At 41.6% G+C, this 129,884-nt stretch overlaps 2 protein-coding genes, 1 long non-coding RNA gene and 1 pseudogene across 11 annotated transcripts, besides 2 other annotated features; 1 reads left to right on the top strand and 3 right to left on the bottom strand.

The window, feature by feature from the left end:
* Positions 1-18,359: 18,359 nt before the first annotated feature.
* On the bottom strand, positions 18,360-22,333 carry IQCF3 (IQ motif containing F3). 3 transcript variants are annotated; one of them, NM_001085479.3, is made up of 7 exons: positions 21,869-22,333; positions 20,995-21,060; positions 20,409-20,570; positions 19,910-19,942; positions 19,723-19,793; positions 19,504-19,551; positions 18,360-18,813 (listed from the first exon to the last, which is right to left on the bottom strand). In NM_001085479.3, exons 5-7 carry the CDS (start codon positions 19,738-19,740, stop codon positions 18,415-18,417), a joined length of 465 nt encoding a protein of 154 aa, NP_001078948.1. In that variant the 5' UTR covers positions 19,741-19,793; positions 19,910-19,942; positions 20,409-20,570; positions 20,995-21,060; positions 21,869-22,333; the 3' UTR covers positions 18,360-18,414. The 3 variants fall into 3 exon arrangements, with proteins under 3 accessions (NP_001078948.1, NP_001193952.1, NP_001380816.1); NM_001207023.2 differs by having other exon boundaries at positions 21,902-22,333; NM_001393887.1 differs by lacking the exons at positions 19,910-19,942; positions 20,409-20,570; positions 20,995-21,060; positions 21,869-22,333 and having other exon boundaries at positions 19,723-19,790.
* A 7,247-nt stretch (positions 22,334-29,580) lies between these two features.
* On the bottom strand, positions 29,581-31,613 carry IQCF4P (IQ motif containing F4, pseudogene; annotated as a pseudogene). Of its 3 annotated transcripts, NR_038213.1 has the most exons (4): positions 31,454-31,613; positions 31,145-31,246; positions 30,745-31,007; positions 29,581-30,022 (listed from the first exon to the last, which is right to left on the bottom strand). The product of NR_038213.1 is annotated as an IQ motif containing F4, pseudogene, transcript variant 1 (transcript). The 3 variants fall into 3 exon arrangements; NR_038214.1 differs by lacking the exon at positions 30,745-31,007; NR_038215.1 differs by lacking the exon at positions 29,581-30,022 and having other exon boundaries at positions 30,877-31,007.
* An 11,580-nt stretch (positions 31,614-43,193) lies between these two features.
* Positions 43,194-94,578, bottom strand: LOC105377087 (uncharacterized). 2 transcript variants are annotated; one of them, XR_940838.2, is made up of 3 exons: positions 94,545-94,578; positions 86,786-86,934; positions 43,194-43,628 (listed from the first exon to the last, which is right to left on the bottom strand). It is a non-coding gene; the product is annotated as an uncharacterized LOC105377087 (long non-coding RNA). The 2 variants fall into 2 exon arrangements; XR_001740698.1 differs by lacking the exon at positions 43,194-43,628 and adding an exon at positions 86,205-86,267.
* Positions 46,605-47,356: an enhancer, noted in NCBI's record as "NANOG hESC enhancer chr3:51835876-51836627 (GRCh37/hg19 assembly coordinates)". NCBI's record gives its function as "activates a minimal SCP1, AML or CMV promoter by ChIP-STARR-seq in primed H9 embryonic stem cells {active_cell/tissue: H9 hESC(primed)}" and the evidence as "EXISTENCE:reporter gene assay evidence [ECO:0000049][PMID:30033119]".
* IQCF6 (IQ motif containing F6) lies at positions 69,979-70,653 on the top strand. Of its 3 annotated transcripts, none has more exons than NM_001368368.1 (2): positions 69,979-70,006; positions 70,225-70,653. In NM_001368368.1, the coding sequence occupies exons 1-2, from the start codon at positions 69,992-69,994 to the stop codon at positions 70,591-70,593; spliced, it is 384 nt and encodes a 127-aa protein (NP_001355297.1). In that variant the 5' UTR covers positions 69,979-69,991; the 3' UTR covers positions 70,594-70,653. The 3 variants fall into 3 exon arrangements, with proteins under 3 accessions (NP_001355297.1, NP_001137305.2, NP_001355298.1); NM_001143833.4 differs by having other exon boundaries at positions 69,979-70,043; NM_001368369.1 differs by having other exon boundaries at positions 69,979-70,063.
* Positions 105,827-106,327: an enhancer, noted in NCBI's record as "H3K27ac hESC enhancer chr3:51776905-51777405 (GRCh37/hg19 assembly coordinates)". NCBI's record gives its function as "activates a minimal SCP1, AML or CMV promoter by ChIP-STARR-seq in primed H9 embryonic stem cells {active_cell/tissue: H9 hESC(primed)}" and the evidence as "EXISTENCE:reporter gene assay evidence [ECO:0000049][PMID:30033119]".

Below are 129,884 nucleotides of genomic sequence, written 5' to 3'. Positions count from 1 at the left end.
ATAGATTTATTAATATTTTTCTATTGCTCTTGAGTCAGTTTTAGTAGTTTGTGTCTTTCTAGGAATTTGTCCTTTTCATCTATGATATCTATTGTTGGCATAGAATTGTCCATTTCATTCACCATAATATTCTTTTGTAATTCTTTTTATTTCTGTAAGGTTGGTAGTAATGCTCCCCCTTTCTTTCCTGATTTCAGTAATTTGTGTCTTTCCCTCTTTTTCCTTGCTCAGCTTAGCTAAAGTTTTGTCAATTTTGTTTTCTTTTCAAAGAACCAACTTTTCATTTCATTGACCTTCTTTTTTGATCTTAAAATTATCCTTTATTTATTTATGCCTTAACCTTTATTATTTTCTTTCTTTTGTTTGTGTTGGGTTTAGTGTGTCCTTTTTCCAGTTTCCTAAGGTAGAAGGTTAGGTTATTGATTTGTACATTTTCTTTTCTAAAAATGTAGGTGTTTATGGCTACAAATTTCCCTCTGGGCAATTCTTTTGCTGCATTCCATAAATTTTGGTATGTTGAGTTTTTGTCTTCATTCATCTCAAAATGTTTTCTAAATTTCTTTTATCCATTAGTCATTTAGCAATGTTTTGTTTAATTTCCAAATTTTCTTCCATTATTTATTTCTAATTTCATCTTATTATTGTCAGATAACATATCTTATATTACTTCAATTTTTAAAGAATGTATTGAGATTTGTTCTAACATATGTTCTATCTTGGGGAATGTTCCATGTGCACTTGAGAAGAATGCATATTCTGCTCTTGTTGGATGACGTATTCTATAGAGGTCTATTAGGTGTAGTCGGTTTTTATTGTGTTTTTCAAGTCTTCTATTTCCTTGCTGATCTTCTGTCTAGCTGTTCTATCTTTTGCTAAAATGCAATATTAAAGCCTCCAACTATGACTGTTGAATTATTTCTTTCTCTTTTTAATTCTGTCAGTTTTTGCTTCATATATTTTGGTGCTCCACAGTTAGATGCATATGTATTTATCTTCTTGATGAACTTACCCTTTTATCACTATATAATGTCCTTATTTGTCACTAGTAATAATTTTTGTCTCAAAATCTATTTTGTTTGATATTAGTATAGTTACTTCATCTTTGTTTTGGTTGCTGTTTGCAAAGCATATCTTCTTCCATTCCTTTATTTTCAACCTATTTGTGTCTTTGAATCTAAAACCAGTCTCTTATACTTAATTATAGTTGGATCATGTATTTTATCCATTTTGCCAATCTCTGCTTTTACTTTTAATTTAATATAATTACCAATGAGAAAGAACTTCTTCCAGTTTGCTGTCTGTTTCTATAGGTTGTGTGTGTGTGTTTCCTGTTCTTCCATCACTGCCTTCCTTTGTGTTAAGTAGATATCTGCTAGTGTACCATTTTAATTGCCTTATTGTTTCTTTTACTATGTGTTTAAAAATTATTTCCTTTAAGTTGCTCTGTCTGGTATTATTCCACAGATGTCTTAAATTTTGACATGGTCAAATACATCTATTTCCCTTTACAATTCAGTTTTTGTAATTTTCTAAACAAGTGCTTTCCCATCTAGGATGATGTTTTTCTATTAGATTCTGCTCCCAGAAGGAACTACCAGTTAGCAAACCTAGATGGGCTTCACATGGACTAAACCCCACCCCTGTACCTTACTGTTTTCTGTAATTTTTGCTTTCTCTGACTCTACTGAGTCCCTGCTTAGCCCCCTCCCTCATTCTCCCTTTAAAATGCCCAGTTAGCTGTTTACAAATAGAAGTTGAGTTCAACTCTTGTTGGAGTCTGTTCTTTTTTGCAATAGTTATTACTGATTAAGATCTGTCTTTATCACTTTAACTAGTGTCCAGCTTAGTTTTTCTTTGATAATATCACTGCCCAGATCCTAAACTGATCCAAGGGTGGCACACATGCAGGATAGATTAGAAATGCATGCCAAAAGCTTTGAAAAAAAATTAACATTGGAACTACAGCCAACAAAAAAAATGGGCTGTATCTCATTGGATTGACTGCCTGCTAAAACAAACAAACCAACAAATGAAAAGGTTATAAGATGACCCAGTATCTTACAACATAGTATTCAAAATGTTCAGAATACAACACAAAATTACTCAACCTACTAAGAATAAGAAAAACATGAACAGCTATCAATGGAGAGGGCAATCAAAAGATGTCAACCCCAAGATGACCCACATGTTAAAATTATCACACAGACTCAACAGCAGTTATTACAGATATATTTCAAGAAGAAAGACTGAATAATATTGAAACAAATGGAAATATAGGGTTCTTGGCAAAGAAATAGAAGCATTTTTTAAAATACAATTTTAGAACTGAAAAATTCAGTAATTAAATAAAAAAGTCACTAGAGTGGCTCAATAGCATAATGGAGATGACAAAGGAAAGAGTGAACTTGACAATAAAGCAACAGAAATTCTTAAATCTGAACACAGAGAAAGACAAATAGAAGCAAAAGAAACATAGCCTTGGAGACTTATGGTACAATATGCAAAGATGTAATATTTATGTCATTGGAGTACCATAAAACAGTGGAACAACATTTTTGAAGTGCCAAGTAAAAACAACTGTCAACCCAGAATTTTATATCTATTGAAAATACTCATCCAGAAGGAAAAATAAAGACATTCTCAGTGAAGGAAAAATCACAAGAATTCATCTCCAGTAGACCTTCTTTAAAAGAAATGCTAAAATAAGTTACTCAGGCAGAAGGGAAATGATGACAAAGGGGAATCTGGAACGTTAAAATGAAGGAGAGCATCCAAAATGGGAAATATCTTGTCAAATATAATAAATTACTTTCATCTTAAGTTCTTTAAAATATGTATGACTGCTGAAATACAAAATTATAACATTGTTAGACAGGGCTGAGACAGCCAGGTGGGAAGGGCTCCCTGGTAAAACCTCCAACCAACCTGCACACTGGGAGGACTGCACACTGAGGTGGAGCCCACAGCAAGGAGGAGCCTAGCTCTTCCTCTTCCTGTGTGGAAACTGAGATTCAAACTGTGAGGTGGGAAGCACACCAGCAGGGACTCTGGCTTTGTGGAGGGTTCCTGTTTCCCTTTGTCCCTTTTCACCCAATAAAACCCTGCCTTACTCACCCGTCAAATCATCTGCAAGTCTAAATCTTTGTGGCTGTGTGACAAGGACCCCATTTTTAGCTGAACTAAGGAAAAGTCCTGCAACATTTTTGGCATGCAACATGGGGGCTGGAGAAGTGGTGAGTGAAATGGAGACTCAATCCTCTCGCTGTCATTTCTACGCCTCTTCATCCACAGACTTCTGAGCTCATGGGAAACCATGCCTCCACCTCTGTTGCTCCCAGGGGTTGGTAAGATCGGCCTTGGTTTCCATGACCTTTTCCTCCCTTTTTCAGGACAGACCAGCAAGCAGTGGCTCCCTTCCACCCTTCCCTCCCTGCCGGGGCTGGGACACAGGGCCCAAGGTGCCCCAGGCAGCTAGCTGGCATATTCTGCCACGTGCCCATGGAGTCTCTCCATCCCTGGACCAGGGAAGCCCGCTCTGACCCACAACAATTAAACTTGTCTCCCTGGTGGACTTGCATAAGAATAAGAGGTTCTTCTGCAGGCATTTTTAAACATTTTTTCTTTCCTTTTCTCCACCCCACCAGCAGTTAACTTTTAAGCAAGTTTTTTTTCCCCCCTTTTAGAAGACATTTTACTAGGCCAGCCCCTGGAACTATCACTGTTTATATTCTCTGTAAAGCTTTAATTGCGAAAAAGGATTTGCGGGGCTGGTCTTAAGCTATAGCCGATCTGGTGTGTTTTGCATGTCTATATGGCTCATAGCAAACTTCCCTGCAAGCCTCCATCTTGTTTTACATCCTGAGGGCATGGCTTGTAACTCTGGGGGCAAGGCTTTGTTTAGCAATCCTGCCTTAAGGAAAAAGTTCCTTTCTGGCCCTGTTTCTTAAAGGGCTCCACCCAGCGACTGGGTTTTCTCCTGCCTGTCGTTGTGTGTGTGTGTGTATGTGCGTGTGTGTGTGTTTGTGTGTGATGTCTGTAAAAAGAGCTATAATTAATTTGGCCTAAAGAAAAACAAACGCTTGGATCCAATATTTTTTTAAAGAGAAGATAAAATATGTAGTACCTTTCAGTTCATGTGACTAATCTTTGAGAAATAAAAACAGCCTTAAAGATTACTGGTAAAATGCAGATGTCATTAAAATGTAAATAGGTGAACTAGATTATGCAGGTTGGATGCAAGGTTTACTAAATGTTTTAAGGTGATAAACTGCTTTTTGGGTTTTGACAACTATTTGATTTACTGGCTTCACAACTGATAAGGCCTGGGGACATATGGAACTAACCACACCGTTAATTAAGAAGGCAAACCTTGTCTGCACCTAGCACAAAATTAAAACAATGTACCAGGTTTTACATTAAAATTAAAAATTGCTAGGAGTTACCATTGTAACATGTAATTGAGACTACTGGAAATAGATTTACATGCAAGGTGTGTAAGAACAATAAAATGTGTTTTTCAGCAAAAGGTTGTAAGAAGGCATGGAAATGGAAATTTTTGCCTAGGGTTAAAGAATTGTTTTAAATTAGTTAAGATAAAGCTGAAGGTTCAAACAAGTGGTGGAAGGATTGTGGAAATTAATCTTGCAAAGGAGTTCTCTGTGTGAACGTATTGACTAAGTTCAAAAGGTATTATATGGTATTTCTGTAAGTGGAGCATTGAAATAAAAGCACAACGAGGTATTCTTAAGGCACTAATCTGCTCTTCGGCAAAGTTTGTAAAGGATTATAGAAGGTTTTTGCTTCTTTAAAATTTTGGAGTCATCATTTTGGCAAAATAAATAGTTTATGGTAATCTGGAATTCTATTTCATAATATCAAGTTTTTATTTATTTATTTTTTTGATGGCGTCTCACTCTGTTGCCAGGCTGGAGTGCAGTGGCACAATCTTTGCTCACTGTAACCTCCGCCTCCTGGGTTCAAGTGATTCCCCTGCCTCAGCCTCCTGAATAGCTGGGACTACAGGCGTGTGCCACCACGCCCAGCTAATTTTTGTATTTTTAGTAGAGATGGGGTTTCACCATGTTGGCCAGGATGGTTTTGATCTCTTGACCTTGTGATCCGCCTGCCTTGCCTCCCAAAGTGCTGAGATTACAGGTGTGAGCCACCAGGCCTGACCAATATCAAGTGTTTTAAACTTTGAACATATTTAACAGCCTTCCCAAAATCAAACTTCTGTTTCAAAATTGTCTTTCCTGATGCCTGGCTTTTTGGATGGTTCAGAGAGCCCCTGAAACATCCAGAAAAGAGGTAAACAGTATTATTTGACATGTTTAGGTACATGGGATTGCCAAAATGATGTTCAGTCTTCTTCAGGTTGCATTTTGGTGAATGCTAATATATGTTCCAACATTATATGGGATTTCTAAAATTCTTGTGTCTGAGTATATGCTATCAATCATAATTAAGGTTGTTAAGTTATTGTAAACCACAGAGAAAACCAAACTTCTTTGTCAATTGTGTTTCTAACTGTAACTACCCAGGACACTTTGTTATTCACAGACAATTGTCTTGTTTTAATCCTTTTCAAAAGATGGTTTATAATAAGCTATAGGACTCTGACAGGTGCTCTCAAATACAGATTTCTGATAACTTTGGAGATTGTGACATAGGGATAAAGAAAAAGTACAGGACTTAGGAAGAGCTGAAATGTTCACAAATATCAAGCAAAACAAGAATTGACTAAATGGACTGAACTCAGAAAGCTGAAGCAATCTTTTTGACATTTGATTGGAATATTGCTGATCCTTGTTTTGTTTCTCAGAGCCAAGGAAACGTATTTTGAACTATTTACAGCCTTTAATAATTAAGCAAGGTATACTCCTGTAATCAAAATTTGGAGCATCTTTGTTTCTCTCTGCCCGGTTCCCCTAGAATTTGGAAAGTGTCTGTGAGTATTCTTAACTTATGGCAATATAGTTGTTTGCATCAGTCCAATAAGAATCCATTTTTCTTTTGCAATAGGACACAATTGGAAAAAATGGTTATTTTACCAAAGATTTGACTGGAAAGGTATGCTTCCCTTTAAGGAGTTAAGCTTGATTTGTAGAGCCAATAGAAGCCCAGTGGGGAAACCGGCTTCATACCCTCATCTACACAGTCCCTGTACAGGGTTCCTGACCTGTGGTCAGTAAAGAATGTCACTTTCTGGCTGGGCACAGTTGCTCACACCTGTAATCCCAGCACTTTGGGAGGCTGAGGCGGTTGGATCACGAGGTCAAGAGATTGAGACCATCCTGGCCAACAGGGTGAAACCCCAACTCTACTAAAAATACAAAAATTAGCTAGGCATGGTGGCATGCACCTGTAATCCCAGCTACTCTGGAGGCTGAGGCAGCAGAATCGCTTGAACCCGGGAGGTGAAGGTTGCAGTGAGGTGAGATCGCACCACTGCACTCCCAGACTGGTGACAGAACAAGACTCCATCTCAAAAAAAAAAAAAAAAAAAAAAGAGTGTCACTTTCTAACAGGTCCCAGAGCTCCAAGCTTATCTTGGGACTTTAAGAGGAGAGGATCAGCCAACTTGCAGGTATTTGAGGATAGAAACCCATGGCTGGGCTCGGCTTTAAAAGGTTTTATCTGAGATTCCTTGTGGAACAGACTTCTATCAAAGCCAATCCAAAAGGCCTATGTAGAAATAGTTATTCTTGCTGCACTTTATGCAAATAATCAGGCTACATATAGAACTAAAGTCTATTTTGCAAACCACTCAGTCCTATGATCATTTGTTTCTTAACAAACATGAGGACTGGAGAAAGAGAAATTATGTTCCAAAACTTATCATACATTTGTCTTTAAATTCTAAAGTTACTAAATGTTTTTAAGTTTTCGCCTGCATTGTAGACTAATCCTGCTTTTTCCTGTGAACCAACCAGCAATCTCCGGCTGCAGTTCAGAAAGAAGAAGGGGATGGGTAATGTAAAAATCTAGATCAATATTGTAGTTTTGAGCAATTATCCTGCAAATCCTGCCAGGTGATGGGAATAAATAGGATGCCCATCACTCAGAGGTTTCCTTTTTGGGAAAGTAAGACCAAGGGAGCTAACCAAAGCCAAGCTCCATGCACCCAAATCCTAGAAAACATAACTACAGTCTCCAGTTATCTGGGCATGTCACAAGACATCCTTTTCTCTCCCTTGTTGGAGGAGGACTCAGTTCCACAGTCGCACCTTAGCATTTGGCTTATGATAAGGGGTCTATGCAACCCTCCTGAGACACATTTTTGTCCCAAACTCAATCCCAAGCTTCCGTTCAAAGCCGTAGGAAAAAATACTGGATCTGAGGAATCCAGAGGCAGATGATAATGGAAAACAAGTTAAAAGGCACAGCGGAGATGAACATGGCTCATTCCTGCCTATTAAGCCAAGTTTTCAGTTTCGTGGATGGCCTGGTGCCTCGTCCATGATGGATACTCCCTGGCAGGTATTGACATGTCTTACAAAGATCTTTACACTTTGTTCACATTCCCATAGGCTCATTCACAGGCCTCTACTACAGAGCTCATTGTCCTAATCTTCCAGTCTTTTACCTTCGAGGTCCCTGACCGATGGACCAAACCATTTACCACTGTCTATGAATCTGAATATATTTTAACTTCAGTTCCCCACAAACTGATGATAAGGTCCACTGCCCTAAGCTCTCTTCTTTAGGAGGACTTCTCCTCACTCCCATCTTTTAAGACCAGGCTTGAGTGAGACCATACTACACTGTCAGGCCAATTTTGCCTTGTACCCACACATTGAGTCAACCTATCTAGGAACAAACATCAATATGTTCCTCTCCCAATATCTGATCATAAGAGAATCCCCATGCACACTCAGGTGTAAACTAAGGGAGAGGCACTGATGGAATGGTGGTAGATGACATGGAGCTCTGGGCTACCCGCTAACGCAGCTTTCTTGTTTCCCCCAGCTCTGTTCATGCTCAGTCAGGAACATCCCACTTCCATCTTATGATGGATTGATGCTGGGCTCACTCACCCTGTGGATATGACAAAAACTAAATTATGATGGGCATTTCTGGTTGATTGATCACTTGGAGTTCCATGGTTGGGCACATCATCTCTATCATAGCCCAGTGTCACACTGGGAGCTATTTGACAAAAGGTGTACAATTTATTGTAGGTGGCATAGAATTGCTCCAGAATCCTAGGAACCTGTGCTATGATTCAAGCAATAAAATTTGCTATAAACTTTACATGGCATCTTTTCCCACCACCATTAGAAGTATATTCTAAGACCTACCAGATCATGTGGCCCAAGTGGCAGAGCTACTTATACCATGACCCAGACCTGCTGCAGAACATTTCCTGCTGAGTCTTATTCAAAACTGACAGCCATTTATGCCACCTGAAATATGGTCAGGTTACAGCTGTATTCCCAGAAGTGAAACATACTGCTCCTAGAAGCCAGAGTCATACTGGATGTTCTGTTTCGGTCTTCACGATGGGAGGTATGAAATATAATAATCTGTCCTTTATTTTGGAAGGATGCCCCGGTATGTCTCCGACCACTTGCTTTTTTACTAACGTAGTGAAAGTCTCAATGCTCATAGAGTTTATCTGTCTTCTCTGGAGTGCACATGCCTTACCAAGTCCTGCAATGTAGTTGCCACTTCCTGCTCATCTAGTCTGCTTAGCACAATGTCAACAATAGAGTAGACCAGTGTGATGTTCTGTGGAATATTATATTATAATATATTGTAATAGTGGGCAGAAGAATTAACATTGCTCTAGGGCAAGATAGTAAAAGGCATACGGTTGGCCGTTACAAATAAAATTGAACTTTCTGATAGGGCTGGGAAGGAAGGCACTTGCCAGATCAATGGCTAAATAACATAGGTACTGAGGCAATGTTAAAGTGCTCTAGACAATATACATCATCTGGTACAGTAGAAATAACTGGGGCTGCTAGTTTATTGAATCTGGTCCACTGTCATCCTACAGGATCTACCTAGTTTTGGCTGGGGCCAGTTTGGTGAAATAAAATTTAATGGGGACCACCACTTCATCTCAGTAATCTCAATCGTTCCTCCTGGAATGTAATTTTAGTTTTGATTTACTTTCTTAGCCAGGAGAGCAGATAGTTTCAGAGGCTTCCACTTGGCCTTTCTCACTAGGATACCTCTTACCTCATATGCCATGGAACCAAAGCAGGTGTTGTGTCTACTAGCAAGTATGTTCATCCCAAATGGACATTGGGATCTTGGGAACTAGCCACTGGGTGAGTTCATGGACCCAGTGGTTTCTCATGAGCTCTCCATTTATTACCTGGTTTTCATATGACCCTACTCTAACATGGGGGCCATTGATGATGCCTTGGATCCCCAGGTATCAATGTCAACTCAGACTCACTGCCCTTTTTCCTTTCCCTAGGATATGGTCACATAGTATATACAGAAAAACGGGGTCAATTATTACCATGCACACTTGTTACTGTGTTGCAGAGTCCTTCCTTCTGAGGTCCCAGGCTCTCTTTTCATCAATAAGCATAATGTTTAAACTGGTTCAGATACAGAAACCAGATAAATGCTTGTGACTCTTTATTGGGATGGTGAACTTCAGCCTCCTGACAATCTATCTTTGATTTCTTCTGGTTGTATATATTAAGCATACTCTTGTTGGCTGCCTATCTGCTTTGCACCTAGATTTACCACATCTGTCTCCAGATCTCTCTGTGGGTCAAGACCTGTGACTGCTACCCCACCTTTGCCATTCTTCACATTAATTGTACCCATCTGGTTTATGATAGATGCATGCTCCTGCCTGTATCAATTTAGGAACCTATTATCTGCATTGCTTTCACTGACCCCTGTTGTATAGGAGCATCTCTTACCAGTAGCCCTTGCCTACCAAGGAGATACCACATTGAGTTTTCTCTCCTTTTTCTTTCTTCCAGAATTCCTGAGGATAGGGAAACAGATTGTTGTGGTTTTGTTTGGTTTTGTTTTTTGTTTTTTTGTTTAGACAGAGTCTCTCTCTGTTGCCCAGGCTGGAGTGCAGTAGTGTGATCTTGGCTCAGTGCAACCTCTGCCTCCCGGGTTCAATTGATTCTTGTGTCTCAGTGCCCTGAGTAGCTGAGATTACAGGTGAGTGCCACCACTCTTGGCTAATTTTTGTATTTTTAGTAGAGATGGAGTTTCACCATGTTAGCCAGGCTGGCCTCAAAATCCTGGCCTCAAATGATCCGTCTGCCTCAGGCTGCTAAAGTACTGGGATTGCAGGCATGAGCCACCGTGCCTGGCCTACATTAAGCTTATTAAAATTGATGCTGGTGCTATTCTCACTAATACATTTTTTATTGATTCAGAAAACAAAATGTCCTTTGGGTTTTCCACAGGATATAGTCAATTGGTGGGTTTTCTGGCTTTATATATTTACTGTAGCATGCCCACTGCTCCTTTAAGCCTTTTGATATCTTCTTTCACTATCTTTCATGGGAAGTTCTGAAATTTCTACTTCACTTACTGTGTGTCATAGCTTTGTCCAAGATTCTAAGGGTTCTATTGGTTGTGTTTCAGCATTATCGCTCAGGGTTAATTACATGAGACCGTTCCCCATGGAGGGGACAGCAATATGTTCTTTATTAGAATTTGTACATATTGCTGGAATGGGTTGGTCTTGGCTAACTTCAGTATCTTGGCCAAAACTACTACCCAGGAGCACAAAGGGTCTGATTTACTGATATAGGATACATATAACAACCTTGGATCAAGGGACCCACATTCTGGGAAAAGAAATGTGACCAATGGACACATGAGCACATTGGATCGAAGTGGTCCTACCATGTAATTAAAACGTTTCTGACCTAACAGAATGTAGGAAAGCATAGCTAAGGCACTAGCTTGGGAATGACACTCTGGGAGTTGAGATATTGTACTTAATGATGAGGTATATACTTTGTTTCTTTGTTTTTGTTTTTGAGACAGGATCTTGCTCTGTTACCCAGTGACAATGGCTGCAGTGGCATAATCACATTTCACTGCAGCCTCCACCTCCCAGGCTCAAGTGATCCTCCCAGCTCAGCAAGCCAAACAGCTGGGACCAGAGCCATGCATCACCATGTCTTGCTAATTTTTTTTTTTTTTTTTTTTTTTTGGAGATGGAGTTTCACTCTTGTTACCCAGGGTGAGTGCAATGGCGCGATCTTGGCTCACCGCAACCTCTGCCTCCTGGGTTCAAGTGATTCTCCTGCCTCAGCCTCCCTAGTAGCTGGGATTACAGGCATGTGCTACCACGCCCAGCTAATTTTGTATTTTTAGTGGAGGTGAGGTTTCTCCATGTTGGTCAGGCTGGTCTTGAACTCCTGACCTCAGGTGATCCACCCGTCTTGGCCTCCCAAAGTGCTGGGATTACATGCATGAGCCACCGCACCTGGCCTCCCGGCTAATTTTTTAATTTTTTTTGCAGAGACGGGGTCTCCCTATGTTGCCCAAGCTGGTCTTGAACTCCTAAGCTCAAGTGATCCTCCAACCTTGGCCCCCTAAAGCACTGGGATTTCAAATGTAAGCCCCCTTGTCTGGCCTGAGGTATATGCTTTGAATTAATAAACTTTATATGGTCTATGTATTTGTATTATAGCTAGAATATAAGGATCTGGGAAATAAAGGGTAGAAGTAGGAGCAGCCCATCTTACCTTTATTCCGTGACCCACGTGGGAAGTTGTACTTTCCATTTCCAACTTTATGCTCTGTGTTATTAAAAGCCCTAATTCATGCATGGAGGATGCTTCTATTAAGGGACAGAACAAGGGTCCCACTAAATCTGAAGCTGTGGCTACACAAATTTTCACTGTAATAGGAGTTTCTATATTGGCCAGGGTAATTGACTCTGAGTATCCCAAGATAGAAATGTTAGTAGTTAATGGAAGTAGGAAGGAATATATCTGGAATGCAGATTTGCTGAAAAGCTTCTTGATAGTTCATGCTTAGTGATGAGACAAGCATCTACAGCATATATGGCCTGACATGATAAAGAGAAAGGAAGGTTTGGATTACTCCACTAGGTAAGCAACCTAGACCAGGCAAACGGCTGGCTTAGAGTGAGAAGAATCTAGAAAGGAAGTTAGAGGAGGTTGATGATTAATATGAATTACAGCCTGTAGATTAAGAGAAGTGGGGATAATAGCTTGCTCTAGTAATTACCTTGTAGTAAACTTTTTATGTATTGTGATTGGCCACTACCTTGAGGATTCAGTGACAAAACAGAGTGGACTTGCCATGGGGCAGGTATGGATCTGAGCGGCAGAAGCTGTTGGTGTACTGCTCATGTCTACTCAACACTCATCTCTAGACACAGAACTGCTTATTGAGGATGTCTGACACTTTCTGCCTGAGGGCCCTTTCCTGGTCGTAAGCGAATAAGGAATTCATTCATGGAGAAAAATGAAATTGCGGAGAAGTTCATGTTCCCTGAAGCAGCTCTCAAGCAATGATTGATGGAGAGTTGGTGGATAAATATTCTCGTTACCCTTATGTGGAATAACTCAAGTGTGGTGTACACTGTCCCAGAATTACCAGAAAGTTGAGCCCCATGGCTCACATGAGTAACTTGCTATAGAAAGTACTTTTTGTAGGCTTTTTTCCCTTCTCTATTTTCTTCCTCACTGCCTCACTTTTCTGTTTCTTTCTCACTCCTACAGTGTTTGCTGTGATCACCTCTCAACCAAACTACTCACACTTGAATCCTTATTTCAGAATCTGCTTCTAGTGCAACCCAAAGTACAAGTGTAAAGAAAATAATTAATTGTGCTAATGGCATAGAAATGAAGATGTTTCAGCATTGGAGAAAGAGAAATATAAAATAACAAGTAAAAATCTGTAATCTTAAATTTGATTTGGAAATTTTAATATAGACTCATTTTTTTTCTTTTAAAAGAGATTTTCTAACTCTGTTTCTTGAAATGACCAACTTAATAGCAACAAAAACTGACACTAGGCTGGGTGCGGTGGCTCACTCCTGTAATCCCAGCACTTTAGGAGGCCAAAGCAGGCGGATCACAAGGTCAGGAGTTTGAGACCAGTCTGGCCAACATAGTGAAACCCCATCTCTACTAAAAACACAAAAAATTAGCTGGGCGTGGTGGCGGGCATCTGTAATCCCAGTTACTTGGGAGACTGAGGCAGGAGAATCGCTTGAACCTGGGAGGCAGAGGTTGCAGTGAGCCAAGATCACGCCATTGCATTCCAGCCTGGGTGACAGGGCAAGACTCCGTCAAAACAAAACAAAACGAAACAAACAAACAAACAAAACCCCAAAAACTCCTGACACCCAAGTTGTGGTTTGTAAACACCATTTCCCACTAAAAGCAATCAGAGGTCTTTGGAGAAGTGGCTGATTTCAGGTCTAGTGAAGAAAATGTATGCAATGAACCTGAGTATCTTATACTAGAAAGAAAGAACGTTATCAAAGACTACTCTGACTATTTTAAAAGGAGACAGAAGCCAACTTGGAGGGGCTGCCATGGGCCTAAAATGGGAGAGTTTAAGATTCAAAAGTATAATATCAGTGGAATAAAACAAATCAACTATGTTAAAATCCATAATTTCGTAATAATATTAAAAAGCAAAAAAAACTCACTAGTCATTTTAAAATTTTTTATTAATTTTTTTTGTGAAGCACCTGTCTGCTATTTAATCATTAGTCACTTCTGAATGCCAGATAAACAATGGAAAAGAAAGGGAAAGAATAAAGGTTTTGATCTTGTCTTTTCTGCACAAACTATATTTCAGGACAATAAAATTGTTGATGAATTGATAAATTGTTCTATTTAGAGTAATACCAACTAACAAATGAAGAAAAAAGCGGAAGAAACAAAATACCATTTGAATCTGGACAGGGCCAGGTTTTATGTGGCATATTTTAAAGGTGATTGATTGGTGATGAGTTTACAATTGTTGAAGCTAGCTGATGGATACATGTGGGTTCATTATTCTCTTTACATGTATGTCTAAAAGGGGGATATTTTCCATTTTTTTAAAAGCTCTTTATCCTCAGGTTGCAGTATGTGTAAAAGAAAAAAAACCCTTTAAAAAGAATATCATGGCTGCAGCTTCAATTAATGAAATAATAGCTTGATGATATTAACCCTCCCATAGATAGCAATATAAAATCTGGATAAAATATTTTGATAAAAGAGAACTATTTGAAGGTACTGGAGAGTGGCCCAAAGGAGGCAGAAACTGGAGGAAAGTTGAGGTCTGAAACATACAAACTGCACGGGTTGAGTTAAGAATATTTGTATCTTTTTTTTCTTCAGGACACTCCAAATCCTCATAGTGAAGGGTGGCAAAAAGCCAGTCTTTTTGCTTTAGGGTTCAGAAGACAGAAGTCAGCTATGGCAGAGTGGCTGACAAATGAGGGAAAGGGAGTAGAAAGTGAAATCCATGAAAGAAGGGAGCTTCAGAGAGGACAAGCCCAGAATCTGCATGTAGGCTCTTCCCAACCACTTGGCTGACCATTGAACAATAAACATGGGGGAGAGACTCCAGAGGACCCAGAAGAGAGACAAGCTGGTAGCTCAAAGAACTTGGCAGAGATTTCAACTGTTGGCCACTGCATGTGAGGCAAAATTTGGAGTTAGATTCCAAAAAATTTAAAACCTGGTAGAAAATATATCAACATTCCTTAGAGAAATATAGCTGAATCAAGGGTCTTAATAAAATGTTATTTATAATGTTCACCACACAAATAAAACACTATCAGATGTATGAAAACCCAGGAAAGTATGACCCATGGTGAAGAAAAAAAGTAGCCAAAAGGAGCAAATCCCAAGATAACAAATATTTAGAATAAGCAGATAAGGTCTTTAAAGCAGCCATTATAAGTGTGCTCGGGGACTTCAGATGGGGAATCGTACTGGTAGAATTAAAATGATAAAAAACAAATAATTGTAGAATTAAGAAGCACAATAACCAAAATAAAATAAAAATCTCACTGGATAGGTTTATCAACAGATGGAAGACAATAGAAAAATGAGTCAGTGAGCCTAAAGATAGATCAATACAAATTATCCAACTTGAATAACATGTAGAGAATTACCTAAAAAATTAGTGAACAAAGGCTTAGTGCTTTTTGGAACAATATTAAGTGATCTAACATATATGTAATTAAACTCCAAGAAGAAAGGTAGAGAAAAAGCAAAGTAGAAAAAATTTTGAAGAAATAATGGCTAGAAATCCCTCAAATTTAGTAAAAAAAAAACAAAGGGAAACAAACAACCAACCAACAACAAAAAACTCCAGTTAGATTACAGTTGCAAGAAGTTCCATGAAATACAAATTTATCTGTCAATTAAAAAGAATGGGCCAGTTATGGTGGCTCATGCCTGTAATCCTAACACTTTGGGAGGCTGAGATGAGAGGATCACTTGAGCCCAGGAGTTTGAGACCAGCCTGGGTGAGACCCCATCTCTACAAAAAATTTTTTACAAATTAGCTGGGCATGATGGCAAGCACCTGTGGTCCCAGTTCCTTGGGAGGCTGAGGTGGGAGGATTGCTTGAGCCCAGGAGATTGAGGATGCAGTGAGCTGTGATCATGCCATTGCTCTCTAGCCTGGGTGACAGAGCAAGATCCTGCCTCAATTAAAAAAAGAAAGAAAGAAAGAAAAGAAAAGAAAAAAGAAAAAGAATGTCCACAAACCCCAAATAAGAGAAATACAAAGAAATCTACATTCAGGCACATAATATTAAAACTGCCAAAAATCAGAGAAAAAGAGAAAATCTTAAAAACAGCTAGAAAAAGAACATATACATATAGGGACACCACAATACGAAGTTGGCTGACTTTTAATGAGAAACAATGGAACCAGAAGACAATTGAACAGCAACTCTAAAATGCTGGGGGCTGGGAGGAGCCCTTATGACCCAGAATTCCATATCCAGTTTAACTGTCTTTCAAAAATGAAAGCAAAATAAAGACATTTCCAGACAAAGACAGAGATAATTCATCGCTAGTTGATCTGTCTTACAAGAAATCTAAAGCAAGTCCTTCAGCCTGAAAGAAAATGACACCAGAAGATGATTCAAATCTGCAGAAAGAAATGAAGTACATTGTAAATAGTAAATATTTCAGTAACTATAAAATACTGATAAATATGTATTTTTCTTTTCTCCTTTTCATTTCTTGAGATGACATAAGACTGTATAAAGCAATAATTAAAACACTGCATTTTGGGGTTTATAACATATATAAGGGTAATATATATGACAATAATAGCACAAAAATGGGGAGAGAAAATGAAACTATATTGGAGCAAATTCACTATATTTAACCAGGATTAAATTAATGTGGACCTGAACTAACTGACTAATTGGAATAAGTTAAAATAAACATTGCAACAACTTGAGCAATCACTAAGTAAACAACTTAAAAATAATTTAAAAATTAACAGGAATTTAAATGGCAAGCTAATATTATTTAACACAAAAAAGATGGTTAAAGAAGAAAGAAACAAAATGGGTATAAGACTTATATGAAACAAATAATAAAATGACAGGTGTAAATACAATCACATCAATAATTACATTTAATATTAATGGTCTAAAAAGATACTGTCAGACTAAATCAAAAAGTAAGATCCAACTATATTCTCTTTGCCTTTAAAAACCTGATTGAAACAAAGCCCAAATGGAGCTCATATCCAAGGTTACCTGCATCTGAGTCTTCCAGGCAGCTGTCTTAACTTTGTCTCAAGCAAACTCTTTAAATTATATTTTGTGCCTCAGCCTCTTCCTTTTAGGTCAACACTTTTTATAGCTGAAGAGTAGTCTGTGATATGCATGTACCACAGGTTGTCTATCCATTCACCCATTTGGGTTGGTTCACTTTTTTGGCTATTCTAAAGATATAGAAAAAAAAACTTAGTTTATCCTACATCCAACTATACTCAACACAGTACTTCGCCTCTGGTCACCAAGAAGTGTGCAGGGATTTCTCCCCACAAAGCAATTCTCTGGCAGATTCTTCAATGGACACCAGCTTGGTGTCCCCTACCTCAATTCAGTTCTGACAATATCTACGTAGAGATAGCGTCAGATCCCATAGCTTGGGGGCTCAGTCCCACAAGACTGCCTCATGCTTCAGATGCTAATCACAAGCACAAGTTGTTGCCCTAGAGGATAGAAGGCAACAACAACAACAAATCAGAGACCAGGGTGGTTGAAATGAATGTTATTGCTGTAGTCACTGATGAATGATGACAAGGGCTGGGGCAATGCTACCCAGAGTGTGGTCTGTGGACCAGACCCAGCGTATGAACTGTTTGTTACCAATGATATAAGTACAGAGATTGAGGATAAGCATGGAGAAACTATTATAACAAATTGAAATACCAATATTATGTGTTCTAATAAATAAAAATAAGGCTTTTGTTCTCTATGACTTTTCCATATATTTTTCTCATAATTCATTTTTAATGTTTTACATATGAACTGGTCTGTGATGAATTGGACATTTTTAAGAAGTGGTCCTTCCCCATGGACAGCTTGGGAGACAATGGTCTAAGGTGGGTGACTGAGATCAGAGGGAAGTAAAAATCACTGGAGGTGAAAAACAGGGGGTTTGGGAGCATCACAGTCCATGCCGAAATCCCTGGTTATGGTGCCACACACAGGGAGGAGGTGAGGGCAGTAGGAGCCCTGTTTGTGTTCAGGGCCCTGGGGAAGCAGGTGCTGAGGAGGCAGGAGGGAGTCAGAGCTCAGGTGCCTTAAGATCGTGGTATCAGCTGCTTCCAAAAGGGGTATTCCTGTCCATCAACCTCCACGTTAGCATGAGGCTTACAAACCTTGCACACAGTTGCCACTAAGGACAGCCTCCTGTGCTTTCCCTGGACAACACTGCTCCAAGGAGAGTGCTCCAAGGGCCTGACAGCCTGACTTCTGTCAGGGACTTGGCAAATAGAAACCCAACCTGTGCAAGCCCCAGTTGGCTCCTGATGGTTGAATGAAAGAGCATGGCCTCAGACACAACTGTCTTCCAAGAGAGTGCCCAGATTCTTCAGGAAAGTGAAGCCCATACCCTTCTGATTCCAAGCTCAGGAGACAGGAATGATGCCAGGGCTGTGGAGTGAGACATCTGGCTCTGCACACGAGGACAGCCTTGGGCTGCAATTTCTAATTTGCATGTAAAGGCAGCAGCATATGGCCACTGTCAGTCCTCACAGGGGCCATAGTCCCTGCTGGGGCAGGGAGAGGGGAACGAGGAAGTACTTACGCTGAAGTCTTTCCCCACGTAGAGAAGCAGAGAAAGAGTGGGGTATGAATCCAAGGGGTCCCTGTGGTGAGGGGAATCACTGAGACTCACACAACCTGGTCAGACATTTATTAGGGTAGTGCAGCCTGTTCTCCATGCCCCAGGCCTTTCAGATTGATAGGATTTCAATGTGGAACTCTGGCTGCTTTGAAGGGATTGCATATTGGACCTGTAAAAAGCCATCAGTCTGGAAGGCAAGGCTGCTCTCTGGGACCTGGAACAAGCAGAGAGCATTGCACATTTGGCGGTAACATTGCCGGCACTGCCACATGCGGATGCAGGACTGGAGCTTGACCGTCGCCTGCTCCTGGATGACGTAGACCCTCAACAGGGCCTGCCGCCGCTGACGGATCCGTCTCTGCACCAACGTCCTCCACCAGCACTGAATCATCCAGGCCCTGAGGGCAGCAACCAGCAGGGTCCTGCGCACCAGGACCCCACGCCACCAGGCCTGGATCTGCCCAGCTGCCTTCACCCTTTTTCTGTGATGCAGTTGTGCAAGAAGCAACTGGCCAAGCAAAGCAGAGGACTCCCAGTGAATTTATCACCATCAAGCACAGGTGGTTCTCTAAAGAATCAGCCCTCTCCCTGCTGGTTTTGAGGACCCAGGAGACCTGGGTGGGGTTTGTCCTCTACTTCTGTCCTGTTCATGGCTCTGGACACCCTCACAGTCCCAGTGCCCTCATCTATGAAATCGGGATATGTTTGATCTGTGGACTTCTCGGGTTTATGGGACTAGCGGAGACACTTTCTGGTCCAGAAGACCCAACTGGAAGACCAGGGTGTGAGGAACTGAAGGATTCTTATAAGAATCCATGAACCTCTGCATTTATGGCCTGTGTCTTGGTCCAAACTCCAGCCATGATGCTGCCTCCTAATGTCTTGCGTGGTGCTGCAGCCCTTTGGGGTCTCCCCTCATCTCACTTTTGTGGACTTCCACTACCATGTCTCAGTCCCTCCTCATTCTCCTGGGCCTTTCCACTTCCTGTGCTGAGCCCCACCTATCAGGTGGCTGTGCGCACGAAACTTCCTCCCCTTTTACTGTCTATCTCCATACCTTACTCAGTTCACCAAGGAGAGGGAGGGCTTGAGGGGATAAGAGGGCAATGCTGAGCCAGAGATGGATCTCCATTCTAAGAACTCTGGGATCAAAGAGTCAATGATCTGCAATTCTCTCACCCTCCTGGGCCCCACCTACCTTCTGCCGCCTCTGTCTTTCTACTGCATCTTCATCTGGACCACCTTTCTGCAATCGGAATATGGGTGTGGGGGAGCATGGGTGAGGACCAGCCTGACTGCAAAGTCCCCACAGGCCCAGTTCCCCATTCTTTGCCTGGGTCCTAAGAAGTGGCCTGGTGCTTTCCTGGGCCATGGGACAACTCCCACCCCTGGGGGAGTTTGTGTGCCTGAGTCTTACACAGCATTTACTGCCCATGGTTTGGAGCAGTGGTTCAGGTGATCATCTCCCTCTGGTTGCTGTTTCCTGATCTTGGCAGGGGCAGGAAAGGTGGAGAAAGAGATGGCCGTGATGTCACAAAGGCAACTATGACCAGGGGCCACAGTGCCTTTTCCAGGCTCAAAGTTGATGGATAAAGAGAAAATACCTGGCTCTCCTGTTGACTTCCTTGGGCAACTCTCTGTTGAGGAAAAATTGTGCAAATATCATTTCTCAGATTGTCATCTGCCTGTTAACTTTTTTCATGGTTGCCTTTCCTTCCACAGTTATCTTTAATTTTTGATATGCTCAAATCCATTGCCCCTTTACAATTCTGCTTTTGTAGTTTTCTAATAAAGTGCTTTTCCATCCAGGATCATAGATTTTTCTATTAGATTCTGGTCTACCTTTTACATTAAGGTGTTTTAACATTTAATGTAAATGTTTTTATAAGACATTTACAATTAGAAATGACAAAGGGGATGTTACCACGGACCCCACAGAAATAAAAATAACCATCAGAGACTATGCACACAAACTAGAAAACCTAGAAGAGATGGATAAATTCCTGGACACATACACCCTCCCGAGACTGAAGCAGGAAGAAATTGATTCCCTGAACAGACTAATAATGAGCTCTGAAATTGAATTAGTAGTAAATAGCTTACCAACAAAATAAAGCGCAGGACAAGAAGGATCCACAGCTGAATTCTATCAGATGAACAAAGAAGAGCTGGTCCCATTCCTACTGAAACTATTCCAAAAAATTGAGGAGGAAAGGCCCCTCCCCAGCTCATTCTATGAGGCCAGCATCATCCTGATACCAAAACCTGGCAACAACAAAACTTTAGGTCAATATCCTTGACAAACATTTATGCAAAAATCCTTAACAAAGTACTTGCAAACTGAATCCAGCAGTTCATCAAAAAGCTAATCCACCACGATCAAGTAGGCTTCATCCCTGGAATGCAAGGTTGGTTCAACATATGCAAATCAATAAAATGTGATTAATCACATAAACAGAATTACAGACAAAAACCACATGATTATCTTAATAGATTCAGGAAAAGCTTTTGATGAAATTCAACATCTCTTCATGTTAAAAACTCTCAATAAACTAGGTACTGAAGGGACATAACCTCAAAATAATAAGAGCCATATATGACAAACCCACAGCCAACATCATACTGAACAGACAAAAGCTGAAAGCATTCCGCTTGAAAACTGGCACAAGACAAGGATGGCCTCTCTCACCACTCCTATTCAACATGGTATTGGAAGTCATCTTGTAGCTTCAGAACATCAAGGAAAAAGAAGATCCTAAAAGTTTCCAGAAAGAAAAAAAAATAGGTCACATCCCACAAACAAAGGAATCAGAGTGATAAAAGACATTATATTAGTCGGTTCTTGCACTGCTATAAAGAAATACCTTTAAAAAAAGAAAAAAAAATACCTGAGACTGGGTAATTTATAAAGAAAAGAGGTTTAATTGTCTCACAGTTCTGCAGGCTGTCCAGGACTCATAGTGGCTTAGTAAACCAACATAGGAACAGGAAACCAAGTACCACATATTCTCACTTAGAAGCGGGAACTGAATAATGAGAATTATTATGGACACAAAGGGAAACAACAGACACTGGGGACCATTTGAGGGTGGAGGGTGGGAGGAGGGAGAGGAGCAGAAAAGTAACTATTGAGTACTAGGTTTAGTACCTGGGTGATGAAATAATCTGTACAACAAACCCCTATGACACGAGTTTATCTATATAACAAACCTACACATATACCCCTGAACCTAAAATAAAAGTTAAAAACCAAAACCAAAACTAAAAACCACCAACAAAAAAGAACTTCATGTACCTTGTTTAAAAAAACTTACAATGATAAATTAATTATAAAAATTATGAATAATTATAATCTAGCATTTATAAAAATTATAAACATAATTATAAATTAATTATAAAAATTGTAATTAATAAAAAAGGACAGTATGCATTTCCTGTCTTATTCTCTCCCAAAAGAATCTCCCATCACTGAGACAACTATTTTTAACTCTTCTGTATATTTCTCCTATGATTTACCTCTATAACATGCTATATTGAAAATTATTTTCTCTTTTAGATATTACCTCTTGACTTCTTTTCATGAAGTGAAGATTTACCTGTTCCCATCCTTCTGCTCTCCTCTCTATATGATTATAGCATCACAGTTTTTGGTTCAATAAGCATTCAGGGCTTCCATCATTGTGATTATATCCTGTCCATGGCTTAGCAACATGGCATATTGCTGTGACATAGCCTTTCATGCATTTCCTGTCTGTTTTTCCTGGAGCTCTTGATTGCCATGGTTTGTACTAATTTATCCCAAACTTTCCACCAAAACTTGGATAATCCGTCAACTCTGCTTTTTTCATGGACCGCTGCACCACTGTGTAATCTGGGTAGCTGCTCTTCAAGCCTGCTGCCTGGTCATTCTTCTGGGGTACCCTCACCCCAGCATCCTAGGAATTTCTTTCCCTTCTTCCCTGTGAGGACTCTCCTACTTACTGGATCCCACGTGTTGCAGGCACAGTTTTACTGGGGATGCAGAGCCACTCTGGATGCTATGGGATAAGGAATTCATAATAGGAATTAGAACATATGCGATTGTGCAAGCATCTGGGGAAAAGAGGGTACTACATTCTAGATAGAAAATTACTTTTTGTTCCTTTCCTTTTTTTTTTTCCTTTTCTTTTGCTTTTTTGAGAGAGGATCTCTCTCTGTCACCCAGGCTGGAGTGTAGGAACACAAGCACAGCTCACTGGAGCCTCGACCTCCCAGGCTTAGTGAACTCAACCAATTTTCCCACCTTGGCCTCTGGAGTAGCTGGGACTACAGGCACATGGCACTGTACCTGGCTAATTTTTTGCAGAGATGGAGTTTCACCATGTTGCCCAGGCTCGAAAATTATTTTTCTCTCAGAATTTGTTCTACTTTCTGTTAGAGGTTTGGATCTGGGTCCTTGCCCAAATCTCATGTTGAATTGTAATTCCCAGTGTTGGAGGTGGGGCCTTGTGGGAGGTGACTGGATCATGGGGGTGGTTTCTCAAGGTATAACACCATCACCTTTAGTGTTGTCATGGCAGTAGTGAGTGAGTGAGTTATTGTGAGATCTGGTCGTTTAAGTGTGGCACCTCTCCCTCTCTCTTCCTCCTGCTCATGTAAGATGTTCCTGCTTCCCCTTCACCGTCTGCAATGTTTGTAAGTTTCCCAATGCCTCCTCAGAAGCCCCTATGCTTCCTGGACAGCCTGCAGAACTGTGAGACAATTAAACCTCTTTTCTTTATAAATTACCCAGTCTCAGTTATTTCTTTTTTTTTTTAAAGGTACTTCTTTATAGCAGTGCAAGAACCGACAAATACAATGTCTTTTATCACTCTGGAATGTGACCTATTTTTTTTTTTCTTTCTGGAAGCTTTTAGGATCTCCTCTTTCCCTGATGTTCTGAAACTACAAGATGATATACCTAGAGATGTGTTTTGGTTTTTCTAACCATTCATTGTGTTGGGCAGTGGTTTAGCCTTTTAATTTAAAAATTCATGTCATTTACTGGGAAACTTTGTTGTATTTGCTTTTTTTTATTTTGATAATTTCTACCCCTCAATTTTTTTAGCTTTCTATGTTTAGAAATCCTATTAATCAAATCATAGATTGATCCTCGAAGTTTCTAATATTTTCTACACTATATTCCATCTTTTTGTGTCAGTTTCTCCCTGTAAGGTGATGGAATATGTCTTCCTGGCGTTGAGTTTGACTATACGACCTGTTTTGGCCAATAGAATAGTGTAGAATGACAGTATGCAAGTTCTGGGCTGGGCTTTAAGAGGCTTGTCCATTTATGTTTGCCATCTTAAACTTTTTGATCTACTTTCTGGTAGATTTTCTATATCTTTTAAAGAGTCATTCCCATCCTCTGAATATTCTTTTTTTATAGCACACTATGCTTGTTTTATTGATTTGTTATTATCTCTTATGGGTCTAAGAATACTAATGATAGCTGTTAGTGGTGTGTGTGTGTGTGTGTGTGTGTGTGTGTGTGTGTGTGTGTGTTTGAGACAGAGTCTTGCTCTGTCACCCAGGCTGGAGTGCAGTGGTGTGATCTCGGCTCACTGCAACTTCCTCCTCCTGGGCTCAAGTGATCCTCCTGCCTCAGCCTCCCGAGTAGCTGGGATTACAGGCACCTGCCACCACACCCAGCTAATTTGTTGTATTTTTAGTTGAGATGGGTTTTCGCCATGTTGGCCAGGCTGGTCTTGAACTCCTGACCTTTAGTGATTTGCCTACCTCGGCCTCCCAAAGTGCTGGGATTATAGGCAAGAGCCACTGTGCCTGGCTTGTGTGCGGTTTTTAACCTTTTCTCTTGTCTCTAATATTTCTTTTAAGCCCTTCTCTTCTGTTTTTGTTTTTGTCTCAGTTTTCTCAGATAGAAATCCCAGAACCTTGGGTAAGAGAGTAGGATAATGAAACCTGTCTGCAAGCCTTTGGGGAGCTGATTTGGCAGAGAGGGCTGGAGGCTTCTCTATTTAGCCTGTACACTTTCACATACTCCCTTGGTTTTTGGTATGGTGCTTCACCACTGTCGCCAGCTATGCCTGCATTCCCTGCATTCAGATGCTCTCTGGTTCAACTTATCTAGTAAATAAACCTGTCTTCTGCCAAGGTGGGGAGAGAACTCTTGCCTGGCTCTGTGCGTTAAGGAGGAGGATGGGGTGAACACAACAATTTCATAAATAAATGTTTATTTCCTATTTAGATTCTTAGTAGCCAGTACCTCAATTTCACACTAATCATTTTGTAACACATTTTAGTGTCTGTGAACACTTTTCTATTCTGTTTTCAAAATTGATTTAATGAACTGTGGAAATTAATTCTGCAATATGTTTTTTTTGCATTAGTTTGTCAAGTTCCCGTAAGTCATGATGAGATTTCGATTAGAATTGACCTTAATTTTATTTTATTGGAATGTGAGTTTACTAGATTATGTTGGAGACAAGTGACAATTTTACAATGCTAAGAAATTCTATCAATAAATATACTATATCTCTCCTTTGTTCAGGTCTTCTTTTATGTTCTTCTGAGCTGTGGGCAAAGTGGCACGTGCAATGTCAAGGATAAGGAGTACGCCTTGTTTTTGCTCTTTCTTCCTTGTTGCTGGCTGGATTGTGAATGTAATTACTGAGTTTGAAGCAACCATTTTTGAATCAATAATGACCTTGGAAATGGAGGCAATACATAGCAGAGTAACACATTTGAGGGGCCAGGATTCCTCACCCTGTGGAGCGCCATATCAGGTCTGGATCACCTGTACTGGACTTACATGGGAAAGAGAAAAAAATCTTCTCATTTATTGAAACCACTGTTTCTTTGGTTGTGCTGTCACTCACAGCCACCTTCATCCTGATATATCTAGGCTCCGCCCCAGTGGTTTTTAGGGTGGGCGGCCCCAGAGCAGCAGCCACAGCATCACCTGGAATCTTGTTAGAAACACATATCCTGCGATCCTGATACAGTGAATCAGAAGTGCTAGGTAAGGCCCAGTAATCTGGGCTGTGACCTATAGGTCAAAGCTGTGACCAATCCACGTTTGATGTACCCTCTGGCCATTCTGATTCTAGGTGTGAGCTGATTTATCCACAGCAGATTCCCTTTCATTGTAGTTTTCTGCATTACAGGAATGTTCTGGTCTTCTGCGTGTATTAATTGAGAGACAATTCCATGTTTACTGTCAAGAACTCCCTAGGCACACCTTCTGTCAAGTTTCTGATTCAAAAACCAGTGTTTGAAAACCACTTCCTGAAACGTTGCTCACATAATATTAAACCTCTTTGTTTATTAATCCAGTGAAATGTCTTACTCTTTAGATATCTGGCCTGGCAAACTGACTGGAGTGAAAATGGGGATGTCTTGACTCACAAAATTAAAATTTCCCGTAGGACAGCTAGGCAAGCTTCAGGCATGGCTACGCTTAGTTCCTCCCTTTCCATCCCTTGACTGTACTTTCCTCGGTTGGCTTCATTCTCAGCAAGCTTTTTCTGTGTGGTGTCCCCAGCAGCTCTGCTTACATAATCCCTATAGTTAGCAAACCCAGTAGTTCCAAGATAGCACAAAAGCTGAGGATTATTGACCTGGTTTGGGTCTCATGCTCAGCCCTGAACCAATCATATGCATTAAGTGACCATATGCATCAAGTGTTCTGATATTCCTCTCAGCACTTGCACATCCTGGATTGATAAGCCTGAGTGAGTCATGCCTCCATCATGCAGGAGCAACTACGTTGGTACCTTCTCTAAGGCTTCTCCATCCCATGGTTGTGGGGCTATTGGAGACAAAGGGTAATCATGATTTAGAAAAGCAAATTGATTGTCTGAGAACTGGCTGCTGAAATAATAATCTTTACCGGCCATTTACAGATCCAGAAAATGCAGTGAGTCCAAGAGGTGGAAGGAGACATGACATTAGCAGAGAGTAGACAGAGGGAAGCAGAAGCCAATGGGGAAAGATACTGAGGAGTGGAAGAGACAGAGTGAAAGACAACATTATGAGAGGTAGGCAGAGACAGAGACAGAGACAGGCAAAACCCCACAGAGAAAGAGAGCAGCATGCACCCATGAAGTGGAGGGGCAACAATAGACCTTGCCCCACCACGCTGTGCACACAGACACACTCACTCACACACTTGGGAACACTGCCAGAGAGAAACGATAACGCAGAGAGACTGAGGCTGAGAACAACATGCCTATTGGGTATGAGGGATCTAGGGTGGTTGGCTGACAGAATCATTCAGGGATGGTGGGATAGTTGTTTCTAGGCAGTAGGATTTCAACTGTGCTGAAGCCACAGATCTAAGATCTGGATGGAATTGTGAATCGTGTATTCGTTCATCAGATAAATGTTTATTAAAGCAACAAAAAGACAATCACCAACTAATTAAAATTATTGCAAGGGACTTGAATATACATTTGTCCAAAGATGGTATTCAAATGGAGACCATGCACCTAAGTCAGCATCATTAGTTATTAGGGAAATGCAAATCAAGCCCACAATTAAATATCACATCACACCAACTAGAATGGTTATAATTTTTTTAAAAAGAGAAAATAGTGAATGTTGGCAAGGATGTACAAAAATCAGAACCCTTGTACATTGCTGGAGGGAATGTAAAATGATGTAGCTGCTAGATATTCACAACAGGTTTATTCACAAGAGCCAAAGGTGCAAACATCCAAATGTCCATCAATGATGAATGGATAAGCAAAGTGTGGCATATCCATACAATGGAATATTACTCAGGATAAAAAGTAATAATATATGCTACAACATGGATGAAACTTGGAAACATTATGTTCAGTGAAAGAAGCCAGACACAAAATATTGTACAATTCCATTTATGTGGAAAATCTAGAGTAGGTAAATTCATGAAGACAGATGCAGACTGGGGGTTGCCAGGGGCTGGGGATAATGGAAAATGGTAGTTTAATGAATATGGGTGTATTAGTCCTTTTTCACGCTGCTGATAAACACATACTTGAGATTGGGCAATTTATAAAAGAAGGAGGTTTGTTGGACTTACAGTTCCACATGGCTGGGGAGGCCTCACAATCATAGCAGAAGGTAAGGAGGAGCAAGTCACACCTTACATGGATGGCAGCAGGCAAAGAGAGAGCTTGTGCAGAGAAACTCCCGTTTTTAAAACCATCAGATCCATGAGACCCATTTACTGTCACGAGAACAGCATAGAAAAGACCCACCCCCATGATTCAATCATCTCCCACCAGGTTCCTCCCACAACACGTGGGAATTATGGGAGCTACAAGATGAGATTTGGGTGGGGACACAGAGTCAAACCATATCAATGGGATTTTCTTTTACTGTGATCAAAATGTCTGAGAACTTTATAGAGATGGTGGTTGCTTAACATTGTGAATCTGCTAAATACCATCGAATTGTTAATTTTAGTTTAGTGGTTAATCTTACATGGTTAATCTAAAAATGATTAGTCTTATGTTACATGAAGATCACTTCAAACTTACAGACCACACACACACACACACACACACACACACACACACTTCTTTTTTTTTTTTTTTTTTTTTTGAGACAGGGTCTCACTCTGTCCCCCAGACTGGAGTGCAGTGGTGTGCTCTTGGGTCAATGCAACCTCCACCTCCCAGGTTCAGGCGATTCTCCTGCCTCAGGCTCCTGAGTAGCTGGGATTACAGGCACGTGCCACCACGCCTAGCTAATTTTTGCATTTTTAGTAGAGACGGGGTTTCTCCATGTTGGTCAGGCTGGTCTCGAACTCCTGACCTCATGATCCACCCATCTCGGCCTCCCAAAATGCTGGGATTACAGGCGTGAGCCACCGCGCCCGGCCCCACTTCCTGTTTTTTTAATGAGTCAGGTGTGGCCACAAGCAGAGACAAAAAGAAACTCAAGAAAACTAAGTTTATTACACTCACAGGACCTGGTTCTTACAGTGGGCAACATGCCATGCAGGGTGACAAGGGAAGCTCCAGGCTTTGTTCAGGTGGCAGAGGAAGAAGCAAGGGGAGATCTGAAGTCATGGTCTTAATTGAGTTTCTGAGGGAAAGGCAAGGCAGGGCAGGGTAAAGCATTTAGGGTTGGCTGGTTGGCATAATGTGGCGAGTTCTAAGCTGTAGAGGTGGTCCCTAGTGTTCTGGTACCTGCCCAGGAATAATTAAGGGAGAGGAATATTGCCTCCTGGGGTGTAAGAGCCAGGTGCAGGAGGTCTGCTCTGGATTGGGTAGTTTGGATATCTAAATATATACAGATTGAGTACTCCTAATCTAAATATTCAAACCCCAAAATGCTACTAAATAGGAAGTTTTTTTGTGTGCCAAAATGAAGCTCAAAGACAATGCTGTTGGAGAATTTTGGATTTTGATTTTCAGATGAGGGATGCTGAATATGTAAGTAAAAAGTAAATATTCCAACATCCCCCAAAATCTGAACTCTGAAGCTATTCTGCTCCTAAGCATTTCAGATAAGGATACTGAACCTGTACATATGTGTAGATACATAGAGAGAGAACCACTATGTTCCAAGCCCCATTCTAGGTCCTGGGAACCCAGCACTGACCCCAGAATCCTGCTCTCCTGGAGGCCACCCTCTAGAAGGAAAAAGAAAATAGACAATCAGGTAAGACAAGCTCAAGTAGTGATGAGGACTTTGAAAACAGGAAGGCAGACTGAGGAGCTGGAGAGGGCGCCTTTGCACAGAGACAAACCTGCATGGAGCGGGAGCTCCATCCAGAAGCCGACGGCCCTAGGAGAGCAGGCAGCAGGGCAAAGTTCTCAGATGGAACACGCTTGGGATAGTTGCTAAATAGCAGAGCAGCCAGGGAGGACATAAAGAGGATGAGATGGCCAGGACCAGACTATGCAGGGTTATGTAGACCCAGGGAGAGCTTTTGAACTTGCTCTAAGTGTTAAGGGAAGACGCTGGAGGATTAAGAGCAAAGGATGGCACAGGCCTCCATACTGCATGGCCACAGGGGGCGCCATTACACATACCACAGCGGGAACCAGTCTTCCCGGAGCTGGCCTTCTTGGTGGCTCTGCAACCCCAACTCGCTCACCCATGGCCGACATTGCTATCTCTCACAAGCCCTGCTCCTTCAGCATGGGGCTGTCACATCCTTCTCCCCACAGGACCCCAGACAAGCCGGCTGACTCCTCAGAGCTGACCTGTGAGATGCCAGGTACCTGTCCTCATTTCCCTGACCCTTTGCTGAGGCAAAGATCTCTCGGAGTTTGCTTAATAGAGAACTAGGGACACATAGTTGGAGCACCTTGTCACTTCTTTATTGGGAAGGGGATGCAGTCTGTAATTCGGCAAATATGTGATCCCAGGAAGATGTCAAGCTCAAGGCTCAGCTGGCTTGTTGTGAGCTCGTAGCTGCCATGGAAAAAGCCACGGGTATGGCAACTTCTCCAGCGCCAATAGACCTGGATGATGCGGACAGCGTTGAGCAAACGACAGTAACGCCAGCGGACACGCCACATGCGGACCCAGGACTGCAGCCTGACTGCTGCCCATAGCTGCCGTGCACAGAGCTCCAGTGCTGCCCGCTGCCTCTTCGCCTGCAGCCTTGCCAGCACCTGCCTCCACCAGCACTGAATGATCAAAGCTCTGAGGGTCACGTGCAGTAGTGTGCATTGCACCAGCGTGCCCCACCATCAGGACTGGATCTTTTTTGCTGCCAGTACCTTGTCAGTGGGGGGCTTCATTTGGAAAAGGAGGAGAGGTTGCAAGAAAAGAAAGAAAAGTCAGGACATTTTCCTCACAAACATCAGCCCCAGTGGGTGAGAGGAAGTGGCCAGGTACTCTACAATGGCCCTTTCCTGTAAAGTTCAGGAGCACTGGGCAGGGCAACACCTAACTCAGGAGACCAGGTTGTACCCCCTCTGCCACCCACAGGCCAATGGACATGGCCACCTCACCTTCACCTCTGAATCTCAATGTTCCCATCTGCAAAATGGGGGTACACCTGCCCTAGCTACCTTGCCCAGGTTTTTGCAAACCTTGTTGGCCAGTCTAGAGTAAGGACACTGTGATGTAGGGCCAAAGTGTTAACACATTTCACCTAGGCCTGACCATCTCCTGAGACCCATGACCCATCCCTTCAGACCTCTCCCACCTGCCAGAGAAGTGTCTCCTTTGCTGGCCATGCCCTCTTATTTCTAACTCCAAGTGAAATCCACAGCCTGCTCTTTCCTGCTGTCACGTCATAGTAGTCAAAGTTTCCCTGCTCCACACAGTTTGGAGTCTTTTTCACCTACTTCTTACTTTCACTTCTTTTAACACACTTTTTCTTGTTAAAACTTCTTTTAACTTCAGCTTACCTACACATAAGTGGACTCATGTGCACACTCCCCCACATCCCACCCAATTCAAGACTTGGGTTTCCCTTTATGGCCATGCATTCCCCAAACAGAGCCCTCACCATGCCATGCTCCAATGTTGCATGTCTGCTTTCCACTTTTCAGGGTTTCTCTTTCCTACATCCAAGTCTCCATGCCTCAGTCACCCACCTTTCCCAGACTCATAAGGAAATGGGAGAAGAAGATAGCCCAGGATGAGTCAATCTCTATTTATTGCAGCTTTGAATACAACGACTATGTCCTTGTTGGCCTGGGATATTCTTGGTTTATGGTGGTTGTTCCTGAGTAAGGATTAATAGCAACACCTTTCACTCACAAACGTTTCCTAGTTTGGACAAGAAATTCCATAATTAACCAATTCTATGAGCCACAGAGAAGACAACCACCACTACTGGGTGGCACAGGTCAGAGATGTTGCAGGTGTGGGGTCTCTTCCAACCTTGAGGGCCTGTTCTGACTTACCTTTGGCTTTGGAGGAGGAGGCATTTTCTCCCGCTCCATTTGTTTCAACAGTGCGGTTTCATCAACATCTTCCATTATGCTTTGGCGAACATGGCCATCCTTCTGTAATCAGATTTTAAAGAGGTGAGGTATGGATAGGTAGTTATTTGTAGAACTCAAGGCACTCTCCCTCACTGTGACTGAATCCCCTGTGTCTGTATTGCCTGCAGGATACCCAGTTTTCAGCCAAGTTCACCACATCCTTAACCTCTTGGCTTTCCCAGAGACCCAGACACAGGGCTTGCATCCTGATTAACTGTGGGAATTCACCTCCGCCTGCCTGCATCTTTGAATTGACTGGTTGTCTCTTACAAAACATTGAATGCCCATGACTTGCAGTAGTTGGTTCAATCCCTTCAAGTCTGCAATCCCCTTTAGTGCCCATGATTAGAGGCTAGAGGTCTCCATTATACTCAGGTCTGTACTTCTCTAGCCACCACTGTGGCAGGAAGTGTGAAGGAAGAGAGAGTGTGATGATGTCATAAGGGCACCTATGACTCTGGCATCAGAATGGCTTCCAACAGCTGAGTCTTTTCCAGCGAATATGTGGAACTCTTGTCCATTCTTTTTTGCAGACATGGCCACAATTTGACTACAAAAGCAAGCCACTGGAAATACTGGCTAATTAGCACAAAGAGGTATATAGTTAATGCTTTCAATCTAGTTGATAAAAACAAAAATTGAGACAACCTAAACCTCCATCAAATACAAAATTCAGTCACATGGATTTCAGTTCAATGAAACAATTGAGCCATATAAGGATGAGAAAGAATGAATTAGCAGCAAAATTCTCAAACAGATGCTTCAGAAAAGGAGATTTAGGAATAGCTAAGAAGCACATGAAAAGATGCCCAATATCAATAGTCATGAGGGAAATAAAAATGAGAACCAAAATGAGATACCCCTAGACACCCTAAGAGAATGGCTAACATGAGAAATCTGACAGTACTAAATCCTGGCAGGGATTCAGAATGGGTAGATCTCTTATACACTGCTGATAAAAAGGTGTGAAACAGCAGAATCACTTTGGAAAATGGTTTGGCACTTCCTAATGAAGTTCAACATGCACCCGCCCTGTAACTCAATAGTTTCAGTCCTAAAATTTGCAAATGAAAAATGAAAACACATTTTACAAAGACATGTGCATGGATATTCATAGCAGCTTTATTCAAATAGGTCAGAACAGGAAACAACCCAAATGTCCACCAACAGGTGACTAGACAAAAATTCGTGACATATTAGTATAATGGAGTAATAGTAACAAAAATGAATATATTCATACACAGAATAACATAGATGACTCTCAGAAACTTGATGCTAAATGAAAAAAGCTAGACTACCTACAGGTTCTTTTTTTTTTTTTTTTTTTTTTGAGACGGAGTCTCGCTCAGTCACCCAGGCAGGAGCGCAATGGCGCTATCTCAGCTCCCTGCAAGCTCCGCCTCCCGGGTTCACACCATTCTCTTGCCTCAGCTGCCCGAGTAGCTGGGACTACAGGTGCCTGCCACCACGCCCGGCTAATTTTTTGTATTTTTTAGTAGAGACGGGGTTTCACCACGTTAGCCAGGTTGGCCTCGATCTCCTGACCTCGTGATCCGCCCGCCTCGGCCTCCCAAAGTGCTGGGATTACAAGTGTGAGCCACCGCGCCCGGCCTACAGGTTCTTCCATTTATATAAAATTCTAAAACAGGTAAAACTAACAGGTAAAATGAAGAACAATAGAAAATGAATCAGATGAATTCCTAGATATAGGGGTTTTGCCTGCAAACAGCACATGGAAACAAAGAGGAATGTGCTATATCTTGGTTTTGGTGGTGGTTACCAAGGAATACGGAATTGTGAAAATTCATCAAACCAAGCACTTAATGAAACCACAGAAAAGAACTTTGTTCTCTCTGTACTGATATGGAGTACAAGTGAAACAAATTGAGTTGATGGACAAATAATTATGAGCATATCATAAAAGTACTATGAAAACAAGGGAATTAGGACGACATACACAACTAAAATTTATCAATGATTATCTTTGATGAGGCTAGTAGAATTGGAGGGACAGGGCACACACCCTCACTGTGGCTGAACTCCCTGTGTCTGTCCTGTCTGCAGGGCACCCAGTTATCAGCCTCCTGGGAGAGCAGGACACACACTGAGGGTACCTCTGAGGCCCCAGCTGGGGTACAAATGTCTTTGACTGCTCTCCTGTCGCAGTCAGAAGATGAGTCAGCACAGCCACTGCAGAAGCCGGCACCATCTCTGCCTGATCCCGACCACTGAAAAGCCACCTGGTGCTGCAGGTCAATGCTCAGCAGAAGGTCCTCTGGCCACGGCCTGAGGGGTCAGCATCAGACCCTGGTCCCCCTCAGAGTTTCTGCCCAGGGGTCACTAGAGTACATTTGAAATGTTTAGGATGAGTACTGGGGAGGCTGCAGTGGAGCCCTGGGGGGAATGTAGGGAAGAGGAGGAGGGCAGTTAAGGCTGGGGGTGGATATCAGGGTGAAGATAGTAGGACGAGGGGTGTGGAAAAGACAGGTGCTAGGTGGAGGGCAGGGTAAGTGGTGAGAAGAACTTGTGGGACCGGGAAGGTGCAGAAAGCATTTTTTGATGAAGCAATTGGAGAATATCCACAGGACAAGATTTGCATCTCTGAGAGTCTTTCTTTGGATCATGACCCAGTGATTTTTTTTTTTTTACTGTATTGTTTGTTTTGAATTTCTTCAAACAGAAACTTAAAATGTACATTGATCAGCTTTTCTAGTTACCTTCAGCAAAAGGACCATTCCAGCTCCTTAGCACATCATTACTAGAAGCAGGAGTCCCTCCATGCTGTATCCTTACCCACTCCTTTATTTTCAAATTCCCATCTCCTTCTGTGCACAAAATACATGTGTTTCTCTTTTGATCCAGCAAGAAAGTCTCTGTATTTTGATAGACACTACTACACATTCACAGTTATTTTCATTTCTAATATGCTTTGACTTATTGCCATATTGCTTCATAATTTCCAGCTATTTTTTTTTTCATTTTCACTTTTGTTGTCTTTTGTTGAATTGGTAGGGAATTGTTTGGATTTTTATTCTTTTTTCACTATAGAAGTTGAGGCAGACTGCACTTGCCTAGCCAGTATCCATTTTCCTCATTTTCCTAACTAATGGACCCATGAATATTTGGAGTAGCAATATCTCCAGCCTGGTAGCACCTCCGGGGATTTGCCATGCAGAATTCCAGGCACAGCCACCTTACAAAGCAAGACATGCAAGAGTAGGCATGGCTCCCACCAGTGATGGCAGAAAGTTGTTCTCTCACTGCTTTAGGAGGAGGAGGAGGGGGCTACTGCTAAAGCTTCTGAAGAAAAGAGCCCCTTGGAGGAGTGAGGTGCAGGCCAAAGGCAATAGGTCCTGAGCAGAATCTTTGCAACCTGCCTTTGCCAGCGGCGTTGGGCACCAGGCTGAACCCTGGACCTGAAAATATACTATGGCTGCTCTGCAGATCCCCACTCCCACACCTTCCAACACACAGAAGGGGCTTGGGGCTGAGGAAAGCGTCACCCAGCTGCAAGGCATGAAGACCCCTGCACACCTCTCCACTGGCCCTCCCATCACTCATGCAGGGCCCACCATGGAAAGAGCCTGCGGAGGGTTGCAGACCTCAGACTTATGGGATGGAGGTTCACACAAACATCTGAGGGACACAGTCTGAGAGTGAGGGGCCTTGGGCATGGATGACAAAGCAGAGACAGTGAGAGACCACGTGAGAGATGGTTGCGCCATAGGTGCCCAGAGACAGAGGGAGACTCAGCAAAGCAGTGGCCCAGCAGCACCCACCTAAGGCAGGCCCAGCAGAGGGTGAGACAGCCTGGGGGGAGGCCAGAGAGGGGACATGGGGGTGGAGGAGGAGCACAGCTGCTTCTGAGGACATGATAGGATTTAGAGGCTATGTGCCCAATGACCTCCAGTGGCAGAGGGACAGCCCTTTCCCTTGCCTACCCCTAGTCCTCTGTTTGTTTACCTGCCCCCATGCCACCCCCACCACCATCCCCCCACAGCCCCCGAGTCTCTCTCCCCTCCCCGATCCCATGCCTGGTTCTCCCAGGAAGTGCCCAGCAGAGGGGAGGGAAACCTTGTTGTTCAGCCCCAGGGTGGGCAGGCGGCAGGCACAGCTGCTGCCCTCAGCTCCTGCTCTGGCTTTCCCAGGGGCTGGCTCTGGCTGGCTGCTCCCCGACTCCCTTCCCCACCATAAGGCACAGCGTCTGTCCTGCGGTTGCCCAGCTAAAGTGCCCTGTCCTCCTGGCTCCCTGCCAAGCACTCTGCCGGCCCTGAGGGCCCTGCCAAGCACAGGCCTGCGGAATCCTGGCCTTCCCAGCTGGCCCTGGCTGCAGCCAGACTCTCTGATGTCCTGCTCTGAATGGAGATGCCTGGACAGGGGCTGTGAAAAATAAAGCCCAGTTTCTACACTCCCTGGTGAAAGGGGTTGAAATAGCCCTCCTACCTCTGTTGGCATCCCAGTCAGCCTGAGCACTAGGGCCTCTTTTAGAGAAAAGTTTCACCAGATCTGCCGTCAGGGGCAGCAGCCAAGGGTCAGCTTGTGCCAGGCCTTATTCTATGCAACAGATCTCCCACAAGTGGCCATCAGCTTGGCAAATCTGGGGTTAGCTAGGTTTTCCTACAGCCAGGCCTATGTCATGGCATTCTCTATTTCAAGTTCCATCTGGCTTGCTGTGATTTTGCAGACTGGGCAAGTGTGATAGGAAGTGAGGAAGGGCCTGTCAATATTGTCTGGGGTTCTGAATCCAACTACAAAAAATGGGCCTTCTGGTATGCTGACAAATGGGCCTCTGAAAGGTATGCACATGAAATCCCTGGAATCTGTGACTACTATGTGTGACAAAAGATGTGATTAACTTAAGGGTCTTGTGAGGAAGGGTTTATCCTGGATTACCTGTATGGGAGCTAAATACAGTCATAGGTACCCCTAAAAGAGAATGGCAGAGGAACTTTTAAGAGAGACACACTTTAGACAAGGCGATGTGAAGAGGAAGGCAGGGACAGGAGGGATGTGACCTCAAGCCAAGGAATGCTGGGAACTACCAGAAGCTGGAAGTGGCAAGGAAGGAAATCTCCCCTAGAGCTTCTGGAAGGAGCTTGGCCCTCCTGACACCTGGATTTCAGCCTCTAGCCTCCAGAACCATAAGAGAATGTATTTCTTTTCTTTTAAGCCACCAGGTATGTGGTAATTGTTACAGCAGCCACATAAACTAATAGACCTCTTATTTTTTTATTTTTATTTTTTGAGATGGAGTTTTGCTCTTGTTGCCCAGGCTGGAGTGCACTGGCACAATCTTGGCTCACTGCAACCTCCACCTCCTGGGTTCAAGCAATTCTCCAGCCTCAGCCTCCAGAGTAGCTGGGATTACAGGCACCTGCCACCACGCCCAGCTAATTTCTGTGTTTTTAGTAGAGACGGGGTTTCTCCATGTTGGCCAGGCTGGTGGTCTCAAACTCCTGACCTCAGGTGATCCATGTGCATTGGCCTCCCAAAGTGCTGGGATTACAGGCGTGAGCCACCGTGCCCGGCCTAGACCTCTTAAATTTTAAGTAAACCAATAAATTCCCTTTTTTGGTTTCCAAGTCTATTTTCTGTCATTTGCAACCAAAAGAGTCTTAATTTAGAAAATAGCTTAAAAGAAGGGAGACAGGCAAAAGAAAAGAATGGATTGTTATATAGGGATCGGTGGATGAGAAAAGGACACTAAGGGTAGAGGAAAGGAGGACGGTGAGTGTCTGCCAGTGTGATGATGTGGACACTATTGTGGGAACGGAAAGACTGATGGAGGTACCAATGGAAATTTTATCCAGGCCACAGTCGTGACAATAATAATCGACAGAGCTGCTGTGGTCAGAATGTTTGTGTCCTTTCAAAATTCATATGCTGAAACCTAATCTCTAATGTAATAGTATTAAGAGGTGGGGCTTTGGGAGGCTGTATCCTCATGAATGGGATTTGTATCCTTATAATAGCACCTTGAGGGAGCCATTTTGCCCTTCTCTCATGCGAGGACACACATTTACCCCTGTGAGGACACAGCAACATAGTACCGTCCATAAAACAGAGCAAGCCTTCACCTTCATCTGCGAACACATTGCTCTTGGACTTCCTGGTGTCCAGAACTGTGAGAAATAAATTTCTACATCCCCGTGCCTGGATCTCCCAGGAAGTGGCCAGGGACACAGGCTGAGAGTGAGGGACTATATGCTGTGCTATAAAATTACCCAGTCTAGGGTATTTTTATAGCACAGCATGAATAGCCTAAGACAAGAGCCATTATAATAATAAATTAGGGAGTAGGAACATCATGATATTTTCAACTGTGTGTGTGAGTGTGTGCATGTGTGAGGTGTGGGGGAGTCAGAGAGAGACAGAGAAACACAGACAGAGAGAGATTAAGCTAATCTGAGATGTGACCTAGGAATTGTCCACCTAAGGTTGCCTGAAAACCTAAATGATGGGGCATCAGCTTTTTGAGAGGAAAGAAGAACACAAATGATGATAAGTCAAATGCCAATAACTTATAGAGCAAAAATAGAACCTACTCATTTATGCAAAGACATAGAGATCCTGGCTGTATACTAAGAGGAGACAAGGTAACAACAGAGTTGGAGGCAGAGGGTTAGAAAAGGTAGAATTTGCCCAAGCAAGGAAGGAGAAAGTAAAAGGAGAAGAAATAAGTGGTTTCCTCTCAAATCCATGAAGTGCTGAATGTGCAGACAAACCCTTTATCAGTGCGCGGAAGGGCAAGTGTCCAGCTATAGGGGATGTTCAGTCATGAGGGGGGATGTCCAGCCATGGGTGGGGATGTCTAGTCATTGGTGATTATGTTCAGTCAGGAAGGGGATGTCTAGCCATGATTGTCAATGTCCAGACATGGGAGGATGTATAGCCATAGGTGGAGATGTCTAGCCATTGGTACCATGTCCAGCCATGGAGGAATGTCCACACATTGGCAGAATGTCCATCCATGGAGGAGGCACTCCCAGCCATGGTGAGGATGAGCTATGGGTGGATGTGCTGTAATGGGAGGAGGTCCAGCCATTGGGGCAATACTCAGCCATGATTAGGTTGTCTGTCCATGAGTAAAAAAGTCTGTCAAGAGCTCAGCTGAGCTAAAGAGAGCTGAACTGAGAGGCATCAGAGGAGGTAATTAAGACAACAAGCCAAAATGAAAGTAACAGTGAAGTTGTTAGTTACCTGCTGCAATACAAGTAAGAGGCTAAACTAGAGCCAGTGCCCACTCTCCCATATCCCTTTTCCCTCATGGTACCGCATACCGGTTGAGGGTCAGGTGGATCAGCATAGATGCAGGGGTGGGCAGTCTCACCGCCAAAGGAGCCCCGAATAAAAGGCTTCTGCAGTTTTATGAACCCAGAGGCTGGGAAAAAGGAAAGAAAGAAGGGCTAGGAGTGGAAACATACTGAGTACGAAGTCAAAGCAGTGAAAAATATCTTTAAGCCCACCGCAACCCACCCACTTAAGGATATATTGGCAGAAGCACCTAGAGAAAGTCTCAGCTGAAGGTCCACAAGAATGAGGCCTCCAAATGAAGCTGCCTGGACTACAATGAGATATGAGTAAGAGCATAGCAGGCCAGAGGGGCCTTATTCCTTAACTGTAACTCCTTTCAGAGATTGCAATGCATTGGTTGCACACCAAGTCTGATGCAGGGAGGGCAGCCTTCTTCCCTGAGGCCTGCCAAATAATGCTTTTGTTGTTGCCTGTGTTTAGGCCAGAAAAGTCACAGGAGCTGGACTCTTCAATGTCCATGCATGAGGAAGGATGTCCAGCTATGAATGGGAATGTCCAGCCTTGAATGGGGATATCCACCCAAGGGGGAGCATGACCAGTCATGCATGCATGTAGATTTCCACCATTACATCAGGATAACCAAACATGTGAATATGTCTAATTATGTGTAGAGATGTCTATTCAAGGAGATAAACAACCATGCTTGGGGATGATCCTCCCAGCAGAGGGAATGTCTAAACATGTATGAAGATTTGCCCAATAATGTGAGAGAATGTCCATCCTTGAATAGAAATATCTAAACATTGTACCAAGGCTAGACACTTGGACTTTGGCTCTGACATACATCATGTCCTCCTTGGCCTCTGTTTCTAATTTACAGAGTGTGTCAGTGGAATATGGTCATCGTCAGCATGGATTGGAAGTCCTTGGAGTCTGAAGACTTGAGGAATTTGTGAGACACAAAAACACAGGCCAGATCTTTACCAAAAAAGGGAGCCAGTTTTCCTCACAGGGACTCTTCACACCAAGATTTCAATGTGGAACCCAGCTGGTTGGAAGTGATTTCATATTGTTCCTGGAAAAGGCTGTGGGTCTGGAAGATGTACTATCAACAGTGGGCCTGGATCATTCACCACAGCACTTGGCAGAGGTGTGGGTGGATATACCACATGCAAAGCAAAACTGCAGCCTGACCACCCAGTTTATATAGAATCCCTGCCTCCACCTCTAAGCTGCCAGCCATTTCTGTTCCAGCAGCCTTGCCAGTCTTGGCCTCAACCAGCACTAAATGATCAAAGTTATGAGCACAGCATACAACCGTGTATCATACCCAAGCAAAATCTTCATGGTTGCTTTGTTCTGCTGTGTGTTCTTTAGTTTTAGGAAGCATAGGTACTTAGAGAAATAAAACTACCCACACTTCACCCCCAGTGTCTGCCAAGAAGGGGTACTGGCTCACTCTTAACAATCAACCCTTCCTTGGGTAGTTCCAGAGAAACGGGCAGGTGCCAATATAAATCTGGAAGTTTTGAGTTTATGTCCTGCTTCTCACACATGATGACCTACATTCTCATCTGAGAGCTTCTCACACGTGATGACCTACATTCTCATCTGAGAGAGAGACACATCTGTCCTATTCTCCTCAGAGGTGCGGCATCTAGGAGAAAGCATATGATGAACGGGAGTGTACCATGTTCATATGAAGAACCGTGTTCATGATACCAAGACCTTTTATATTTCTTGGACTTTATTATTTTTTTCCTTGATCTTTTATTCCCTTTTCATTATTTTCTGTCCTTATCTCTATTATTTTTCTCCTTCTACTTTTACTGGGTTTAAATTGCTTTTTAAATTTTAAGATGGATAATTAGCTCATTGGTTTTCTACCTTTCCTAATGCATACATTTGAAATAATGTTTCCCTCTAAGCAAGTTTTAGCTGCATCCTACAACTTTGAATATGAAGTATTTTGTCATCATTCAGTTTAAAATATCTTCAGTTTAAAATATCTTCTAATTACTATTTTGATGTCTTCTTTGACTTCTGAGTTGTAAAGAAGTTATGTTGCTTAATTTCTAAAAATTTGGAAATTTTCTAGTTGTTTTTATTATTATTGATTTCTGGCTTAATTCAACTATGCTCATAGAACATAATCTCTATGATTTACATTCTTTGACACTTGTTGAGGCTTTCTTCAAGGCTCAGCATGTGGTCAATTTTGGTAAACATTCAATATGTACTTGAAAATAATGATTCAAGCACAGCAGTTGGGTGCAGTATTCTACATATGCTGATCAAGTCAATGTTGTTAATTGTGTTGTTTAAATATTCCATATCCTTACTTACTAATTACTTTTCTTCTTATTCTATCAGACATTGAAAGGCCCACTACATTGTAAGTGTGCATATTTCTCATTGTGATTCTGTCAATTCTTGATTTATATATTTTATACCTATATTATTAGGTGCACACAGATTTATAATTAGTATATCATCCTGTGGGTGAAAATTTATCACTATGAGGTGAGCATCTTTATTTCTAGATGCTTTCTGCATTAAAATATGCTTTGTATGATATCATTAATTAGACCAAGTTTCTTTGGTTAGTGTATTTGCCTGGTTTATAATTTTCCATCTTTTTACTTTCAATCTTTCTAAATCTTTGTATTTTAGATACACCTCTTATAAGCAGCATGCTCTTTTGTTTAAAATCCAGTCTGACAATCTTTATCTTCCAGTTAGAGCCCTTTGTCCATTTACGTTTAATGTAATTATTGGTGTATGTTTCAATCTACTGTCTTACTATTTGCTTCATCTGTTATATATTTTTTTCTCTTTCTCTCTCTCTGTCCTTTCTTTCCTTCTTTTGGCTTGTTTTTTTTATTATTCCATTTCTCCCACTACTCTCAACTTCATTAACTTGGAAGTTAACACTTTTTTTTTTTTTTTTACGATTTACTTAGTGATTACCTTAGACTAGCACTATCCAATAGAAATATAATGCATGTTGCAAATATAATAATATAATCTGTGAGCCATATATATGTAACTTTAAATTTTCTAATATCCACAGTAAAAAAAGAAAAGAAAAAAGAAACAGGTGAACTTAATTTTAATAATACATTCAATTTAATTTAATATATCAAAATATTATCATTTCAACATGTAATCCATATAACATTAGTAATGGTATCATTTTCCTTTCTTTTATTCTCCTTTCTTTTCTTACCCTAAGTCTTTGAAATCTGGTGTATATTTTACATTTACAGTATACCTGAAGTAGGACTGGTCACATTTCTAAGTGCCAATAGCCACATGTGCCTAGGGGCTACCACAGTTAACAAAGCAGCCTTGTAATACGATATGTATCCTTAACTTATGAAAGTCTAATATAAATGTAGTACTTTTACCTTACCTCTTCTCAGACATTCAAGGAGCTCAGAACATTTTTATTTTATTTAATTCTCTTCCCAAATTATATAATTATTGCTTAATGTAGCATATTCGTTTGAATTTTTCCAAATATTTACTATTTTCATTGATTCTGAATCTGTCTGCCATTTAGGCTTATTTTCTTTGCACCTGAAGAATACCCTTTCGTATTTCTTTAAGTGTGATTAATTTTCTCAACTTTTGTCAAAAAAGTTCTGTATTTCACCCTAATTATTGAAGAATGGTTTCAACAGGTAGGTCATTAGTTATTATTTATTGCTTTCAGTACTTGAACCATGTAATTTCACTGTCTTCTTGCTTCCATTGCTTCTGTTAAAAAGTCAGCTATTAGTCTAATTATTCTATATATTTTCTCCTAACCTATCTTCCAGTTCAGTAATTCTCTCTGTCTAATCTGCTGAAACTTACCCACTGAGTTTTTAATTGAGTTATTGTGCTTTTCTGTTCTAAAATTCCCATATGATACTTTCTGAAAGATTTCAATTTCCTGCTGAATTCTCATTTTGCCTTCTATTTTCTTTAACACATTAAGGCATAGTGTGCTTACAAATTTTAAAATGTGTATAACTTCATGACCTGGATCCTCTGTGAGTCTGTTTTTGGTGTCAATTATTTCTCGTGTTTTGGGTGGGGTTTTTTTTTGTTCTGTGTTTAAGTTTGGGTTTTTTTTAATGGAGTGCTGGATGGTTGTATAAGAAAAAATTTTAAAATAAGTTGAGGTCTGAGATTATGCTGCCTTCCTTCAGAGGCGATTTACATTTGCTTCTGGTAGGTGACTGGAGCATTAGCAATCCTGGATCACTTTAACCCAATTTCAGAGATTAAGATGTGAAACAGGGCTTCCACCATGGGAAATGTTAATGGCCTATTTTAAATCCACCTTTCTCTTGGTATGGTATAGCCCTCTTGGCTTCCACTGTTAAATATTGGGGATTTACTAGTGTGCCCCTATCCTTAGCAGGCCTGGTCTCCAACTTTGAAGCCTCCTTACACAGAAACTGTCAAAAATTCTGCCCAAAATTTCAGCTCCTTGGCTTTCTAGCTGCCTTCTCACCACCTCTCCCACTCCCTCTACCACTACCCAGGAAGATGAGGAACCAGTTACCAATGTTTACTGATCAGGGTGACCCTTTTTATTTTTGGGAGGAATCCTGTGTGCCTCCACACAGGAGGCACAGCTCAGCATCCTCAGGACACTTAAGTATCTGATAGTAATAATCTGGGTTTCTCTTTTTTATATGGAACACCTACTTACCTTCTGCTTCCGTTAAAATATTTCTTCAACTTTCTGGGTCTCAATTATAGTTGCCTATGCATTTCTGTAGAGTTGATTTTATAGAGAAGAGATAGATTTGCATAAGATACGGTTATTTCTCCTTTTGGCTTATAACAATGACATCCACAACCCTAGCTTCCTAATCAGTCTCAGAGTCTATGAATTTCCAGGGTCCCTCTCATCCTGGGATAGTCATGGGATACTTCTGCCAACTGGGTAGATATGGCTATGTTTCCTATACAATGGCAAATGCCCAAAGCTTGTTTCTAGATGGTTCAGTCACCAGGCATGGGTAAAAGTGATGAAAAATCATGAGATCGAAAGTGACTACAGCCCAGGGTTAGGATGCTGGCCGCATAATTGAGTCTTCTTCAGGGAGAGGCTCTGTGGACAGGAATGCAACAGTTGTCTGTTTCCCTCCTGTCAAAGATAGGATAGGGGTGTAAGTAAAAATACGTGAAACCTGAATCCCATCACTTACCAAGTTCTCCTCTGTGTGGTCCGTGCACAGTTCTTTCCTGATACAGTCTTTTATGAAAACAGAAAGGTCGGGCTTGGTAGCTCATGCTTATAATCCCAGCACTTTGGGAGGCCAAGGCAGGTGGATCATTTGAGCCCAGGTATTCAAGACCAGCCTGGGCAACATGGCAAAATCTCATCTCCACAAAAAATTTAAAAATTAGCCAGGGCATGGTGGCACACACCTGTAGTTCCAGCTACTCAGGAGGCTGAGGTGGGAGGATTGCTTGAGCCCAAGAGGCAGAGGTTGCAGTGAACCAAGATTGCACCACTGCACTCCAGCCTGGGCGACAGAGTGAGATCGTCTCAAAAAGAAAAGAAAAGAAAAGAACAAAAAAGAAAGGACCAAGGCCACATTGCTCTTGAGGGCCCTCTCTGTACCCTCTTCTCAGGCCCTGACTGGCCCTGGACATGCGTCCCTTGGCCCTGATCCTTTGTCCTTGGGTCTGTTTTCCTTTCTGTCCTTTTGTGGCACTTGAGGATTTATCTCACATCAAATCTAGATGCTGCCTAGCTCTCCAGCTCTCCTCAATGCTTCCCAGGGAAGCAAACTATTCCTCTTTATTTTCAAGGTTTCATACATGGGGAACAAAAAAAAAAAGTGGGCATTGTAACGAAGTTTACAGCATTCATATAGTACTGATTCCCAAACCCTTGCTCCTTACTGCACATGAGACAGTATAGGAAACCCAGGTATTCACATGCTTGTTTTAATATGTCAGGGCTGATGCATCTGTTTCCTTCCAGAGGAAGCCAGAAACCTCAAGATTAGCTGTGACAACCAGCACCAGGGGGAGGGACAAGTCCCACTAGGACTTCCTGGCAGACCAGGTTCTCCTGGACTTCACCCACCCATCTATGTGTCCACCATGGCACTGTGTCATAGCTGTGGCAAGACATTCAAAAGGAGATTTTACTTTATTTCCCTTTATTACAAGAAGGATGGCTTTTCTTGGGCTAGCTCACATGATGGACGGCCAATACAAGATCAACACAAGGAAGAGGGCGTTCTGGAGATGCAGGTTTAAAAAGTCATAAAATGGGCCGGGTGCAGTGGCTCGCACCTGTAATCCCGGCACTTTGGGAGGCCAAGACAGGTGGATCATTTGAGGTCAGGAGTTTGAGACTAGCCTGGCCAACATGGCGAAACTAAAAATACAAAAATTAGCCGGCATGGTGGCACGCACCTATAATCCCAGCTACTCGGGAGGCTGAGGCAGGAGAATTGCTTGAACCGGGAGGCAGAGGCTGCAGTGAGCTGAGATTGAGAGATTGCACCACTGCACTTCAGCCTGGGCAACAGAGCAATACTCTGTCTCAAACAAACAAACAAGTCATAAAATGGAGCATCTGAAAGACTTGAATGGAATGCAAGGTAGCTCTGGGACTCCTCAGGACTTTAGTGGCATTCACTCTGGGCTGGTCTCTCCAGTTTGGCTAACTTTTTTATGCTCTAATTGTTCTTGTTACTACCATTTTTTCATGATCTCCATTGTCTTTGTTTTCTCTGCCTTGTAACATTGATGGCTTCATAATTTTGGCTGGTCATGACCACTATGACCCCTCATGCATCTATGCATATGATCCTCAGCTCTGCCACTCTCTGCCCAATTGTCTCCATTTACAATTCATACGTGTGTGTGTGTATGTGGACAAGATTTTTCAAATATCCTATTACCATTTTTCTGTCTCCTTGATCCATGAGTGTCTGAAATAGGTATAAATGTAGAATTATCTACTTTGTAACTTTGTAATTTTTTTTTTTTTTTTTTTTTGAGATGGAGTCTCACTCTGTTGCTCAGGCTGGAGTGCAGTGGTGCGATCTCAGCTCACTGCAAGCTCCACCTCCTAGGTTCACGCCATTCTCCTGCCTCAGCTTCCCGAGTAGCTGGGACTACAGGCACCCGCCACCATGCCCGGCTAATTTTTTTTGTATTTTTAGTAGAGACGGGGTTTCACCGTGTTAGCCAAGATGGTCTTGATCTCCTGACCTCGTGATCCGCCCACCTCAGCCTCCCTAAGTGCTGGCATTACAGGCATGAGCCACTGTGCCTGGCCCTTTACTTTGTAATTCTATCAGCCTTTTTATTTTCATATTTTGAAGTTATGTTGCGTACATAAAAATTCCCAAGTATTATAGCATCTTAGAGTAGTGTTCCTTTCATTGGTTTACAACTAGAATTGGTAAAGTTTTTCTATAAAGAACCAGGTGGTAAAAAGTTTAGGCTTTGACAACCATTCAGTATCTGTCACAACTACTCAACCCTGCCATTGTAGCTCAAAAACAACCACAGACTATATGTAAACAAAGGGGAGTGATTGTGTTCCAATAAGATGTTATTTCTAAAAACAGGTGGTGGGTTCAGCTGGCCTGCAGGCCATAGTTCGCTGATTCCTTGATTCCTTTTAAGATTTAAATTATATTTTGTTGTGGTAGTTTTCTTTGGTTGGAAATTTGCCGGATATATCTTTTTTCTATCCTTTTGTTTTCAAACTTTCTGTGTTACTTTGTTTTAGATATATCCCTTATGAACATTATATAGATCTATTAAATGTAATCTATCAAACTGCTTTTTAATTATCAAGTTTAACTCATTGAACTTATTGTGATTACTGATCTATTTGGACTTATTTTCATCCTTAGTCTGAAGATTCAGGTCTGTCCCACCACTGGGAGGGTAGGCTAGACTTCAAATTCAAGACACGACAGACTTTAATCTAGCACTATGTTTCCTTAGCCCTGTAAAAGATACAGGTCAGGAAATGAGCTTCACTCTCCTCAGGAGTCCCAGCAACTACTTAGAATGCAGATTCTGATTCCTCCCTAACCCCACCCACAAGGGGCAAGGAGGTGTGTAAACATCTGCCAGGAACGAGGTCCAGGTGTGTGCAGTTCCTCTTGCCACAGGGAGCCACTGCCTCATTTTTCCACTGGTCTTTTTTATCATGCCAGTCACACACGCACACCATCAGCATTACAACTTACAGCTCTCCCAGTTCAGAGGCTTCACGGTAACCGTGACAGATAACTGACCCCCAGTACGTGGCCTTCTGTCAAGCACACACAAGGCACACAAGAGAAAACGAAGGCCAAGGTCTAACCGATCCAATCGAGCCACTTCAGACTGATTGTTTCAATTACTCACATAGATAGAAAAAGGAAGATTAGTCAAAAGTGCCAGCTCCCTGTGGTTCTTGTCTCACACAACAAAAGGAACAACACAAAAGGGATTCGATGACTACAAGGCAAGTCGTGGGATACCCTGTTGCTGTTGAGCCAAGGGGGTCTAGACTGCAGCTATGTGGTTTTATATTCTGTAGCTCTATTCTGAGGGGCACGAGGCAGAAAGCCCCACACCTCATCAGGACTGGAGAGGAGAGAGAAAGCTGTCTCATGACAGCCTCCCAAGGGAGATAAGGGCCTCAGAGCATGCCTTACAAGCCTCCCATCCTCTTCTGTTCCAAGGGGGATCAAGAAGTGTTCTGCCAAGACTCAGATTAGCTGTGGTTCAAGCCTTCGCCTTTGCAGGGGGTGTAGATATATGCAAGGTTGCCATGGCAAAGTCATTCCCCTGCAACTCCATCCCTTGACATTCATGTGTCCTACTAAGAATTCTCAGGAGTGTGGGTCACCCCATCAGATACCCTAATTCATTATACAGATTAGGGCTTGAATAAGTGCGTTTTGTTTGTCATAGACAATGAGGTGTGTGACCATAACAATGACTCTTAATACTGTGATCAGGCTGACTTAGAGTACTGACTGCAGCCAGGCTTTCCATCTGGAGCCAGGCTAGCTAAATATGTCATGAAACCAGATGCAGCAAGAGGTGTTGGCACACACCCCCACCTCAACTGGCTAGCAGGAAGCCCAGGACAGCGCCATTGCCCATCACCACTTACACTACAAAGTTTAGAACAATTTGTAGACTGTTAAAAAAAAAAAAAAGAATCTAACAATAACAAAATGAGGCTAAAGGGAATCATATCAATGTCCAAAAAGGTTAATCTTGTTTTGTCATCTCCAGTGGAGGCTGTTTCTTTCTGGCTCTTGGGAGGTTTCCAGAGTTTTTAGATTAAGATTCTTCAATGAGAGTGGTGGCCGCAATTAAGTGGGGCCCGATGACCTACAGACAGGAGCTGAGAGAGATAGATGGTCCCTTCCTCCACCTCTGACGTTCAGGGTCTAAAGTGCTGTCTCTTGTTTAGCTTAGTTCAGCCAGAATCCAGTTCAGCAGGTTCTCCCCTCTGTACCCCATACTATCCTAGAACATCTCCCACCTCCTGACAGGTGGGCTGCAGCAGAACCACCGTAGGCACTGTTACCTCATATTGATGATCTGACTCTTTCGAAGAAAATGGTCTCAGAGAAAACCTGAAAATCACCTTTAGAAGCAGGAAAGGATGCAGGAAAGTTCCAGGCCTGCTTTTGCCCTTGACTCACAGGGTCCTCCCTCACTGCTGGAAAATCTTCAACCGTTCTCTCTAGGAATTTCACATCTGTAGGCCACATCTTTCTGACTCCAGCCCCTATCCCTCTCCCCCTCCCTTACTCTGCTCTGCCGTACCGGCCTCCTCCGTGTTCTTCAAACATGCTGGGCACGTTCCTGCTTCAGTGCCTTGATGACTGTCTCCCAGGTGGCTGCTCAACCTCCTCCCTCCCTCCTTCACCTCTCAGTGAAGTCTTCTCTCACCACAGATAAAATCAAGACCTCCTCTCCATGCCAGAATACTCTATCTCCCTTCCCTGTTTGATTTTTCTCTATAACAAGTATTACCATCTCAACATTCTCTATATCACTGCTACTTAAGTTCAGGAATCTTGCCTGCCCTTTTCACTGTTGGGAGCCCAGCCCCTATAACAGTGTCTGGCACATAGTCGGTGCTCAATAAACAAGCATTGAGTGAATACATTTGGCCTAAGCCAGTTAAATAAACCTCACCCACACCCACAGCACAGACTACTCAGCCTTAGGCCACAGACAAATGCCTGCCCTTGGCCACAGAGCCTAGTCATGGATTTCAGGCTACACTAAGCTCAAAACTTTTGTTCAAAGATTTGTTCATTGATTCAAAAATTATTGAACCATGCTATGTGTCAGGTACTGTCACTGGTATTTATTAAATAAAAGAATAAAACAGGCAAAGCCCTCTCCACATAAAGGTCACATTCTGGTAAGAGAGACAGGCCAATATATGTGCTTTCCATGAACTGGGAGAGATGATCATTTGTGACTGTGCTGCACTGACAAAGCATGTATGGATCGCATTGTCTAGTTCTAACAATGCTAAGCCTTACCAGCACAGGCAAGGGGATTAAAAAGATTTCCACAAAAACCCCTAGGCTGAAATGCACAAACAAGAAACCCTGGTGCTGATATTTTTCTCTCCCCTAGAGGGAGCTCCTCATCAGTCAAATTAAGATACTGTGGAAATGCTTTTAGAAAACAGATGTTTGAAATGTTTCCTTCTTTATGTGATTCTGTTGCCAAAAGGAATGTGACTCACTCATAACAACTCTCTCAGTCGAACACCTAAAACTTTGGAAATAGAATTTCCTCACCTACTTATTACTTACAAAATCATTGTATTGGTTTTGGACCCAGTTGTTAAAAATATAAAAATGCAACAACTTCTGACTGGTTTATAGAACAACTGATTATCATTAGGGAATATGAAATTTTTTTCACCAGACTTCAATAAAAACCTTTGCATAATTGGTGGATGCAACTGGAAGTGAATGTCTTGAGTTGGAAGACAGAGCCAATCACGCCATCTTCCCTCTGCATTGCAGGTCTTTGTGAGGGTCTTTTCCAGTTTCAACAGCCATTACAACCAACATCCAGGAACCGAGTTTAAACTTCAGACCAACAGGTCACTGTAGGACAAAAAGTTAAATCCTCACTCTCCCATGCCTCCTCCCTCCCCAACAAAAAACATAAGAGGAAAAACTAAACACCAACTCTCTGTTGATGTTCTTTGACATCAACAGACAGTTCATAGAAAACAAAACAGCTGGGGAAAGAAAGACTCTGAACATATGCAAGGATGCTCAACTTACCCATAAAAAAAAAACAGATTGATAACAGGTCCTTTGTGTTGGCAAGGATAGAGAGAAACAGGCAGTATTATATGTTGTTGGTCAAAATGTAAACTGGCAAAATTTCTTTGGATAGCAATTTGACAATAGCCATCAAAACTGAAAATGTACAGACCCCTTGATCCAGCAATTCTACTGTAGGAATTTTTCTAACCAAAAAATCCCCAAAAGTTGGCACCCTTTTAATACTAAAATAAGATGAGAACAGTGCAAGAAGAGAAAACTATCAGCCAATCTGATTTATGAACACAGGTATAAATATTAACAAACTGAATCCAATGGTGATTTCAAATAATGCTTGAATGAGTAGGATTTATTCCACAAATGCAAATATGTTAGTCATTCATCTTAACTACAAACATAAACAGATCCATATTTACTTAAGCAAAATAGAAGTGTATTGAAACAATATTTAGTAGCTCACCAAATTATCAGAAAGCCCAGGGACCAGGCTCAGAAAACAGGCAGATCAAAGAGAAGTTATGCACCCAGAACCACAGAAAACATCATACCACAGAACCAGCCTGCTGAGGATTCCAGCACCAACACAGGGGTTGCTATCCTGGTTCTCTGGATCCCAAGCTGCAGACTGAAAATTCTCAGCACACAAATTTGATTGGCCAATCCTGGTCACATGTCTGTCCCAGCAGCCAGGGGAGCTGAGAAAGTGAGAAACTGGTATTTTCAGCTCTATAATTAGAGGCAGGCTGTTTCCCACCCAGACAGATAAGAAGGAGAGTCCCCAGACATGGGGAAGGGAATCAGGTGTGTTTGGGCTCAGAAAACAACACCCCCAAAGTATAGCTCTTTGCCGTACTAAGCACCTTGAATGAAAGGCCTCCCAAGCTGCCTCAGAATCAAGGTCTTTGATCTTCCGTTGTTTCTCCCCCCAAGTGCGGGAAGGGGCTCTCTCTGAGTTCCTTTATCTGACTGAGGGAAGTTCTTTTAAAGAAACACAATTGCCTTCAATCCACTGTTTGAAATCAAATTAAAAAGGGATAGTTACTCACTGAAGAAGAAATTAAAGATCATCTGCATGAGCAGACTTTTCATCTGTTCTGAGGGCTGTCACCAAGAGGCTTTATCTGCATAATAAGACAACCTTTGGCTGGGCGTGGTGGCTCACGCCTGTAATCCCAGCACTTTGGGAGGCCAAGGCAGGTGGATCACGAGGTCAGGAGTTCAAGATCAGCCTGACCAACGTGGTGAAACCCCATCTCTACTAAAAATACAAAAATTAGCTAGGCATGGTGGCACGTGCCTGTAATCCCAGCTACTCAGGAAGCTGAGGCAGGAGAATCGCTTGAACCTGGGAGGCAGAGGTTGCAGTGAGCTGAGATAGCGCCACTGCACTTCAGCCTGGGCAACAGAGCGAGACTCTGTCTCAAAAACAAACAAACAAACAAACAAACAAACAAAAACAACCTTTGTTTGCAATGCAGTTCCACCCTTCACCTTCCTACAACTTATCACCACCCCTACTAGAGCCTAGAAGAACTTTGCCTTCAGCTATTGTTTGTGCTTCAGTCTCATTCATCCTTCTTAAAAATCATTTACTCTTCCTCTAGAATTGTCTACATCTTCCACTTTCCTCTCCCATGTGAAGAAGGTATTTAAGCTTCAATTATCTGACTTTTCTTTGAGTTTCATGCTTGTATGATTCCCATGTGCTTGCATGCTAATACATTTGTATGCCTTTTCTCTTGTCTGTCTATCGTCAGTCTATTTCAGCAGATTCAATTATCAAAACTTCAGAGGGAAAATTTAAACTTCCCTGGAGGTGTCAGGTAGCCTAAAATCTGGCTAAAGCCCACCACTGTGAGGAGGTTTCCGTGGGAAAAATATATCGATGTAATTTACCATATTAACAGATCAAAGAGGAAAACAGTGAAATCCTTCCTGCTTGAAGCTGCCTTTGCAAAAATTATAACTGAGAGAATTCTGACAGTGAAAGAGATCTGACCCAACTAACTCCATCTTGCTTCGAACCTCCAAGCTGTTCTTGTTCATTCCTGGGCATAGGCTGAACTAACTTTGGGAGGAATTTAGTTTGTAGCCCAACTTTGAAACAAAGATGGTAACAGCCCTTTCCAAAACAAACCTCCTTCCTGCCTGGGGGTTAGACTGCCTTTGCAGAACTAACAAATTAGCCACAAGATTAGAAATTATGGTTTAGGAGTCATGCAGTTAGAAGCTGCAAGATTATGGACCTCCCCAAATTGTCCCTGGGGATAACATTACTGTTGTAAAACCTAAGATCAGTACTTGAGATATTTTCAGACCCTGTACTTGATGGATCAGTAGACACCACCCAAACCAGTAAACTGGTTCATTTGGTCTTGTGGCCTCCCCACCCAGGAACTGACTCAGCACAAGAGAACAGCTTTGACTCCCTATGATTTCATCTCCAACCTGACCAATCAGCGCTTCCCACTTTCTGACCCCCTACCTGCCAAGTTATGCTTAAAACCCCCTATCCCCAAGCTTTCAGGGAGACTGATTTGAGTAATAATAAAACTCAGGTCTCCCATACAGCCAGCTCTGTGTGAATTAAACTCTTTCTCTATTGCAATTCCCCTGTCTTGATATTGGCTCTGTCTAGACAGCAGGCAAAGAGAACCCACCGGGTGGTTACATGCTGTTATTAAAAAGAAAAGCATTTAATAAACATCTTGATTGCAAAAAACAATTAGCACACAAGAATGGAAGGAAATGTACTTAATTTGCTAAGGCTAGATAAAATGAAACTCCTGCAAATGTCCTCACTGGTGGGAAAGCATAAGAAACAACCCCATTAAAGTCAGAGGGAAACGTGGTGCCACTCCCCACAATGCTTTTCAACGCTGTTCTTGAGTCTTTGTGCAACAGCAGAAGGAAGGAAAGAAGGAAGGAAGGAAGGAGGGAGGGAAAGAAAGAGGTATCATGCTGGAGGAAAAAAACTACAAAGTTGTCAGTATTTATAACTGATATGGTCACCTACTTTAAAAACCCCAAAGAATCAACTAACAAATTATTAGAACTACGAAATGCAAGGAGAATGCGATTATTATTGTAAGAAATTTCAACATCAGTAGCCAAAAAGCAGGGACATGGGGGAATTGAATAAACAGTAATCATCAAGCAGTCATCAGCAGATACATACAGAACTTTATATCTTTCAAACAGAGAATAATCATTTATTTCATATGTCCAGAGAATATTAACAAAGAACTGCCATGTACTTGGCCACTAAAAGAAGCTTAAAAACAACAAAAAAATAGAAATTGTATACATATTTTCAGTGATCATATCCAATAAAATCAGAAACAAATAATTTAAAAATTAATAAAAGTCTTACCTCATTGGAAATTAAGAAAAACTCTTAAAGGAAGGTGAAATCAAGATAAAATTGCAAACTACCCATAAAGCAATGAAAAAATAGACCACTTCCTAATAAAGCCTGGGCTTAGAGGGAATTTCACAGCCTCAATGCCTTATTATGGAGGATGGACCCCAACAGCCTCAAATGCCTTATTATGGAAGATAGACCCCCAAAATACATCCCAAAAATGTGGGAACTCATCCTAACAGTGAGAAAAAAGACAAAACAATCTAACATAAATGAAGACTAGGAGATAATAAAAGTTTGAATTAGTGAAATGGAAAACCAAGAAAAAAAGTTAAAGGAAAGATAAACTCAAAAGCTGTTTCTTTGAAAAACAGACAAACAAACAAACAGATAGACTCTCCAGTTCTCTTATAAACCAGATTAAAGAAAAAAAAGAGGGTAAAAATATACAAGACAGAAAATGAGAACTGAGACTCAACTACAGATGTGGTGAAATTAAAATTATATTAAGGAGAACAACACTATGCAAGTTTATGGCAAACCAAATTTGAAACTATTGAGGGAATGGATGGTTTTCTAACAAAATCTAAATTACCAAAATCAATCCAAGAAAAAATAGAAAACTTGAATAGAACAATTACCAAGGAAGATTATATTTTTATATATTAAATATTGCCCTGGAAGAAATAGTTTCATAGCTGAGCTTTATCTAACCTTTAGAGAGAAGATCATTCCAAAGATATTTAAACTATTCCACATAATAGAAAAAAGAAAAGAAATTCTCCAATTCATTTTACGAAGCCAGATTACACTTCATACCAAATCTGATAAAGATAGCTCCTCCCCCAACAAAAAGATAGACCAGAGAGGTTGGCAAACATTTCTGTAAAGAGCCAAATAGTAAATATTTTAGGTTTGGGGCCATACAGTCTCTTTTGCAAGTACTCAACTCTACCACTCACAAAAGCACTCCGAACAATATGTAAATGAATGAGTGCAGTAGTGTTCCAAATAAATCTTTATTTATGAACACTGAAATTTGTATTTGATATAATTTTCCATTGTCACAAAATACTACTCTTCTTTTAATTTTTTCGCAACCATTAAAAAATGTAAAAACCATTCTCAGGTCGTGAGATGTACAAAAACGAGTCGTGGGCTGAATTTGGCCCAGGGGCAGTAATTTGCTGACCTCTGCTATGGCCCAATCTCAGTAATCAATACAGATGTAAATGTAAAAAAATTGAACATTACCAAATAGAATCCAGCAGTGTGTCCAAAGAACAAGACAGTAAGAGTAAATAAGGGTTATTCCAGAAATATTCAACATCAGGAAAAGGTAGTCATATGTCTTTACATGAACAATTTAAAGGGAAAACAAAAAGCCCCCTGATCAACTTAATATATGCTGAAAATGCTGGTTATAAAGTTCAGCAGCCAATCTTAATAAAACTCTGAGAAAAACTAGAATAGAAAGAAACTGCTACAAACTGGAGACTAGTTTGTTGGTTTTTTGGTTTTTTTAGGCAAGGAGCATTCTAAATTGTTTAAAAAAAAAGGTGCAGCGGTGGGGTGGGGGAGTGGTGGCGGGGGAGGGGTGGTGGTGGCAGGCACAGTAGCTCTTGCCTGTAATCCCAGAGCTATGGAAGGCCCAGGAGGGAAGAGTGCTTGAGGCCAGGAGCTCAAGGATCTTGCCACTGCATTCCAGCCTGGATGACAGAGCACCATTTCCATTAAAAAGCCATTTGAATTAAAATTAGGACCCTGACAAGGATGCCTTCTACTATCACTATACACATTGTTGTGGTTCCAGCAAATGCAACAGGATGGCAAAATGGAAACATTAGAATACATTTTGAAAAGAAGATAAAAATTATTTCTTTCTGCTGCTGATATAATACACCTAGAATATACACCTACTATGTACCCATAAAAATAAAAAATAATAATAAGGTACCTAGAAATTCCAAGAGAATCTAATGAGGACAAAATAGAGAAATTAATAGAGAATTTGGTATGTGGTCTAATAAAAAATAAATACACAAAAATCTATAGTGTTTCTCTGTATTAACAAGAGCCAAATGAAAAATGAATTGGATAAAATATCCATCCATAATAGTAAAAAAAAAAACCCCACATCTGTTAAATACTTGGCAATCAATTAAATACGGAACCTGTATGAAGTAACCTGTAGGTCAAATTAAAAGACACAGAACAGGATCGGAAAAATGTCCTTAGATGGTAAGATTATTAACGTATTTTGCAAGAGAGAGAATAGATTATGATAGCAAATATATAATGAATACAATCCCAAATAAAATACCAATGGATTTTTAATTATACGCAATGATACAAAGGCATCTCTCTCAAAATAAATATCCAGTTACCAAGAAATCATTAATAAAGAACAGCCAGGGGTCCATCACCGTAGCTCACACCTGTGATCCCAGCACTTTGGGAGGCCGAGGTGGGCAGATCACCTGAGGTCAGTAGTTTGAAACCAGCCTGGCCAACATGGTGAAACCCCGACTCCTCTAAAAATACAAAAATTAGTGGGGTGTGGAGGCACACGCCTATAATCCCAGTTACTCAGGAGGCTGAGGCAGGAGAATCGCTTGAACCCAGGAGGTAGAGGTTGCAGTGAGCTGTTGTGCCACTGCACTCCAGCCTGGGTGACAGAGTGAGACTCCATCTCAAAAAAAAAAAAAAAAAAAAAAGAGAATAGACAGGGAGCCCAGACTCAGCACTCTAAAGTAACTGTACCCCAAACAATAGGAATAGACATACAAATGATCAGAACAGAGTGGACAAACAAAAAGAAATAGACCCCAACTAATATGAAAATTTAATAAATGATAAAGGTGGTATTTCATTTTTATGGGAAAATCACAGCTTCTTTAATAAATAGTGGGTCTATCTAGAAAAATAAAGTTGGACCCCTCATCTCTCAACACATGTCAACATTAATTCCTGGTAGACAAACTCTAACTGGAAAATCAACCCCTGAGGTGGCTGACTCCCAATTCCCAGTCAACCGGTTCCAGCACACTCTGGATGGCCCACTCTTGACAGGATGATCAGGCAATGAGATGTGGGCCAGGATAGCTCAGACCCTTCCAAGGGCCCTAAGAGAGAGGGGCACCCACTTTTTAAAGCCCTTGTTCCCAGTTCCTGGGGTGTCCAACTTGGATGTGTAGCAGCAGCAGGAGATCTCTGGCCAGCAACAGCTAGGAGTTGCCTGCCAGCTGGTGGACTCGAGCAAACCCTTCCACACCCGAGGTTTAGTCTACACCAGGGCTCCCCAAACCCCAGGCCAGGGACCGTAGCAGTCCATGGCCTGTAAGGAATGGGGCCACACAGCAGCGGGTGAGCAGCAGGTGAGCATTACGGCCGAGCTCTGCCTCTTGTCAGATCAGCTGCGTTCGATTCTCATAGGAGCGTGAGCCCTGTTGTGAACTGCGCATAGGGATCTAGGTTGCACACCCTTATGAGAATCTTATGCCTGATGCTCTGAGGTGGAATAGTTTCAGTTTCATCCCCTCCAACCCCCGTCCATGGAAAAATTGTCTTCTGTGAAACCAGTCTGTAGTGTCAAAAAGGTTGGGGACCTCTAGTCTGCACCTTCCTGACACCACCACACATCACCTGGCAGGCCTCCCATGGTGCAGAGCTCAGCAGACACAGGAGCCCTCCTCTTGCTGACGTTAGCTCATTTCCACAAAGTTTCTTTCACTATAATTGTATGACCATGGAGGTTGGGATACTAGTGCCAGAGTAACCGGGAGAGGAATTTGCGAGAGAGGGCAGCTCCAGGTGCAACCTTCCTCTGGGCCTTGGATCCCTCGCTGTTGCGGTTAACAGGAGACAAACCATTCTACCTGCTGCCTGCCCCCTGCCTGTTTTCTCTTTCACCTCAACGCTCTAGCTGATGGGCATAGTTTCTCCTGGATGTCCTAATTAACTTTCTTGATGTTTTCCTTTCCTCCCTTTTACTAGATTTTATCTGTAATCAATATTTCCCTCTCCACAAAGTTTGAGACAATACTGTATGACCTGTAGGTGTGGGAGAACTTTCTAGACCAGAAAGGAAACACAAAAGCTAGGAAAGAAAAGATATATGTTTGGCCGGGTTCGGTGGCTCACACCTGTAATCCCAACACTTTGGGAGGCCGAGGTGGGCAGACCATGAGGTCAGGAGATCAAAACCAATCTGGCTAACACGGTGAAACTCCATCTCTACTAAAAATACAAAAAATTAGCCAGGTGTGCTGGCATGCACCTGTAGTCCCAGCTACTCGGGAGGCTGAGGTAGGAGAATCACTTGAACCCAGGAGGTGGAGGTTGCAGTGAGCTGAGATCACGCCACTGCACTCCAGCCTGGGCCACAGAGCAAGATTCCATCTTAAAAAAAAAAAAGAAAAAGAAAAAGAAAAAGAAAAAAAAAGAGATATGTTTGACTGAAATGCTTCACTGGCAAAAGATACTTTCATAAGCAAAGGTTAAAAAAAACAGAAAGGAGAATTGCAAAACAAATGACAGATAAACAGTTTGAATGACTGTAGAGTTGTCCCGGATGACAAAACTACAACCCAATAGAAAAATGGCCAAAAGAATATAAATAGAAGAGCAAATATATATTAGGTTGGTGCACAAGTAATTGCGGTTTGCCACTGAAAGTAATGGCAAAAATAGGCCAGGTGCGGTGGCTCATGTCTGTAATCCTAGCACTTTGGGAGGCCGAGGTGGGCAGATCACCTGAGGTCAGGGGTTCGAGACCAGTCTGGCTAACATGATGAAACCCCGTCTCTACTAAAAATACAAAAATTAGCCAGGCATGGTGACGGATGCCTGTAATCCCAGCTACTCAGGAGGCTAAGGCATGAGAATCACTTGAACCTGGGAGGCAGAGGTTGCAGTGAGCCAAGATCGTGCCACTACCCTCTAGCCTGGGTGACAGAGTGAGCCTCCGTCTCAACAAAAAAAAGTAATGGCAAAAACTGCAATTACTTTTGCACCAACCTAATATTATCAATGAACATATGAAAGTATACCCAATCCTCCCAGTAGCAATAGAAATGTAAAATAAAGTTACTATGAGATGTTACTTTATACCCTTTAGACTAAAAAGAATCTGTAAGTGTGATAATGCCTACTGTTGGCAGAGATGCATGGTGTTCTCATACACTATGGTTGGTGGAATTATGGCTTTCTAAAGGGGCAGTTTGGCATCATCTGTTAAAATTTAATAGGCCCATACCCTTCATACCCTTTGGCCCAGAAGCCACACTGTCCTATGAGAAGCCCTGAGTGATAGCATTTCATGTGTGTGATGACACACATGAAAGACATTTATGCCACACAATATGTAGTGGCAAATAAAAACAATGAACAAAAGAATACCCATAGCTAAGGAAATGGATGCATAAACAGTGGTACTTCCATTCCTTGGAGTATTAGGAGTATTAATTGTCAATAAGAAGAATGGTTAGATCTATACCAGCTGATTTGGTGATATTTCCACAATATATTGTGTTCTCTTTGGCCAAAGGCCATGCATGCAGTGTGTACTATCTATGGATGGAAATATCCTCCTCTTCAGAAAAAAAGCACCTCCAAAGCCTTTGCACAATGCACCCTCAAGGACCCTCAGTGATTACTTATAATCTGTGATTTCAGTAGTCCGTCTCAACAATGTAAACATAGCCTGCTCAGCGCCTCCCAAATGTATTGGACCACTGTAGGCCCCCAGTGCCCCATCTTCCTGTTTTGAGTTGCTACCTGGGACGTATACTTGTCTTGTAGAAGAGGAGGTGCTAAAATTGGTAGATATCATCAATGTCAGGAGATGACAACCTAGTCTTGGAGATGGAAATGGCTCCAATGATAGCACCCAGCCCAAGACAATGTGGCACCTTGCTACACAGAAGACGACAGTGCCTCAGCCCAAGACAACAGGGGACAACACCACCTTTACCTGACCTGGACCCTTGGCCATGACAGTGTCCAGGAAGGTAAGACAACTGATGACTGACAACTCCTGCACCCCCCATCTAGGACTTGGTTACAGAACTCAAATTTGTCTTTCTAAGTTCCCTGATGAGGAGGAACCTTTGGAAGGGCGTTTTACCAAGCTAGTGCATTCCCTGTCACGAAGTCTCCTGGCTTACATTATTGCCTGTGATTCTACCAATTGGCCCATGATACTGGCCAGACCACTCTTGACTGCTGTCACCAATTGTGGCAGGCTAAGTCATGTGTGCTTACCCACACCTCACTGGAGTTCCAATTAACCTAACCATCCCCTGTCTGGCCACACCTCCTACATGGAGATGGACTGAGTTCTGGGTCCTCCAGGATTGGAGACATTTTGACATCTGTTGGGATAGTTATTTTTCTACCACCGCTGCCCCACCTACCACTTCACCACTTCCTCCCCCAACACCTTAGACACATCCTTTGAGGTCTCCCCAAATGCAGGATCATCCACACCATCAGAGATCAGACTGCCCCTCTACTACTACCTCCCCTTATGAGCCTAATAGTCCTAATATTTTAACACAGTGGGATGAAATCAGAGCCAAGCTTCTCAGGAGATGTAATTGTTGGGCCTGTTAATATACCACACCAAAGCTGTTCCCTGAGCTACTCTAATTCCCCCTGGTCTGGCACAATTACCAGCACTACAGATATCACTCTCTCTTGCTAACATAAAACCCAAAATTACAGCCCAACTGCTTGGCATCCAAGGCATACATGTTGTTATTTGCCCCTCCAGAACCCCAAGCAGGGATTGTGTTTACATATCTGACCCAGATTTAACATGACTTGGAGACACTTGGGAGCTCAGTGTCACTTCACCTCTTGGGGCCTAGGGTAACATAGCCCATTTTCAGGTTCTCTAATTCATCCATGGGGTATACCATGGTCCTGTGAAACTTGGGACTCATTACATGCACTCCTGATTCCCACAGCCCACTTCTGCCTCCCTTTATGCAAGGGGAACAACAGGGTCCAGACCCAAATCTGTAACTTCAAATGTGTCCTACCTGTATTAGCTCATTTTCACACTGCTGATAAAGACATACCCGAAACTAGGAACAAAAAGAGGTTTAATTGGACTTACAGTTCCACATGGCTGGGGAGGCCTCACAATCCTGGCAGAGGGTGAAAGTCACTTTTTACATGGCAGTGGCAAGAGAAAAATGAGAGAGAAGGAAAAACAGAAACCCCTGATGAACCCATCAGATCTTGTGAAACGTATTCACTATCACAAGAATAACACAAGAAAGACCAGCCCCCATGATTCAATAACCTCCCCCTGGGTTCCTCCCACAACATGTGGGAATTCTGGGAGATACAATTCAAGTTGAAATTTGGGTGGGAACACAGCCAAACCATATTGTCCCACCCCTGGACCCTCCAGATCTCATGTCTTCACATTTCAAAACCAATTATGCCTTCCCAACAGTCCCTGAAAGTCTTAACTCATTTCAGCATCAACCCAAAAGTCCACAGTCCAAAGTCTCATCTGAGACAAGGCAAGTCCCTTCCACCTATGAGCCTGTAAAATCAAAAGCAAGCTAGTTACTTCCTAGATATAATGAGGATACAGGTATTCGGTAAATACAGCTGTTCCAGATGGGAGAAATTGGCCAAAACAAAGGGGTTATAGGGCACATGCAAGTCCAAAATCCAGCAGGGCAGTCAAACTTTAAAGCTCCAAAATGATCTCCTTTGAGTCCAGATCGCACATCCAGATCACACTGATGCAAGAGGTGGGGTCCCATGGTCTTGGGCAGCTCCGCCCCTGTGGCTTTGCAGAGTACAGCCTCCCTCCTGGCTGTTTTCACAGGCTGGTGTTGCGTGTCTGCGGCTTTTCCAAGCAAACAGTGCAAGTTGCCAGAGGATCTAACTTTCTGGGATCTAGAGGATAGTGTCCCTCTTTTCACAGCTCCACCAGGCAGTGCCCCAGTAGGGGCTCTGTGTGGGGGGTCCAACCCCACATTTCCCTTCTGCACTGCCTTAGCAGAGGTTCTCCATGAGGGACCCAGCCCTGCAGCAAACTTTTGCCTTGGCCTCCAGGCATTTCCATACATCTTCTGAAATCTAGGCAGAGGCTCCCAAACCTCAATTCTTGACTTCTGTGCACCCACAGTCTCAACAGCTTCAGAGGGTGGAAGCTGCCAAGGTTTGGGGCTTCCACCCTCTGAAGCCACAGCCTGAGCTGTACATTGTCCCCTTTCAGCCATGGCTGGAGCACCTGGGACACAGGGCACCAAGTCCCTAGGGTGCACACAGCATGGGGACCCTGGACCCAGCCCACAAAACCACTTTTTCCCCCTGGGCCTCCAGGCCTGTGATGGAAGGGGCTGTCATGAAGTTCTCTGTCATGGCCTGGAGACATTTTCCCCATAGTCTTGGGGGTTAACATTAGGCTCCTTGCTACTTATGCAAATTTCTGTGGCCAGCTTGAATTTCTTCTCCATAAATGTTTTTTTTTTCCACTGCATCATCAGGCTGCAAATTTTCTGAACTTTTATGATCTGTTTTCCTTTTAAAATGGAATGCTTTTAACAGCACCCAAATCACCTTTCGAATGCTTTGCTGCTTAGAAATCTCCTCCACCAGGTACCCTAAATCATCTCTCTCAAGTTCAAAGTTCCACAAATCTCTAGGGCAGGGGCAAAATGCTGCCAGTCTCACCAAAACATAGCAAAAGTCACTTTTGCTCCAGTTCCCAACAAGTTCCTCATCTCCATCTGAGACCACTTCAGTCTGGACCTTATTGTTCATATCACTATCAGCATTTTTGTCAAAGACATTCAACAAGCCTCTAGGAGGTCCCAAACTTTCCCACATTTTACTGTCTTCTTCTGAGTCCTCCAAATTGTTCCAATCTCTGCCTGTTACCCAGTTCCAAAGTCACTTCCACATTTTCAGGTATCTTTTCAGTAACACCCCACTCTACTGGTACCAATTTACTATATTAGTTCATTTTCATGCTGCTGATAAAGACATACCTGAAACTGGGAAGAAAAAGAGATTTAATTGGACTTACAGTTCCACATGGCTGGGGAGGCCTCACAATCACAGCAGGAGATGAAAGGCACTTCTTACATGGTGGCAGCAAGAGAAAAATGAGAGAGAAGCAAAAACAGAAACCCACCAGATCTCTTGAGACTTATTCACTATCCCCTGATAAACCCATCAGATCTCTTGAGACTTATTCACTATCATGAGAATAGCACAGGAATGATTGGCCCCCATGATTCAATTACCTCCCCCTGGGTCCCTCCCACAACATGTGGGAATTCTGGGAGATACAATTCAAATTGACATTTGGGTGAAGACATAGCCAAACCATATCACTACCTAATGTCTTTGGGCCCTCCCTTATATTCAAGTAGCCAAGACCCCTTGGTTCCCAGCCAGACCATATTCATTCTGACAAATGTGAGCTATTTTTATTTCCATACTCTTAGGAGCAGGCTTATTCACTAGCAGGAACTGTAATGAGTACTGCCACTGTAACACAGCAACAAATCATTTAGGTCAATACAAACTTGTCAGCTATGCTGTCCCAACACATAAATCTGATATAGCACAGTCTCACCCTGGTGCAACAATCACATGACTCTCTAGCCCAGGTGGTATTAGATAATCACCTCACCCTAGATTAGTTCCTGGTCAGAGCAGAGGGGAGGGAGTCTGCGCCATCTAAGGAGCAACCTATTGCATGTATATAAATAACTCTGACCACGTATAAACCAATCTAAAGGCCATGGCCCAACAAGTACAGGTATTTTGTGAGCTTACCCAGTTTTATAACATTTCCTCTCTGGCTCTGGGTAAAATGTTTGACCCGTTCACTTGGCTTGATCTTACACAACCTGCCCTTTAAGAATGGGTAAAGGAAGTCCCTCTGGTGGAAATGAAAGGACACTAGAGAATAACTAATATTAGACAAAATAGAATGTAAGACAAAAAATTCTTCCAATAGACAAAAGCATTGTATAATGATGAGTCAATCCATTAATACATAATAATTATAAGCATATATGTACCTAATAAGAGCCCCAAAGTATAAGAAGCAAAAACTGACCCAGATAAAGGGGGAAATAAACAGTTCAACAACAATGGTTGGAGACTTCAACATCCCACTTTCAATAATGAATAGATGATCACCTAGACAAACGATAAACAAGGAAATAGAATATTTGTACATCACTACACAGCAACTAGACTTATCGAACCTATATAGAGTACTCATCCAACAGCAGAATACCCATTCTTTTTAAGTACACACAAAACATTCTCCAGGATAGACCATATGTTAAGCCACAAAACAAGTCTCAATAAATTGAAAATGATTGAAATCATAAAAATATCTTCTCTGATCACAGTGGAATGATCATAGAAATCAACAATCAAAGGAAATATGGAAAATTCACCAATTTGAGGAAATCAGCAACACACTTCTAAACAACTGATGGGTCAAAGAATAAATCACAAAAAAATAGAATTTACTTTGATATGAATGAAAATAAAAGCACAATGTGCAAAAACCTGTGGAATGCATCAAAAGCAGTGCTCAGAAGGAAATTTATAGCTGCAAATGGCTACATTCATTAAAAAAAAAGAAAGATCTCAATAACATAGCCTTCTACCTAAAGAAACTAGAAAAAGTATAGCATTCTACCTTGAGAAACTAGAAGAAGAGCAAACTAAACACAAAGCCAACAGGAGAGAAATAGTAAGATTATAGCAGAGATAAACTAAATAGAAAATTAAGAAAAACTATAGATCAGCAAAACCAAAAGTTGATTCTTTAAAAATATCAACAAAAATTGGCAAACCTTTAGCTACACTAAACAAGCAAAGAGACATAAGACTTAAAGTACTAACATCAGAAATGAAAGTGGGAACACTACTACCAACTTTATAGAAATAAAAAAGATTATAAAATAATACTATGAACAATTGTATATAAACAAATTAGATAACCTATGAAATGGGCAAATTCCTAGAAACACACAAACTACCAAAACCAACTGAAGAAGTATTAGAAAATCTGAATAGCTCTATATCAAGTAAAGAGATTGAATCAGTAATCAAATCATTTCCAATAAAGAAAAATCCAGGACCGATTGTCTTCACTGGTGGATTTTATCAGACATTAAAGAGAAACCAACACCAATTCTTCTAAAATTCTTCCAAAAAATAGAGGAATAGGGGCACTTCTTAACTAATTCCTTGAGGCCAGCATTACCCTGTTACCAAAGCCAGACAAAGACACTATAAGAAACTAAAGAGTGATATCCCTTATGAATATAGACTCAAAAATCCTCAGAAAATAGTAGCAACTCAAATCTAATAGCATATTAAAAGGATTATACACTATGACCTACTGGGATTTATCCCAGCAATGCAAAGAAGGTTCAACATACAAAAATCAATGTCATACATCATATTAACAGACTAAAGGGGGGAAAACACACAGTTACCTCAATTGATGCAAAAAAGGAATTTGACAAAATCCAACACTCTCTCATGATAAAAACACTAAATAAACTAGGAATAGAAGGGAACTTTTCCAACCTGCTAAAGATCATCTATGAAAAATCCACAATGAGCATCATAATTAATGGTGAAAGATTGAAAGATTTTTCTCTCAGATCAGGAGCAAGATAAGGATGTCTGTTTTCATCACTGTTATTCAACATTGTACTGGAAGTTCTAGCCAGGGAAATTAAGCAAGAAAGAAAACTAAAATGCCCACAAATTGGAAAGGAAGATGTAAAACTAGCCGGGCACAGTGGCTCACACCTGTAATATCAGCACTTTGGGAGGCTGAGGCAGGAGGATCACCTGAGTCCCGGAGTTTGAGACCAGTCTGGGCAATATAATGAGACCTCATCTCTACAAAAATCATAAAAAATTAGCCAAGCATAGTGGCACGTCCCAACTACTCAGGAGGCTGAGGTGGGAGGATTGCTTCCAGGAGGCGGAGGGTACAGTGAGCTGAGATTGCACAACTGCACTCCAGCCTGGGCAACACAGTGAGACTCTGTCTCAAAAACAAAAAAAAAAAAAAAAGAAAGAAAAGAAAACTATCTGTTTGCAGATAACATGACCTTACATACATAAAAACATAAAGAAAATCCTAAAGAATCCACAACAAAATCTATTAGGGCTAAAAAACTAATTCTTCAAAGTTGCAGGATATAAGATCAACATACAAAAATCATGTGTATTTCTACACACTAGGAGTGAACAATTCAAAAATGAAATTAAGAAAACAATTCCATTTGTAATAGCATCAAAAAGAATAAAATACTTAGGAATAAATTTAACCAAAGCAGGTGAAAGACATATACAATGAAAACTACAAAACACCATAGAAAGAAATTAAAGATGTAAATGGAATGGAAAGATACTCCGTCTTCGTGTGTTGGAAGACTACTCCCCAAATTAATCTACAGATTTACTGTAATCCCTGTCAAAATTCCCACTGTCTTTCTTTGCAGAAATGGACTAGCTAATCTTAAAGTTCATATGGAATTGCAAGGGTCTAAGAATAGACAAAATGATCTTGAAAACGAAAAACAAAGTTGGAGGACTGACACTTTCCATTTCAAAACTTACTACAAAACTACCATAATCAAGACAGTGTGATATCTATCCTGGCATTAGGATAGATATATAGATTGACAGACTAGAATTGAGAGACCAGAAATAAAAATCAATTGTACACCTATGTTCAATTGATTTTCAACAAGGGTGCCAAGACCCAGGGGAAAGAATAGTCTCCAACACAGGTGCTAGGACAACTGGATAACCCCATGCAAAGAATGAAGTTGGATTCTTTCCTCAACATATGCAAACGTGAATTCAATATTGATCTAATATCTAAATGGAACCAATAAAACTACAAAACCCTTACAATAAAACACACAGGTAAATTCTCATGATCTTGGATTTGGCAATGAGTTATTAGCTAGGATGCCAAAGCACAAGTAACGAAGAAAAAAATAGATAAATTGGACTCAACAAAATTAAAACAAAGAACATTATGAAAAAAATGAAAAGACAACCTACAGAATGGAGAAAATATTTTCAAATCATATATCTGATAAGGGTCTCCTTCCCATCATATATAAAGAATTCCCACAACTCAACCACAAAAAGACAAATAAGCCAATTAAAGCAGGCAAAGGACTTTAACAGACATTTCTCCAAAGAAGGTACACAAATGGCCAACACGTGCATGAAAAGATACTCAATGTCATTGGTCTTAGGGAAATGAAAATTGTAATCACAATGAGATACTACTTCACACTCAAGATGGCTATAATTTTTCAAAGGAAAGTAATAAGTGTTGGTGAGGATGCAGAGATTGGTGAGAATGAAAAATGTTTCAGCTGCATGAAAAACAGTTTTGTGCTTCCTCAGAAAGTTAAACACACAATTACCACACAACCAAGCAATTTCACTCCTAAGTATATACCCAAAAGAATTGAAAACAGGTGTTCAAACAAATACTTATACAAGAATGTTCATAGCAACACTGTTCACAATCACCAAACACTAGAAACACCTCAAATGCCCATCAACTGATGAATATATAAACAAAATGTAGTACATCTATACAGTAGAATATTATTCAGCCATAAAAAGGAATGAAGTACTGATACGTGCTACAACATGGAAGATCCTTGAAAACGTTATGCCTAGTGAAAGAAGCCAGACACAAAAGGCCCATATTGTATGATTCCATTTATATGAAATGTCTTTTATAGGCAAATCCATGGAGGCTAATAGCAGATTAGTGACTGTCAGGGGCTAGGGTGGGAAAAAGTAATGGGGAATGATTACTTAATGGGTACAGGGTTTCTTTTCGAAATTAGATAAAATTAGAAGCTAGAATTTTAAAGTGGTTAAAACAATCAATTTTAAGTTACATGATTACTTCAATTAATTAAAAAAGATACACAGAAACACACTAAAAACAGTATTATGTATTTTTTAGGTACATGGATGTAGTGTGTTTATAAATGCACAGTTAAAAACAAGATAGATAAATGCATAGCTAGTTGTCCAGGATACCCTCCAAGCTGGAACCAGTAATAATGCAGAGGAGGAAATATTGATCGCCAAGGTAAATTTTGAAATGCATAAATTTTTACAAGAATATATTTTACATGTTTAATTAAAAGTAAGTTATTTTATTAGAAAATTTACATCAGTTATACATGGTATAAGATCTGAAAGAATAGCTCTGGGGAAAAAATTCATGGGAAATTCCCTTTCCGCCTTATATGTGTCTGCATATTGAAATTTTGGCAACAGACATGTACTATATTTATAATCAGAAAAAAATATATATCAAGCAAGAAGAAAAGAACAGGAAGCTGGAGAAGAAGTAGTGAGGAAATAGAGACCGAGGACCATGCTCTGTGAAAACTTAGTAAGACTCAGGGAGTTTGTCTAACCCCCACCCCCATCTGCTGCCACTTTCAACTGCAAAACTGTGAACTCTGGCAGGATTTTCCAGGGACAGCCAAGAAGATAGCAAAGTTACGGTATTATGGCAACTCCCAACCAGGCCAAAATGGGGGAGAAATGGTGGAGTGTGTCATCTTGACCATGGCAACCTGGCCTGGAAGGGCTGAGCTCCCAGAACACTGGCCACTAAGTGATCCCTCCTGTAGGGGTGGATGCCTGACACCGGGACTAAGTGAAGGCCCTTGAGATGGCTGGTTCCAGCATTTGCTCACCCAGATTGGCAGTCATTAAGGGAAGTAATAGGATCCACTATTTTGAGGACTTTAAACATGCTTGGTTTACCAAGGTTGCTTGTTTGACAGTGGGGCCAGAACCTGTAAGATGCCCAGATGAGCAGTGCCATAGCAATGATATGAGGCAGCAGGATCCTCAAAAACATATAAACAGAAGCCATGGACAGTGTGTGGCCCTACAAGCCGTGGGCACCCAGCAAACCTTCCTGCAGAAAAATGGATAATGAAATGTGTGCTAAAGCCAGAGCCAAAATGGCCTGTGCTAATTCTGAATCCTAGAAGCACAGCTTTTTGTGAGCTCCCAGGAGATCTGCTTGCACAACTGCATTCTTACAGTGAGGCAGGACAGAGCCAGGTTTTGTGGGACCTAAAACATATCATTTAGAAAGCCTACTTTAAGAAAAGCACACAAAATTAGAGATGTCAAATTAGTGAGTATTTATTAAAGATGAGAAAAGAAATTACAACAGTTATACATTTTTTAAGTTGATAAATACATCAAACATAATATTTATATGAATTAACTGACCCACCTCTATATTTTCCTACATTTCAGCTGCATAACCTTTTAATGTTTCTTCATAGGATGATTTTACAACTGCATTGTCTACAGAAATATTCTTATGATTGACATTTGGTATGCATAAAGCATGTGATTTTTCACACTGACTTCCACGTTGTTTACAGTAGCTCTGCTGGTTGTGCCCTACAATCACAGGAATTCAGATAAATTCTATTTCACAAAATTCCCACCAAGAAAAGAAAAAAGTATGGAAATGTTTAAAATTGTATCATTGCATTGTCAAGTATATTCCTGAAAAGAGAGAGCTTCAATTTTAATCAGGCATCAATGAGACTTGAATCTTCCACTTATAGTTTTACACATCTAATAACAGGAAGAATTTTCTACAGACTGGCTTCTGGTTCCATACTTTTCACATTTACTTTTCCTCCCCTGCCCAAATACTTTTGGTGCCAGCACTGGAAGACACGTTCTTATTGGATAGCAGCCCTTCTGTTCCTGCATCTTCACGCCATGAGCAAGGTGAATGAACACAGCAACAGCAGAATGGCTAGCAAGGATTTATGTGTTCCCAAGGGTGACTGTGAACCACACAAATCTATGCTGTTAAACTGAGTCTAGGCCGGGCGCGGTGGCTCACGCCTGTAATCCCAGCACTTTGGGAGGCAGAGGAGGGCGGATCACGAGGTCAGGAGATCGAGACCATCCTGGCTAACACAGTGAAACCCCGTCTCTACTAAAAAGACAAAAAATTAGCCGGGCGTGGTGGCGGGCACCTGTAGTCCCAGCTACTCAGGAGGCTGAGGCAGGAGAATGGCCTGAACCTGGGAGGCGGAGCTTGCAGTGAGCCGAGATTGTGCCACTACACTCCAGCCTGGGCGACAGAGCGAGACTCTGTCTCAAAAAAAAAAAGAAAAAAAAAAACTGAGTCTATCCCAACTCAGCCTTCCCTTAGTCTCGTGGCAAAAGAGGTTGCCATTCCACCCCACTCAACAGGAGGTGAGTGACAGAGGGAGTAAGAGGGAAGAGAGACAGAGGTCCTCTCCAATTGCAGCTGAAATATCTTGCTTTCACAAATTTTACCCAAAAATATACAGCTCTGTAAACACGTTCCTCGGGCCCTGACAGGCGCCCTGACACTTAAGCTTCAGGAAATCCAAATTGGCTATGAGTAGAGGCTTAAAGTAAAACTCCTTCCTTGTAGGTAAGCTGCATGACTCTCTCTTCACTGCCATCAGGAGGATCAGGAATGCCACTGGGGCTGAGAAATAAACTGAAGGCAAGAGATAATGGTAGGCTCCCAAAGTGGTGGGAATCAATAAAGCAAAAGAGATGAAAGCAAGAGAAGAGGAGAGAGAAATGTGGTTAAAATGCGTGCAGACGGGACCTGATGAGGTAGAGTCTTGTGTGCAAGTGGGCGGAGTCCAATGATGGAGGTGTGACTAACAGTTGAGGGTGGGGCTAAAGACAAGGGTGGCCTAAGTGACAGATAAGTGGACCCTAAGGATCAAGGCCATGGACACGCAAAATGTGAGTAAGGCCCTTGCAGTAGGGACTTACCTGACAGGTAATGAACCGTGTCTAAATGTGAGTGGGGGATTGGAAACAAGATGGATGGGCCCTAGAAACAAGAAGTCAGGGGCACCTGGGCCAGGCCTTCTTTCCTCCCAAGATCAGAGATGGGGATAGGAACAGGAGGGGAGGGTCCCCCATTGAGCATCTCCCTGTTTTTCCTTTCCCCCAATCAGTTAGAGAAGACAGCCATAAAGATTCAGTCATGGTGGCGTGGAAACATGGTGCGCCGGACGTTACTGCAGGCAGCACTCAGAGCCTGGGTCATCCAGTGCTGGTGGAGGTCAATGCAGGCCAAGATGTTGGAGCAAAGACGGCGCCTGGCACTAAGACTCTATACCTGCCAGGAGTGGGCGGTGGTGAAGGTGCAGGCACAGGTTCGAATGTGGCAGGCCCGCAGGCGGTTCCTCCAGGCACGCCAAGCGGCCTGCATCATCCAGTCTCACTGGCGCTGGCATGCCAGCCAAACCCGAGGCCTGATCCGGGGCCACTATGAGGTCAGAGCCAGCCGGCTGGAGCTTGACATCGAAATCCTCATGACCTAGGGCGCTGACAGAGCCAAGGAGGCTGGATCTCTCTTCCAATAAAGACCCTTACTGACCATACACTTGCCCTTTGGAGATTAGACTCATGGAGGAGGGTTCAGCCTCTAAGTTTTCTGCCTTCCCCCCAGAAAGATTCCCTGGTGTGGTCTAGAGCCCCTGTCCTCAGGTCACCAACCTAGGCCCCTGTTCCTAACAGCATACCGGGACAGTCTTGCATCCAAGAGAGACCCCAGGGCCCAGGTCAAGCAATGATGCCTCAGTCAGCCTGATTTTGGCCCCTTCCACAGTGGGAGTAGGCATTGGGCTTTAGTTTCCTGCAGCCCCTGTCCAGGCATCTCCATTCAGATCAGAAGATCAGAGAATCTGGCTGCAGCCAGGGCCAGCTGGGAAGGCCAGGATTCCACAGGCCTGTGCTTGGCAAGGCCCTCAGGGCCGGCAGAGTGCTTGGCAGGGAGCCAGGAGGACATGGCACTTCAGCTGGGCAACAGCAGGACAGACGCTGTGCCTTATGGTGGGGAAGGGAGTCAGGGAGCAGCCAGCCAGAGCCAGCCCCTGGGGAAGCCAGAGCAGGAGCTGAGGGCAGCAGCTGTGCCTGCCGCCTGCCCACCCTGGGGCTGAACAACAAGGCTTCCCTCCCCTCTGCTGGGCACTTCCTTGGAGAACCAGGCATGGGATCAGGGAGGGGAGAGAGACTTGGGGGCTGTGGGGGGATGGTTGTGGGGGTGGCATGGGGGCAGGTAAACAAACAGAGGACTAGGGATAGGCAGGGGAAAGGGTTGTCCCTCTGCCACTGGAGGTCATTGGGCACACAGCCTCTAAATCCTATAATGTCCTCAGAAGCAGCTGTGCTCCTCCTCCACCCCCATGTCCCCTCTCTGGCCTCCCCCCAGGATGCCTCACCGTCTGCTGGGCCTGCCTTGGGTGGGTGCTGCTGGGCTACTGCTTTGCTAAGTCTCTCTCTGTCTCTGGGCACCTATGGCGCAACCATCTCTCATGTGGTCTCTCACTGTCTCTGGTTTGTCATCCATGCCCAAGGCCCCTCACTCTCAGCTTGTGTCCCTCAGATGTTTGTGTGAACCTCCATCCCAGAAGTCTGAGGTCTGCAACCCTCCGCAGGGTTTTTCCATGGTGGGCCCTGCAGGAGCGGTGGGAAGGGAGGTGTGCAGGGGTCTTCATGCCTTGCAGCTGGGTGACACTTTCCCTAATCCGTGTGTGTGTGTGTGTGTGTGTGTGTGTGTGTGTGTGTGTTGGGGGTGAGTCTCCAGAACAGCTGTAGCAGATGTGAGGGCTCAGGGTTCAGCCTGACACCCATCATCTGCAGTAGCTGCAGGTGGCAGTGAAGCAACTGGGTACCTGGACTTTCTGACTGAATCCCGCTCTTCCAAGGGAACCCATTCAGTGGTGCTGGATACAGCTCTGCCCACCTCCTACTCACAGCAGCAAGTGGTATGAAACTAGATAGGTCTGCAGCTGGGCATAATAGGAACTCTGCATGACTAACCCCTTAGGTGCTACCCCAAGAGTGAGAGGTGTTTAAAACCTGGATTGGCAATGGTTTAAGTCTCTGAGTTATATATTTTCAACATAGGACATTGCAATCCCCTAGGACACTAAAAAAAATAATGATACCTGGATCCACCCAGGGATTCTGCTTTAACTGGACGGGTATGAGGCCTGGCATCAGGATTCCAAAGTGCAGTCTTGGTTTGGGAACTGCTGAGTTAAGCCCTTCTCAGCTGGCCCATGTAGTCCCACTTGAGGATGCTCTACAGAATTTCATGCTGAACACAGGAGACAGGTCATCAAGGCTTCCTGCTCTCTGATATGCTAACAATGCCAAGTGAAATAGGAATCCAGTGGGAGCACCACTTTGGGTCAAAAACTTTTGGAAACAGGAAGACACAGCTTGGTAGCTGGGGGCTGAATGGGAGGGGCTTTTGAGGGGAACATGAGTGAGACCTCTTGTCCCAGATAGACAGGATCTCAAGAAGATGGCACCACCCAACTGTGAGCAATGAGACTCAAGGGCTAGCCCAAGAAAGCCAAGCTTCATCCAAAGCCTTCACCACCACTCCACTTTGGGTGTCCTGCTGGTGGTCAGGGGCCTTAAGAAGCTAGGGATGGTCGGGACCTGTGGGCAGTGGGCATTGGAGAGCCCCAAGGAAGAGGAGGTGAGTGAGGCATGGGATGGGAGTCAGGAGAAAGACTCCTCTTTAACAGTGAGGTCTGTGGCCAGTGTTGGCCTAGATCACTGGAGCCACTCTCCCCTCCTCAGTAGGGGTAAGGCTGCTGGTGGGACTCTCAGAGGCAGACCTCAGAGGCCCTTCCTGTCACTCCTTACTATTGCTGAGGATTGAGCTGCAGGAGGAACTCTTTCTGAGAACACGTATCATATGCTGAAACACTGAAGTGTAGAAGGGGAGGCTGTGCTTGTGGCTTTGGGATGGGAGTAGATCTCAGAGCACTCTAGGGGGACCGAGTATCCTCAATCTTGCTCCTCCCTCAGATGACATGGTGTCCCCAAGAGATATGTGCCCACAGCCCTCCCATAAATAAAGAATTGCATTGGCCCTCACACTGGCCCAGCCTGCTGAGGCCCTAAGAAGGTAGCTCAGTAAGTGAGGGCCCATCCCCTGCAGTTCTCTTCCACCAATGGGAAAGGATTCCCAGATGGCATCTCATCTCTTTGTCCCCAGGGTGCCCACCCTATGCTTTCAAGCCTCCCACCTGATACATCACCAACCTCAGCTCTGACCACACAGCCCCAGGGTCTCCAGAGCCTTGTCTTTTGCTTCTTTGTGTCCCACGTGCTAAATCCAAAATGAGATGACCACAGCCACCGCCATGCCATGCCAGGCAGTTTGAGTGGACTGACCAGCATCCCGCTGACCACACATACACCCATGTTACAGGAGGGCACCACCCTACTCCATCCCCACCCTGCCAGGGTGGAAATGCTTAGTGTGAAAAAGTCGATCAGCTTTGTTTCAAAAAATTGAGTTTGCTCAAGTCCACAAGTTAGTGGAAGCAGGCACTTATGTAGAAGAGCTACAGTGGGTTGAAAGAAAAAATGTTTCCTGGGCACTCTCAAAGCTGTGCTTTCATATCAAGTGTCAACAAATAGCTTTGCATAGAGTTTTACCTTTAAAAAGGTGACCATAGATTTTGAGAGTGAAAGGTGCAATCTTGATAAATACATTGGAAATACCAAGTGCAAACCATGACTGTCCTGGGAAAACCGGGAGGTGTTAGCAGCCTATTGGTAAGCCTCCGTGTGCAGAGGGTGGCAGGAGGTGGGGGTTGGGGTAGAGGGCAGAGAAATTTCCAGCTACACAAGAAGAGACAAAAGAAAAGCCCATGCATGACCCTGAGAAAGAGTGTGAGGAGGCTGAGGTACTGCTGCAGCCTGCTGCCTGCCCCTGCCCTCCACCTCTTTCCCTTGTGTCACCCCAATAGGCAAAGGGAGATCTGAGAATATAACCTGGGGAGACTGCATAGCTCAGAGATGAAAGGAAGCAGAAGCCAAGGGAGATGCCTAAGTGATGGGTCTGGGGACAGCTCCCACTGAGTCCTGTACACTTCCCTATGGAGCACGTAAGTAGCCAAGATCCCTGGGATCCCCAGATGGGGGAGGCAAGAAGTGCCAAGAGGACTGGTGGTCCCAAAGAGGCCTGAGATAGAGACAAGAAGCCACAGACTATAAAGACCTTGCCACCTGAGGCCAAGGCAGGGACCATGGGCATTGCAGAAGGTGAGTTTAGGTCAAGGGGTGGAGCACAGAGAGGTCCATTTCTCAGAGGTGGATTGAGGATAAACAACATGTCACCCATAACAGCAGCAGAACCGGTTGCAAGAATCAACCCAGGGTTGGGAGCAGTGGCTCACGCCTGTAATCCCAGGACTTTGGGAGGCCAAGGTGGGAGGATTGCTTGAGGCCAGGGGTTCAAGACCAGCCTGGGCAGCATTGTGAGACCCTGTCTCTAGTATCTCTCTCTCTCTCTCTCTCTCTCTCTCTCTCTCTCTCTCTCTATATATATATATATATATATATATATATATACACACACACACACACACACACACACATATATGTATATATAAAATATGTAATATATATATAGATATCAACCCAGGAGGAGAAAGTGGGGGATGTGAGTGGAGCATGATTGGCTATGAGTTGATCATTGCTGAAGCTGGATGATGACTACTGTCTGTATTTTTGGATATGTTTGAAAGTTTCCACAATAAAAATATGAAAAACTAATAGTATAAATACTGGAAGAATTAAAATTACTTCTGTACCTTCCATAACAGTTAAAAATTGCACTGGGCTGTTAGGAATAGAAACTTGAAAAACAGTGGGTTAAACAACACAAAAGTTTGTTTTCCTCTCCCGTAAATGAATCCCAGATGTGGGAAGTCCAAAGTATGGCAGCTCCATGATGTCAGCAGGGTCCCATCTCCTTTCCTCTGTCCACACTGCACCATTGGATGGGACCCTAGTCCTCATGCTGTCAAGATAACTCCTACAGTTCCAGCCATCATGTCTACATTCCAGGCAAGAAAATGAAGGACAAAAATAGAAACTGCTCATGCCAGCTGAATTTGTTTCTTTAAAAGGCTTTTCCTAGAAGGCTCACTTGCCCAGTCACCTCAATTTATATTTTGTTTGCTAGAACTGTTACTTGACCCTCCCAGCTACAAGGATGCATAATGCTACCATGACTAAACTCAGATACATCCAAATAGGCTAGACTGTGCTGCAGGACAAACTGCCTAATCTCAGTGGCTTGACTGAAGTGTATTTGTCACTCATGCGAAGCCTGCTGGAGTCCATGTAATGCACCACAGCAGCGTTCCTCCGTGTGTTTGCTCAGCATTCCAAGCTCCTCCACTCTGATACTGCCTTCATATGGATATGAACCTCTGTGATTGTGCTCTTGGCAGGGATGAGAGAAAAGCATCAGCAGTTATAGTCTTTCACTTGGAAGTGTCATATTTCACTTCGGCTCCTCTTCTGTTGGCTCAACTAGCCATGTAACTGTGTCTAACCTCAAGGAGAAGGGAAATACAATCTTCCCACCTGCCAAAAAGGAAAAGAGAACAAGAATGTTGATGAACAGAACAATGTCCTCTACATCTAGGTTCCATTTCTAAGGTAGAAGTGAACGTGGATTTTGGGGAGGCAATCAGCAGCCTCTGCCACAACTCCTAAAACAGAAGAAAAACATGAAGGGGAAAACTCAATCAATTCAACAGCAGCATGAAATGGAAGAAAATAATAAGAAAGCACGATAGATAGAAAACTCAAAGATGGATAAGTCTGTGTTAAACGGAAATGGGTAAAATGTGTCTATTAACAGAATCTCACATTGGGTTTTAAAAATACCCAACCATATGTTGTTTATCATGGACATACCTCAAATGAAAGGAAGCTGGAGGATGAAACTAAAAATTAGAAAAGGTAAAGCAGGAGAGAAAATTTAGCTGTTTAAAACACACTTAATCCTCTCTCCTGAGCCCAAGTAAAATGAAGATAAAGAAATTAACTTCACCCAGGAAAGCTCACATCATGAAGAGAGTGGGAGAAATGCTTTCAGTGGACAAGAGAGGACCACAGTTCTGGAAAGGAGAAAGCTAGAAGAGAAGGGTAAGCAGGAGGGAGGATGCTGAAGAAAAAAATGCTCAGAGGAGCGAAGGGATGAGGTTACTAGGATTCAACTGCAAGCATCTGATGCCAGTACCTGGGCTCTTAACCACTCTACAAACTGCCTCTTCAAGTGGACTTGTGACTCCAGCTGTAAGAAAGCCCTGATATAATGAAGTTTTTGAAAAAGAACACACACACACACACATACTCTCTCTCTTGCTCTCTCTCTCTGTCTCTGTCTTGCCCTCTGTCTCTCTAATTAAAATACTACACACATATACATTTAAAGGATAAAATGGGTATTGTGAGCAATGGGCACTTTTTGCCACCAAGAATAGTTCTGCAAAATGTAAAACAGCAGATCATTCCAAGTACTCCAAACTATTCTAGAGTATAGAAAGAATAGAAAGCCACCCAACTATCTATCATGCTGGCAAAGCACTGATGTCAAAACCAGACAAGTATACTATGAGAAAGGAAAATTTAGACTACTGTTAATAATAAATGTAGATGTAAAAACTCTAAATAAACTATAAGCAAATTGCAATCAAAATTCTTTCTATATATATAGGGGTTTCTCCAGGAAAATACTGATGGCTCAACAGTGAAAAATCCATCACTGTAACTATTTTAAAGAAGAAAAATCATGATTATAATTAAACACTCATTCCCATTTTTAAAAATTACTAGCAAAATGTAAAGAAAAGAAACTTTATACTAGCAATCCAAGGAATTAAAATCAAATACTGGCTTCTGACTTTCTAAAATAGACTCAAAATCTTGGAATAGACTCTTAAAACTAATGGCAGAGGCAAAAATCTTTTGATTGGCAAGAACCATGCTTTTTGAGGAAAAAACAGGATTTAGAGTTTCAAAAATTTCAAGGAATCTAGGCCTAAACTTATACTAAAAATACTAAATATAGAGCAAGTTGGACGGGAAACTAGAGAGCTTAGCTTGCCATGTGTCCCTGAGAAAGTGGCCTTTGTCCAGATCCATTCCCCCACAATAACCGTTGAAGGTGGCTAACAATCTCCATACAATTTGGAGAACCTGAGAGCAAGGATACCAGTGTTCTTTTCCTGGGTGGGGCCCAGAAAAGAAAGCAAGATCACAGTACCCGTCCACCAAACTCAGCCAGCAAGTGGTGGCAGCAACAGTGTAGAATTGGCAACATGGTGGCCTCAGCAGAGAGGGCCCAGGACTCACCCCCTCCAGTCTCCAAAGGTTGGGACTTAGCTACACATGTGAATGTGCAGATCTCAGCAGCCAATGCCAATATAGTGAAGGAGCTACCAACTAGGCACCTTACAGATCTGCCACAACAGTGCACTAACACCTAATATGTGCATGCCAACCTAGGGAGAAACAGGGGAGGGCAAGAAGCCCCTAAATGACTGAGAAACAAACAGAAGTGATTGAGTTTGTAGAAATTCATTAGATTACTATTTTAGCCAAGAGATAGAATATAGAATTGAAGTAGAATTACAGACAATTAAAATAAAAAAATGAAGTTTTTCTAGAACTAATAAATTGGTACATCAAGTTGCAGGATACAGGTTAACATGCAAAAATTGTTTTCCTGTATACAGCAATGAACAATTGCAATTTGAAATTTAAAACACAATCCCTCAATGGATATAGTTTCAGTTATCCAAGATGGATAAGTTTTTAAATAAAAATACATATACCATTTACATGAGGACAACTCCCAAAAAACAGAGAAAGAAAGGTAGATTTAGGTATGAATCTAGCAAAATATATGCAAGATCTATATGAGGAACACTACAGAACCCTGGTAAAAGAAATCAAAGAATATCTAGGTAGAGAGATATTACATATTCATGGATAGAAACTTCAATATTGTTAAGATTTCAGTTATTTCCAATTCAATCTAGAGATTTACCACAATCCTGATCAAAATCACGGATGTTATTTTGTGGATAGCAACAAACTGATTCTAAAGTTTACATGAAAAGGCAAAAGACCCAGAATAACCAACGTAATACAGAAGAAGAAGAGGAAGAAGGAGAAGAAGGAGAAGAGGAAGGAGAAGAAGGAGAAGAGGAAGGAGAAGGAGAAGGATAAGGAGAAGGAGGAGGAGGAGGAGGAGAAGAAGAAGAGAAGAAGAAGGAGAAGATGAAGAAGAAAGAACGAACTAACACTACTCAACCTCAAGAGTTACTATAAAGCTACAGTAATCAAGACAGTGTGGTCCTGGTGAAAGAATAGACAAATAAATTAATGGAACAAAAATGAAAGCCCCAAAATAGACCCATAAAAAACACAAAAATACAGTCAACTGGTCATAGAGAAAGGGGCAAATGCTATTCAATGGAGAAATGATAGTCTTTTCAACAAATGGTGCTGGAACACTGCAGATCCACATGCCAAAAAAAAATGAATCTAGACACAGACCTTACACCTTTCACAAAAATCAACTCAAAAGAGATCATTGACCTAAATGTAAAGTATAAGACTGTAAAACTCCTGGAAGATAACATAGAAAAAAATCTACGTGGCCTTGCTCTCAGCAATGACTTTTTAGATACAACACCAAAAGCATGATCCATGATGGAAAAAATTAACAAATTTAAAAAATGATAAAGTAGAATTAAAAACTTCTTGGCACTGTTAAGAGAGTAAAAAGAAGCCACAGACTGGGAGAAAATATTTACAAAAGACATATCTGATAGAAGACTGTTGTCCAAAACATACAAAAAAAACTATTACAAATCAACAATAAGAAAACAATCAATTTTAAAATGAACAAAAAAAAATCTAAACAAACAGTTCACTAAAGAAGACATACAGATGACAAGTAAACATATAAAACTTGTTGAACATGATATGCCATTGGGGAATTGTAAGTCAAAATTATAAATAATAAGATATCACTGCATAGCTACTAAAACGGCCAAAATCCAAACACTGACAACACCAAATGCTGATGAGGATATGGTGCAACAGGAACTCTCATTCACTGCTAATGGGAATGCAAAATGGTATAGCCCCTCCAGAGGACAGTTTGTCAGTTTGATTTAAAAAACAAATGAAAAACAACAACAACAAAAAACTAAGTAAAGTTTTGCCATATGATACAGCAGTTGTGCCTCTTGGTATTTACCCAAATGAATTGGACTTGTGTCCACACAAAATCTGCACTCAAATTTTTATAACAGCTTTATTAATAGCTGCCAAAAGTGGAAAGCAACCAAGATGTTCTTACTATTCAGTGATAAAAAGAAATGAGATATCAAGCCACCAAAGAAGACATGGAAAAAACCTTGAAAACATGCTGCTAAGTAAAAGAAGCAATCTGAAAATGCCAGGTACTGTATGACTCCCAGAATTAAATTAGCATCACTCAAATACGTATTGTGAGAAGTTGAGATACACATTGTAAGCACTTGAACAACAACTAAAAAAAACCTCAAAGATATAGTAAAAAATCAACAGAGAAATTAACATAATACACGTAAAATATTTAACACAAAAGAAGGCAGTAATGGAGGAACAAACAACAACAAAAATAGAAATAGAACAAAATACAGAAAGAAAATAGCAAAATGACAGACATAAATCCTGCCATATCAATAATTATATTAAATATAAGTAGGCTAAACATCACATTCAAAGAACACAGGTTGTTGGACTGGATTAAACAAACAAACAAAACAAAAAACCCACAAGTGACGCATCTTACACACAATAGGTTGGATGTAAAAGGATGGGAAAAGAGGGCTGAATGGCCTTATCAGACAAAATAGACTTTAAGAGATGAAATAATACTTGAGACAAAAAGGGATATTTCATAATGATAAAATGATCAACGCATCAGGAAGATGTAACAATTATAAATATAACAAAAGGGCCCCAAAACACATGAAGCAAAAACTGGCAGAACTGAAAGGAGAGGGAGAAAATGCAACAGTAGGCCAGGTGCAGTGGCTCACGCCTGTAATTCCAGCACTTTGGGAGACCGAGGCAGGCAGATAACTTGAGCTCAGGAGTTCAAGACCAGCCTGGCGAAACTCTGAGTCTACAAAAAATACAAAATCAGTTGAGAATGCTGGTGCATCTAGAGTTTCTCCCTGCATATATTTGCATACCTTCCAGCCCCACATCTAACTCCTTAAAATTCCCCAGGCCAGGTAAGGTAGCTCATGCCTGGAATCCCAGCACTCTGGGAGGCCAAGGCAGGAGGATCGCTTGAGCTCAGGAGTTTGAGGTCAGCCTGGGCAACATGGCAAAACCCTATCTTTACAAAATATATAAAAATTAGCTGGGCATAGTGGCATGTTCCTGTAGTCCTAGCTACTTGGGAGGCTGAGGTGAGAAGATGGTTTGAGCCTGGGAGGCAGAGGTTGCAATGAGCCAAGATCATACCACTGCACTCCTGCCTGAGTGACAGAGCCAGACCCTGCCTCAGAAAGAAAGAAAGAAAGTAGAAAGAAAGAAAGAAAGAAAGAAAGAAAGAAAGAAAGAAAGAAAGAAAGAAAGAAAAAAGAAAGGAAAGGAAAAGAAAAGAAAGGGAAAGAAAGAAGAAAAAGAAAACGCAACAATAATAGTTGGAGGTTGATATGGTTTGTGGTTTGGATCTGTGTCCTCACCAAATCTCATGTTCAATTGTATTCCGCAGTGTTGGAGGTGGGGCCTGGTGGGATCATGAGAGTGAGTTTCTCATGAATGGTTTAGCATCATCCCCTTGGTGCTGTTCTTGTGATAGTAATGAGTTCTCATGAAATCTGGTTGTTTAAAAGTGTGTAATACCTCCCATGTTGCTCACTCTCTTATTCTTGCTCCCACTCTGTGAGATGCCTTGTTCTCACTTTGCCTTCCATCATGATTGGAAGCTTCCTGAGGCCTCTCCAGAAGCAGAAGCTGCTATGCTTCCTGTACAGCCTGCAGAACTGTGAGCCAATTAAACCTCTTTTCTTTATAAATGACCTAGTCTCAGGTATTTCCTTATAGCAGTGCAAGAACAAACTAATACAAAGGTTTTAATACTCCTCTTTCAATAATTGATAGAACAACTAGACAGAAAATCATGATTGTAGAAGATTTAAACAATTCCATGGACTAGTCAACCTAATTGACATTTATAGAAAATCACCCCACAACTGCAGAATACATAGTCTTTTCAAATACACATGGAACAGTGTTCAGGATAGACCATATGCTGGGCCACAAAATTGATCTAAATAAATCTTAAAAGATTGAAACCAAAACAGATATGTTTTCTGACCACAGCAGAATTAAATTAAAGATATTTGTTTAATTAATTTAATTTAAAGTTAAATGAAAAGATATTAAACTAAAGATATACAACAAAAAAAACCTTGAAAAAGCACAAAGATTTGGAAATTAAAGAATAGATTTCCAAATGACCCATGGTTCAAAGAAGAAATTACAAGGTAAGTTTTAAAATATTTTGAACTAGTCAGGCATGGTGGCTCACATTTGTAATCCCAAAACTTTGGGAGGCCAAGGCAGAAGAATTGCTTGAGCCCAGGAGTTTGAGAACAGCCTAGGCAACATAGTGATACCTCTCCTATATAAAAAGTCAAAAAATTAGCTGGGCATGGCGGCACATGCCTGTGGTCCCGGCTACTCAAGAGGCTGAGGTCTGAGGATTGCTTGAGCACAGGAGGTTGAGACTACAGTGAGCCATGATCACGCCACTGCACTTCAGCCTGGGCAACAAAGTGAGACCCTGTATCAAAAAAAATTTTTAAAACTGAATTTAAAATAAACAAAATTGATGAAAAATTATGGGATGCAGCTAAAGCAGTGTTTAGGAGGAGTGCTAAACACTCATAAAAGAAGAAAAGTCTCAAATAAATAATCTAAGTTTTCACCTTAAGAAATTAGAAAAAGGATACTAAACTAAACCCAGATCAAGCAGAGAGAAGGAAATCATAAAGAGTCAATGAAATAGAAAACAGGAAAGTAATACAGAAAAACAAGGGAGCCAAAAGTTTGTTCTTTGAAAAGATCAACAAAATTAGCAAATCCTTAGCTACAGTTACCAAGAAAAAAAAAAAGAACAAATTACCAAAATCAGAAATAAAAGATGGGTCATCATTACTGACCTTACTCAATATCAACAAATTGGACACTTTATGTTACATAGACAAATTCCTGGAAAGACACAAATTACCAAAACTCACTCAAGAAGAAACAAAACATCTGAAAAGATTAATAACAAGTAAAGACACTTAATTATTATTAATTTCTTTGAGACAGGGTCTCCCTCTTTTGCCCAAGCCAGAGCACAGTGGCTCTATCAAATGATCCTCCCACATCAGCCTCTGAGTGGCTGGGACTACAGGCATGTGCCACCATGCCCAGCTTTTTAAAAAATATTTTTTGTACAGATGCGGTCTCACTCTATTGCCCAGGTTAGGAGATTTAATTATTAATTTGAAATTTTCCAATAAAGAAAAGTCCATGCTTAGATGGCTTCACTGGTGAATTCTACAAAACATTTAAAGAAGAAATAATACACAATCTAGACAAAGATATTACAGTAAAAGAAAACCACAAACAATATGCCTCATGATATATACACAAAAAGACTTAAAAATATTAGCAAAACAAATTCAGCAATATATAAAAGGATTTTACACCATGACCAAGTAGAATTTATCCAAGGAATTCAAAGTTGGTTTAACATCCAAATATCAATTAATTCAATATGATATGAAATAGAATAAAGGCTAAAAACTATGATCATCTCAATAGACACAAAAACAGCATTTGGGCTGGGCGCAGCCCTTTGCTGTTTTTCAGCACTTTGGAAGGCCAAGGTGGGCAGATCACCTGAGGTTAGGAGTTCAAGACCAGCCTGGACAACATGGTGAAACCCCGTCTCTACTAAAAATACAAAAATTAGCCAGGCATGGTGGTATGCACCTGTATTCCCAGCTACTTGGGAGGCTGATGCAAGAGAATCACTTGAATCCAGGAGGCAGAGGTTGCAGTGAACCAAGATGGTGCCACTGCACTCCAGTATGGATGACAGAGCAAGACTCTGTCTCAAAAAACAAACAAACAAAACAAAACAAGAAACAGCACTTGACAAAATCGAATACCCATTCATAAATTTCTCAGAAAACTAAGAATAGAAGAGAATATTAACTTGATAAAGGGCAGATATGAAAAATGTACAGCTGACACCATACTTAATTATGAAAGACTGCATGATTTTCCCCTAAAATCACTAAAAAGGCAAGGATGTTTGCTTTTGCTGCTTGTATTCAACATATAATAAATATTCTAGCCAGTACAATCAGGGAAAGAAAAGAAGGAAGAGAGGAAATAATGGAGAGAAGGAAGGACAAAGAGAGTGGAAAGAGGGAAGAAAGGATTAAATGCATCAAACTCAGATTATAAAGTAAGAAATAAAACTATCTTTACTCATAGATGACATGTTTGCCAGTGTAGCAATCCTTAAGAATCTTCAAAAACCATGATTAGAAGTAATAAACAAGTTTATCAGGGTTGCATATATAAGATCAATATACAAAAATCAATTAATTGTATTTCCATATATCAGCAATGAACATCCAAAAATAAAATCAAGAAAATTTATTCCATCAAATAGCATCAAATATGAGAGATTACCTAATGGGTACAATATATGTTATTCGGGTGATGGAAAACCTAAATCTCTGACTTGTGTGTAACAAAATTACACTTGTACCCCATACATTTGTATAAATAAATTTTAAAATATCGAATAGAATAAAATACTTGGCAATAAATTAAACAAAATGGGTTATAGACCAAAATCTAAATGCAGAACTGTAAGACTCCTAGAAGATAACATAGGAAGAAAGCCAGATGACCTTGTATATGGTGATGACTTTTTAAATATAACACCAAAGGCATGAAATAAAAGAACCACCATGAGTACTATGCAATAAAAAATGTATTATATAGGTCATGGTGGATACATGACATTATGCATTTGTCAAAGACCATACAGCTGTACAAAACAAAACATGAAACCAAATGTTAACTATGGACTTTAATTAATAATGATGTATTATTTTTGGTTCATCAGTTGTAACAAATGTACCACACTAAAGCAAGGTATTAATAATAGAAGAAACTGCAAGTGGGGAAGAGAAGAGAGGGTATATGACAACTTGTGCTTTCTATACAGTTTTTCTGTAAATCTAAGACTGCTCTTAATAATATTCCATTTTAAAATGTAATACAAGAAATAGATCTTACACAATTGTGGGAGGAATTGAAGAAGTAAAAAAATCTAAAAAATAGAGCTGAAGATCAGAGAAAAGTCACTAATCAGTACTGGTAAGAGTGAATAAGTCAGAGCTTACAGAAAACTCTAGAAAGTAAGCATGTCCAGCTGCTGGATGGGAACTGATGGGGAGGGAGTGGAGACTAACACAGAATTCCATGGAAGGTAGCTAATTTTTGTGATTTCTACCTTTGTGATTTGCAGCAAAGCATCTGGTGTTGGGCCTAAGGCCAGTGTTGGTCGGCATGACTGACTGTCAGGAAGGAGAGCTGGATGCAGAGTAGGAAAATGACAAATTGGAATCCCCTCAACAGGTCTGAACTTGAATTTTTTTTTTTTTTTTTTTTTGAGACGAGTCTCGCTCTCTCGCCCAGGCTGGAGTGCAGTGGTGTGACCTCAGCTCACTGCAAACTCTGCCTCCCAGGTTCAAGCTAGTCTCCTGCCTCAGCCTCCTGAGTAGCTGGGATTACAGGTGCGTGCCACCAGGCCCGGCTAATTTTTGTGTTTTTAGTAGAGATGAGGTTTCACCATGTTGGTCAGGCTGGTCTCAAACTCCTGACCTCATTATCCTCCCACCTCGGCCTCCCAAAGTGCTGGGATCACAGACGTGAGCCACCATGCCCGGCCTGCGCATAAATCTTAATTGCTAACCAATGTCAGCCTTTAAAGAGTAATATGTGCTGCTTCACTTTCACCTCTTGAATCTTATGCAATTTCACTTTGGACTGATTGTCACTCAGAAGTATACATGGAACAGGATTCTGGGAAACATGGTTCCCTGTAAAACCCAGTTGACGGTAAAATGATGTAGCATGGCAGTTCCATTTAATATTTAAAATCAATTCAGGCCAGGCACAGTGACTCATGCCTGTAATCCTAGAACTTTGGGAGGCCAAGGTGGGAGGATTGCTTGAGGCCAAGAGTTCAAGATCAGCTTGGGCAACATAACAAGAACCCATCTCTATTTTTTTTAATAGCCAAATGTAGTGGCACACACCTGGAGTCCTAGTTACTTGGGAGGCTGATCACTTGAGCCCAAGAGGTCAAGGCTACAGTGAACCATGATCATGCCTCTGAACACCAGCCTGTGCAAGAGGGCAAGACCCTGTTTTTTTTGTTTTTTTGTTTTGTTTTGTTTTGTTTTGAGATGGAGTCTCGCTCTGTCGCTCAGGCTGGAGTGCAGTGACGTGATCTCAGTTCACTGCAACCTCCACCTCCTGGGTTCAAGCGATTCTTCTGCCTCAGCCTCCTGAGTAGCTGGAATACAGGCACATGCCACCATGCCCGGCTAATGTTTGTATTTTTAGTAGAGACGGGGTTTCACCATATAGGCCAGGCTGGTCTCGAACTCCTGACCTCAGGTGATCTGCCTGCCTTGGCCTCCCAAAGTGCTGGGATTACAGGCGTGAGCCAGTGCGCCCAGCCAACCCTGTCTTTTAAAAAAATTCAGTGTAAGGGAGCGACATTAGCAAGATGGTTAACTAGGGGGAGCGCCCATAATACCCATAAAACAATTAGCAAGATGGTTAACTAGGGGGAACTCCCATAATACCCATAAAAACAATAATTTGGCAATCCAGGGATGAAAATAGCTCTGTGAGAGCTCTAGAGTATAGTTAAGAAAATGCAGTAAGCCAGCGGAGCACAAAAACAGAGGAAACGTGAAAAACCATTTTACCTTCACCCCATCCCCCATCTTCTAGGCTGGCATAGCTCAGAGCCAAGAGGAAACTCTTTAGCCACAATTTTGCCCTGTGGAGGAAAAGGAGAGAAGGAAAACCCCAGCAGCTTTCATCACTGAAGACCACAGTGACACTCCATACTGTTGAGGATCCCCAGTCTTTACAGACATGGATTCCAGCTGACAGAGCCATCCAGAGCCCATGCCATGCCACCATGAGTGCACCTGTGTCCTGAACCTGGTGCCACTTTGCATACACTCACACTCAGGACCTAGCACTCCCATCCATGCACTGTAACCAGTACTGAGCAGAGCCCACAAATCTATGCCCCCTGGAACTGAAGCCACTTTATTCCTTCCTTTATCAACCATTGTGCCACCATCCCTGGGCATCCCAGACCCAGTGCTACTTCATGCCCACAAAATCCAGTGCTGATGTGTCCCCTGGACTCCGTGCTGCCGTGCCCCTTCCCCCAAATTGGTACTACCATGTAAATCTGAAACTGGTGCTATCATACACCCCCAGAATGAGCAATCCCAGATGCCCTCAAAACAATATTCCATATGTCCTCAGAATTGGCATCCTCACCTGTCCTCAGACTTGGTTCAGCCATATACTTCATCCAGTTGATGTCCTCATGCTCACCAACAGGTGAGCGCAGCTTTCCCAACTGAAGCCAATCCATTAATTCTGAAAGAGGTAACCACTTCTTTAAATGTGCCGATACCAAAGCAAGGCTACAATAAACACAAAAAATAGGAAAAATGTTTCACCACCAGTGAAACACGTACATTTTCAGTAACAAACCCAAAAGAAATAGAGACCTGTTAATTGCCTGACAAAGAATTCAAATGACTGTTTGTTTTTTTTTTTTAAAGCTCACTAAGCTATAAAAGAACACAGGTAACTCAACAAAATCAAGAAAACAATGCATGAACAAAACAATAAGTTCAAGAAAGAGATCAAAATCATAAAAACCAAACAAATTCTGGAGCTAAATAATTATGATTAATAAAATGTAAAATACAATAGAGAACTTCAACAACAGACTATATCAAGCAGAAGCACAAATCAGCAAACTAGAAGACAGGTCACTTGAAATTATCCAGTCAGAGAAACAAAAAGAAAAAAGACTGAAAAAAAGTGGAGAAAGCCTACAGGATATATGAGACACTGTCAAGACAACCAATAAATACATTATGAGAGTCACAGAAGGAGAAAGGAATGAGAAAAGAGCAGAAAGATAATCTAAAGAAATAATGACAGAAAACTTCCCAAATCTGGTGAAGAAAATAGATATTCATATTCGAGAAATCCAAAATACCTCAATAGGTTGAACATAAAGAGGTCTATATCAAAGCACATTATAATTACATTTTCACAAGTCAGAAACAAAAGATAGAATTTTTTTCAACAAGAGAAAAGCAACGTATCACATGTGAGGAAACCCCCATAAGACTATCAGTATATTTCTCAGCAGACCTTGTGTTAAAGCAAATTATGTGTAGACAAGGCCCAAAGAATTCCTGAGCAGAACAAAGTGAATTAGGCCTCATAAGTGACCTTAATTTTGCTTGATTTACAAACATAAGCAAAATTTAACTTGAGCTATTTTTTGTACATGACTATATGAAAAAAAAAACTTAAGTTCAATCAATCAGAAGCAGCCAACAAATATATAATTAGGAAACTTCCAGTAGGATAGATCAAATAAGGCAACTGTATAACTGTAACTAATCAAATATTTTCTTTGCTTTACTTCTGTGTTTGTCCTGTAAAAGCCTCCTCCTTTTGTTTTCTTTCTTTCTTTTTTTTTTTTTTTGATGGAGTCTCGCTGTGTCACCCAGGCTGGAGTGGAGTGGCATGATCTCAGCTCACTGCAAGCTCTGCCTCCCAGGTTCACGCCATTCTTCTGCCTCAGCCTCCTGAGTAGTTGGGACTACAGGTGCCCACCACCACGTCTGGATAATTTTTTGTATTTTTTAGTAGAGACGGAGTTTCACTGTGTTAGTCAGGCTGGTCTCGATCTCCTGACCTAGTGACCCACCCGCCTCGGCCTCCCAAAGTGATGGGATTACAGGCATGAGCCACTGTGCCTGGCCTCCTTTTGTTTTCTTAGTCAAGCTCCCAAACCACTTCTGGTTTGAAGATGCCCAAGTCATGAACCACTGTTTGCTCAAATAAACTCTAAAATTTTGTTGAGTCTCAGTTTACCATGTTAACACTTAAAAGCCCAGAAAGAGAGTAGAATGAGATACTCAAAGTACTGAAAGAAAAAAAAAAAACCTGCCAACCAAGAATACTATACCTAGCAAAATTAATCCTTAAAAGTGAAAGAGAGGCCAGGCGCAGTGGTCCATACCTATAATCCCAGCCCTTTGGGAGGCCAAGGTGGGCAGATCACTTGAGCCCAGGAATTCAATACCAGCCTGGACAACATAGTGGGACCCTGTCTCTAAAAGAAGAAAAAAAGCCAGTTGCAGTGGTTCATGCCTGTAGTCCCAACACTTTGAGAGGCCGAGGCGGGTGGATCACTTGAGGTCAGGAGTTTGAGACCAGCATGGTCAACATGGTGAAACCCCATCTCTACTAAATGCCTGTAAGCCAAGCTACTCGGGAGGCTAAGGCAGAAGAATCACTTGAACCTGGGAGGTGGAGGTTGCAATAAGCTGGGATCACACCACTGCACACCAGCCTGGGCAACAAAGTGAGACTCCACCCCCTCCCCCCAAAAAATATAAACAAAGAAAATAAAAATTAAAAAAAAATTTCTTTAATGAAGGAAAGATAAACTCTTTCCAGAAAAGAAAAAAAACTGAGTGAATTAATCACCACCAGCTCTGTGTTACAGGAAATGCTTAAGGGAGTTCCTCAAATTGAAATAAAAAATAAAAGCATGCTAAACAGCAATGTGAAAGCATATAAGAACATAAATCTCACTGGCAAATACATAGAAAAATACAAAATAATGTAACATTATGAGGATAAACTATTTTAACCGTCATATGAAAGTCAAAATAAAGTTTGTTAATATATACACAATATTTTAAAAAGTAAAATCAGACTACAAGAACATAAAGTGGGTGCAGGAAGTAAAAGTGTAGAGTTTTTATGTAGAATTGAAGGTAACTTGTTATCAAATTAAAATAAATGGTTATAACTACAAGATATTTTATGCAAACCTAGAGATAACAACAAAGAAAAAAAACCTCTTAATAGATATATAAGTTTAAACAAAAGAATTTAGGCTGGGTGCAGTGGCTCATGCCTGTAATCCCAGCACTTTGGGAGGCTGAGACAGGCAGATCACTTGAGGTCAGGAGTTCAAGACCAACCTGGCCAACATGGCAAAACCCCATCTCTACTCAAAATACAGAAAAAAAAATCAGCTTGGTGTGGTGGTGTACGCCTGTTATCCCAGCTACTCAGGTGGCTGAGGCACAAGAATTGCTTGAGCCTGGGAGGCAGAGGTTAGATAATGCCACTGCATTCCAGCCTGGGAGACAGAGTGAGACTGTCTCAAAAAAAAACAAAAAAAAGAATTTAAACAAAACATTACAGAAAATCATCAAACAACAAAGGAAACCAGGAAGAGAGAAAGAGGAATACAATAAGTGCAAAATAGGCAAAAAACAAAATGGCTGTAGTAAGTTTTCATCTATCAATAATCACTTTAAACTTAAGTGGATTTAACTCTTCAATCAAAAGGCATAGAGTAGCCAAATGGATCAAACAACAATAGCAACATCCAGCAATATGCTGTCTACAAAAGACTCTAGATTTAAGAGCATAGATAGGCTTAAAGTGAAGGAATGGAAAAAGATATTTCATGCAAATGGTAACCAACAAAAAGCAGGGGTAGCTATATTAATATTAGACAAAATAGACTCCTAAGTAAAAAAACTGTCACAAGAGACAGAGAAATTCATTATCTAATGATAAAAGGGCCAACACAACAGGAAGATATGACAATTCTAAATGTAGATGCACTCAATATCAGAATACCTGAACATGCAGAGCAAATATCAACAAATCTAAAGGGAGATATTAATAGCAATACAGTAATATCAGGGGACTTCTATGCCCCACATTTTTTAAAGCCTATGGATTATATTGAATATACCCTTAATTTTATAAATGGATAAAACATCCAGACAGAAAAACCAATAAAGAAACAGCTGATTTGAACAACAATATAGGCCAAATGAACCTAATAGAAACATAGAAAACATTCTACCCAACAGCAGAAGAATATACATTCATTCTCAAGTGTACACAGAACATCCTTCAGAATAGATCACATGTTAAGTCAAAAAACAAGTCTTAACAAATTTAAGATAAAAATTGTTTCATGCATTTTTTTCTGACCACAACAGAATGAAACTAGAAATCAATAATAGTTAAAAAAAGGAAAATTTACAAATACATGAAAACTAAACAACAGACTCTTGAACAATCATTGTGTCAAACAGGAAATCAAAAGGGATTTTAAAAGCATATCTTCAGACAAACAAACAAAAACACAACCTATCAAAATTCATGAGACTCAGCAAAAGCAATACTAAGAGAGAAATTTATAGTATTATATACTGTATTAGTCCGTTTTCACGCTGCTGATAAAGATCTATCTGAGACTGGACAATTTACAGAAGAAAGGTTTAATAGACTCAGTTCCACATGGCTGGGGAGACCTCACAATCATCGCAGGAGGTGAAAGCCATGTCTCAAGTGGTGGCCGACAAGGGAAGAAAGCTTGTGCGGGAAACTCCCCTTCATAAAACCATCAGATCTTGTGATATATATTCACTATCATGAGAATAGCATAGGAAAGACCCGCCCCCATGATTCAATTACCTCCCACCCGGTCCCTCCCACAACACATGGGAATTGTGGGAGCTACAATTCAAGATGAGATTTGGGTGGGGGCACAGCAAAACCGTATCATATACCTTCACTTAATATGGAGAAAGATCTCAAATAACCTAACTTTATACCTCAAAGAACTAAAAAAAAAGAACTAACTAAGCCCAAAGTTACCAGAAGAAAAGAAATAAAAAAAAATTAGCACAAAAATAAATCAAATGGAGAATGGGAAAAATATTTAAAAATCAACAAAACTAAGACTTAGTTTTTTGAAAAGATAAAATTAACAAAGACTTAACTAGACTAAGAAAAATGGAAAGAAAACTCAAGTAAATAAAATGGGACATGAAAGCAGAGACACTACAATGGATGCTTCAGAAATAAGTTTCATAAGGGACTATTATAAACAACTATACTCCAAAAAATTGGATAACCTATCAGAAATGGATGAATTCTTAAAAACATACAACATATCAAATCTGAATCAAGAAGAAATAGAAAGCCTGAGTAGATCAATAATGCATAAGGAGATTGAACTAGTAATCGAAAACTTCCCAAAAAAGAAAAGCACAGGACCAGAAGTCCTCATGGGTAAATTGTACCAAACATTCAGAGAATAATTAATATCAATTCTTCTTAAACTTTTCCAAAAAAAAAGGAAGAAACTTATTTCATGAGGCTAGCATCACCCTGATACCAAAGCTAGACAAAGACATCACAAGAAAAGGAAGTTATAGGACAACATTCTTGATGAACATGGATGCAAAAGTCCTCAATAAAATACTAGCAAACTGAATTAAATAACACATTAAGAAAATCATACACCATTATCAAGTGAGATTTATCCCTTGGATGCAAGGATGGTTCAACACACACAAATCAATAAACTTGATACACCACATTAACAAAATGAAAGATTAAAAACACATGATTATCTCAATAGATACAGAAAAAAATTTTGACAAAATTCAGCATGCATTCATGATAAAAATTCTCAAGAAGTATTCAAGAAACATTCCAACACTGTAAAGATCATATGTGAAAAGCACACAACTAACATTGTAATCAATGGGAAAAACCTGAAAGCTTTCTGATATAGTTTGGATATTTGTCCCCTCCAAATATCATGTTGACAGTTGATCTACAATATTAGAGGTGGTGCCTGGTGGGAAGTGTTTGGGACATGGGGGCAGATTCCCTCATGAACAGCGTGGTGCTGCCCTTGTAGTAATGGGTGACTTCTACTCTATTAGTTAACACAAGATCTGATTGTTAAAAAGAGTCTGGCACCAACCTTCTGTCACTCCCTTCCTCTCTCACCATGTGATGTGCATGCTCTCCCCTCACCTTCTGCCATAATTGGAAGCTTCCTGAGTTCCTCAGAAGGAGATGCTGGTGCCACACTTCTTGTATAGCCTATGGAACCATGAGCCAAATAAATCTCTTCTCTTTGTAAATTACCTTGGGTATTCCTTTACAGCAACACAAGCAAATAATTACACTGAACCCTGTTGGGCACTCTCTAATTGGATGTCCTGGGTCCTCCCAAATCTTAGTCCTTTAATACCTGTTTTTGTCCTTCTCTTATTTGGACCTTGTGTCTTCTGTTTAGTTTCTCAATTCATACAAAACCACATCCAGGCCATCACCAATCATTCTATATGACAAATGCTCCTTCTAACAACCCCACAATATCACCCCTTACTCCAAAATCTTTTTTCAGTTTAATCTCTCCCGCTCTAGGTTCCCACACTGCCCCTAATCCTGCTCAAAGCAGCCCTGAGAAACATTGCCCATTATCTCTCCATATTACCCCCCAAAATTTTTGCCACCCCAACACTTCACCACTATTTTGTTTTGTTTTTCTTACTAATATAAGAAGACAAAAATGTCAGGCATCTGAGCCCAAGCTAAGCCATCAGATCCCCTGTGACCTGCACATATACATCTAGCTGTCCTGAAGCAACTGAAGAACCACAAAAGAAGTGAGAATAGTCGGTTCCTGTCTTAACTGATGACATTCCACCATTGTGATTTGTTCCTGCCCCACCCTAACTGATCAGTTGACCTTGTAACATTCCTTCTCCTGGACAGTGAATCTCAGGAACTCCCCACCAAGCACCTTGTGACCCTGCCCCTGCCCGCAAGAGAACAACTCCCTTTAACTGTAATTTTCCACTACCTACCCAAATCCTATAAATCTGCCCCACCCCTATTCCCTTTGCTAACTCCTTTTTTGGACTCAGTCTGCCTGCACCCAGGAGATTAAAAAAGCTTTATTGCTCACACAAAATCCATTTGGTGGTCTCTTTACATGGATGCATGCAACATTTTGAATTATCAGACTGAGAATGTAATATAACTATGATTAATATTCTAAGGAATCTAGTGGAAAGGGGAACAATAGGAAAGAAGAGATGAGTAATGAAGCAACATGCTAGAAATAAAAAACAACACCAACAGAAATGAAGAATTTGTTTGATGGGCTTATGGGTAGACTGGACATGGCCAAGGAAAAAAAATCAGTGACCTTGAGAACATGTCAATACAAACTTCCCAAACTGAAATGCAGAAAGAAAAATGAATGAAAAAATAAAACACAAAATCTAAGAACTATGAGATAAATACAAAAGCTGTAACATATGCATAATGAGAATACCAGAAGAAAAGAGAGAGAAAATAACAGAAGAAATGTTTAAAGTAATAATGGCTGAGAATTTCCCAGAATTAATGACAGACAACAAAACGCAGATCCAGGAAATTCAGAGAACAACAGGCAGGATAAATATCAAAATATCCACACCTAGGCATATCATAGTCAAACTGCAGAACATCAAAGAAAAATAGAAACTTCTGAAAGAAGCCAGAGGAAAAACAATGCATTACCTATAGAGGGACAAGGATAAAAATTACATTGAACTTTGCTCAGAAATCATGCAAGTAAGAAGAGAATGGAGTGAAATACTTAAGGAATTGAAAAATTTTAAACTCCAGCCTAGAATTCTATATCCAGCAAAATTATCCTTCAAAAGTGAAGGAGAGAGGATTCCGGGCAGATGGCAGGGATCAATCTCTCCATCTAGACAACTGCTGTGCTGGCAGAATCTACCTGATGTAGCTGTTTTGGAACTCTGGAGTTTAGAAGAAGGCTTGTAACTTGCAAGGTAAGGCTTGGACTGTAAATTGGCATTAACTTTGATCCATTTCAGTTCTTAGCATAAAAAGTAAAGTAGAGGTTCCTCTTCAAAGACTTTCCTCCCTGTCTAATTAGGAATAAATAGTAACTTCTCTTAGAAGCAAAATTTATTCAAAGACCTGTGCTAACATTCTTAAATATCTGCTAGACATAATAAAGAAATCAATGTACTTTATATTCTTAGCTCCCACAATTTAGCCTAAATATTTGCCTTGGCATGCTTATACTGGTCCAAGCAAGCATTAGGTCATAGCCTGTTCCTCTTCCTTATTTGAAGGTGTTTTTTACCTTTCTTAGCATTCCACAAGTTACTTCCTCTTTCCTTTCTTCTCCTCTGCCTTTGCCTCTTTTAAAAAGTTCTAAGTTGCTAGCCAATCGGGACAAATACAGAGTGTGAGGTCCCGTTCCAGCCAATGGAAACCAGACACAGCAGTAGGGTAGACGTGTCAGGTTATAAACGACCCTGTCTCCTTTGTTCGGTGGACTCTCATGGCAAAACTGCTGGTGAGTGTACCCTTTGTAAGAAAATGGCCTTGCTGGGGAAATTAAATTTGTGTTCAAGTGCTATTTTCTTTTTTTATTTTATTTTCTTTCCTTCCTTCCTTCCTTCCTTCCTTCCTTCCTTTTTTTGAGACAGTCTCACTCTGTCACCCAGGCTGGAGTACAGTGGCACGATCTGAGCTCACTGCAAGCTCCGCCTCCCAGGTTCACAGCATTCTCCTGCCTCAGCCTTCTGAGTAGCTGGGACTGCAGGTGCCCGCCACCATGCCTGGCTAATTTTTTTGTATTTTTTAGTAGAGACGGGGTTTCACTGTGTTAGCCAGGATGGTCTTGATCTCCTGAAATTCATGATCCACCCGCCCTGGCCTCCCAAAGTGCTGGGATTAGAGGCGTGAGCCACTGCGCCTAGCCTCAAGTGCTATTTCTTTACAGCACCAGGGAACAAGCATTTCAAACATCAGCATGGCAGTATCTACCCATTACCCACCCCCAAGCACTGTGGTAGGCATCCATGCACACGTTCCAGGAGCACCTTGCACAGTTCACAGAAACTCAGGTAGACAATGAGGATCCTGTCCTCCAAATGTTGGCAACTTGTGCTCTGATTACTGATTGCTGCTTCTGATCACAGAGGTCAGACACTGAGGTGGGCAATCATTGTTACAACCTGCCACACCCTCACCCCATTGTTGCAAGCCCCTCCCCCTCCAGCTGAAGCAACATCCAAAAGATTTAAAGGACTAGAATGTCTTTTTTTCCCCTCACACTTCATTTTTCTCTTTTTCCTCTTTTGGGAGCCAGGGATTTAAAAGCTAGGATATTCCAAGCAACCAAATTATAAAGCCACTGCACATACCCAGGAAAAAGGACAGGTCTAGAAAAGATCTGAGAGACCTTAAGTTTACACTTCAGGCTGATCCTGGCACAGAGACAACCCACAACAACTTAAATTTTAAAAAGAAAGAAAAAAAACCCAGCAAACTCTGGGAAAAGGGGAGAATCTAGTTTCCAGAGTTACTACCTTATTCATCATATGCCTAGTGTGAAAAGAAGATATCTTGGGCCCCCAAAATCACTAAGCTAAAGGGAAAAGTCAAGCTGGGATCTACTTAGGGCAAACCTGCCTCCCATTCTGTTCAGTCACCTCTCTGCTCACTGAAATAAATGCATATCTGATTGCCTCCTTTGGAGAGGCTAATCAGAAACTCAAAAGAATGCAACCATTTGTCTCTCACCTACCTGTGACCTGGAAGACTTCTCCCCACTTCAAGTTGTCCCACCTTTCCTTTTCAAACTGAATCAATGTTTATTTTACATACATTGATTGATGTCTCATGTCTCCCTAAAATGTATAATGCCAAGCTGTGCTATGACCACCTTGGGCACGTGTCATCAGGACCTCCTGAGGCCGTGTCATGGGTGCACATCCTCAAACTTAGCAAAATAAACTTTCTAAATTAACTGAGACATGTCTCAAATTTTCAGGATTCACATTTGGTAACCATGGATGGCTTCTGAGTGGAGATGTCCCTGACCTTTGACAAATTTCCTATTGGTGCTTGATGCCAACATGAGCTAACTTTATAGCTCAAACCAATAGGACAATTTGCTGAGGTCTGGGAGCACCCCTCCAGAAGGTCACCCAAAATTTGGTGGAGAGCTAAAGTTTATTTTGCTGTACATTTCCGTTTTTGTTTTGTTTTGTTTTGTTTTGTTTTGTTTTGTTTGAGTTTTACTTGCTTTCAAAAAGGAAGGCAAGATTTTTTGTTTCCATGATGATGGAAGGCAGGTAACTCTTTGCTAGAGTTTGAGCCTGCTCCCAGCGGGGAAGATGAGTTCAAGTTTTTCCTGCTTCTAGGGTGGTAGAAAACAGTCTTCAGCCTGAGACCCAACCCTAGGTAAGAAGCTGAATTGCGGTTTTGCCCTGGCTAAAGTTTAACAACCACCTGGTCTTAATTTCTCCTTACCATTAGAGCACTCAATTATCATATTGTTGGGGGTTTTCATTGTTGTTTTGTTCCAGGCTTTCTCCCATTGGATTTGACAACTCTACCTGCCTTGGTCAAATCTGAGTGAGAATTCCAAATTATGGGTAACAAGGTCTCTCTAATTTGGCTAAAATTCCTTGCAGCTGCAAAATTTAAAAAAAAGAGAGAAAACAAAAAAACATGTGTTTGGTTTCTGTGTTTGCTTCCTGTCTTAAAAAAAAATTGTTCCTTTGATTACTTTTCTTCTGCCCTATACCTTCTTCCCCCTTTGCCATCTGCAGTACCAAAAAACCTAGAGAAGGCTTCTAATGACTTGAACCCCTTTAAAGAATTCAGAACAAAGGTGCTACTCACCCCCTTTTGGGGTGTTTTGTTTTCTTTGTGGAGTTTCAAGAGTCATGGGTAGATTCCTTTTAGGTCTAAAGCTCTGTTTTCCTGTATTGCATGACCTGACCTCTTTGGCTTTGGGGGTACCAGAGATGAATTTGCACTATGAGAGGATTTGACCTTAGCATGTATAATGTTGGGTGAGAGCTACAAAGTTACAGGTGGCTGAACACAGTTTACAGGAAGTAGTATTGGCTGTTTTTCTTTTTTTTTTTCTTTTCTCTCCTAGGAAGGTGTTGGTTAAGGATCCTAATTCTAGTTCAGAGATGCATTCTACAGGGTCTTCTCTATTGCTTTTTCTCCCAAAATTAATCTTAATTCAGTTTCTCTGTGCACATTTGTGTGAGGAACTGAACTGGTGTTTTCATAGGTTAATGAGAGACTGAGTTTTTCTCAGATCCAAAGAGAAAGGGGATGTGCTCCTCCCAGCCGAAAGGTGCTCCTGGATGGCTGGGGGCCTTGTGGCAGTGTCTGGGGAGTTGATCCCCCATGCAGTGGCCCTGCAGGGAAATCCCCAACAAAAATTAATTTTAAAAATGGCTTATCCAGAAAATGCATATAAGGACTGATCACCTGGCAGCCCTCTCAGAGGTCATAGACCTCTGGAGAGAGAAACTGAGACATGTAAGAAGGTGGAAACAACTCAGTGGTGACACACTGTGGAGTCTTGCCCACAAGCAGCACACATCGATCCACCACACAAAAAACCCTAGGCCACAGCTCAGTTCCTCCTTTTAATAATAAAAAAAAAAAGTGGGACACAAATAATATAAGAATTAGGAGAAAACAAGGAGAATGACCCCCTTTCAAGCACTCTGTAGGTTTTATGGAACCTCTACTTGCCAGAATAAAATGGAGACAATATGGTCTTTGTGCACATTGACATTAAGGAAAAAGAGCCCTAAGGCCAACCTGCAAACTATAGCATTCCTAGGTCCTCTTTTTCTCTATTTTCTTTTCTGCCATCTTGAAATTTGCTGTTTCTTTTCTATTTATTTATTTATTTATTTATTTATTTATTTATTTATTTTTTGAGACAGAGTCTCACTCTGTTGCCCAGGCTGGATTGCAGTGGGCACATCACAATCTTGGCTCACTGCAACCTCCACCTCCCGGGTTGAAGCAATTTTTCTGCCTCAGCCTCCCAACTAGCTGAGACTATAGCTGCACACCACCACACCCAGCTAATTTTTGTAATTTTAGTAGAGATGAGCTTTCACCATATTGGCCAGGCTGGTCTGGAACTCCTGACTTCGTGATCCACATGCCTCGGCCCCCCAAAGTGTTGGGATTACAGGCATGAGCCATCATTTCCAGGCAAATCTGCTGTTACTTTTCTACTAAGATAAAAACCACTGTTTGGCTCTAACAGGTTTGTTTGTTTGTTTGTTTGTTTGTTTGTTTTTGCAAGCTGGTGAACTTGTATTTATCAGTATCTAAAGTACTGAAGTAAAAACTATAGAATCTTTCTGTGTGTGTATGTGTGTATGTATATGTATAAGTGTGTGTATATATATTTGAAGGCCTTTATAATAGACTCCTATAACTTTATGTTCTATTGGCAATTAAATTCACTTTAATTTCCCTCTAGCTCACCAGACTTTTTCTTCATATCTTATGATGTAAATTTTGTTATCTGATTTTCACCTGAGTTGTTTCCTTTAATATGCACATTTAAGGCTATTTAGCTGATGACTGCCTAGGGTAAGATTTAAAGAAAAGAAAAAAAAGAAGGTCTTTATGAATTTATAAGATGTACTTCTATTGACATGCCTAATACATCTATATATGTATGTGTTGTGTACACAATATTTCACTACTAAAAATATACAAAAGAGCTCTAATTAATTGGCTTACAAATAAATAAATAAGGCAGGGTGCAGTGGCTCACACCTGTAATCCCATCACTTTGGGAGGCTGAGGTGGGCAGATCACCTTAGGTCAGGAGTTCAAGACTAGCCTGGCCAACATGGTGAAACCCCATCTCTACTAAAAATACAAAAATTAGCCAGGCATGGTAGTGCACACCTGTAATCCCAGCTACTTGGGAGGCTGAGGCAGGAGAATCACCTGGACCCAGGAGGTACAAGTTGCAGTGAGCTGAGATCTCACCATTGCACTCCAGCCTGGGCGGCAGAGTGAGACTCTCTCTAAATAAATAAATAAACGCACTTAAATCACATACTAAAGAAAAAAGACTAGCCAAATGCTATTTCAGTTTCACATGACTTAAGTAAAATCTTTAGTAAATAAGCTGGCTCTTAAATTATTGGCAAAATAATATTAGAAATGTCTTAAGACTTTGCCAGCATACATTTTTGCTTGCATTTATTAAGCAATTTCATACTTATCACTGCCAAATACTATAAGGTGTCAAAATTTGGCATAGGGGTTGTAAAACTACAAACCCAGCCCAAAACCGAATGATCCTTGCTTGTGTCATCTTTAATAAATAAGACATTGATATTGGTTTAATAAAAATTGCTACATCTTGAATTTAGTAAGATTACCATAATTTTTAATCTTGTGGTTTTAGGTGGGCTAGTCCACGGTCTGTAAGGTTTATTATTATCTTTGTTTCAAAAATAAACTATAAACTAAGTTCTTTCCAAAGTTAGCTCAGCCTACACTCAGGAATGAACAAGAACAGCCCAAAGGTTAACAGCAAGATGGAGTCAGTTGAGTCAAATCTTTTTTACAGTCTCAGTTATAATTTTGCAATGGCAGTTCCATAACTTTAAGTGATGACTATCAGCCAAGTGCGGTGGCTCATGCCTGTAATCCCAGCACTTTGGGAGGCCAAGGTGGGCAGATCACCTGAGGTCAGGAATTCTAGACCAGACTGGCCAACATAGCGAAACCCCATCTCTACTAAAAATACAAAATTAGCCAGGTGTGGTGGTGCATGCCTGTAATTCCAGCTACTCAGGAGGCTGAGGTGGGAGAATCACTTAAAACTGGGAAGCAGAGGTTGCAGTGAGCTGAGATTGCCCCATTACACTCCAGCCTGGGTGACAAGAGTGAAACTCTGTCTAAAAAAAAAAAAAAAAAAAAACCCAGCAAACAGAAAACTGATGACTATCACAGCTTTTGTAAATAATCTAGGTAAACAATTAAAATAAAATAATTAGGTAAATGTAATAGGATAAATACTTGTAGACAAATTCATCATAATTTAGAATCTAAAGTTATATTAAATTAAATAACAGATATTTCACTATTTGGGTATTTTCCAATAAAAATATATTTGTAGGAAAACATTCTTTCTAAAAAAAAGTGTGTCCTTTAAAAAAAAGATGAACAATTTTTGTCTAATTCAAAGCTTATTTAAAGGTCATGTATAAAACAAGGTAAAAAGAATGAGGACATACAAGAGATGTAAAGAAAGTTATAAAAATAGAGATTTTTTTTATGAGAAAGCTTAAAGAAAAATAATTTCATTTTAGAAAGAATCTCATATGGTAAATTCAGTCCTACATTAAAATAACTGGCTGTTTAAGAAGGAGGGATGTTCAGGATAAACCAGAAACTCCAAGCATGTCATGAATGGTCTGTGTAATAAAATTTTTTTAAAAACAAAACTTTTATATAATCAAGTTGTCACATTGTTATAAAGTTTTGGTTTGCTTAGGAAAAAAACGAAGATTGAAAATTTTTTTTTATTAAGGTTATTACTTCCATGTATCTTTCTGTATGTGTTTTTGAAGGACTTATGACATTGAGTTATAGGGCTTTGACTCCTGGGTCTAAAAAGGACACCAAGTCCTGCTAAATTTTAAACACTGACAGCAATTAAATCCCCATCTTCAGGCCTGGTAGAAGATGCCAATCAAAATAAACTGCATTCCTGAAACACAGGGCCAGAAATTAAAACTATTTAGCTCCTCAAGGCCCAGGGACTATTGCAGAAGAGATGGGCATATGAAATTGTAAGGGCTGATTTTGAGAGATAAAATAAGTTCTGTTTCTCTATAAATTAATCATTAATGTCAAAGGCACAAGCATATGGGCCCATGTCAGATTAACAAGGTTTTCTTGACTCATTAACCACCTCCTAAATATAGGTTATGAAAGGCTTATGGAAGTTGTATCTTGTGGTCAAGATTAAAATTTTGGTGGAGGGTTTTAAGTATTTTCCACTGGCTGGCTTTGGTTATGAGTACCTTTCCCTCTTCTGTCATTAACCACCCAGGGGAGAAAACTGTGCCCCTGTGAAAGTCCCCATTCTGTTTCAGTCAGGGAATACTGGGGCTTAATCTCTTGGAGAGGGTTGTTCCATACCAAGGGTCCTTCTGTATGTATTTCTAATGGGAGGTTCCACCTGGCAGCAATTTTGGCCTCAGCATCTGTCCAACGGTTTCCTTCTGCCTTTTCTCCTTCACCTTTCTGATGGCTTTGGCAGTGTAAGACAGCCACCTCCTTGGGTTTTTGCACTGCATTCAATAACTCCATTATTTCCTTGTGGTATTTAATGGGGGTTCCCCCAGAGGTTAGGAACTCCCTTTCTTTCCATTTTGCAGCATGGGCATGTAGGATTAGATAAGCATACTTGCTATCTGTGTACACATTTATTCTTTTTCCCTTTCCCAGTTCTAAGGCTCGGGTAAGTGCCACTAGTTCTGCTAACTGGGTGCTGGTCCCTGGAGAAAGAGGCTTACTTTCAAGTACTGTTACATCACTAACTATGGCATAACCTGCCCTTCGTATCCCATTCTCCACAAATGAACTTCCATTGGTATATAGGTTAAGGTCAGGATTAGCTAAGGTGACTTCCAAGAGATCCTCTTGGGCAGTCTAAGTCTGGACTATAATTTGTTGGCAGTCATGCTCAATTGGTTCTCCATCCTCTGAGAGAGCAGTGGCAGGGTTAAGGGCCACATATATGCATATTTGAAGCACCGGTCCCTCAAGGAGTAGCACCTGGTATCTAAGCAGGCAGTTGTCTGATAGCCATAAACTTCCTTTGGCACCTAGTATGCCATTTACATCATGAGTAGTCCAGACAATGAGACCCTTTCCTTGTATTCCTCTGATACTAAGATGGCCACCGCCGCAACTACATGTAAACAGTGAGGCCAGCCTTTTGCTACTATATCAGTTTCCTTACTTAGGTATGCCACTGGTTGTGGGGTTGTCCCACCAGTCTGAGTATTCCCAAGAACTATTCCTGCTCTCTCTGTGATGTATAAAGAGAAGTTTTGTCCTGTGGGAAGGCTTAAGACTGAATCTTGTACTAGGGCCTGTTTTAAGGTTTTGAAGGCTGTTTCTGCTTCTAGTTCCCATTCTACTAGATGAGTATTTGCCCTCTGGGTCTCCTTGATTAGAGTATGGAGGGGCCTGGCTATCTTGCTGTATCTGGGGATCCATAGTTGGAAAAAGCCAGTGATTCCAAGGAACCCCCACAATTGTTTTAATGTCTTAGGGTGAGGATAAGCCAGTATAGGCTGTATTCATTCCTTGCTGAGGGCCCTGTTTCCTCTGGCTAAGATTAGGCCTAGATATTTAACTTGTTGTAGGCAGAGCTGGGCCTTCGATTTAGATGCCTTGTAACCTTGGTTAGCTAGAAAGTTCAAGAGATCTAGAGTAGTCTGCTGGCATGAGTCTTCTGAACTTGTAGCCAAAATTAAATCATTCATATACTGAAGGACCAGAGTGCCTGGACTTGAGAAGTGGCCTAGATCTTGGGCCAGTGTTTGACCAAACAGATGAGGGCTATCCCTAAACCCTTGGGGCAAGACCATCCATGTAAGTTGGGACGTGTGGTCTGTGGGATCCTTGAAGGCAAAGAGAAACTGGGAGTCAGAGTGCAGAGGAATACAGAAGGAGGCATCCTTGAGGTCCAGAACCATGAACCCTTCTGCCTCCCATGGTATTTGAGAGAGCAGGGTATAGGGATTGGGTACAACCGGATATAGAGGAATTACTCCCTCATTGATGAGTCTAAGATCTTGCACTAGTCTCCACTGACAATTCGGTTTTTGTACTCCTACAATTGTGGTGTTGCAGGGACTGCTGCATTTTCTTACTAAGACTTGAGCTTTTAAATGTCTAACGGTATCCTGTAATCCTTTATGAGCTTCAGGCCTTAAGGGATATTGCCTTTGATAAGGAAAAGTGGTGGGGTCTTTTAGCCTGATTTGGACTGGGCAGGCATGTTTTGCCTTTCCAAATTGCCCTTCCAATGCCCAGACTTCAGGGTTGATTCCCTCCTCAAGTAGGGGACAACAAATGGGTAACTTGTTCCCCATATTCATATAGATAATAGCTCCAGCTTTGGCTAATATGTCCCTCCCTAATAAGGATGTGGGACTTTCGGGCATAACAAGAAAGGCATGTGAAAAGAGCAAAGTCTCCCAATTACAACTGAGGAGGTGGGAGAAGTAACAGGTTACAGGCTGTCCCAGGATTCCTCGGATGGTAACGGACCTTGAGGACAGCCTTCTGGGGCAGGAGATTGACACTGAGAAGGCCATGCCACTGTCCAGGAGGAAGTCAATTTCCTGGCCCTCAGTGGTTAAACTTACCTGGGGCTCAGTGAGGGTGATGACATGAGCTGGTGCTTCCCCTGGGCACCCTCAGTCCTGTTGTTGGATCATCTGGTTGGGGGCTTCCGGCCCAGAGAACCTTTGTCCTCTGGGGCAGTGTGCCTTCCAGTGACTGCCTCAGCATAGTGGACACGGACGATGGGGCAGCTTGTTTCTCGTCAGACAATCTTTTTTAAGGTGCCCTTGCAAACCACACTGGTAACAAACCCTACTGGGTGACTGGCCTGCTCCATTTGCTGTCCTCTCTGAACCACCAAGGTTTGTTTGTCTGAGGGCCATGACTAAGGCTGCAACCTTTCTCTGATCTCGTTTTTCCTTTTTGGCCTGTTCCTCTTGGTCTCTATTATAGAACACCAAGGTTGCCAGGCTTAATAATGCCTCCAGATTTTGTTCAGGGCCCAGGGCTCACTTTTGGAGCTTTCTCCTGATATCTGCAGCTGACTGGGTAATAAACTTATCTTTTAGAATCAACTATCCCTCGAGTGAGTCAGGTGACAGGGGAGTATATTTTCTTAAGGCCTCCCATAGCCGCTCGAGAAAGGCAGAAGGATTTTCTTCCTTTCCCTGAGTTATGGTAGACATCATTGAATAATTCATGGGCTTTTTCCTAATTCTCCTTAGTCCTTCTAGAACAAAGGTCAACAAATGTTTGTGACTCCAGTCCCCATGATCTGAGTTGAGGTCCCAGTGGGGATCCATACTGGGGATGGCTTGCTGACTGGTAGGAATTTGTCTCTTGCTTCGGCTGTCATTCTATCATTTACTTGACTAAGATACCATGTATCTCCAAACTCTTGGGCTGCAGCTAAAGCCACATTCTTTTCATTAAAGGCCAGGGTTTGATCTAACAATAGCATGACATCTCTGCAAGTGAGGTTGGAGGTTTGCCCTAGACCCTGTAGGACATCTATGTATCTATTGGGATCATCTGAAAACTTTCCCAGGTCTACCTTGATCTGCTTTAAATCAGAGAGGGAGAAGGGAAAATGTAGCCAGGTTGGGCCAAATTCCCCTCCCCCTACAGCTTGAAAGGCTTGAAAGGGACATAACCAATAGCCCAGGAGTTTTTGTGGTCCTTTGGAGATTTCTTTGCTTGTTTCCTTCTGGGTAGGGAAGATTAGAGGAGGCTTATCATTAATAGGAAGGGGAGCTATAGGGAGGCTAGGATATGGGGGTAAGCTGAGAGGTCCTCTTGTGGGATGTAAATTGCAAGCTTTGCATAGTTGTGGATTCTCCTTCAATGAAAAGAAAGCTTGGACATAAGGTATTTCACTCCATTTGCCTTCCCTCTTACAGAAAATGTCAAGCTGCAGGATAGTGTTGTAATTTATACTTCCCTTGGGTGGCCATTTTTCCCCATCAGAGAGAGAATATTGGGGCCAGGCCATAGTGCAGAAAAAAATAAGCTGCTTCTTTTTCAGGATTTGTGGGTCAAATTGGTCCCAATGGCTTAGGATGCATTTCAAGAGCGAGGCTCTTGATGCCTGAGTGTTTCCCATCTGAAAGAAAAAACCATCCACGGTTTTGGCTTGTTTGTTTATCTCCCCCACCCAAGAACCCACAACAGTCCCTGGACCCTGCTGATCAGAATAGTTGTGCTCACTGACGCAGCAGCAGATCTCCCTCTTGCCCAAGAACCAGCAACGGTCCCTGGACCCTGCTGATCGGAATAGTTGCGCTCACCAAAGCAGCAGCAGAAACACTAGTTTTCCTCCTAGACCACAAGGAGGACCGAGGAAGGTCAGATTTAGTAGCCCTTACTGACACATTCTTGAAAACCTGCACCCTTGCCTTTCCTCTTAGACCACAAAGAGGACCGAGGAAGGTTGGATTTAGTGGCCCTTACTGACACATTCTTGAAAACCTGTTAGAGTCCTAAGCATTTTCTCCTGTTAGTATTGGGACCTTATCCCTGTCCTGTAAAGATGATATGACCCAAAAATGGAGTGGAAGGCCATACACTGAGGGAGGGAAGGGATCTCCAGGGTTGGAAGAGTGATACATTTTGTCCTCACTTCTCATCATATGAATAGGAAGGATATCATTTATGAGGCTCCCCATATCCTAGCTTTGGTAATAGCCTTTGTTAGGCCTGCTAGACTGAGGAGGGATCCTAAAATTGCAGATAGTCTCCCCCACTAGGTGGGGCTTTGGGCAAAAATTATGTCTTTCTGATTGGTGAGGCTGGGTGCCTAAAGAAAGGAACAGAGTCCTGAAATTTATACTAGAAATCATTCTTATAGGAGAAACTAGAAAAGCACCAGAGACAGGGAGTGGTTTTTAGAAGCAGAACTAGCTTTGGAGAAGAGAGGCAGGAGGAAGTTCATCTGACAGGCGTTAGGACCCAGGAGTCAAGGGTCAGGATAGACAGGATAGATGGGCGAGTCTCGCTTGGGTGATGTAACTTTGAGAGTTCTGCTTATGGCTGCAGGGTCAACCAACTTTTTATCAGGACCCTGGAGCTGAATGGCTTTCCTCTCTGTCACCCTTGGCTCAGCCCAGTACAGGAAAAGTGGAAGCTGGATCCAGGTAAACCAACGTTCCCAACTCCAAAGAGTTGGGGGTTGTTAGAGAGCCCTTTCCCAGAAAGCCTGACACCCATATCTTTAGTCTGGTGGCTGCGCTAGTCGCTTTTAACTGGCTGACAGGTGCCCACTGTTTAGCCCCCAAATTCTAAGAAAAAATAGGCAGAATAGCAAGTGAAAGGGGTCCAGTTGTACTCACCACTTGGCGAAAGTTCCATCCGGGTTGCCAAGATTTGTCTGGAGTTGGTTCCTATAGGTGGGTTTGTGGTCTCACCGACTTCAGGAATCAAGCCGCGGAACTTTGCAGAGAGTGTTATGGCTCTTAAAGGTGGTGTGGACCCAGAGAATGAGCAGCAGCAAGATTTATTGTGGAGAGTGAAAGAACAAAGCTTCCACAGTGTGAAAGGGGACCCAAGTAGTTTGCTGCTGCTGGCTGGGGTTGCCAGCTTTTATTCCCTTATTTGTCCCATGTCCTGCTGATTGGTCCATTTTACAGGGTGCTGATTGGTCCATTTTACAGAGCACCGATTGGTGCATTTTACAAACCTCTAGCTAGCCACAGAGCACTGACTGGTGCGTTTTTACAGAGCACTGATTGGTGCATTTTATAAATCTCTAGCTAGCTACAGAGCACTGATTGGTGCATTTTACAATCCTAGCTACAGAGTGCTGATTGGTGCATTTCCTCTTGTAAGACAGAAAAGTTCTCCAAGTCCCCACTTGACCCAGAAGTCCAGCTGTTTTCACCTCTTATTATTAGGTATAAAAGTACAACATTGAGTTCCAATTTTGAGATAGACTCTACTTTTCTCTGCTAGTATCATGTCTAATACTATTCTATTTTCCTAAGTCATTTGGCTGGTGGGTCCTAATTGTTTAGCTATCCCTTTAATAGCATCTCTAGTATAGTTAATGAATCATTGCTGCTTGTAATAGATGCAATTTGTCCAATCTACATTTTTATTTACAGTTAACCACCAGAATAGTACAGACTCAAACCCTCAACTATCTGATTTGGGGCCTTAAATTCATCTGGCACTCCTCTCGGGATTCCAATGGCATCTATATAAACATGAGGGTCAAAAGACCCAGGAGGGGCCTCTCTTGTTTTACGATGCTTTGTCTTTATCCTTTTTGGTTGATGGAATGCCAGGGTGAAAGGGATGGTCAATTGGATTAGAGTGCAAGTGTCTCTCCAGTTACTTGGAGAGTGTCCACTAATGGTCCGCCACAATACCACCATACATCCACTCGGGGATGGGTCAGGGCAGACTGATTGGTTAGCTCTCAGAATGGCTTAAGCTCACTGCATCCCTTTAGGTCTCCAAGAAATGCTAAGTTTTCCCCTTGTTGTGAGAGACATGAGATAAAATTGGCTTCAGGAGATGGAAGCTGGATGGCCCTCGGGGAATGACCTGCAGAGTGCCGGACTTTGGGGAATAGCAGAGAGAGAGCTTGGCACAATTCATTACCCCAGGCTGTGGGGTGTTGGAAGAGAGCTACCATACAGTTCATGCTTGGTTGGCTGGAGAACCATCCGAGTGGAAAGGGGACAATCTGGGCCTCTGGCCTGCCATGCGCACAAGTGTAACAATCGCTTTTGTTTAGAGTGTAGATGGAATATTTAATCCATTCCAGCCAGGCATTTGCACTTTTGTACCCCATCTCTAGAGCTATAGTTTGCTTTAAATCTTTTACCTCCACAACTGTTACCTTAGTTGGGTCATTCTGGAGATTGGAGGAGAACACTGAGCCTGATATGTTTGCAGAGAGTGTTGGTTCCCATACATTCCCGGACTCTGGGTATGGATTTTTATTGTTCTTAGCCGATGGTCTAGCCAACCTCAGAGAGAAGATTCCTATGGGGTCCCATTCTGTAACATCTGCTCCAAACCCATACCATTCGAATATGGTCATTGGCCATTGGGCCGTTGTTTGGGGAATATCTATAATTAGCAAAAAGGGGTTACACTGCAATGACTTACAATTTGGTGGGGTGGGACCACAAATCAAGTTGGAGTTCCTGTTTCAGTTTTTGCAACTTGTTTGAAGAAGGGGGCCTGACTGTCCACCCTCCACATTTGGTGGTCCACCAACATCCGTCCAGTTACCACAGGGACTTTTTAAGACTCCATACTTATACTTGGTTGAGCCACTACGGTATGGACATAGATACTTATCTACATTTGATAGCTGCCTCTGAGCTCGTTCGTCTTCACATGGGATGACTGAACGAGCATCAAACTGGAGGGTTAAAGGATGATTAGTTTGAGTCACATTGATGATGAGATGACGTTCTTTTGGAAAGAAAAGGGAAAATAAACAAGTGATTATTAAGCCCTTTTAGAGTTAATTTGGTAGGAATGGGCCCTAGGGTGATGGCCCATTTTTCTCTGGCTGTGGAAGTCACTCCCTTCACTTGCATGTGGTGTGTTCATCCCCTATTGGCTGTGCGGACAGTGGTTTCTGTAGTTAGAAGCACCAGATAGAGTCCTTCCCAAGCTGGTTCAAGTTTTCCTTCTTTCCAGCTTTTGATAAGAACTTGATTCCCAGGCTGATGCTGATGTGCTGGGAACTCCAAGGATGGCATCTGTGCTAAAAGGCCTTTAGTTGTGAGAGAAGGGAAAGTGGAAGACAGACCAAGTATATAGCTCTTGAGAAATTGATCTTCAGTTTCAAATGTAGGAGTATCAGCAGTGGAGTGTAAATAGGCAACCCATATAGCATTTCATAAGGAGATAAGCCAATATCTTTCCAAGGGGCTGTTTAGACCCTCAGTAAGGCAACTGGAAGGCATTTGGTCCATGGTAGACAAGTCTTTAAAACTAATTTGGACAGGTGGCTTTTTAGGGTTTGGTTCATTCTTTTTACTCTTCCTGATGAAGGTGGGTGCCAGGGGGTATGGTATTCCCATCTAATTTCTAATACTTGGGCTAGCTTTTTAATGACATGTGCAGTGAAATGGGTCCCATTATCTGAGTCAATATTTCCCATTGGTCCAAACCTAGGTATATTTTCAATTAATGCCTTAACTACATTATTGGCAGCTGCACTTGAAAAGGGAATAGCTTCTACCCAGTGACGAAGGTGATTAACTATTACTAGTAGATACTTTAGGCAACCTACTGGGGGCATTTCAGTGTAATTTATTTGGATGATTTGGAATGGCCTTAATCCTGGGTTTCTTTCTCTGAGAGGTGGTTTTCTTAGGGTTTGCTTATTAGTTTTTTCACACATTAAACAACTATTTGTAACTTGTTTTGCTAGAGTATAAATTCCTATACAACCACAGACTCTAAGAACTGCATCACACATAGCTTGAGGTCCCTAATGGGTTCCTTGATGCAGCTGAAATAAAACCTCACTCATGCGAAGTTTGGATAGCATTTCTCTTTGATCTGGCAACACTCATTTCCCCTTTTGAGTTTTCCTTGGCTCCTATTCTTATTAACTTTTCCTTTTCAGCAGGGGAGAAGATGGGAATGGTGGTTGGGGGAGAAAGGCAAAGGGTGAGGTAAAAAACGGGTGTTTCAGAGGAAATGGCGGCTTGTTTGGCTATTTGGTCTGTGAAGTTATTTCCTTGGCTTTCAAAAGAGAGATTTTGTTTTCTTTTTACTACCTCCCTGCGAGTTTTTAATTTGACCTTGATTAGAGGAACTTGTAATTTTCCCCAATTTCCTTCTTTTGACCATGTGTCAGGATGAATATACTCTTCGTCTGTGGTGGTGAGTAAGTTTAGGGAAGTGAGACATTTTCCCTAATTAATATAGAGGCCTAAGCCAAATTTTAGCATTAAATCTCTCCCTAATAGGTTTGTTCCTGCCTCTGGAATTAACACAAATTTAATATTAGCTGATCTGCTTTTATATATGACTTTTGTTTCTTTCTCCCATTTGGGGCATTCTCTTTCGAAGTGACCTATTCTTTCACATTTGAAACATTTGTTTTGTCTTCTTTCTCTCCCTCTGCCTCTCTCTCCCTCTCTCTCTGGCTCTCTGTCTTTCTCTCCCTCTCTCTCTGGCTCTCTGTCTTTCTCTCCCTCTCTCTCTGGCTCTCTGTCTTTCTCTCCCTCTCTCTCTGGCTCTCTGTCTTTCTCTCCCTCTCTCTCTGGCTCTCTGTCTTTCTTTCTCTGCCTCTCCATCTGTCTTTGCCTCTCTGTCTTTCTCTCCCTCTCTCTCTGGCTCTCTGTCTTTCTTTCTCTGCCTCTCCATCTGTCTTTGCCTCTCTGTCTCTCCCTCTCTCTCTCTCTCTGCTGCGCCATCTCTCTCTCTCCCTGACTCCCTTTGTTCCCTTTGTCAGTTTTTCTGTCTCCTCTCCCTGCCCTCTTGTTTCTTCTATAGGCCAATCTTTTCAGTTTTCTATTTTCTGTAATTTCTTTGTGATATCTGGCCAACTATTAGTAACAAAATGGAGGTTTAACATCTCCTGCCCAAGGGGATCCTTTACGTTTAATCCTGCATGTTTTCTTATCTGTTCCTTGAGTCTGTTTAAAAACTCCATGGGCCCCTCGTCATTTCCCTGCTGTATATTAAATGCTTGGGAAGTATTTTGGGTTTGAGGCACTGATTCCCAAATCCTTTTAACTATCATTTCCCTAAGGTCTTTCATGTTTTCTCGGTGGGCTGCATAGTTATTATCCCACTGGGGATCTTGGGCAAGAAATTTTTGTTTTGCTGCAGGGATATTTTGAATGAGAGGATGTTTGCACTCCGAGACTACCATAGGAGCCCTGTGGATTATGGTTCTTTCCTCTCCCGAAAAGAGAATACTTAAGATGGACAGTAGCTCACTCCAAGTGTTTACCTGTGGTCTTAAAAATTGGTCCATTTGATCCGTGACCCAAAAATGATCATCTAATAGTGGTTTAAGTTCTTTCCTTAAGTTTCTGACCTCTGAACTAGTTAAGGGGGCATTTACAAAGCCAATTCCCCCTCTTCCTAGAGGCACTTTCCTTAAGGGATAAAGAGTTGGGGCAGACTCTTTTGAGGAGGAGAGGAAAGGGAAATTTTGAATATCCTTTTTACATTTTTCTCTCTCATGTTGAAGCCTTCTTGGGGGAGGGCATTCAGGCTGGGGATGGCCCCAAGAGCCAGGATTATAAGGAGGGGGCACACAACATGAGTAGGGGAAGGGTCTGGGGTGGCTGCTTGAGGAAAGTTAGGGGTACCTGGAGGGGATGTGGAGAAATAGGAACACTTTTAGACTGTTGGTGGGAGTGTAAATTAGTTCAACCATTGTGGAAGACAGTGTGGTGATTCCTCAAGGATCTAGAACCAGGAATACCATTTGACCCAGCAATCCCATTACTGGGTATATACCCAAAGGATTATAAATCATTCTACTATAAAGACACATGCACTTGTATGTTTATTGCAGTACTATTCACAATAGCAAAGACTTGGAACTAACCCAAATGCCCATCAATGATAGACTAGATAAAGAAAATGTGGCACATATACACCATGGAATACTATACAACCAAAAAAAAGAATGAGTTCGTGTCCTTTGCAGGGACATGGATGAAGCTGGAAGCCATCATTCTCAGCAAACTAACACAGGAACAGAAAACCAAATACCGCATGTTCTCACTCGTAAGTGGGAGTTGAACAATGAGAACACACGGACACAGGGAGGGGAACATCACACACCAGGGCCTGTCAGGGGCAGGGGGGAAGGGGAGGGAGAGGATTAGGACAAATACCTCATGCATGCAGGGCTTAAGACCTAGATGACAGGTTGATAGGTGCAGCAAACCACCATGGCACATGTATACCTAAGTAACAAATCTGCACGTTCTGCAAATGTATCCCAGAACTTAAAGTAAAATAAGAGAATTAAAGAAAAAAACTTACTCTAAAGCTACAGTAATCAAAACACATGGGAGGCCTGACATGATGGCTCATGGCTGTAATCACAGCACTTTGGGAGGCTGACGCTGGTGGATCACTTGAGGTGAGGAGTTCAAGACCAGCCTGGCCAACATGGTTGAAACCCCATCTCTACCAAAAAATACAAAAATTAGCCAGGCATGGTGGTGCATGCCTGTAGTCCCAGCACTCGGGAGGCTGAGGCAGAAGAATCACTTGAACCCGGAAGGCAGAGGTTGTAGTAAGCTGAGATTGTACCACTGCATTCCAGCCTGGGCAACATAGTAAGACCCTGTCTCAAAACAAAACAAAACAAAACAAAAAACATGGGACTAGCAATAAGACACACATACAAACAAATGGAATAAAATAGAGAGCCCAGAAATAAACCTTTGCATTTACAGTCAATTAACTTCCAACAAGGGTGTGGAGACCATTCAATGAGGAAACAATAATCTTTTCACCAAATAATGCTGGAAAGACTGTATGTCCACATGCCAAAGAATGAAGCTGGACCCTTACTTAACACCACATACAAAAATTAACTCAAAATGGGTCAAAGATCTAAATGTAAGTGCCAAAACTCTAAGACTCTTAGAAGAACACATAAGAGGAAAGCTTCATAACACTGGATTTGGCAATGATTTCTTTCATCTCACATGAAAGACAGGTAACAAAAGAAAAACAGAAAAATTGGACCTCGTGAAAATTAAAAAACTTTTGTGCATCAAACGTCACTATCAACAGAGAAAACAATCCATGGAATAGGAAAAAATATTTGCAAATTACATAAGGGATTAATATCCAGATATATAGGAAACTCCTAAAACTCACAACAACCAAAATCTGATTCAAAAATAGGTGAAGTCTTGAATAAACATTTCACCAAAGAAGATATATTAATAGCTGATAAGCACATGAAAAGAGGTTCAACATCACTAGTCAGTAGGGAAATGCACATCAAAACCACAATGAAATACCACTTCACACCCATTAGAATGACTACTATCAAAATTACTGCAAATAACAAGTGTCAGCGAGGATGTGAAAAAATTGGAACACTTGTGCATTTCTGGTGCAGGTGCAAAATGGCACACCTGCTGTGGAAAACAGTATGACAGTTCCTCAAAAACTTAAAAATAGAATTACCATATGATTCACAAACTCTACTTCTGGCTATATACCCGAAAGGATTGAATACAGGATCTTGAGGAGATTTTGTACACCCTTGTTTATAGTATTATTAGTCACAATAGCTAAAAGGTGGAAGCAACCCATGTCCATCAACTGATGAATGCTTAAGCAAAATTTGGTGTATAAATATATATATATATATATATATATATATATATATATATATATATACACACAAAGGAATATTATTCAGCCTTTAAAAAGAAGGAAATTCTGGCCAGGAGCGGTGGCTCATGCCTGTAATCCCAGCACTTTGGGAGGCCGAGGCAGGCAGATCACATGAGGTCAGGAGTTTGAGACCAGCCTGACCAACATGGAGAAAACCCATCTCTACTACAAAAAAATATAAAATTAGCCAGGCGTGGTGGCAGGGGCCTGTAATCCCAGCTACTCTGGAGGCTGAGGCAGGAGAATCACTTGAACCCGGGAGGTGGAGGTTGCAGTGAGCTGAGATCATGCCGTTGCACTCCAGCCTGGGCAACAAGAGGGAAACTTCTCTCAAGAAAAAAAAAAAAAAAAGAAAAGAAGGAAATCCTAACACATGCTACAACATGGATGAACTTTGTAGTCATTACACTACGTGAAATAGTGCTTTACAAAAGACAAATGTTTCCATTTATATAAGCTACTCAGAGACAGTAAGTAGAATGGTGTTTGTCAGGGGTTGAGAAGAAGGAGAATTAGGAGTTACTATTTAATGGGTACAGAGGTTCAGTATTGCACAATGAAGAGTTCTAATATGAATGGTGGTGATTGTTGCACCATATATAAGTACTAAATACCACTAAACTGTACATATTAAAAAGCTTAGGAAGGTAAATTTTATGATACATGTATTTTACCACAGTTTTTAAAAGTGGAGGGCGAACGTGAAAGACAAGGATTTCCAGTTTCTAATCAGGCATGTAAAGAGCTTGACAGTCATTACTCTGCCCTAACAAAGTAAGAAGCTGAACAAACTGGAAATCCACAATTCTTTATAGATCCATCAGTGAATTGAGCTCACATGGCAAGCTGCTGCCCCTCAAACTGAAGAGAGACAAGCAGATACAGAAAATTACAACTTACCATGGCAGAAACCTGTGAATGGAAACCTCCACAGAAACCAAAACGGGGGTAGAAAAACCTAAAATGCTAGAGCCTCTGCATGGACATTTCCGATAGGTTAAAACTCCAGGGGGCCAGTCTTGGGTGAAGGATTGCCCACACTCTGTGGGTTTTACCTCCAGTAGCTCTACCAGGAATCAGAGCAAAGATCAGAGAAAAAAAAAATCCCTTTTGCTTCTGACGGGGGAGGGGAAGAGCAACTGTTTTGAAACACAGCAGGGCACTGTGGTCTTCATAAGACCTTCCCTCAAGGGAAACTGTTTTAACCAGAGCTTAACCTATTCAGGTTTTATCTGAAACTAACCAACTGGGGGCTAGGGAAATACTTAACTCTAGACCCTTCTACCCATCCTGTTCCACCTAAGGAAGAAGAAAACAGAAGCACCGGTGAAGTTCACAGTCCGGGAGCACAGGCTCCCTGAAAGACTGAAACCTAATCACAGAACTAGAGAATGCTTTCCCTCCCCATACACATTACCACTCCATTACTAAAGGCCTATATACCACAGTTTCTGTAACATTCCTGCCATATCTAACCCTGATTCTGATGCTTGTTCATTCTCCTCAAACTGTGTATTTTGTCTTTTATTATGCCTTGTAATTTTTTGTTGCAAGGGTTATCAGACCATATAAATCATTCTATTATAAAGATACATGCACATGTATGTTCACTGCAGCACTACTCACAATACCAAAGACATTGAATCAACCCAAATGTCCATCAGTGATAGTCTGGATAAGGAAGATGTGGTACATATACACTGTGGAATACTATGCAGCCATCAAAAGGAATGAGATCATGTCCTTTGCAGGGACATGGTTAGAGATGGAAGCCTTTATCCTCAGCAAACTAACACAGGAACAGAAAACCAAACACCACATGTTCTAACTTATAAGTGGGAGCTGAACAATGAGAACACATGGACACATGGAGGGAAACAACACACACTGGGGCCTCTTGAGGGGCGCAGCGGGAGGCAGAGCATCAGGAAAAATAGCTAATGCATGTGGGGCTTAATTACCTAGGTGATGGGTTGATAGGTTGCAGCAAACCACCATGGCACATGTTTAAACCTATGTAACAAACCTGTACTTCCTGCACATGTATCCTGGACCTTAAAATAAAATTTAAAAAAAAATTTAAGTTATCAGACCAGGAATTTAAAATATTGTAATTAATATGCTAAGGGCTCTAATAGAAATTGTAGATAACATATAAGAACAGATGGATAATGTAAGCAGAGAGATGAAAATTCTAAAAAAGAATAAAAAGAAAATGTTAGAGACCCAAAACACTGTAACACAATTAAGAGTGACTTTGATGCGCTCATTAGTAACCTGGACATGGCTGAGGAAAGAATCTCTGAGCCTGAGTATATATCAATAGAAACTTCTAAAATGAAAAGCAATGAGGTTTTTAAATGGGACAGAATATCCAAGAACTGCAAAACAACTACAAAAAGTGTAAGAAACATATACATAATGGGAATACCAGAGGGAGAAGAAAAGGAGAACAAGACAGAAGTAATATTTGAAGCAATAATGACCGAGTATTTTCCCAATTTAGTTTCAGACACTGACGATGGATCCAGGACTCTCAGAGAGCACCCAGCATGATAAATGCCAAGAAAACAAAAACAAACAAAACAAAACAAACAAAAACTATAACTAGGCATATCATATTGAAACTGCAGGCCTGGCATGATGGCTCATGCCTGTAATCCCACACTTTGAGAGGCCAAGGCAGGTGGATCACCTGAAGTTCGGAGTTCGAGACCAGCCTGGCCAACATGGTGAAGCCCTATCTCTACTAAAAATACAAAAATTAGCCGGGCATGGTGGTGGGCGCCTGTAATCCCAGCTACTCAGGAGGCTGAGGCAGGAGAATCACTTGAATCTGGGAGGCAGAGGTTGCAGTGAGCCAAGAGATTGCACTGTTGCACTTCAGCCTAGGCAACAAGAGCAAAACTCCGAGCCAAAAAAAAGAGAAAGAAAGAAAGAAAGAAAGAAACTACAGAAAATTGGAGAAAATCTTGAAAAAAGCCAGAGGGAAAAACACCTTACCTATAGAAGAGCAAAGATAAGCATTACATCTAACTTCTCAGAAACCATGCAAGCAAGAAAGGAATGGTGTGAAATATTTAAAGAGTTGAGAGAAAAAAGTCATTGACTCAGAATTCTGTACCTTTTGAGGTTATTCTTCAAAAGTGAAGGAGAAATAACAACTTTCTCAGACAAACAAAAATTGAGGGAATTTTTTGCCAGTAGGCCTGACTTGCAAGAAATGTTAAAAGAAATTCTTCAGAGAGAGGCCAGGCATGGTGGCTCACGCCTGTAATCCCAGCACTTTGGGAGGCGGAGGCGGGTGGATCACAAGGTCAGGAGATCGAGACCATCCTGGCCAACATGGTGAAACCCCGTCTCTACTAAAATACAAAAAATTAGCTGGGCATGGTGGCGCACGCCTGTAATCCCAGCTACTCGGGAGGCTGAGGCGGGAGAATCACTTGAACCCAGGAGGCAGAGGTTGCAGTGAGCCGAGATCACGCCACTGCACTCCAGCCTGGTGACAGAGCAAGATTCTGTCTCAAAAATAAATAAATAAATATAAATTCTTCAGAGAGAAGAAAAATGATATAATCAGAAATTCAGATTACAGAAAGAAAAGAAAAACATTAGAAATAATTAAGTGAAGGTAAAATAAGAACTTTAAAAATTAATTTCTAATTGATCTAACAGATAACAGTTTATTCAAAATAATAGCAATAGCTACAATGTATTTAGTGATTACAGCTTATGTAGAAGTGAAAGAATGACAGCAATAATACAAGGGATAGGAGGGAGGAATTAAGAATACTTTATTATAAGATACTTGCATTACCCATGAAGTGGCATAGTTTTACTTAAAAGTGAACTTGGACTAGTTGTAAATGTATTTTGCAAACTCTAGGGCAATTACTAAAAAAATAGAAGTATTACTGATATGCTAAGTCTTACTGATATGGAAAGGGAGAAATGGAATCATATAAGGTGATCAGTTAAACAACAAAAGGCAGAAAAAGAGTGGAAGACAGAAACAAAGAAAAAGGACAACAAATAGAAAGCAATGATGAATCTGACAGATATCACTTTCAATGGCAAAAACTGCAATCACCTTTGCACCAACCTAATAGTTATCTATATCAATAAATTTCAATGGATTAAATACACCAACTAAAAGACAGAGGTGGTTAAAGTGAATCACACAAGACATAACTGTATGTTGTCTACAAGAAACCCACTTTAAATATAAAGACATACATAAATTGAAAAAAGATGAAGAGGCCAGGCATAATGGCTCATACCTGTAATCACGGCACTTTGGGTTGCTAAGGCAGGAGGACTGCTTGAGGTCAGGAGTTTGAGACCAACCTGGGCAACACGGAGAGTCCTCATCTCTATTTTTAAAAAATTAAAATTAAAATTTATAAACAGGGATGAAGAAAGATACATGCTAACACTAATCAAAAAAAGAGATGGAGTAGCTATATACTTTCAGAAAGCAGAATTCTGAGCAAGCATAATTATTTATTTATCTTTTTCGAGACAGAGTCTTGCTCTGTCGCCCAGGCTGGAGTGCAGTGGCGCGATCTCGGCTCACTGCAAGCTCCGCCTCCCGGGTTCACTCCATTCTCCTGCCTCAGCCTCCCGAGTAGCTAGGACTATAGGTGCCCGCCACTACGCCTGGCTAATTTTTTTTGTATTTTTAGTAGAGACGGGGTTTCACCGTATTAGCCTGGATGGTCTCGATCTCCTGACCTTGTGATCCGCTCGCCTCGGCCTCCCAAAGTGCTGGGATTACAGGCGTGAGCCACCGCGCCCGGCCGCAAGCATAATTATTACAGATAAAGAGGGGCACTACATAATGATAAACAGGTCAATACTTCAGGAAGACATAATAATTCTTAATGTGCATGTACCTAACAACAGAGCAGGAAACACATGAAGCAAAAACTGAGGAAACTCCATGGAAAGGAGATAAATCCACTATTATAATTGGTGGCCTTAACACCCCTCTGTCTGAAATGGACAAAACCAGCAGGCAGCAAGTCAGTAAGGGCATAGCTGAAAACAGCACCAAATATCAACTGGATATAATTGACATTTATAGATGACTTCATCCAGTAACAGCACAATATACATTTTCCTCAAGCTCACAGGTCATTGTCCACGATAGACCACACTCTGCTCCTTAAGACACACTCAATAAATTTAAAAGACTAGAAATCATATAATGTCTACTCTCAAACCACAATGGAACTAAACTAGAAATAAATTACAGGAAGATAACTGGAAAACCCAAAAGTACCTGGAGACTGGTTAAAAAGCAAGCTTTTAAATAACACTTGGGTCAAAGAAGAAATCTTGAGAGAAACTTAAAAATATTTTGAAGTAAATGAAAACGAAAATACAACACATGAATTTTTTGGATGCAATAAAAGTGGTGCTTAGAGGGAAATTTATAGCATTGAATGCAAATATCGAAAAAGAAAATCAATAATCTAAGCTTCTATCTTGGGAAACTAGAAAAAGAAGAGCACATTAAATCCTAAGTAAATGAAAAAAAAAAAAAAAAAAAAAGAACCCAGCCCCACCCAGCAGACCTAGTTCCAGGTTTGCCCCAGTGGATTTAGGCTCCAGGTCCAACCCCACAGAGCTAGGCATCAAGCCCACCCACCTGTTGACCCAGGCAGCAGGCCAGCCTGACAGAGAAATCCAGCAGCAAGTCCAATTGCCTGCCCAGCATCTCTGGACAGGCTAACTGGTGAAGGGCTTTCTCTGCTAAAGCCAATCTATTAAGACTGAAAGAAGTGCCTGCTTCTTCAGATGCACAGAAACCAATGCAAGGTCACAAAGATCATGAATAATCAGGGAAACAAGATACCACCAAAGGAACAAAATAAAGCACCACTAACCAACTCTAAAGAAATGAAGATCTGTAAAATGCCTGACAAAGCATCCAAAATAATCATATTAAATAATCAGCAGCAGAGTTGGGCATGGTGGCTCATACCTGTAATCCCAGCTACTTGGGAAGCTAAGGTAGGAGGATCTCTTGAGTCCAGGAAGTTGAAACTAATCACAGCAACATAGTAAGACCCCATCTCTTAAAAATTTTTTTTAATTAGCTGGGCATGATGGTGTGTGCCTATAGTCCCAGCTGCTTAGGAGGCTGAAGAGGGAAGATTGCTTCAGCCCAAGAGTTTAAGGCTGCAGTGAGCTTATGTAGCTGTGTCTTAAGTTCATTTTGTTTCACTCTGTCATCTAGACAGAGTGAGATCCCCATCTCTATTTTTTTTTTAATCAGCAGCAGAATACACATTCTTTTCAAGCACACACAGAACAGTCTCCAAGATAGAGCACATGTCAGGCCACAAAGCAGGTCTTAACAAATTTAAGAAGATTGAAATCCTATCAAGTATCTCTTCTGACCACAATGGTATGAAACTAGAAATCAGTAACAGGAGGAAAATTGGAAGATTCACAAATATGTGGAAATTAATCAACACATGAGCAACTAATGAGTCACAGAACAAATCAAAAGGGAAATCAAAAACTCTCTTGAGGTAAATGAGAATGGAAATACAACATACCAAAACTCATGGGATGTATCACAAGCAGTTCTAAGGGGGAAGTTTAAGTAGTAAATGTCTATATTAAGAAAGGGAAAGATCTCAAATAAACAACCCAACATTACACCTCAAAGAACTAGAAAAACTAAGAAAAAACTAAGCCTAAAATCAGCAGAAGGAAGAAAACAATTAAGATCAGAGCAGAAATGAATAAAGACTAGAAAACCAATAGAAAAGATCAGTGAAACTGAGAGTTGATTTTCTGAAAAGATAAACATAATTGAGCAACCTTTAGCTAGAGTATGAAATAAAAGCAGATTCTAATAAATAAAATTATAAACAAAAGAGACATTACAACTGACACTGCGGAAATACAAAGTGTCATAAGAGACTGCTATGAACAATTATACACCAGCAAATTGGATAACCTAAAAGAAATAAATAAATTCCTAGAAATTTACAATCTACCAAGACTGAATCATGAAGAAAAAGAAAATCTGAACAGACCAATAACAAGTAAAAAGATTGAGTCAGTGATCAAAACTTGCCCAACAAAGAAAAGCTCAGGAACTGATGTCTTCATGGGTGAATTCTACCAAAAGCTTAAAGAAGAATTAGTGCCAGTATTCTCCAAAATGCTTTCAAAAAACTGAAGACGGTGAAACACTTCCAAGCTCATTCTATGAGGCAAGCATTAACCAGAAGCCAAAGCCAGATAAGAACACTACAAGAAAAGAAAATTATAGGCTGATATAGTTTGGATATTTATGCCCTCCAAATCTCATGTTGAAATTTGATACCCAATATTGGAGGTGGAGCCTACTGGGAGGTATTGGATCATGGGAGCAGATCCCTCATGAATGGCTTGGTGCCATTTTTGTGGTAGTGAGTTCTCGCTCTGTTAGTTCCCTTGAGATCTGATTGTTACAAAGAGCCTGGCAGCACCCTCCTCTCTTTTCTGCTCCCTCTCTCACCATGTGACACACTTGCTCCCTCTTTGCCTTCCGCCATGATTAAAAACTTCCTGAGGCCCTCACCAGAATCAGGTGCTGATGCCATGCTTTTGTACAGCCTGCAGAACCATGAGCCAAATAAACATCTTTTCTGAATAAATCACCCAGTCTCAGGAATTCTTTTATAGCCACACAAAATGGACCTAAGACACAGGCCAATATCCCTGATGAACACAGATGCAAACGTCTTCAACAAAATACTAGAAAACAAATTTCAACAGCACATTAAAAGACTCAAACACCATGACCAAGTGGGATTTATCCCTGGGATGTGAGAAGAGTTCAACATACACAAATCAATAAATGCAATACACCACATTAACAGAATGAAAGATAAAAATCATGATCATCTCAACAGATACAGAAAAGACATTTGACAAAATTCAGCATTTTTTTGTGATTAAAAACTCTCATCAAATTAGCTATACAAGGCAGATACTTCAACATAATAAAGGTCATGTATGACAAGACCACAGCTAACATCTACTCAATGATTAAACCTGAAACCTTGTCCCCTAAGATCAGGAATAAGAAAATGATACCCAGTCTCACAGCTTGTATTAAACATACTACTTAAAGGTCCTAAACAGAGCAATCAGGCAAGAAGAAAAAAATTGAAGTCATCTAAATTTAAAAGGAAGAAGTAAAATTGTCTCTGTTTGCAGATGACTTCATCTTATACATAGAATCCCAAAAGACTCCACCAAAAAACTGTTAGAGTTAATATGCAAATGCAGTACAGCTGTAGGATACAATATCAACATATAAAAGTCAGTAGCACTTCTAATATACAGCCATGCATCACTTAACAACGGGGATACACTCTGAGAAATGTGTCATTAGACAATTTCTTAATTATGTGAACATAATGGAGTGTTCTTACACAAACCTAGATGGTATAGCCTACGACACATCTAGGCTATATGGTATAGCCTATTGCTTCTAGGCTGCAAATTTGTACAGCATGTTACTGTGCTGAATACTATAGGTACTTGTAACACAATGGTTAGTATTTACGTGACTAAACATGGAAAAGGTACAATAAAATATGATTTTTTAAAAAAGATAAAAGATGGAACACCTGTGTAGGGCACTTACTATGAATGGAGTGTGCAGGACTGGAAGTTGCTCTGGGTGAGTCAGTGTGAATGCTTAGGATATTATCGTACACTGCTGTAGACTTTATAAACCCTGTACATTTAGGCTATGCTAAATTTATTTGGTAAATATTTTTATTTCTTTAATAATAAGTTAACCTCAGCTTACTACAATTTTTCCTCTATAAGTGTTTTAATTTTTTTAAACTTTTTGACTCTTTTGTAATAACAGCTCCAAACAAAAACGTACACTGGGCATGGTAGTGTGTGCCTGTAGTCCCAGCTACTCAGGAGGCTGATTGCTTGACCCAGGAGTTTGAATCTAGCCTGGGCAACATAGCAAGATCTCATCTCTAAAGAAAGAAAAACACAAACACATTGTATAGCTGTACAAAAATATTTCCTTTATATCCTTATTCTACAAGCTTTTTTTGTATTTAAACTTTTTTGTTTTTAAGGCTTTTGTGAAACACACACACACACACACACACACACACACACACACATTAGCCTAGGCCTACACAGGGTCAGGATCATCAATATCACTGTCTTCCACCTCTATATCCTGTCCCACTGGAAGGTCGTCAGGGGCAATAACACACATGGAGCTGTCATCTCCTATGATAACAATGCTTTCTTCTGAAATACCTCCTCTTGAAGGACCCACCTAAGGCTGTTTTACAATTAACTTTTTTAATAAGTAAAAAGAGTACACTTTAAAATAACAATTAAAAGTAAATTATAGTAAATATATAAAACAGTAATAGTTGTTTATTATCATTATCAAGTAATATATACTGTACATAATTGGATGTGTTATACTTTTATACAACTGGAAGCACGGTAGGTTTTTTTACACCAGCATCACCACAAACGTGAGTAATGCATTGCACTATCACCTTGTAATGGCCTCAATGTCACAGTGATAGGAATTTTTCGGCTCCATTAGAATCTTATGGGAACGCCCACGTATATGTGATCTGTCAAATGAAACATCATTATGAGGTTCATGACTGTACTAACAATGAACTATGCCAAAAAAATTTAATCCTATGTGTAAAACAAAAATATTGAGGAATAATTTAATCAAGGAAATGAAAGATATGTACGTTGAAAACTATAAAACATTAATGAAAGAAATTGAAGACACAGATAAATGGAAAGATAATCCATGTTCATGGATTAGAATAATTAATATTGTTAAAAATTTCTATACTACCCAAAGTGATCTACAAATTCAATGCAATCACAATTCCAGTGGCATTTTTCTCACAGAAATAGAAAAAAAAATTCTAAAATTCACAGGAACCACAAAAGAACCCAAATAACCAAAGCAATCTTGAGCAAAAATAACAAAGCTGGAGGCCTCACACTACCTGATTTCAAAATATACAGCTGTCCCTTGATACCTATGAGGGATTGGTTCCAGGACTGCCCAAGGATACCAAACTCTTGAGAATCCTCAAGTCCCTTATATGAAAAACTGCATGGTATTTGCATATAACCTGTGTATATTCACCCGCATACTTTAAGTCAAAACAAAGTGCCCAAGAACACACAATGGAGAAAGAACAGTTCTTCAATACATGATGTTGGGAAAATTGGGTATCCACATGAAGAAGAATGAAATTGGATCCCATGTCACACTGTGGGTCAACTCAAAGTGGCTTCGAAACTTTAACATAAGGCCTGAAACTGTAAAATGACTAGAAGAAAACACAGGGAAAGCTTCTTGACGTTGGTCTAGGCAGACATTTTGAATATGACACCTAAAGCACAGGCAACAAGAGCAAAACTAGACAAATAGGGTTGCATCAAACTATAAAGCTCCTGTACAGCAAAGCACAAAATCAGCAGAGTGAAGAGACAACCTGTAGAATGGGAGAAAAACTTTGCAAACCATGTCTGATAAGGAGTTCATATCCAAAATAGGTAATAAACTCATACAACTTAATAACAAAAAAACCTGATTTAAAAACGGGCAAAGAACATGAATAGACGGCTTTCTTTTTCTTTTTTCTTTTCTTCTCTTTCTCTTTATTGAGACAGGGTCTTGCTTTGTTGCCCAGGCTAGAGTGCAGTGGTGTGATCTCGGCTCACTGCAACCTCCACCTCCCAAGTTCAAGCGATTCTCGTGCCTCAGCCTCTCCAGTAGCTAGGATTACAGGTGTGCGCCACCATGTCCAGCTAATTTTTTATTTTTAGTAGAGACAGGGTTTCACCATGTTGGCCAGACTGGTCTCAAACTCCTGACCTCAAGTGATCTGCCCGCCTTGGCCTCCCAAAGTGCTGAGATTACAAGCATGAGCTACTGCACTGGGTCAAATAGACATTTTTCAAATGAAGACATACAAATGGCCAACAGGATATGAAAAGGTGTTCAACATCACGAATTATCGGGGGAATACAAATGAACACCACTATGAGATATCGCCTCACATCTGTTAGAATGGCTATTATCAAAAAAGATAAAAGATAGCAAGTGTTGGCAAGGATGTAAGAAAAAGAGAACTCTCAGCCAGGTGCCGTGCTTACACCTGTAATCCCAGCACTTTGGGAGGCTGAGGCGGACGGGTTACCGGAGGTCAGGAGTTGGAGACCAGCCTGGCCAATACGGTGAAACCCCATCTCTACTAAAAATACAAAAATTAGCAGGACGTGGTGGTGCATGCTGTAATCCCAGCTACCTGGGAAGCTGAGGCAGGAGAATCACTTGAACCCAGGAGGCAGAGGCTGCAGTGAGCCGAGATCGAGCCACTGCACTCCAGCCTGGGTGACAGAGTGAGACTCTGTCCAAAAAAAAAAAAAAAAAAAAAAAAAAAGGGAGAACCCTCACACACTGTTGGTAGGGATGTAAACTGTGCAGCCATTATAGAAAACAGTATAGAGGTTCCTCAAAAAATTTAAAATAGAACGATTATATATATAACCCAGCAATCCTACTCCTTCCTGTATAACCAAAGGAAATGAAGTCAGTATTTTGAAGAGATATCTGCACCTCCATGTTCATTGCAACATTATTTGCAATAGCAAAAATATGGAATCAACCCAAGTGTCTACTGACAAATGAATGGACTTTTTAAATGTAGTATATACATACAATCAAATATTATTCAGCCTTAAAAAGGAAAGAAATTCTCATTTGCCACAACATAAATGAACCTGGAGGACATTATGCTAAGGGAAATAAGCCAGGCAGAAAAAGACAAATACTGCATGATCTCACATATATGAGAGGTCTAAAAAAGTCAAAACTCATAAAAACCAAGAGTAGAATAGTGGTTGCCAGGGCCTGGGGGGAATAGGGGAATGGGGGATGTCGATCAAAAGGTACAAAGTTTCCATCAGACAGAATTAGTCCTGGAGATCTACTGTATAGCATGGTGACTATAGTTAATAATAACATATACTTGAAAATTGCTAAGAGAGATCTTAAATGTTCCCACTACCAAAAAAAAAAAAATTCTAAACCTACATGAGGTGATTTTAAAAATGGTTAAAAAGGTAAATTTTATGTCATATATAATTTGACATAATTTTAAAAATCAATGATATTTTTATACACTAGCAACAAACAACTAGAAAACGAAAAGATAATTTAAAAAATTATTTCCAGGCCAGGTGCAGTGACTTACGCCTGTAATCCCAGCACTTTGGGAGGCTGAGGCGGGTGGATCACGAGGTCAGGAGATCGAGACAATCCTGGCTAACACAGTGAAACCCCATCTCTACTAAAAATACAAAAAATTAGCCAGGCATGGTGGCGGGCGCCTGTAGTCCCAGCTGCTTGGGAGGCTGAGGCAGGAGAATGGCGTGAACCCAAGAGGCGGAGGTTGCAGTGAGCTGAGATCGCACCACTGTACTCCAGCCTGGGCAACAGAGCAAGACTCGGTCTCAAAAAAAAAAAAAAAAGAAAAAGAAAAAGAAAATTATTTCCAGAGGGCGAGGTGGGCGGATCACTTGAAGTCAAGAGACCAGCCTCGCCAACATGGTGAAACCCTGTCTCTACTAAAAATACAAAAATTAGCCAGGTGTGGTGGCAGGCGCCTGTAATCCCAGCTGCTCGGGAGGCTGAGGCAGGAGAATCGCTTGAACCCAAGAGGCAGATGTTGCAGTGAGCTGAGATCATGGTACTGCACTCCAGCCTGGGCGACAGAGCGAGACTCCGTCTCAAAAAAAAATTTTACCATAAAGCTACAGTAATTAAGACAATGTAGTATTTATTAAGATAAACAAATAGATCAACAAAACACAACAGAATCCAGAAACAGACCCACCCATTTATGGTCCACTGATTTAAAGCAAGGGTGCCAATATAATGCAGTGGGAGGAAAGAGTCTTTTCAACAAACAATGCTGGAACAACTGAATATCTATATGGGTAAAAAATAATGTTGACCCCTATCTCACCCACAAAAATTAATTTGAGAAGGACCAAAGACCTAAGTCTAAAAACTATAATGTTTCTAGAAAAAATCAGGGCCAGACGTGGTGGCTCCTGGCTGTAATATCAACACTTCAGGAGGCCAAGGAGGGAGGATCACTTGAGGCCAGGAGTTTGAGGCTGTAGTGAGTCATGATAGTGCCGCTTCATCGCCACCTGGGGGACAGAGCAAGACCTTGTCTCTATATTAAAAGAAAGAAAGAAAGGAAGGAGGGAAGGAAGGAAGGGAGGGAGGAAGGGAGGGAGGAAGGGAGGGAGGAAGGAAGGAAGGAAAGGAAAGGGAAGGAGAGAGGACGGGAGGGGAGGAAGAGAAAGAATCAGGAAAGAAGTAACATCTGTGACAGTGACAGAGTAGGCAGGTTCAAGGACCCATCCCTCCCCAGGCATGCTTAAGCATGGTGCCTGCCTCCTTCCCATTGTTGAGTGCGGCTGCCGTGCACCAATGACAGGCATTCAGTCCACAATCCCAGGACCAGGAGCAGTGTGCATTGGACCCACTTGGGTCAGCAGACCCCTGCTTTTCCCAGGAGATGATTCCTTCCATTCACATTGCAAGAAGGTTGACAACACAGGTCTAACTCTCCTCAGATACCCTGATTGATGGAATGTTTACCTGTGAATGTCACTCCATCCCTTTTCTTAAACTTAGAAGGATCTTTCAAGGAGGAAAAATATCTCATGGTGCATAAATGTGGAGTTCAAGAATTTCTTGTTTTACTTCTGATTCATTTTCTTCAATTAGAGTCAAGTAAAATTAAATCTTCGCTAAAAAAAATAGACATATGGTATGATCCCATTTTTATGAAAGTATTTCTATCTCTCCTATCTGTAAAAATGCATAGAAATATGTTGAGGATGCTGTACCAGAAATGTTAATGACGGTTATATTTGAATGATAAAACTTGAGGTAATACTTTTATTTTCTTTTTGTACTTTTCTGCAATGCTTAAACTGTTTGTAGGGAGCATATACTGTTTTCACAGAAAGAATAAAGTAATTTTTTTTAAAAGAAAAAACTGACCCCCTGGCAAGAGGCCTCAGGGTTTAACACGTGCCTATTTTACTTTCCTCCTGCTGCTCCTCACTTCCTGTCCCCTCACCCTCAGTCCCCTCCATTTCCCTCTTCCTGTTTTTTCACACATGTGCACACACACATACACACATGCACACACACACGTGCACACACACCCTTTTCTCCTTCCCCCGCTTTCCCCACATCTAGCCTCTCTTCCACAGGCTGAGAAGTCCCATCTCTCAGTGCTCAACTCCCCACTGGCTCATGGGGGTAGATGCAGTGGGCTCCAATCCTTTTTCTGCTGGAACTTGAGGCGGAGACATCTTGAGGGGGTTTTGAGACCCTCAGTGGTCTCTCCTTTCCCCTCTGCCTCCCATAACCCCCCAGCCCAGGAGAGGAGGGTGAGCAGCCAGGCTGGACTGGGAGAACAAGGGACAGCGCTGGCCTGATGAAACTCTAGGCAATGTCCGCCCACAGGGGTTTGGGGTATGGCGGATTCTGAATCTCATTCCCAGCTCCATGTCATCCCTCGGCTCCACTTTTTGTTCCCAGCCCCTTTGCCCAATGTAACCACTTCCTCTTGGATCTTGGTGTTCTATCTCAAGGGTCTGCTGCTAGACAGGGCTCAAATGTGGGAAGGTGGCCATCATCAGAGCTGCCATTGTAATGTGACTCTTCCCCTCCCCCTTTCCCATGTCAGGACTCGGGGAGGCAAGAGCAGCATGGCCTGAACCACCCTTTCCCAAGCCGCAGGAGCTTATGGTTCAGTAAGAGAGAGCCAGGCCCACCCAGACAGGGCAAGGGCTACCCTGCAGTCTTACAGGACCAATGCAAGGGACAGGGGAAAGGATAGAAGTGGATCTGGGAGAGCCTTCAAACACAGCCATGGGAGAAACACCTGTGTCCCAGTGTAAGGTCTGGCTACGCAAGCAAAGCAACCTGGTAGTTCCACTTACGGACGGTGAATTCACCATGATGAGTGGCTCCCTAGGGTGGAAGAGAACACAAAATGCTGGGCACCTCTGGTCCTCAGTCCCCAGAAGGGGAAGAGCTCTCCTTTGAGGACTCCAAGTCTAACACAAGCAGAGGGGTCAGTGTTTGTAGGACACGGACTATGGTATTGGAGAAGAGGAGATCCAGAGACGTAAAGCCAGGCCACTCCGTATCCCAGGACTCCCAGCCTTGGGATGGGGAAGCTGGCGGGTCTTAGTAATGTGCGCTAAGGACTGAGAGCTGAGGCGTGAAGGCCAAGATTTGCTGCCCACAACACCATAAGGATGGGTGGGAGGGATCATGTAATACAGGGGTGTGGGTCATGACTGAGGGGAGGAGCCATTGAGACAACAGCACAAAAAATAAGGAGGCCGCTCTCACAAAAGCAGGAAGGGGAAATGAGGGGGGCAGGAGGAAGAAAAGAGGTGTGGCAGGCAGACGTGAGGACTGGTCCTTAGGAATTCTTCCTGGACTTCTTCCCTGGCCCCCAGGCCTTTGGCTCTCCCTGCTAGATGGGTGGCAGGGATAGAAGGAGATCCTTCACTGGATGCCCTTTGTACCTTTTTAGCTGCAAACCATGTTCGTAACTACTTGTTTTGTTGTTGCTGTTGTTGTTTTACATTTTAAGGAAAATATTCCTGAGCCATGTGAAGAAGGGTTGCTTTTTGGGTACAAGGGGCTTAGAGCCCCGTCTTCTTTTGTCCGGGTGCTGGGGTTGGTGGGCAAATGTCCTCAGAGTCCAGTTTGGCAGGAAGACCCAGAAAAGGCCATACTGGAAGTGGGGGCTGGGACTGTGGGTACCATGGGTTGCATTTCCCTGGTGACCAGCCACTGGGGGCAGCACCCAGGCCTGAGTTATTGGGGGATCTAGAATAGAGGCTGGCCCAAAAGGGTTGCCAAAATGAGCAGATGAAAATACAGGATGTCCAGTTAAAGTTGACTGTCAGATAAATAACAAAAATTTTTAGTATAAGTATGTCCCAAATATTGTGTGGGACATATTTATACTAAAAAAGAGTATTCATTGTTTATGACATTCAAATTTAACTGCGCAGTCTGTATTTCATTTGTCATCCATACATCCCAGATGTTGACGGGAGAGAAGAAGCCATTCCTGCAATTTTCTTTGTTTATTTTTGTTTTTGTTTTTTAAATTGTTTACCTGAATTTCCACAACCTTGCTAGCCTGTGGATGCAAATGAGCTCACTTAAAAATAACAGATGCCCTGGGCTGCCGGCTAATGCAGGACTTTGTCCCTCTGCTCCTCACAGTCTGGGGACTCCCCAGAAGCTGCTGTTTTCCGGTTCGGTGCCCGCTGCCTTCTAGGCCACAGGAGGGCA

The sequence above is a fragment of the Homo sapiens genome, chromosome 3 (genome assembly GCF_000001405.40).
Source record: "Homo sapiens chromosome 3, GRCh38.p14 Primary Assembly".
Taxonomy (NCBI): Eukaryota; Metazoa; Chordata; class Mammalia; order Primates; family Hominidae; genus Homo; species Homo sapiens.
This window is presented reverse-complemented; position numbering and strand designations above follow the sequence as displayed.

Coding starts and splice junctions, on each gene's coding strand:
- IQCF3 (NM_001085479.3), bottom strand. Junction 18,814..19,503: donor AAAGACAGAGGCGGCAGAAG/GTAGGTGGGGCC, acceptor TTGCTTGGCCAG/TTGCTTCTTGCACAACTGCA.
- IQCF6 (NM_001368369.1), top strand. CDS start 69,992: ATGGACACGCAAAATGTGAGTAAGGCCCTTGCAGTAGGGACTTACCTG. Junction 70,064..70,224: donor GTAATGAACCGTGTCTAAAT/GTGAGTGGGGGA, acceptor TCCCCCAATCAG/TTAGAGAAGACAGCCATAAA.